The 140,977-nt window shown below is 38.8% G+C and overlaps 13 protein-coding genes and 2 long non-coding RNA genes across 15 annotated transcripts in view; all 15 read left to right on the forward strand.

Moving 5' to 3' along the window:
- Window positions 1-2,658: 2,658 nt before the first annotated feature.
- On the forward strand, window positions 2,659-7,581 carry LOC140284407 (sialic acid-binding Ig-like lectin 14). Its single transcript, XM_072378279.1, has 7 exons — window positions 2,659-2,746; window positions 2,944-3,327; window positions 3,882-4,187; window positions 4,262-4,531; window positions 4,618-4,693; window positions 7,095-7,134; window positions 7,345-7,581. The coding sequence occupies exons 1-7, from the start codon at window positions 2,659-2,661 to the stop codon at window positions 7,579-7,581; spliced, it is 1,401 nt and encodes a 466-aa protein (XP_072234380.1).
- Window positions 7,582-16,229: 8,648 nt separating this feature from the next.
- On the forward strand, window positions 16,230-19,037 carry LOC140284408 (sialic acid-binding Ig-like lectin 10). The gene is made up of 7 exons (XM_072378280.1): window positions 16,230-16,293; window positions 16,488-16,871; window positions 17,428-17,733; window positions 17,810-18,079; window positions 18,372-18,459; window positions 18,560-18,596; window positions 18,987-19,037. Exons 1-7 carry the CDS (start codon window positions 16,230-16,232, stop codon window positions 19,035-19,037), a joined length of 1,200 nt encoding a protein of 399 aa, XP_072234381.1.
- Window positions 19,038-22,589: 3,552 nt separating this feature from the next.
- On the forward strand, window positions 22,590-25,879 carry LOC140284409 (sialic acid-binding Ig-like lectin 13). Its single transcript, XM_072378281.1, has 7 exons — window positions 22,590-22,677; window positions 22,872-23,255; window positions 23,806-24,111; window positions 24,188-24,457; window positions 24,544-24,619; window positions 25,393-25,432; window positions 25,643-25,879. Exons 1-7 carry the CDS (start codon window positions 22,590-22,592, stop codon window positions 25,877-25,879), a joined length of 1,401 nt encoding a protein of 466 aa, XP_072234382.1.
- Window positions 25,880-32,415: 6,536 nt separating this feature from the next.
- Window positions 32,416-37,034, forward strand: LOC140284410 (sialic acid-binding Ig-like lectin 14). The gene is made up of 7 exons (XM_072378282.1): window positions 32,416-32,503; window positions 32,701-33,084; window positions 33,641-33,946; window positions 34,023-34,292; window positions 34,380-34,455; window positions 36,548-36,587; window positions 36,798-37,034. Exons 1-7 carry the CDS (start codon window positions 32,416-32,418, stop codon window positions 37,032-37,034), a joined length of 1,401 nt encoding a protein of 466 aa, XP_072234383.1.
- A 6,726-nt stretch (window positions 37,035-43,760) lies between these two features.
- On the forward strand, window positions 43,761-50,620 carry LOC140284411 (sialic acid-binding Ig-like lectin 13). The gene is made up of 8 exons (XM_072378283.1): window positions 43,761-43,848; window positions 44,006-44,389; window positions 45,403-45,708; window positions 45,783-46,049; window positions 46,196-46,277; window positions 47,864-47,903; window positions 48,704-48,928; window positions 50,333-50,620. Exons 1-8 carry the CDS (start codon window positions 43,761-43,763, stop codon window positions 50,618-50,620), a joined length of 1,680 nt encoding a protein of 559 aa, XP_072234384.1.
- A 6,388-nt stretch (window positions 50,621-57,008) lies between these two features.
- On the forward strand, window positions 57,009-60,272 carry LOC140284412 (sialic acid-binding Ig-like lectin 14). Its single transcript, XM_072378284.1, has 7 exons — window positions 57,009-57,072; window positions 57,267-57,650; window positions 58,206-58,511; window positions 58,586-58,855; window positions 58,942-59,017; window positions 59,786-59,825; window positions 60,036-60,272. The coding sequence occupies exons 1-7, from the start codon at window positions 57,009-57,011 to the stop codon at window positions 60,270-60,272; spliced, it is 1,377 nt and encodes a 458-aa protein (XP_072234385.1).
- A 6,553-nt stretch (window positions 60,273-66,825) lies between these two features.
- On the forward strand, window positions 66,826-73,262 carry LOC140284414 (sialic acid-binding Ig-like lectin 13). The gene is made up of 8 exons (XM_072378285.1): window positions 66,826-66,913; window positions 67,111-67,494; window positions 68,049-68,354; window positions 68,431-68,697; window positions 68,844-68,925; window positions 70,504-70,543; window positions 71,344-71,568; window positions 72,981-73,262. Exons 1-8 carry the CDS (start codon window positions 66,826-66,828, stop codon window positions 73,260-73,262), a joined length of 1,674 nt encoding a protein of 557 aa, XP_072234386.1.
- A 7,615-nt stretch (window positions 73,263-80,877) lies between these two features.
- LOC140284415 (sialic acid-binding Ig-like lectin 13) lies at window positions 80,878-83,545 on the forward strand. Its single transcript, XM_072378286.1, has 7 exons — window positions 80,878-80,965; window positions 81,190-81,561; window positions 82,118-82,423; window positions 82,500-82,769; window positions 83,062-83,149; window positions 83,250-83,286; window positions 83,402-83,545. The coding sequence occupies exons 1-7, from the start codon at window positions 80,878-80,880 to the stop codon at window positions 83,543-83,545; spliced, it is 1,305 nt and encodes a 434-aa protein (XP_072234387.1).
- A 4,076-nt stretch (window positions 83,546-87,621) lies between these two features.
- On the forward strand, window positions 87,622-90,652 carry LOC140284416 (sialic acid-binding Ig-like lectin 10). Its single transcript, XM_072378287.1, has 6 exons — window positions 87,622-87,946; window positions 88,580-88,885; window positions 88,962-89,231; window positions 89,317-89,392; window positions 90,166-90,205; window positions 90,416-90,652. Exons 1-6 carry the CDS (start codon window positions 87,622-87,624, stop codon window positions 90,650-90,652), a joined length of 1,254 nt encoding a protein of 417 aa, XP_072234388.1.
- Window positions 90,653-97,697: 7,045 nt separating this feature from the next.
- On the forward strand, window positions 97,698-100,522 carry LOC140284417 (sialic acid-binding Ig-like lectin 13). Its single transcript, XM_072378288.1, has 7 exons — window positions 97,698-97,761; window positions 97,956-98,357; window positions 98,914-99,219; window positions 99,295-99,564; window positions 99,857-99,944; window positions 100,045-100,081; window positions 100,472-100,522. Exons 1-7 carry the CDS (start codon window positions 97,698-97,700, stop codon window positions 100,520-100,522), a joined length of 1,218 nt encoding a protein of 405 aa, XP_072234389.1.
- Window positions 100,523-104,074: 3,552 nt separating this feature from the next.
- Window positions 104,075-107,565, forward strand: LOC140284418 (sialic acid-binding Ig-like lectin 13). The gene is made up of 7 exons (XM_072378289.1): window positions 104,075-104,162; window positions 104,356-104,739; window positions 105,296-105,601; window positions 105,678-105,947; window positions 106,034-106,109; window positions 107,079-107,118; window positions 107,329-107,565. The coding sequence occupies exons 1-7, from the start codon at window positions 104,075-104,077 to the stop codon at window positions 107,563-107,565; spliced, it is 1,401 nt and encodes a 466-aa protein (XP_072234390.1).
- A 3,983-nt stretch (window positions 107,566-111,548) lies between these two features.
- Window positions 111,549-115,751, forward strand: LOC140284551 (myelin-associated glycoprotein-like). Its single transcript, XM_072378435.1, has 7 exons — window positions 111,549-111,666; window positions 111,802-112,185; window positions 112,626-112,931; window positions 113,008-113,283; window positions 113,798-113,870; window positions 115,173-115,212; window positions 115,525-115,751. The coding sequence occupies exons 1-7, from the start codon at window positions 111,588-111,590 to the stop codon at window positions 115,735-115,737; spliced, it is 1,371 nt and encodes a 456-aa protein (XP_072234536.1). The 5' UTR covers window positions 111,549-111,587; the 3' UTR covers window positions 115,738-115,751.
- A 6,515-nt stretch (window positions 115,752-122,266) lies between these two features.
- Window positions 122,267-124,403, forward strand: LOC140284531 (uncharacterized). Its single transcript, XR_011910198.1, has 3 exons — window positions 122,267-122,327; window positions 122,615-122,678; window positions 124,237-124,403. It is a non-coding gene; the product is annotated as an uncharacterized lncRNA (long non-coding RNA).
- Window positions 124,404-125,188: 785 nt separating this feature from the next.
- LOC140284530 (uncharacterized) lies at window positions 125,189-125,882 on the forward strand. Its single transcript, XR_011910197.1, has 4 exons — window positions 125,189-125,395; window positions 125,504-125,582; window positions 125,685-125,742; window positions 125,858-125,882. It is a non-coding gene; the product is annotated as an uncharacterized lncRNA (long non-coding RNA).
- An 8,714-nt stretch (window positions 125,883-134,596) lies between these two features.
- The window catches only part of LOC140284419 (sialic acid-binding Ig-like lectin 13), a 6,480-nt gene continuing 99 nt past the window's right edge, over window positions 134,597-140,977 (forward strand). Inside the window, exons 1-9 of the mRNA XM_072378290.1 lie at window positions 134,597-134,660; window positions 134,855-135,238; window positions 135,636-135,941; window positions 136,016-136,279; window positions 136,424-136,505; window positions 136,674-136,713; window positions 136,924-137,145; window positions 138,919-138,977; window positions 140,565-140,676. Coding sequence (XP_072234391.1) covers window positions 134,597-134,660; window positions 134,855-135,238; window positions 135,636-135,941; window positions 136,016-136,279; window positions 136,424-136,505; window positions 136,674-136,713; window positions 136,924-137,145; window positions 138,919-138,977; window positions 140,565-140,676 — 1,533 coding nt within the window. The remainder of the gene's footprint in view (window positions 134,661-134,854; window positions 135,239-135,635; window positions 135,942-136,015; window positions 136,280-136,423; window positions 136,506-136,673; window positions 136,714-136,923; window positions 137,146-138,918; window positions 138,978-140,564; window positions 140,677-140,977) is intronic.

Below are 140,977 nucleotides of genomic sequence, written 5' to 3' on the forward strand. Positions count from 1 at the left end.
ATACCGGAGTTGCCCTTTAAGAGATTTGATTTATTTAATTTATAAATATGATTATTGTACATTTTGGTGAAACTGGTAAAAAGTCTACAAAAAGGGGTCCCAGACAATTGTATTGTCGTATAAGTTATTTATAATTAAATAACAGATGTATATTGAGATATGGTGGAAATGACATTTGATCAACGCAGGTCAGAAAAATGTACAAAATTAACAATTTTTCCTGTAATCTTAAGTTTGATTTAGAAGAAACCTGCATCCCCAAAAAGGAGGAAATTTCAGTGTTTTGAGTATCATTTAGAATCCACATAAGCTCTTAAATGTCACTTGCTGTACAAGTAAAGTGTGACTGTAAAGAGCTAAGATGGAATAGAAAAGTTCTTGTGTCGTGGGTTTTGTATTTGTATATCCAGGTGATGGGTCTCATTGCAGCTTTCCCTTTGACTGTGGCAACATTGAATCTATTCTTTCTTTCAGGTGAGCTGCTTGTTCAGTCAGTTATATTTTATTTAGACTGTTTTTACTTACATTATTTACAATTTGAATCTCAACAAATGACATTATTCAAAATGGAAGTGAATATCATGTTCTGTTTATTGGTGGGCAACAATGTAAAATACTTTTTGTTCAGTGATTGAGTCATTTTTTCATATCATTTATATTATTACAACAGACTGTGTGAGATACAACTGAACATTTGTGCCACATTAAGTTACTTCCATCATTTTACAGAGGCTTTCAACCTGATCTAACAGAACATGTAATGTTGGTCCACAGCACAAACTGATGCAGATTCACAGTAAAGCCTCCCAATTGTAGAGTGAGTGAGTTTTCCATACATTTTTTTTTCTCAAGATACGCAGCTTATTTTGAACCCTGTGTCATCATGTAGAGTTTAACGTCTCGCTACATGAGAATTTTGGTGCTTGCTATGTCACATTTCGCAGTTCTTTCACAAATAATTAAATCATGAGACATGTCTAAAGTATATATTACAGGCTCAATTCTGTGTAGAATTACAGGAGATCTCCTTCAGTTTAATGCTAATACAGCATTTGTCTGCAATTCTGCAAGATTTTTTTTTCAAGTTCAGTCACCATAAATAGAGGCCCAGTAAACCTGTACTGATGAGACTTTTGGCTCATAGTTTTTGACTGACAGGTCACTGAAGCTGAGGTTAACAAAAGAAACTAAAAACCTGCTGAGGGGAGTAACGAGTAACAACACACAGGTGGTGTAAATCAGAAAACTGAAGGTTTGTAGAAGGACAGGAAAAAAAACTGAAGAGATTACACAAGGGGTCTAATCGAAGTCAAGAAAATGACTTTCCTACAACTTGTCCTAAGCTCCTCTCCTTGACCACGGTGGAAAACATCATGGGGTTAAGGAAAGCTGGAAGGAAAAGCTCGACCACACTTACACTGAGCTGTGATGTGGGCGTGCAGCAGTGAAACTACAACTGTTCAAGAGATATTCCACAAAGATCACTTTAGATGCTTCCTCTGTAACAATCTTGTCACATTGTTACACAAAGGTTATCTCATATGCATCATATCAGAGAAAATATGGAATATTTCATTTTTAGAGTTTGTAATTGAAGAATTAAATTGAATTAAAATGACAGAGAGAAGCTGTGATTGGATCAGCTGAGGAAATCAGCTGATGTGATGAGTTAGGAGCAGGTAAACAGAGAGAAGGTAAACAAACTGTATTTGTTGATGACATTTTCTGCACTTGTGCTTCCCTGTTGTGCCAACATCCTCTAACATTACTGTAGAACAGCTTTTCACCACTGGGCTGCACTGTTGGTCACATAAAAGCTGCTGATGTTTCAGGCATCACTTGAGCAAACGATCTCATGACAGATGTTTGACTCAAAGGCAACATGAGGCTCAGTAGGATGAAAATGATGACATCTTTGTGTTACAGCTACATTTTCTGTGACTTGTTAGTCATTTGATTTGTCTCCTTAAAGCCAGCTGGGGTGTGATATTTTTTGGAAAAACAATAAAAATGTTATATTGCTGTAACTTCTGCCTTTTTATTTGTAAGACGTGCTGTAGGAGTGTGTGTGAATGGATGGATGTGGGTTATAGTGTAAAAGCACTTTGAGTGGTCAACTAGACCAGAAATGCTGCATTTACCATGTTTGTGTGCAGCAAAAGTGAACAAATTCATCTTTTTGAACTGTTTTCGATGAACAGCTGAATTAAATATAAAAACACTCTTACTAAAACGGGCATTTACTGACAGTGAGACGTGTAATAAAAATAATCTTTCACAAAACAATTTGTGATTCACACACTAATGAGCTCAGAATACTACAGTGTGACTTCTTCTTTCACACGGTGGCAGCAGGAGGGCTGAAGCCATCAAGCTTTTACTTGACATTTACTGTTTAACAAAGAAGTTGGTCATCTGATCTGCTGCGGATCACGGTAACAATGATATGAATGATTTATATATTTTAACATTTCCAGCCTGAGATTTGACCATTTTTTGTTATTTTCATGAATTCTGCTGAAAAATACTTCAGGACACAATAAATTCTGTTTCTGGTTTAAATGTTTGAGGTTGCTGAAAAAAAGTTTTAGTTCATATCTGCTTTGCTGAAAACACTGACATACGACCGTTTATTTCAGCTTGTTTTCAGTCTCAGAGATGAAGGAGGAATGTAGGAGTTTCATGGCAGCCCTGTCTGTGAACGTGGTGACAGTCAACATGTTCCTGAGTGTCTTCTTTCTTCCAGGTGAGCTCTTTGTTCTCTCACTTTCATTTGGAAACATGACTTGAATCATTTCTGGTCTGAAATGTTTGATAGTGATGTTATTTAAAGGCTCCATATGTAACATGCTGCAACTGAACTGTAGTTTGAACATGAACATGAACTTTGTTTTCAGGCAGATTTTGCTCCACATTATGTTCATCATTAGTCTGGTTTTACAGGTGTTTTGGCTGATTGTTATCTGAAACCAGCAGGCCTCTCCATTACTGCACCAAAGGAGATGGAAGCACTGAGTGGATCTTGTTTGCAAATCCCATGTAGCTTTGCTACAGATCAAACAACATTTAACAGCACAGGAACTATCTATGGAGTGTGGATTAAGAATAAAAAGAGTGTTACCTTGAATCCAAACAATGTAGTTTTCAACAGCAGTAAGTCGACTAACATCTATCAAATGAAGATCACTGGAAACCTGAGTCAGAAAAACTGCACCACTCTGTTTTCTGATTTAAGCACAGCTCATACAGACAAATACTTCTTCAGAGTTGAGAACGGACCGTTCAGAGCAACAGCTTGTGATGATCCTATTCGAATAACAGTTAAAGGTGAGAAAGGTTTCTTTTCATTAGTCTATAACATTAAGAATAAAATGTGACATCAGTTCTAGTTTTAGTGTAAAACTACAAACTCCTTTAATCTAAGCTTCAGTGTGAAATGAAACATCTTCTGTAGGATTATCAACAGCATCAGTCAGAGTTCAGTGTTAAAGAAAGCAGTTTGTGAACACAAAGTGGTCGTTTTAGAAGTTATCACAGTTGAATACTGCTGAGATACTGACAGTATACATTAAACAATCTTTCTGCTGATGTCTGCAATGTTGTAACTGCAACACTGGAAAAATGTGAGCTCCTGTCAGAAGTTACTTTCATCTTTTCAAGTCTTCACATTTATTATGAGATGAGGAAAAATCTACATAAACCTATTACTGCTTTTTATTGTAGTTAAATCTGCATCAATTAAAATGTTGATACTTTTGTCTGTTTTTAATTTTTAATTTTTGTTATTGAGGATTTTGTATACATTCTTCAAATATCTACAACACCTTCATCTGATTATTTTCTTGTTAATGTTCTGTATTTTTCTTTATTTTAAACCACAGATTCTGCTTGGAAACCCAGAATCAACATCTCAGGTGAACTGAAGGAGAAGGAGTCTGTCACCATCACCTGCTCAGCTTTCACTCCCTGTCCTCACTCCCCTCCTGAACTCACCTGGAATCTCCAACAAAACTCTCACAGACGAATGGAGGAAAACACAGATGGAACCTTTACAGCTAAAATCCAGGAGACCATCACTCTGTCAGACACACATGATGGATACACCATCAGCTGCTCTGTCAGATATCCTGTGAATGAAGGAAAACATGTCAAGACAGCAGAGACAGAAGTGACTCTCAGTGTTTCATGTAAGTGATACTGTCAGCACATCATGGTTCATCCGTTTCTGATGAACAAAGTTAATGTGTCACATTTTCCTCAGATGCTCCTAAAAACACCTCAGCATCCATCAGTCCATCAGGTTTGGTGTCAGCGGGTAGCTGGATGAACCTGAGCTGCTCCAGCAGAGCCAATCCTCCCATCAGCAGCTTCACCTGGTTCAAGAACAGCAAACATGGAGCCATGAAAGTAGCTGAAGGAGACTTTTACAGACTCAAGATGACCAGTGTGACAGATACAGAAAGTTACTTCTGTGTGGCTGCAAATATTCTCGGTAATCAGACGTCATCATGGATTCATCTGAACAATGAAGGTAAATGCAGAAATTTCCTTCCATGTAAAACTGTGACTTCCGGTTCTGCTGTCTAACTTTCTATCTTTTTTTTTCTTTTGCAGCAGGAAGCTCTCTGCTGTCAACTTCAATTATTACAGTGATTGTTGTCATTGTGCTCATCTGCCTGGTTGTTTTTGTTTGGTGAGTATCAGAATATAAATGATCTCAAACACTATCATTCTTCATAGAGAAGTGTAGCCCAGGCTTCATAGATCTGGTTGTTAGTGTAGTGTTAACTGCACAGCGTCTCTGTATATGTGTGTGGGACGTCTCAAGGGTAAAATGAACTCCTGTGAGCTTATGTGAGATCAGCCAACGCCCTGTCTGATTGATGCGAAGCGGCGAGTTAGATGTAACTGTGACACATTTCTGCCACTGGCCTTCAGTTTATGAGAGAGAATACAGCGTCTCGTTAGATGGATGAAAGTTGCTCTGCTTCGTGAGTTCTTGTCACACTTTTAAAAAATGATGGGCCGACTCATCTCCCGTGCAACATATTTATTTATACAGAAATTGCAAATGCAGCTGCATAAGCTCAGTCAGCAGGACAGGAAACAGAAATGATTCGTTCACGACTTAACTCCTCGGGTCCTCGTTCATTTGGCACGTGACAGTCAGCTCAGGCTGAAGAGCAGTAGGCACAACAGTTCATTCACAAACCGGATCATTCATATGGATCATTGTTTCGTTCATTTATCATGTGACTGCAGCTCAGCTACGGGGCTGTGGACTACAGGCTGCATTGGGATTGGGTCCCGCCGGGTCCCACGGGAGCTGAAATGAATGATTTCTGATTTGTGATGTTCATTCTTTTTTCATGAAATCATAATTAGTTATTGGTCTTCGGTTCTTGTAGATGTGTTTAGTGTTCTTGTGTATATAATGCGTGAAGTGTGTAAATAAATAAATGATAATGTAATAATGTGAATAAATACTATTGAAAATTATATCAACATATTGATTTTGTGTTATACTCTACCATAAAATAATATAATATGATAATAATGATAATGACAATAATAATAATATTAGTAATAGGACACAATAAATGCATCATTTAACATTTTCAGGAACTTATTGTTACTTTTTTTCTCACTTAATTGTGTTATTAATTGTCAAAATGAATGTGAGTTTTACATTCACTTGTCCTCTACCAGCTGTCACGTGACAGAGCTGAACGGATCGTTCTCGTTCGTGGCAGCTACTGAGTCAGTGTCGTGCTTTAAACAACAATGGCAGGGAGGATACAGACACAAGTCACCTTATTGTGTATTTGCTTTCCCAGGTTTTCACATGGTTTGAATTGTTTGTGGAATTTTGTGTATTGTACTTTGTCAGCTCAGCTGAAGCAAACTTTGTTGCCCAGTGTTAAGTGTTTAGAACCGTGGGCCTTTTGTGCAACGCCCACAGTAGGGCTACAGCGCCACCTGCTGGAGAAATGGACAAAATGACTCGTTCAAAGATTCGCTCAATTTACTGTTCGAGAGTAAAAGATCGGATTCAGTCAAAAGAGTCGAACTTCCCAACACTAATACTCAGTGTGTGCTTCTTCATGTACTGATTACTTCTTCTGCTGGCCGTGGCGTCAGCTACTGATGCATACGACACCGAAACCTATATTACACTTATATTAAGATAGCAAAATCTATATTAACAGTAGTTTCCCTAATTGAAAGTGACCTCTAACCTAAAAATAAAATTGAGGGAGGGCTACTATTTTTATATATTCGTGTTAAGTGACCCTTGTGTTAATGGATGCTGCGTTCCTTCCTTCCTTCCTTCCTTCCTTCCTTCCTTCCTTCCTTCCTTCCTTCCTTCCTTCCTTCCTTCCTTCCTTCCTTCCTTCCTTCCTTCCTTCCTTCCTTCCTTCCTTCCTTCCTTCCTTCCTTCCTTCCTTCCTTCCTTCCTTCCTTCCTTCTGTACCTGTGGTGTGGTGGGATATATGTATACTCACACAAATTAAAGGGCCCAATGAGCTGATACTTAGCTCATAAATGAAGACTCAACTCAAAACAACAGAGGATACATTTAGGTTTTTATGCGTTCTCTTTATTATTTTTTCTTTGTTATTTTCTTTTTTTTTTCATTGTTCTGCATTAAATGCTTTTAGCCATGTTTCAGGTTTGAAGGAAAATATATGAATAGATATTATTAGCAAACTAAACTGTGTGTGTCTCAGTAATGGCATTCACTCCCTGGAGGGAAATCCTACAAATTCTGGGACTGGTCTGTTTGAGTATTATAAACTATTTTTTTCGGTGTAGTCATACTTCCCTGATAAAAAGGGGGTTACAGAAGTTTTTACTGAGCTTTAATTCAAGGTGAGAATGTAATGAGCCTGTTTGAATGTTTTTCCTGCTTCTTCTCTTTCTTTCCTTTGTCAGTAACTTCCACAAACTGGATTTTAATCTGATGTTTTTTTACTGATGTTCATCCAATAATCTTTGCTTCGTATCAGTCTCAACTCGCTCTCAGTCTGTGTCTCTGTGTTTTAACCTGAAACACAGTAGAATTATTCTGACTGCTCTGTGATGTCTTCCAGGTGCTTTAAGTCCAAACATCCAACTCCACATCAGACTCAGGTGAGTTATTGTTATACCTTTGTGAACAGTACTGCACTGTGAATGTGATTGTAGGCTAAGATTCCTGACAGCAGCTGCATGAACAGTAAGCTTATCATTAAAATGCTGTTTAATTGGGATCAAATAACCATTCACTGAACGCGAGTCATTATTTCATTCTGTGTGGAAGGATCCAGCTCACTGCACTTCTTGTTCAACACGTTTCCACAGAGTCAAACAGGAGAGGATCTTGCTCTTCAAACACCAGCCACTAAACCAGAGGAAGAACTCCATTATGAAGAGATGAACTTCAGGAAGAGACCTGAACCTTCCTCCGTCTCAGTGCAGGACAGCAGACAGCAGCAGGAGACGGTGTACGCACAGGTCAAAGTGTCGGAGCCAGAAAACAGCACAACACAGACTGCTGACAGCCCGGAGGATCTCTACGCTCAAGTGAAGAAAAAATAACTTCTGTAGTGTGATCACAAAGAGATTTACATTTTGTTTCTACAAGATGTCAGTTCATGTTTGAAATAAAGAGAATCAGTTGTTCTCAAATGACAGGAAGCTCTAAAGCTCCACACCCTGCAGCTCACATGGTTTGGTCACTGATATCATCATTGATATTAATAATCTCTGACTTTTTGGGATGTTTTTTTTCTGCCATTGGGGATTGGATGTCAGAACGACAAGAGGAGAGTTTTGTGGGGTCTGTGCACAGCTGAGTGTCGCATGCATAAAAATGATGATATGAGATCAGGAATGAGCCAAAGCCAATGAGTTTGACTCTTGCTGTGTGAGTGGTTTCCCACGTCTCTCTTTCAACAGCTCATGAAGATTTTTGTCAAGCAATTCAAATATTAGACATATGTGCCCTTTGATGTTGTCTTTAAGTCACTTGAATGGTGTATTTGTTAAGTGACGCTACAGTTGTAAGAGCAGAGTATCAGGAAATGTCAACTGTGAATTGACACAAAGTGTCAGGGACTGGTGGAGAGGTAGGACCCAGATGCAGCTCTTTGTGTTCAACAAAAGGTTTATTCCAACAAGAACAGGGAGCAAAGGCAAAAACAGAGTACAGCAGGTAGCCAAACTTATCTTTCTGTGGCATGAAGTGAGGATTGAAAGGAAACCAGGAGGCTAAATACTGTGGAGGGAGTGATCAGTGACTGAGGTGCAGCTGTGAACAATGAACCAGGTGACCTGAGTGAACCGAACGTGACAGGGGAAAAACATGATTAAACATAAACTGTGACATGAACAAACTGTGACAGAACAGACTGTGACACAAAGTCTAAATGGGCTTATTTTCAATCCCAATATCTGAGGCGTTTAGCTATCAGAAGAAAGAGAAACACAAAACGATGTGGATGAGAGATGTTTTGCTGAGAATTTGTCCTAAAGCTTACCTGTCTCACTGCTTTAATGAAAAACGTTCCAAAGTTCCAAAGACATTCGAAGTAAGGGAATAATTAACCGTAGTTTACTCAAAAATCCAGAATTATGTAGTTTGCTGAGAGCACTTTTACAATAAAAATTACCTTTTTTAAGTCTATTAATAAAAAGAGCATGTGGAGATGCATTTTTCATCATCAGTTTACTCACATGCTGGAGGTTTGTAGACCCACTGACTGGGTCTACATGATGAGATTAATATGATTATAGATGTAGTTGGGTTATGCTCCTTATCTGAGGGTAGTTATCCTTGGATATATGGCGCTGAATGAATCGAATCATTGGCACAAAGCATGTCATACCCCGGTGCCATAGGTGGCGCTGTACCCATTTCAACTATCACTAATAGAGCCACTTCCAGTTGACCTCTTCACCACCACCAACAACAACAAGCTCAGGCATTTGGGAAAGATGGTGAACGAAGATCAAGATGAAGCTACGTCCCTCTACTTTTCCTTTGTGATGAGCATGCTTATGGCACTAACGCGATGCACAACGGCACATTCTCCATCACGTTGTTTATTCATCTCCACCAGCGGCGGCAACAACAGTAATATCGTCTCCTTCGACTTCCGGGTCACGACCCCGAGAAAAAATCTCGAGCATACACAGAACACAAAGTCCAATTCACCATGTGCTTCACCGTCTACAAACACGTTTAGTGTGACTATCAACGGATTTATCTTGGGGTCTTAATCAGACTGCGAGTAACCCGATCCGGTCCAGTTTGTTGTCAGACGAAGGTGTATACATGAACTGAATAACTCAGTCTTGTTGTAATTTAGCCATTAATCTGATTTTTACAGTGCCATGTAACCCCATTGAGTGCTGCTGACTCCTGGCATAGTTCTTTAAGTTTTTTTTTCCAAATAAGGCCCATAATAGAGGACCAGAGGGCTAAACTGTAAACGGGGCGGCTGTAGCTCAAGAGGAAGAGCAGTCGCCTACCAATCGGAAGGTCGGCTTCCCCAGGCTACATGTCGAAGTGTCCTTGGGCAAGACACTGAACCCCCACCCTCACTGAACCCCCTCCTGATGTATCCATCAGGGTATGGATGATTAGAAAGCACGTAGTTATGTGTATCTTAAGACGTGCTGTATGTATGAGTGTGTGAGTGGGTGAATGTGGCATGTAGTGTTAGAAGCGCTTTGAGTGGTCAGTTAGACTAGAAAAGCGCTATACAAGTACATTTACCATTTACCATTTAAACTCAGACTCCAGTAGCAAGACCAGAATACATTCCACCTACAATCCGCCCATACTAATCCTGTCACAGTGAGATCAGTAACACATATTCTGATGAAAGATAAATGAAACCATGGCAATTTATGTTTGTATGTAAACACACTGAATGCTTATTGTCCAGGGTAAGCTCACCTTTTATGATTAAATTCAAAATGTGATTGTCTTCTATTGTGACTGGCTTTAGATCTGTTAAAAAAGATGGTGTCTCTATGGAAATATTACATTCACAATTTAATGACAAATCAGTTCCTTTTGTGGAATTATGTTTCTCCTTAAAATTTCTCCTTTCCTCAAAATTCATAACAGTGGCAACATATGAGTCCTTATTCTCCTCAGTTGCTTTGCTTTCCCTCTGTGGAAAAAAGTGTGATGCATGCATTAAATCACCAAATGCTTACATGCTCTTTCTGAAGAAGCAGAGGCCAAACATGGTGGCTGAGCTGAAGAGTGAGAGTGGCACTGTGAATGCAATCCTTGAAGAGAGAGCGAGGGTTTGCTCTCATATGTTCACACACTCAGCAACAACTCTGATCAATAACATCTCACACACTGACAGTGGTTTTGATTAAATTACTTACTTTTATTTTTTTTACATTGCCAAAGATAAAAAAAAAAAGGACTGAGGAAGTTTACGCAGTAATACACAGTCATGCAGATTTGTGTCTATACTCTATTTGCTTGTAGGCTTTGCTTATCAGCTGCCTTATGTGTTATCGCCAGTTATCTAAATATCTTCTGAAGGACGCCGACTTTCACCAAACCATTCTCGGTGAGTAGATAAACGTATTTCTGTCACGGTTTATTCTCTGTTCCATGTCTTGGCTCGTCATTTCCTGTTTTATTTTGAAAAAAGCACTAACCTTGTCCTCTCGTTTCAGGTAACTTGCTCTTCCTCCCGTGTCATGCGTCTCATTGTCTTCCCTGATTACCAAGTTTTTCCCCTTGGTCCCTCATGTGTTCAAATAGTCGTATAGTCAAATAGGCGTTTCCCTTGTCTTGTGCCAGTATGTTGTCTCTGTTCGAGCGTCACTACCAGCCACCTTGTCTTGTTTGCCACAGATCCCACGAGCCTGCAGTGAGCGACTCTCCTGCAGCGCACCTTGCTTTGTCATTTATTCCACAGCCATAGCCTTAGTTTATTTATTGTTACGGTAAGTTCCATAGCTTTGTTTTTCCTCCATTTTCACGGAGTGATTTTTCGTTGTTACTTGTCATGGTCGCCTCCATTAAAGGAGAGCGTAAAGTTAAAGTTTCATAGAGCCTCTGTTATTGTAACGAGTGCGCCTTTGTTTTATCCGCTTCCTTTTGAGAGCGAGTCTTTGTTTTGTTAAGAGTTCATAGCTTTTGGTTTTCCTCCCGTTGTGGAGAGATTTGAAGTTTGTTAACTTTCATAGCCGCGCTCCTCCTCCCTCGTAGATACGGAGGAGAGCGCTTAGGTGTTTATAGCCTTTTCGTTTGCGCTGCGGGAGATCGCCCTGCAGTGCCGTCATCTGTTGTCTTGAGTGATAATAAAACCTCTTGAAACCGCACGACCCTGCGTCTGCGTCCTGAATCCCTCTCTGGTACGTGACAATTTCATACCAGAAATAAGGTCTAGGTTTAAAAATACCGGAGTTGCCCTTTAAGAGATTTGATTTATTTAATTTATAAATATGATTATTGTACATTTTGGTGAAACTGGTAAAAAGTCTACAAAAAGGGGTCCCAGACAATTGTATTGTCGTATAAGTTATTTATAATTAAATAACAGATGTATATTGAGATATGGTGGAAATGACATTTGATCAACGCAGGTCAGAAAAATGTACAAAATTAACAATTTTTCCTGTAATCTTAAGTTTGATTTAGAAGAAACCTGCATCCCCAAAAAGGAGGAAATTTCAGTGTTTTGAGTATCATTTAGAATCCACATAAGCTCTTAAATGTCACTTGCTGTACAAGTAAAGTGTGACTGTAAAGAGCTAAGATGGAATAGAAAAGTTCTTATATCGTGGGTTTTGTGTTTGTATATCCAGGTGATGGGTCTCATTGCAGCTTTCCCTTTGACTGTGGCGAGATTGAATCTATTCTTTCTTTCAGGTGAGCTGCTTGTTCAGTCTTAATTTATTTAGGCTGTTTTTACTTTATTTACAATTTGAATCTCAACAAATTACATTATTATTCAAAATGTAAGTGAATGTCATGTTCTGTTTATTGGTGGGCAACAATGTAAAATACTTTTTGCTCAGTGATTGAGTCATTTTTTCATATCATTTATATTATTACAACAGACTGTGTGAGATACAACTGAACATTTGTGCCACATTAAGTTACTTCCATCATTTTACAGAGGCTTTCAACCTGATCTAACAGAACATGTAATGTTGGTCCACAGCACAAACTGATGCAGATTCACAGTAAAGCCTCCCAATTGTAGAGTGATTGAGTTTTCCATACATTTTTTTTTCTCAAGAAACGCAGCTTATTTTGAACCCTGTGTCATCATGTAGAGTTTAACGTCTCGCTACATGAGAATTTTGGTGCTTGCTGTGTCACATTTGGCAGTTCTTTCACAAATAATTAAATCATGAGACATGTCTAAAGTATATATTACAGGCTCAATTCTGTGTAGAATTACAGGAGATCTCCTTCAGTTTAATGCTAATACAGCATTTGTCTGCAATTCTGCAAGATTTTTTTTTCAAGTTCAGTCACCATAAATAGAGGCCCAGTAAACCTGTACTGATGAGACTTTTGGCTCATAGTTTTTGACTGACAGGTCACTGAAGCTGAGGTTAACAAAAGAAACTAAAAACCTGCTGAGGGGAGTAACAAGTAACAACACACAGGTGGTGTAAATCAGAAAACTGAAGGTTTGTAGAAGGACAGGAAAAAACTGAAGAGATTACACAAGAGGTGTAATCGAATAGTCAAGAAAAGGACCTTCCTACAACTTGTCCTAAGCTCCTCTCCTTGACCACGGTGGAAAACATCATGGGGTTAAGGAAAGCTGGAAGGAAAAGCTCGACCACACTTACACTGAGCTGTGATGTGGGCGTGCAGCAGTGAAACTACAACTGTTCAAGAGATATTCCACAAAGATCACTTTAGATGCTTCCTCTGTAACAATCTTGTCACATTGTTACACAAAGGTTATCTCATATGCATCATATCAGAGAAAATATGGAATATTTAATTTTTTTAGTTTATAATTGAAGAATTAAATTGAATTAAAATGACAGAGAGAAGCTGTGATTGGATCAGCTGAGGAAATCAGCTGATTCAATTCAATTCAATTCAATTCAATTTTATTTATATAACGCCAGATTACAACAATTGTCATCTCAAGGCACTTAAGTAATATAGTCCAATTCAAGCCAATTGGAATTCAATTCATTGTAATCATAATCCAATTAATTCATATAGAGCCAATTCAAAAAATTAATATCCTAGCTAAGGAAACCAACAGATTGCACCGAAACGTATCTTCAGTCCAATCTCCCGTCCTGAGCGTGCCTGTGGCAACTGTGGAAAGGAACGACTCCCTTTTAACAGGAAGAAACCTCTGGCAGAACCAGACTCAGGAAGGGTGGCCATCCGCCTCGACCAGCTGGGGTTTGAGAAGACAGAAAAGAGGGAAAAGAGGGGGGAAAAACACCATAACGCCATTCAAAGGATATCTGTTGGAACAGGGAAACATAGGTTAATAACCACAATAATGTCACATGTACATAAAATCAATTGTGAAATTAAACAGGGGGAAAAAGAGAGCCAAGTGAGGAAAGGTGTGACAGATGAGGTCCCCCAGCAGTCGAAGCCTATAGCAGCTTAACTATGGGATGTTTCAGGATTACCTGAGCCATCCCTAACTATAAGCTTTATCGAAAAGAAAAGTTTTAAGCCTAATCTTAAAAGTGGAAAGGGTGTCTGCTTCCCGAACATTTACTGGCAGCTTATTCCACAAGAGAGGGGCCTGATAACTGAAGGCTCTACCTCCCATTCTACTTTTAGAAACTCTGGGAACAACAAGTAAACCTGCAGTTTGGGAGCGAAGTGCTCTGTTAGGAAACTATCTTACAATTAAATCTTTAAGATATGATGGAGCTCGGTCATTAAGAACTTTATATGTGAGAAGAAGAATCTTAAATTCTATTCTGAATTTAAAAGGGAGCCAATGAAGAGAAGCTAAAACTGGAGAAACATGATCTCTCCTGTTAGTTCTCATCAGAACTCTGGCTGCAGCTGATGTGATGAGTTAGGAGCAGGTAAACAGAGAGAAGGTAAACAAACTGTATTTGTTGATGACATTTTCTGCACTTGTGCTTCCCTGTTGTGCCAACATCCTCTAACATTACTGTAGAACAGCTTTTCACCACTGGGCTGCACTGTTGGTCACATAAAAGCTGCTGATGTTTCAGGCATCACTTGAGCAAAGATCTCATGACAGATGTTTGACTCAAAGGCAACATGAGGCTCAGTAGGATGAAAATGATGACATCTTTGTGTTACACCTACATTTTCTGTGACTTGTTAGTCATTTGATTTGTCTCCTTTAGGGCGGCTGTAGCTCAGGAGGAAGAGCAGTCGCCCACCAATCGGAAGGTCGGTGGTTTGACTCTGGCTTCCCCAGGATACATGTCGAAGCGTCCTTGGGCAAGACACTGAACCCCACGTTGCCCCCCCAGTGTATCATTGGGGATATGAATGTGTTTGAATGATTAGAAAGCACGTAGTTATGTGTATCTTAAGACGTGCTGTATGAATGTGTGTGAGTGGGGTGAATGCAGCATGTAGTGAAGTGCTTTGAGTGGTCAGTTAGACTAGAAAAGCACTATACAAGTACAAGTCCATTTACCATTTAAAGCCAGCTGGGGTGTGATAATTTTTGGAAAAACAATAAAAAATATTATATTACTGTAACTTCTGCCTTTTTATTTGATCAGGTTTTAATGGCCAGTTATTTCACAAGCTTTTTAAAAACTCTTTTCCAGTTTAAACAACTTACCCCTGCTCATGTTTCAGATTTGTATTCCTAAAAACCATTTGCTTTAGCTTAAGCTCTGCTCTTTTATTGCAACCGGCCTGTTGAACTCACAGTGTGCACATGCACTGATATTTTCATACTGCACATGTAAATAATTTCCCTTTGAAAAACTGTTTCTCATCAACCAAAAAACAGACATGAAACCTTAGCAACAATGTGTGACAACAATAAAAATATTATATTACTGTAACTTCTGCCTTTTTATTTGATAAGGTTTTAATGGCCAGTTATTTCACAAGCTTTTTGTCCTTGTTTCATGGCCATCTCCATCTGAGTGTGAAGCTACCAGTATGAGAATTAGTTCTGCCAAGTCTGAGGATGTGGTTGTCAGTGTTTCACCGCTTTGGGTCGGAGTGAGTTGTTGCCTCAAGTGGGGGAGTTACAACTGGGGAAAGAATGAGGTGTAGTGGGTTTCTGTGTCATTTTAGACTCTTATATAATTACAGAACGTCACTAAATGAACCATTAGGATTAAAATCATCTGTCTGACTCCTGTCTCACTTCACAAGTAAAGCAACTGAGCCCTTTGGGAGAATAAATGAATAACAGATTACAAAGAAGCCTAAGCCCCGTGTATTTAGGACCATGCATGTATGATCTGTGGACCACAGCTTTCTTTATTGTTCAAGTTTTGTCTGCTGCTTTTATTGATGTTACAGTCGTTGTTTCCAACTGCTGGATGAAACTCACTGTGAAGTTAAAAAAAAGAATCACATCATTGCCTGTAACCATGTATCGAGTAAGACGTGCTGTAGGAGTGTGTGTGAATGGATGAATGTTGGTTATAGTGTAAAAGTGCTTTGAGTGGTCAACTAGACCAGAAATGCTGCATTTACCATGTTTGTGTGCAGCAAAAGTGCACAAATTCATCTTTTTGAACTGTTTTCGATGAACACCTGAATTAAATATAAAAACACTCTGACTAAAACTGGCATTTGCTGACAGTGAGACGTGTAATAAAAATAATCTTTCACAAAACAATTTGTGATTCACACCCTAATGAGCTCTAAATACTACAGTGTGACTTCCTCTTTCACACGGTGGCAGCAGGAGGGATGAAGCCATCAAGCTTTTACTTGACATTTACTGTTTAACAGAGAAGTTGGTTCTTTGATCTGCTGCGGATCACGCTAACAATGATATGAATGATTTATATATTTTAACATTTCCAGCCTGAGATTTGTCCATTTTTGTTATTTTCATGAATTCTACTGAAAAATACTTCAGGACACAATAAATTCTGTTTTGTAGATTTTAAGTTTCTGGTTTAAATGTTTGAGGTTGCTGAAAAGAAGTTTTAGTTCATATCTGCTTTGATGGAAACACGGACATACGACCGTTTATTTCAGCTTGTTTTCAGTCTCAGAGATGAAGGAGGAATGTAGGAGTTTCATGGCAGCCCTGTCTGTGAACGTGGTGACAGTCAACATGTTCCTGAGTGTCTTCTTTCTTCCAGGTGAGCTCTTTGTTCTCTCACTTTCATTGGGAAACATGACTTGAATCATTTCTGGTCTTAAATGTTTGATACTGATGTTATTTAAAGGCTCCACATGTAACATTCTACAGCTGAACTGTAGTTTGTGTGTCATGAACTTTGTTTTCAGGCAGATTTTGCTCCACATTATGTTCATCATTAGTCTGGTTTTACAGGTGTTTTGGCTGAATGTGATAAGAAACATGCACACCTCTTCATTACTGCACCAAAGGACATGGAAGCACTGAGTGGATCTTGTTTGCAAATCCCATGTAGCTTTGCTACAGATCATACAACATTTAACATTAGAGGAACTATCTATGGAGTGTGGATTAAAAGTGACGAGAGGTTTGCTTTGAATCCAAACAATGTAGTTTTCAACAGCAGTAAGTCGACTAACATCTATCAAATGAAGATCACTGGAAACCTGAGTCAGAAAAACTGCACCACTCTGTTTTCTGATTTAAGCACAACTCATACAGACAAATACTTCTTCAGAGTTGAGAACGGACCGTTCAGAGCAACAGTTTGTGATGATCCTATTCGAATAACAGTTAAAGGTGAGAAAGTTTTCTTTTCATTAGTCTATAACATTTTGAATAAAATGCGACATCAGTTTTAGTTTTCATGTAAAACTACAAACTCCTTTAATCTAAGCTTCAGTGTGAAATGAAACATCTTCTGTAGGATTATCAACAGCATCAGTCAGAGTTCAGTGTTAAAGAAAGCAGTTTGTGAACACAAAGTGGTCGTTTTAGAAGTTATTACAGTTGAATACTGCTGAGATACTGACAGTATACATTAAACAATCTTTCTGCTGATGTCTGCAATGTTGTAACTGCAACACTGGAAAAATGTGAGCTCCTGTCAGAAGTTACTTTTCATCTTTTCAAGTCTTCACATTTATTATGAGATGAGGAAAAAATCTACATAAACCTATTACTGCTTTTTATTGTAGTTAAATCGGCATCAATTAGAATGTTGATACGTTTGTCTATTTTTAATTTAAAATTTTTGTTGTGGAAGATTTTGTATACATTCTTTAAATATCTACAACACCTTCACCTGATTATGTTCTTGTTAATGTTCTGTATTTTACTTTATTCTAAACTACAGATTCTGCTTGGAAACCCAGAATCAACATCCCAGGTGAACTGAAGGAGAAGGAGTCTGTCACCATCACCTGCTCAGCTTTCACTCCCTGTCCTCACTCCCCTCCTGAACTCACCTGGAATCTCCAACAAAACTCTCATAGGCAAATGGAGGAAAACACAGATGGAACCTTTACAGCTAAAATCCAGGAGACCATCACTCTGTCAGACACACATGATGGATACACCATCAGCTGCTCTGTCAGATATCCTGTGAATGAAGGAAAACATGTCAAGACAGCAGAGACAGAAATGACTCTCAGTGTTTCATGTAAGTGATCCTGTCAGCACATCATGGTTCATCCGTTTCTGATGAACAAAGTTAATCTGTGTAACATTTTCCTCAGATGCTCCTAAAGACACCTCAGCATCCATCAGTCCATCAGGTTTGGTGTCAGCAGGTAGCTGGATGAACCTGAGCTGCTCCAGCAGAGCCAATCCTCCCATCAGCAGCTTCACCTGGTTCAAGAACAGCAAACATGGAGCCATGAAAGTAGCTGAAGGAGACTTTTACAGACTCAATATGACCAGTGTGACAGATACAGAAAGTTACTCCTGTGTGGCTGCAAATATTCTCGGTAATCAGACGTCATCATGGATTCATCTGAACAATGAAGGTAAAATTAATTAAACTGATTCCTCTCATGTATCACTTGTTCTTTTCTTATTCTTTATTGATTCTAATGTTTTCTTTGTACCCCATCGAATGCATTTCAAATTAATTGTATGACATTAATTTCTATGTTTGGTATTGACATGATTTTAAGTCAGTGGTTCAGCTTGTGGTTTATGTTTCATCAGCACATCAGTTTCTGTCTGATTTAAACAACTTTAACTTAAAAAAGACAACTACAATTTAGAGCCAAAGCATTTTCCACAAAGGATAAGGTGACCGTGCTGTCTTAACAGATATTCCAACGTTGGGGGTTGATGTCCATGTTGTAGTGAAGATCCTGGGAACTTTATTTCTCTACAGTACCATCATCATCTTTGAGTGGTGAGACACTTTTCATAGAGCTGATACTTTGCAGCTGTAGAGCAGCTGGTCTCTTTTGAATATCAGTGTTTAACATCTATCTCATCTCTTTTTGTTTCAGCTTGTTTCAATTGAGATTGTCCAACAAACCAGAAAAGGTGAGCTGATTGAACCAGTATGATCAACTTCAGCCTTTTTTTTTTGTTTATTTCTATATATATATATTGTTTGGTTAAAGGTTTTTTGGGCACTAGTTGCCTTTATTTGACAGTAGGTGGACAGGGAAGGGGCAGAGAGAATGGGGGAAGATCATCAAATCCTCAAACATGGTGACGAAAACAGCAGCAGAGCAGCTGACTCACTGCTGGTGTTTGACTGTGGATACACAGAGTATCTGTGTAAAGTTTATGTCCAGTGATGAACTGCCTGACTGTAATGTGCGGCAGCCATTTTGTAAAAGCAGGAAGTATTTTCCTCTGAAACAATCGGAGCTGCAGTAGATTCATCTCAGAGCACCAACACCTCTCTGTGTTGTTTCATTTGCACAGGATGCAGAAGAAGCAGATGTCAACAGAGTGATCGAGATTCAAGCTTCATGAGCCACAAGAAGATGTCCAGATTATAGTTAATGGAAAGATTTCCATTTATTTCTGCCTGCAAGTGATCTTGGTGGAGTGAAATGGGATATTTTGTGTCAAAGTGGGCAGATTATCATTTTCCATTTATTCATTATTTCTGCCTGAACACATGTTCTTCATACAGTAAATCAGATATTTTTGTGTGATATTGCTCAGATGTTCATTTTGATCTCAAACAGCTGTTTTCATGTAATTTGTTGTTAACATGCCAGATATGTGCAAACAGACATCTCGCCGCTCTAAGCAGTGAACGAGTCTGCATGACAGCAGAATATAGATCTAGTGTCATCTACACTAGTACAAGTATACAAGCTTTGATATTCTTTTCAATGTTGATATTGTATTATGAAGCGTTATTTAAGGCCTCATTCCTATTTTAGCTTATTCCTTAATCAGCATTTTGGTTTGGCTTAATGTTTGAGCCTGTGATACAATTCACTCCATCAACTCAGAGGATCTGTGTAAACGTGTACTTTACATATATTTGTAGAACCCTTTGATTTGAAGACTGTATTTTATAGATTTGGAAAGTAAAAGCAAATGATCCAAATCATAGTAAATCCAAAGCAAATTACTGAGAACATGCCGCAGGCTTTGAATACATAATCAGAGTTGGTCTCATGTTTGACGTCCTGCCCTCTTTTCTTCAGTGTGTTCTGCTGTTTCGGCTTTAACTCAGAGCCCAGTAGATGGACTGAGCTCTGGCCTCACTGGTTGGTGTAAAACACTTTATAACTGTACTGCTCAGCAATTCTGTGTCACCAAAAACAGCTGTATCAGTATCATGATATATCATAGATTCCCTTCAGCTTTTTTATTAAATGATTCAACCTTCCCTGTTTTTTGTTTTATAATCTAATTGATGCTTGTTTTTATTTCATTTATGTTTATGCATTTGGCAGAAACTTGAAATTGTATTTATCTGGTTAAATTGTCTGCTGATGGTCTAAAAACATGTATTGTTGTCTTATCTATTTTAATAACTGATGTGTGCGAATATTAAACATAAAGAGCACTGTAACATCTGTTTTCAGTGTTATACTGTTCATCAGCTACATGTTTATGCATTTGAAAGAAGCCTTTACCCAAAGCGACTTACAAATGAGGATCTAACAATGCAGTTAACATTAAGCTACACAGAAGGAAGCCACAAGTCATTCTCTGTCAGAAGTGACAGTGCAGAAATAGAGTGCAGGCATAGAGGGAACTACAGGGTAAGTCCTCGGGTAGGAGATGCTCTCTGAAGAGGTGGGTCTTCAAGAGCTTCTTGTGAGAAACGGAATCTTTGATTTTAATGACACTATCACTCCTGTGATGTGTCATGTGATATCTGGTGGCTGTACAACAAAACCAGCTGTGCTGCAGTCTTAAAATATTTTAAGTCTGTTTGCCTTTACAAAAATACCTGAACATGGTGACTTGGTCTGTTGTTGATAAGCTGATGTTCAAAAATATTGATATTAAACCTTCACACAGATTGTTAAAGAATGTTTTAAAGAGAGAAAATATTCTTATACTTTATATATAACTTTGTACTTCTCAACAAACAAGTTTTCTGGTATTGTTACGTCTACAGAAAAGTTTGGGAAATGATTTATTGGTGCTGTAGGTTGTTATCACCAGAAGGTGGCAGTAAGTGGCTGGAAGGTCTCTTCTCTTTCATCAATTTTACATCAAGTATGATACACTCTTTTTCTCTGGGAGACATAACACCAGCAGGCCTCTTCATCGCTGTTTCAGTGAAGATGAAAAGACTGAGTTTACGTTCAGGGGCTCAACATACGCCGGGCAAAATATAAATAATCAGATAAAATCATTTTAAATTAGGGGTAACACATAGTTATTACATGTGATAAGAAGCTGGATCATAACCAGTAGCAGAACCACAGAGTTCAGGACCTCACACTCATCGATGAATCACAGACAGTGAGGAAGAGGAGGAGGAACCACAGTAAGTGCAGACCACTGCATATGAACTCTAACTATTCAAACAGCTCTTATCATGGTAACTGCTCAGAATGTCCCCGCTCGTTTAACTCAGGAAGTAAAGGTTTCTCTACAAAATGAACCATTCGACCAGATGCTTCGTTTCTGGTTAAGACAACTTCCTCTTCTGTTCCATTACAACAACTGTTATCTTAACCTATAGTCTCACCCTTTGGTAACACTCTGCAGCCAAGTTTACTCACTTAAAACCTTCCTTCCATGCAAAGAACATGAGAACATGCACGACTCCACACAGAAAGGCTCCAGCTGATACTCAAACCAGGAACCCTCTTACTGTGAGGCGACTGTGCCAACCACCACACCACCGTGCAGCCCCACTGAAAACCAGTCAGAGATTCAAATTCAAATTGAATGCTGTTTTCACAATAAATCTGTAAATACATATGAACTACATGGACGTGTGTGCCTGATAAACCTCAGTTTGTCAGAAAGTAAATAGCTGAGTACTTGAAGTAAACGGAGGAAGTTGGTAAGTTGGGTTCTGCAGGATCGTCACAGCGACTGTAAACAGGTCAAACTTATGTCACCTCCTTTAACCTTTTCTTAGTTTTACAAAGCGCTTTGCAATGTCTTTCTCTTTCACCCACTCACACAAGCATCATACAGCGTTATGAAAAATTATCTTTCTGTAAATGCAGACCTTTTTTTTCTATTCAGTCACGCTAAAAAAAAAAAAAAGATGCAGTTTTTTCACCAAGGACACAGCAGCATGTAGAGATAAAGATAAATATGATGAAGATAGAACCACTGAAATTCAGATTAAAATGACCACTCTACTTTCTGACATATGGCCATGAAGCAACTCTTTTATACTATGAATATTCTTTTTCAGGTGGGCGACGGTTCAAAAAATGGTTCAAGAGCGTTCATGATTTTCAGATCCCATTTCTGTTGTGCACAGGACAAAACTACTCTGACTTAAACGTCTTCTCTGTGTGTTTGTAAGAGTATTTTCAGGGTTTTAATGAATATTCAGTCTGCTGCTGAACAGACAGAAGACACTAAGCCTTGTGGTAAAAATAATCTTTCACACGTTGATGAGCTCAAGTTCCTCTTTCATACACAGGAAGAAGGAAGGATGAAGATATCTAGAAACAACACTGTTTGCCTTCATTGGACATTTGCTTTTAATTAGAGAAGTTGGTTATTTGATGCTGATCTACTTAAATAGGAAACTGTCAGACATTAAGACAAATTTGTTTTCCTGTTTCAGCTTCAGACTCATTTGGTAAGAAATGTGACTTGAACTTCTTATTCTAATGTTTAAACTTGAGATTCACTCGGTGTAACTTCTTATAGATAATATCAACTTTAAGAAATATTTTTGAATTTTTTTTCATTTTGTTTCCATTTTATTTTTCAATTACTTTCAAATGTAACTACGGATTCTGGGTTGAATGTTTGAAAGTTGCTTGAAAAAAACAACTGAATGGTTAATTGAAATCCTACTTTATAAAAAAACACTGACAAACGACCGTTTATTTCAGCTTGTTTTCAGTCTCAGAGATGAAGGAGGAATGTAGGAGTTTCATGGCAGCCCTGTCTGTGAACGTGGTGACAGTCAACATGTTCCTGAGTGTCTTCTTTCTTCCAGGTGAGCTCTTTGTTCTCTCACTTTCATTTGGAAACATGACTTGAATAATTTCTAGTCTGAAATATTTGATACTGATGTTATTTAAAGGCTCCACATGTAACATGCTGCAGCTGAACTGTAGTTTGTGTGTCATGAACTTTGTTTTCAGGCAGATTTTGCTCCACATTATGTTCATCATTAGTCTGGTTTTACAGGTGTTTTGGCTGGTTGTTATCTGAAACCAGCCGGCCTCTTCATTACTGCACCAAAGGAGATGGAAGCACTGAGTGGATCTTGTTTGCAAATCCCATGTAGCTTTGCTACAGATCAAACAACATTTAACATTAGAGGAACTATCTATGGAGTGTGGATTAAAAGTGACGAGAGTTTTGCTTTGAATCCAAACAATGTAGTTTTCAACAGCAGTAAGTCGGCTAACATCTATCAAATGAATATCACTGGAAACCTGAGTCAGAAAAACTGCACCACTCTGTTTTCTGATTTAAGCACAACTCATACAGACAAATACTTCTTCAGAGTTGAGAACGGACCGTTCAGAGCAACAGCTTGTGATGATCCTATTCAAATAACAGTTAAAGGTGAGAAAGTTTTCTTTCCATTAGTCTATAACATTATGAATAAAATGTGACTTTAGTTTTAGTGTAAAACTACAAACTCCTTTAATCTAAGCTTCAGTGTGAAATGAAACATCTTATGTAGGATTATCAACAGCATCAGTCAGAGTTCAGTGTTAAAGAAAGCAGTTTGTGAACACAAAGTGGTCATTTTAGAAGTTATCACAGTTGAATACTGCTGAGATACTGACAGTATACATTAAACAATCTTTCTGCTGATGTCTGCAATGTTGTAACTGCAACACTGGAAAAATGTGAGCTCCTGTCAGAAGTTACTTTTCATCTTTTCAAGTCTTCACATTTATTATGAGATGAGGAAAAAATCTACATAAACCTATTACTGCTTTTTATTGTAGTTAAATCTGCATCAATTAGAATGTTGATACTGTTGTCTGTTTTTAATTTAAAATTTTTGTTATTGAGGATTTTGTATGCATTCTTTAAATATCTACAACACCTTCACCTGCTTATGTTCTTGTTAATGTTCTGTATTTTACTTTATTTTAAACCACAGATTCTGCTTGGAAACCCAGAATCAACATCCCAGGTGAACTGAAGGAGAAGGAGTCTGTCACCATCACCTGCTCAGCTTTCACTCCCTGTCCTCACTCCCCTCCTGAACTCACCTGGAATCTCCAACAAAACTGTCATAGACAAATGGAGGAAAACACAGATGGAACCTTTACAGCTAAAATCCAGGAGACCATCACTCTGTCAGACACACATGATGGATACACCATCAACTGCTCTGTCAGATATCCTGTGAATGAAGGAAAACATGTCAAGACAGCAGAGACAGAAGTGACTCTCAGTGTTTCATGTAAGTGATCCTGTCAGCACATCATGGTTCATCCGTTTCTGATGAATAAAGTTAATCTGTGTAACATTTTCCTCAGATGCTCCTAAAGACACCTCAGCATCCATCAGTCCATCAGGTTTGGTGTCAGCAGGTAGCTGGATGAACCTGAGCTGCTCCAGCAGAGCCAATCCTCCCATCAGCAGCTTCACCTGGTTCAAGGACAGCAAACATGGAGCCATGAAAGTAGCTGAAGGAGACTTTTACAGACTCAAGATGACCAGTGTGACAGATACAGAAAGTTACTCCTGTGTGGCTGCAAATATTCTCGGTAATCAGACGTCATCATGGATTCATCTGAACAATGAAGGTAAATGCAGAAATTTCCTTCCATGTAAAACTATGACTTCCGGTTCTGCTGTCTAACTTTCTATCTTTTTTTTTCTTTTGCAGCAGGAAGCTCTCTGCTGTCAACTTCAATTATTACAGTGATTGTTGTCATTGTGCTCATCTGCCTGGTTGTTTTTGTTTGGTGAGTATCAGAATATAAATGATCTCAAACACTATCATTCTTCATAGAGAAGTGTAGCCCAGGCTTCATAGATCTGGTTGTTAGTGTAGTGTTAACTGCACAGCGTCTCTGTATATGTGTGTGGGACGTCTCAAGGGTAAAATGAACTCCTGTGAGCTTATGTGAGATCAGCCAACGCCCTGTCTGATTGATGCGAAGCGGCGAGTTAGATGTACCTGTGACACATTTCTGCCACTGGCCTTCAGTTTATGAGAGAGAATACAGCGTCTCGTTAGATGGATGAAAGTTGCTCTGCTTCGTGAGTTCTTGTCACACTTTTAAAAAATGATGGGCCGACTCATCTCAGGTGCAACATGTTTATTTATACAGAAATTGTAAATGCAGCTGCATAAGCTCAGTCAGCAGGACAGGAAACAGAAATAATTCATTCACGACTCAACTCCTCGGGTCCTCGTTCATTTGGCACGTGACAGTGGGATATATGTATACTCACACAAATTAAAGGGCCCCAATGAGCTGATACTTAGCTCATAAATGAAGACTCAACTCAAAACAACAGAGGATACATTTAGTTTTTTATGCGTGCTCTTTATCATTTTTTCTTTGTTATTTTCTTTTTTTTTCATTGTTCTGCATTAAATGCTTTTAGCCATGTTTCAGGTTTGAAGGAAAATATATGAATAGATATTATTAGCAAACTAAACCGTGTGTGTCTCTGTGTTTTAACCTGAAACACAGTAGAATTATTCTGACTGCTCTCTGATGTCTTCCAGGTGCTTTAAGTCCAAACATCCAACTCCACATCAGACTCAGGTGAGTTATTGTTATACCTTTGTGAACAGTACTGCACTGTGAATGTGATTGTAGTCTAAGATTCCTGACAGCAGCTGCATGAACAGTAAGCTTATCATTAAAATGCTGTTTAATTGGGATCAAATAACCATTCACTGAACGCGAGTCATTATTTCATTCTGTGTGGAAGGATCCAGCTCACTGCACTTCTTGTTCAACACGTTTCCACAGAGTCAAACAGGAGAGGATCTTGCTCATCAAACACCAGCCACTAAACCAGAGGAAGAACTCCATTATGAAGAGATGAACTTCAGGAAGAGACCTGAACCTTCCTCCGTCTCAGTGCAGGACAGCAGACAGCAGCAGGAGACGGTGTACGCACAGGTCAAAGTGTCGGAGCCAGAAAACAGCTCAACACAGACTGCTGACAGCCCGGAGGATCTCTACGCTCAAGTGAAGAAAAAATAACTTCTGTAGTGTGATCACAAAGAGATTTACATTTAGTTTCTACAAGATGTAAGTTCATGTTTGAAATAAAGAGAATCAGTTGTTCTCAAATGACAAGAAGCTCTAAAGCTCCACACCCTGCAGCTCACATGGTTTGGTCACTGATATCATCATTGATATTAATAATATCTGACTTTTTGGGACGTTTTTTTTCTGCCATTGGGGATTGGATGTCAGAACGACAAGAGGAGAGTTTTGTGGGGTCTGTGCACAGCTGAGTGTCGCATGCATAAAAATGATGATATGAGATCAGGAATGAGCCAAAGCCAATGAGTTTGACTCTTGCTGTGTGAGTGGTTTCCCACGTCTCTCTTTCAACAGCTCATGAAGATTTTTGTCAAGCAATTCAAATATTAGACTTATGTGCCCTTTGATGTTGTCTTTAAGTCACTTGAATGGTGTATTTGTTAAGTGACGCTACAGTTGTAAGAGCGGAGTATCAGGAAATGTCAACTGTGAATTGACACAAAGTGTCAGGGACTGGTGGAGAGGTAGGACCCAGATGCAGCTCTTTGTGTTCAACAAAAGGTTTATTCCAACAAGAACAGGGAGCAAAGGCAAAAACAGAGTACAGCAGGTAGCCAAACTTATCTTTCTGTGGCATGAAGTGAGGATTGAAAGGAAACCAGGAGGCTAAATACTGTGGAGGGAGTGATCAGTGACTGAGGTGCAGCTGTGAACAATGAACCAGGTGACCTGAGTGAACCGAACGTGACAGGGGAAAAACATGATTAAACATAAACTGTGACATGAACAAACTGTGACAGAACAGACTGTGACACAAAGTCTAAATGGGCTTATTTTCAATCCCAATATCTGAGGCGTTTAGCTATCAGAAGAAAGAGAAACACAAAACGATGTGGATGAGAGATGTTTTGCTGAGAATTTGTCCTAAAGCTTACCTGTCTCACTGCTTTAATGAAAAACGTTCCAAAGTTCCAAAGACATTCGAAGTAAGGGAATAATTAACCGTAGTTTACTCAAAAATCCAGAATTATGTAGTTTGCTGAGAGCACTTTTACAATAAAAATTACCTTTTTTAAGTCTATTAATAAAAAGAGCATGTGGAGATGCATTTTTCATCATCAGTTTACTCACATGCTGGAGGTTTGTAGACCCACTGACTGGGTCTACATGATGAGATTAATATGATTATAGATGTAGTTGGGTTATGCTCCTTATCTGAGGGTAGTTATCCTTGGATATATGGCGCTGAATGAATCGAATCATTGGCACAAAGCATGTCATACCCCGGTGCCATAGGTGGCGCTGTACCCATTTCAACTATCACTAATAGAGCCACTTCCAGTTGACCTCTTCACCACCACCAACAACAACAAGCTCAGGCATTTGGGAAAGATGGTGAACGAAGATCAAGATGAAGCTACGTCCCTCTACTTTTCCTTTGTGATGAGCATGCTTATGGCACTAACGCGATGCACAACGGCACATTCTCCATCACGTTGTTTATTCATCTCCACCAGCGGCGGCAACAACAGTAATATCGTCTCCTTCGACTTCCGGGTCACGACCCCGAGAAAAAATCTCGAGCATACACAGAACACAAAGTCCAATTCACCATGTGCTTCACCGTCTACAAACACGTTTAGTGTGACTATCAACGGATTTATCTTGGGGTCTTAATCAGACTGCGAGTAACCCGATCCGGTCCAGTTTGTTGTCAGACGAAGGTGTATACATGAACTGAATAACTCAGTCTTGTTGTAATTTAGCCATTAATCTGATTTTTACAGTGCCATGTAACCCCATTGAGTGCTGCTGACTCCTGGCATAGTTCTTTAAGTTTTTTTTTCCAAATAAGGCCCATAATAGAGGACCAGAGGGCTAAACTGTAAACGGGGCGGCTGTAGCTCAAGAGGAAGAGCAGTCGCCTACCAATCGGAAGGTCGGCTTCCCCAGGCTACATGTCGAAGTGTCCTTGGGCAAGACACTGAACCCCCACCCTCACTGAACCCCCTCCTGATGTATCCATCAGGGTATGGATGATTAGAAAGCACGTAGTTATGTGTATCTTAAGACGTGCTGTATGTATGAGTGTGTGAGTGGGTGAATGTGGCATGTAGTGTTAGAAGCGCTTTGAGTGGTCAGTTAGACTAGAAAAGCGCTATACAAGTACATTTACCATTTACCATTTAAACTCAGACTCCAGTAGCAAGACCAGAATACATTCCACCTACAATCCGCCCATACTAATCCTGTCACAGTGAGATCAGTAACACATATTCTGATGAAAGATAAATGAAACCATGGCAATTTATGTTTGTATGTAAACACACTGAATGCTTATAGCCCAGGGTAAGCTCACCTTTTATGATTAAATTCAAAATGTGATTGTCTTCTATTGTGACTGGCTTTAGATCTGTTAAAAAAGATGGTGTCTCTATGGAAATATTACATTCACAATTTAAAGACAAATCAGTTCCTTTTGTGGAATTATGTTTCTCCTTAAAATTTCTCCTTTCCTCAAAATTCATAACAGTGGCAACATATGAGTCCTTATTCTCCTCAGTTGCTTTGCTTTCCCTCTGTGGAATAAAGTGTGATGCATGCATTAAATCACCAAATGCTTACATGCTCTTTCTGAAGAAGCAGAGGCCAAACATGGTGGCTGAGCTGAAGAGTGAGAGTGGCACTGTGAATGCAATCCTTGAAGAGAGAGTGAGGGTTTGCTCTCATATCTTCACACACTCAGCAACAACTCTGATCAATAACATCTCACACACTGACAGTGTTTTTGATTAAATTACTTACTTTTATTTTTTACATTGCCAAAGATAAAAAAAAAAAAAAAAAAAGGACTGAGGAAGTTTACGCAGAAATACACAGTCATGCAGATTTGTGTCTAGACTCTATTTGCTTGTAGGCTTTGCTTATCAGCTGCCTTATGTGTTATCGCCAGTTATCTAAATATCTTCTGAAGGACGCCGACTTTCACCAAACCATTCTCGGTGAGTATATAAACGTATTTCTGTCACGGTTTATTCTCTGTTCCATGTCTTGGCTCGTCATTTCCTGTTTTATTTTGAAAAAAGCACTAACCTTGTCCTCTCGTTTCAGGTAACTTGCTCTTCCTCCCGTGTCATGCGTCTCATTGTCTTCCCTGATTACCAAGTTTTTCCCCTTGGTCCCTCATGTGTTCAAATAGTCGTATAGTCAAATAGGCGTTTCCCTTGTCTTGTGCCAGTATGTTGTCTCTGTTCGAGCGTCACTACCAGCCACCTTGTCTTGTTTGCCACAGATCCCACGAGCCTGCAGTGAGCGACTCTCCTGCAGCGCACCTTGCTTTGTCATTTATTCCACAGCCATAGCCTTAGTTTATTTATTGTTACGGTAAGTTCCATAGCTTTGTTTTTCCTCCATTTTCACGGAGTGATTTTCGTTGTTACTTGTCATGGTCGCCTCCATTAAAGGAGAGCGTAAAGTTAAAGTTTCATAGAGCCTCTGTTATTGTAACGAGTGCGCCTTTGTTTTATCCGCTTCCTTTTGAGAGCGAGTCTTTGTTTTGTTAAGAGTTCATAGCTTTTGGTTTTCCTCCCGTTGTGGAGAGATTTGAAGTTTGTTAACTTTCATAGCCGCGCTCCTCCTCCCTCGTAGATACGGAGGAGAGCGCTTAGGCGTTTCTAGCCTTTTCGTTTGCGCTGCGGGAGATCGCCCTGCAGTGCCGTCATCTGTTGTCTTGAGTGATAATAAAACCTCTTGAAACCGCACGACCCTGCGTCTGCGTCCTGAATCCCTCTCTGGTACGTGACAATTTCATACCAGAAATAAGGTCTAGGTTTAAAAATACCGGAGTTGCCCTTTAAGAGATTTGATTTATTTAATTTATAAATATGATTATTGTACATTTTGGTGAAACTGGTAAAAAGTCTACAAAAAGGGGTCCCAGACAATTGTATTGTCGTATAAGTTATTTATAATTAAATAACAGATGTATATTGAGATATGGTGGAAATGACATTTGATCAACGCAGGTCAGAAAAATGTACAAAATTAACAATTTTTCCTGTAATCTTAAGTTTGATTTAGAAGAAACCTGCATCCCCAAAAAGGAGGAAATTTCAGTGTTTTGAGTATCATTTAGAATCCACATAAGCTCTTAAATGTCACTTGCTGTACAAGTAAAGTGTGACTGTAAAGACCTAAGATGGAATAGAAAAGTTCTTATGTCGTGGGTTTTGTGTTTGTATATCCAGGTGATGGGTCTCATTGCAGCTTTCCCTTTGACTGTGGCGAGATTGAATCTATTCTTTCTTTCAGGTGAGCTGCTTGTTCAGTCTTAATTTATTTAGGCTGTTTTTACTTTATTTACAATTTGAATCTCAACAAATTACATTATTATTCAAAATGTAAGTGAATGTCATGTTCTGTTTATTGGTGGGCAACAATGTAAAATACTTTTTGTTCAGTGATTGAGTCATTTTTTCATATCATTTATATTATTACAACAGACTGTGTGAGATACAACTGAACATTTGTGCCACATTAAGTTACTTCCATCATTTTACAGAGGCTTTCAACCTGATCTAACATTAGATCAAACATTAGATCAACCTGATCTAACAGAACATGTAATGTTGGTCCACAGCACAAACTGATGCAGATTCACAGTAAAGCCTCCCAATTGTAGAGTGAGTGAGTTTTCCATACATTTTTTTTCTCAAGATACGCAGCTTATTTTGAACCCTGTGTCATCATGTAGAGTTTAACGTCTCGCTACATGAGAATTTTGGTGCTTGCTATGTCACATTTGGCAGTTCTTTCACAAATAATTAAATCATGAGACATGTCTAAAGTATATATTACAGGCTCAATTCTGTGTAGAATTACAGGAGATCTCCTTCAGTTTAATGCTAATACAGCATTTGTCTGCAATTCTGCAAGATTTTTTTTCAAGTTCAGTCACCATAAATAGAGGCCCAGTAAACCTGTACTGATGAGACTTTTGGCTCATAGTTTTTGACTGACAGGTCACTGAAGCTGAGGTTAACAAAAGAAACTAAAAACCTGCTGAGGGGAGTAACGAGTAACAACACACAGGTGGTGTAAATAAAAAAACTGAAGGTTTATAGAAGGACAGGAAAAAACTGAAGAGATTACACAAGGGGTCTAACCGAATAGTCAAGAAAAGGACCTTCCTACAACTTGTCCTAAGCTCCTCTCCTTGACCACGGTGGAAAACATCATGGGGTTAAGGAAAGCTGGAAGGAAAAGCTCGACCACACTTACACTGAGCTGTGATGTGGGCGTGCAGCAGTGAAACTACAACTGTTCAAGAGATATTCCACAAAGATCACTTTAGATGCTTCCTCTGTAACAATCTTGTCACATTGTTACACAAAAGTTATCTCATATGCATCATATCAGAGAAAATATGGAATATTTCATTTTTTTAGTTTATAATTGAAGAATTAAATTGAATTAAAATGACAGAGAGAAGCTGTGATTGGATCAGCTGAGGAAATCAGCTGATGTGATGAGTTAGGAGCAGGTAAACAGAGAGAAGGTAAACAAACTGTATTTGTTGATGACATTTTCTGCACTTGTGCTTCCCTGTTGTGCCAACATCCTCTAACATTACTGTAGAACAGCTTTTCACCACTGGGCTGCACTGTTGGTCACATAAAAGCTGCTGATGTTTCAGGCATCACTTGAGCAAACGATCTCATGACAGATGTTTGACTCAAAGGCAACATGAGGCTCAGTAGGATGAAAATGATGACATCTTTGTGTTACAGCTACATTTTCTGTGACTTGTTAGTCATTTGATTTGTCTCCTTAAAGCCAGCTGGGGTGTGATATTTTTTGGAAAAACAATAAAAATGTTATATTGCTGTAACTTCTGCCTTTTTATTTGTAAGACGTGCTGTAAGAGTGTGTGTGAATGGATGAATGTGGCTTGTAGTGTAAAAGCGCTTTGAGTGGTCAACTAGACCAGAAATGCTGCATTTACCATGTTTGTGTGCAGCAAAAGTGCACAAATTCATCTTTTCTAACTGTTTTCGATGAAGACCTGAATTAAATATAAAAACACTCTTACTAAAACGGGCATTTGCTGACAGTGAGACGTGTAATAAAAATAATCTTTCACAAAACAATTTGTCATTCACACCCTAATGAGCTCAAAATGTCACAGTGTGACTTCTTCTTTCAGGCAGCAGGAGGGCTGAAGCCATCAAGCTTTTACTTGATATTTACTGTTTAACAAAGAAGTTGGTTCTTTGATCTGCTGCGGATCACGGTAACAATGATATGAATGATTTATATATTTTAACATTTCCAGCCTGAGATTTGACCATTTTTGTTATTTTCATGAATTCTGCTGAAAAATACTTCAGGACACAATAAATTCTGTTTTGTAGATTTTAAGTTTTTGGTTTAAATGTTTGAGGTTGCTGAAAAGAAGTTTTAGTTCATATCTGCTTTGATGGAAACACGGACATACGACCGTTTATTTCAGCTTGTTTTCAGTCTCAGATATGAAGGAGGAATGTAGGAGTTTCATGGCAGCCCTGTCTGTGAACGTGGTGACAGTCAACATGTTACTGAGTGTCTTCTTTCTTCCAGGTGAGCTCTTTGTTCTCTCACTTTCATTTGGAAACATGACTTGAATCATTTCTAGTTTGAAATATTTGATAGTGATGTTATTTAAAGGCTCCATATGTAACATTCTGCAACTGAACTGTAGTTTGAACATGAACATGAACTTTGTTTTCAGGCAGATTTTGCTCCACATTATGTTCATCATTAGTCTGGTTTTACAGGTGTTTTGGCTGATTGTGATAAGAAACCAGCAGGTCTCTCCATTACTGCACCAAAGGAGATGGAAGCACTGAGTGGATCTTGTTTGCAAATCCCATGTAGCTTTACTACAGATCAAACAACATTTAACAGCACAAGAACTATCTATGGAGTGTGGATTAAGATTAAAAAGACATTTGCCTTGAATCCAAACAATGTAGTTTTCAACAGCAGTAAGTTGACTAACATCTATCAAATGAAGATCACTGGAAACCTGAGTCAGAAAAACTGCACCACTCTGTTTTCTGATTTAAACACAACTCATACAGACAGATACTTCTTCAGAGTTGAGAACGGACCGTTCAGAGCAACAGCTTGTGATGATCCTATTCAAATAACAGTTAAAGGTGAGAAAGGTTTCTTTCCATTAGTCTATAACATTATGAATAAAATGTGACATCAGTTCTAGTTTTTGTGTAAAACTACAAACTCCTTTAATCTAAGCTTCAGTGTGAAATGAAACATCTTCTGTAGGATTATCAACAGCATCAGTCAGAGTTCAGTGTTAAAGAAAGCAGTTTGTGAACACAAAGTGGTCGTTTTAGAAGTTATCACAGTTGAATACTGCTGAGATACTGACAGTATACATTAAACAATCTTTCTGCTGATGTCTGCAATGCTGTAACTGCAACACTGGAAAAATGTGAGCTCCTGTCAGAAGTTACTTTTCATCTTTTCAAGTCTTCACATTTATTATGAGATGAGGAAAAAATCTACATAAACCTATTACTGCTTGTTATTGTAGTTAAATCTGCATCAATTAAAATGTTGATACTTTTGTCTGTTTTTAATTTTAAATTTTTGTTATTGAGGATTTTGTATACATTCTTTAAATATCTACAACACCTTCACCTGCTTATGTTCTTGTTAATGTTCTATATTTTACTTTATCTTAAACTACAGATTCTGCTAGGAAACCCAGAATCAACATCTCAGGTGAACTGAAGGAGAAGGAGTCTGTCACCATCACCTGCTCAGCTTCCACTCCCTGTCCTCACTCCCCTCCTGAACTCACCTGGAATCTCCAACAAAACTCTCACAGACAAATAGAGGAAAACACAGATGGAACCTTTACAGCTAAAATCCAGGAGACCATCACTCTGTCAGACACACATGATGGATACACCATCAGCTGCTCTGTCAGATATCCTGTGAATGAAGGAAAACATGTCAAGACAGCAGAGACAGAAGTGACTCTCAGTGTTTCATGTAAGTGATCCTGTCAGCACATCATGGTTCATCCGTTTCTGATTAATAAAGTTAATGTGTGTAACATTTTCCTCAGATGCTCCTAAAGACACCTCAGCATCCATCAGTCCATCAGGTTTGGTGTCAGCAGGTAGCTGGATGAACCTGAGCTGCTCCAGCAGAGCCAATCCTCCCATCAGCAGCTTCACCTGGTTCAAGAACAGCAAACATGGAGCCATGAAAGTAGCTGAAGGAGACTTTTACAGACTCAAGATGACCAGTGTGGCAGATACAGAAAGTTACTCCTGTGTGGCTTCAAATATTCTCGGTAATCAGACGTCATCATGGATTCATCTGAACAATGAAGGTAAATGCAGAAATTTCCTTCCATGTAAAACTGTGACTTCCGGTTCTGCTGTCTAACTTTCTATCTTTTTTTTTTGTTTTGCAGCAGGAAGCTCTCTGCTGTCAACTTCAATTATTACAGTGATTGTTGTCATTGTGCTCATCTGCCTGGTTGTTTTTGTTTGGTGAGTATCAGAATATAAATGATCTCAAACACTATCATTCTTCATAGAGAAGTGTAGCCCAGGCTTCATAGATCTGGTTGTTAGTGTAGTGTTAACTGCACAGCGTCTCTGTATATGTGTGTGGGACGTCTCAAGGGTAAAATGAACTCCTGTGAGCTTATGTGAGCTCAGCCAATGCCCTGTCTGATTGATGCGAAGCGGCGAGTTAGATGTAACTGTGACACATTTCTGCCACTGGCCTTCAGTGTATGAGAGAGAATACAGCGTCTCGTTAGATGGATGAAAGTTGCTCTGCTTCGTGAGTTCTTGTCACACTTTTAAAAAATGATGGGCCGACTCATCTCCCGTGCAACATGTTTATTTATACAGAAATTGCAAATGCAGCTGCATAAGCTCAGTCAGCAGGACAGGAAACAGAAATGATTCGTTCACGACTCAACTCCTCGGGTCCTTGTTCATTTGGTACGTGACAGTCAGCTCAGGCTGAAGAGCAGTAGGCACCACAGTTCGTTCACAAACCGGATCATTCATATGGATCATTGTTTCGTTCATTTGTCATGTGACTGCAGCTCAGCTACGGGGCTGTGGACTACAGGCTGCATTGGGATTGGGTCCCAATCATAATTAGTTAGTGGTCTTCGGTTCTTTTGGATGTGTTTAGTGTTCTTGTGTATATAATGCGTGAAGTCTGTAAATAAATAAATGATAATGTAATAATGTGACTAAATACTTGATTTTGATTTTGTGTTATACTCTACCATAAAATAATATAATATGATAATAATGATAATGACAATAATAATAATATTAGTAATAGGACACAATAAATGCACCATGTAACATTTTAAGGAACTTATTGTTACTTTTTTCTCACTTAATTGTGTTATTAATTGTCAAAATGAATGTGAGTTTTACATTCACTTGTCCTCTACCAGCTGTCACATGACAGAGCTGAACGGATCGTTCTCGTTCGTGGCAGCTACTGAGTCAGTGTCGTGCTTTAAACAACAATGGCAGGGAGGATACAGACACAAGTCACCTTATTGTGCATTTGCTTTCCCAGGTTTTCACATGGTTTGAATTGTTTGTGGAATTTTGTGTATTGTACTTTGTCAGCTCAGCTGAAGCAAACTTTGTTGCCCAGTGTTAAGTGTTTAGAACCGTGGCCCTTTTGTGCAACGCCCACAGTAGGGCTACAGTGCCACCTGCTGGAGAAATGGACAAAATGACTCGTTCAAAGATTCGCTCAATTTACTGTTCGAGAGTAAAAGATCGGATTCAGTCAAAAGAGTCGAACTTCCCAACACTAATACTCAGTGTGTGCTTCTTCATGTACTGATTACTTCTTCTGCTGGCCGTGGCGTCAGCTACTGATGCATACGACACCGAAACTTATATTACACTTATATTAAGATAGCAAAATCTATATTAACAGTAGTTTCCCTAATTGAAAGTGACCTCTAACCTAAAAATAAAATTGAGGGAGGGCTACTATTTTTATATATTCGTGTTAAGTGACCCTTGTGTTAATGGATGCTGCGTTCCTTCCTTCCTTCCTTCCTTCCTTCCTTCCTTCTGTACCTGTGGTGTGGTGGGATATATGTATACTCACACAAATTAAAGGGCCCCAATGAGCAGATACTTAGCTCATAAATGAAGACTCAACTCAAAACAACAGAGGATACATTTAGGTTTTTATGCGTGCACTTTATTATTTTTTCTTTTCTTTTTTCTTTTCTTTTTTTTTCATTGTTCTGTATTAAATGCTTTTAGCCATGTTTCAGGTTTGAAGGAAAACATATGAATAGATATTGTTAGCAAACTAAACTTTACAGGGGGTTACAGAAGTTTTTACTGAACTTTAATTCAAGGTGAGAATGTAATGAGCCTGTTTGAATGTTTTTCCTGCTTCTTCTCTTTCTGTCCTTTGTCAGTAACTTCCACAAACTGGATTTTAATCTGATGTTTTTTGACTGATGTTCATCCAATAATCTTTGCTTCGTATCAGTCTCAACTCGCTCTCAGTCTGTGTCTCTGTGTTTTAACCTGAAACACAAAAGAATTATTCTGACTGCTCTGTGATGTCTTCCAGGTGCTTTAAGTCCAAACATCCAACTCCACATCAGACTCAGGTGAGTTATTGTTAAACTTTTGTGAACAGTACTGCACAGTGAATGTGATTGTAGTCTAAGATTCCTGACAGCAGCTGCATGAACAGTAAGCTTATCATTAAAATGCTGTTTAATTGGGATCAAATAACCATTCACTGAACGCGAGTCATTATTTCATTCTGTGTGGAAGGATCCAGCTCACTGCACTTCTTGTTCAACACGTTTCCACAGAGTCAAACAGGAGAGGATCTTGCTCTTCAAACACCAGCCACTAAACCAGAGGAAGAACTCCATTATGAAGAGATGAACTTCAGGAAGAGACCTGAACCTTCCTCCGTCTCAGTGCAGGACAGCAGACAGCAGCAGGAGACGGTGTACGCACAGGTCAAAGTGTCGGAGCCAGAAAACAGCTCAACACAGACTGCTGACAGCCCGGATGATCTCTACGCTCAAGTGAAGAAAAAATAACTTCTGTAGTGTGATCACAAAGAGATTTACATTTAGTTTCTACAAGATGTCAGTTCATGTTTGAAATAAAGAGAATCAGTTGTTCTCAAATGACAGGAAGCTCTAAAGCTCCACACCCTGCAGCTCACATGGTTTGGTCACTGATATCATCATTGATATTAATAATCTGACTTTTTGGGACGTTTTTTTTCTGCCATTGGGGATTGGATGTCAGAAAGACAAGAGGAGAGTTTTGTGGGGTCTGTGCACAGCTGAGTGTCGCATGCATAAAAATGATGATATGAGATCAGGAATGAGCCAAAGCCAATGAGTTTGACTCTTGCTGTGTGAGTGGTTTCCCACGTCTCTCTTTCAACAGCTCATGAAGATTTTTGTCAAGCAATTCAAATATTAGACATATGTGCCCTTTGATGTTGTCTTTAAGTCACTTGAATGGTGTATTTGTTAAGTGACGCTACAGTTGTAAGAGCGGAGTATCAGGAAATGTCAACTGTGAATTGACACAAAGTCTAAATGGGCTTATTTTCAATCCCAATATCTGAGGCGTTTAGCTATCAGAAGAAAGAGAAACACAAACGATGTTGATGAGAGATGCTTTTCTGAGAATTTGTCCTAAAGCTTACCTGTCTCACTGCTTTAATGAAAAACTTTGGAAAGTTCCATAGACATTCGAGGTGAGGGAAAAATTAACCGTAGTTTACTCAAAATCCAGAATTATGTAGTTTGCTGACAGAACTTTTACAATAAAATTACCTTTTTTAAGTCTATTAGGAAAAAGAGCATGTGGAGATTCATTTTTCATCATCAGTTTACTCCTGACTCATTTTCACTGTATTTACTGTACTATATGTAACCACTAGGTGGAGAGTGTTAAATTCAGAGCTCTTTGAGTAAAACATCACTAAACTGTAAAGTACTCAAATCTCACATGCTGGAAGTTTGTAGACCCACTGACTGGGTCTACATGATGAGATTAATATGATTATAGATGTAGTTGGGTTATGCTCCTTATCTGAGGGTAGTTATCCTTGGATATATGGTGCTGAATGAATCGAATCATTGGCACAAAGCATGTCATACTCCGGTGCGATAGGTGGCGCTGTACCCATTTCAACTATCACTAATAGAGCCACTTCCAGTTGACCTCTTCACCACCACCAACAACAACAAGCTCAGGCATTTGGGAAAGATGGTGAACGAAGATCAAGATGAAGCTACGTCCCTCTACTTTTCCTTTGTGATGAGCATGCTTATGGCACTAACGCGATGCACAACGGCACATTCTCCATCACGTTGTTTATTTATCTCCACCAGCGGCGGCAACAACAGTAATATCGTCTCCTTCGACTTCCGGGTCACGACCCCGAGAAAAAATCTCGAGCATACACAGAACACAAAGTCCAATTCACCATGTGCTTCACCGTCTACAAACACGTTTAGTGTGACTATCAATGGATTTATCTTGGGGTCTTAATCAGACTGCGAGTAACCCGATCCGGTCCAGTTTGTTGTCAGACGAAGGTGTATACATGAACTGAATAACTCAGTCTTGTTGTAATTTAGCCATTAATCTGATTTTTACAGTGCCATGTAACCCCATTGAGTGCTGCTGACTCCTGGCCTAGTTCTTGAAGTTTTTTTTTCCAAATAAGGCCCATAATAGAGGACCAGAGGGCTAAACTGTAAACGGGGCGGCTGTAGCTCAAGAGGAAGAGCAGTCGCCTACCGATCGGAAGGTCGGCTTCCCCAGGCTACATGTCGAAGTGTCCTTGGGCAAGACACTGAAACCCCACCCTCACTGAACCCCCTCCTGATGTATCCATCAGGGTATGGATGATTAGAAAGCACGTAGTTATGTGTATCTTAAGACGTGCTGTATGTATGAGTGTGTGAGTGGGTGAATGTGGCATGTAGTGTTAGAAGCGCTTTGAGTGGTCAGTTAGACTAGAAAAGCGCAATACAAGTACATTTACCATTTACCATTTAAACTCAGACTCCAGTAGCAAGACCAGAATACATTCCACCTACAATCCGCCCATACTAATCCTGTCACAGTGAGATCAGTAACACATATTCTGATGAAAGATAAATACAACCATGGCAATCTATGTGTGTATGTAAACACACTGAATGCTTATAGCCCAGGGTAAGCTCACCTTTTATGATTAAATTCAAAATATGATTGTCTTCCATTGTGACTGGCTTTAGATCTGTTAAAAAAGATGGTGTCTCTATGGAAATATTACATTCACAATTTAATGACAAATCAGTTCCTTTTGTGGAATTATGTTTCTCCTTAAAATTTCTCCTTTCCTCAAAATTCATAACAGTGGCAACATATGAGTCCTTATTCTCCTCAGTTGCTTTGCTTTCCCTCTGTAAAAAAAGTGTGATGCATGCATTAAATCACCAAATGCTTACATGCTCTTTCTGAAGAAGCAGAGGCCAAACATGGTGGCTGAGCTGAAGAGTGAGAGTGGCACTGTGAATGCAATCCTTGAAGAGAGAGCGAGGGTTTGCTCTCATATCTTCACACACTCAGCAACAACTCTGATCAATAACATCTCACACACTGACAGTGTTTTTGATTAAATTACTTACTTTTATTTTTTACATTGCCAAAGATAAAAAAAAAAAAAAAGGACTGAGGAAGTTTATGCAGAAATACACAGTCATGCAGATTTGTGTCTATACTGCATTTGCTTGTAGGCTTTGCTTATCAGCTGCCTTATGTGTTATCGCCAGTTATCTAAATATCTTCTGAAGGACGCCGACTTTCGCCAAACCATTCTCGGTGAGTATATAAACGTATTTCATGCCAGAAATAAGGTCTAGGTTTAAAAATACCAGAGTTGTCCTTTAAGAGATTTGATTTATTTAATTTATAAATATGATTATTGTACATTTTGGTGAAACTGGTAAAAAGTCTACAAAAAGGGGTCCCAGACGATTGTATTGTCGTATAAGTTATTTATAATTAAATAACAGATGTATATTGAGATATGGTGGAAATGACATTTGATCAATGCAGGTCAGAAAAATGTACAAAATTAACAATTTTCCTGTAATCTAAGATTGATTTAGAAGAAACCTGCATCCCCAAAAAGGAGGAAATTTCAGTGTTTTGAGTATCATTTAGAATCCACATAAGCTCTTAAATGTCACTTGCTGTACAAGTAAAGTATGACTGTAAAGAACTAAGATGGAATAGAAAAGTTCTTATGTCGTGGGTTTCGTGTTTGTATATCCAGGTGATGGGTCTCATTGCAGCTTTCCCTTTGACTGTGGCGAGATTGAATCTATTCTTTCTTTCAGGTGAGCTGCTTGTTCAGTCAGTTTTATTATATTCAGGCTGTTTTTACTTACATTATTTACAATTTGAATCTCAGCACATGACATTATTATTCAAAATGTAAGTGAATGTCATGTTCTGTTTATTGGTGGGCAACAATGTAAAATACTTTTTGCTCAGTGATTGAGTCATTTTTTCATATCATTTATATTATTACAACAGACTGTGTGAGATACAACTGAACATTTGTGCCACATTAAGTTACTTCCATCGTTTTACAGAGGCTTTCAACCTGATCTAATGATCTAACATTAGATCAACAGAACATGTAATGTTGGTCCACAGCACAAACTGATGCAGATTCACAGTAAAGCCTCCCAATTGTAGAGTGAGTGAGTTTTCCATACATTTTTTTTTCTCAAGATACGCAGCTTATTTTGAACTCTGTGTCATCATGTAGAGTTTAACGTCTCGCTACATGAGAATTTTGGTGCTTGCTATGTCACATTTGGCAGTTCTTTCACAAATAATTAAATCACGAGACATGTCTAAAGTATATATTACAGGCTCAATTCTGTGTAGAATTACAGGAGATCTCCTTCAGTTTAATGCTAATACAGCATTTGTCTGCGATTCTGCAAGATTTTTTTTTCAAGTTCAGTCACCATAAATAGAGGCCCAGTAAACCTGTACTGATGAGACTTTTGGCTCATAGTTTTTGACTGACAGGTCACTGAAGCTGAGGTTAACAAAAGAAACTAAAAACCTGCTGAGGGGAGTAACGAGTAACAACACACAGGTGGTGTAAATCAGAAAACTGAAGGTTTGTAGAAGGACAGGAAAAAAAACTGAAGAGATTACACAAGAGGTCTAATCGAAGTCAAGAAAATGACTTTCCTACAACTTGTCCTAAGCTCCTCTCCTTGACCACGGTGGAAAACATCATGGGGTTAAGGAAAGCTGGGAGGAAAAGCTCGACCACACTTACACTGAGCTGTGATGTGGGCGTGCAGCAGTGAAACTACAACTGTTCAAGAGATATTCCACAAAGATCACTTTAGATGCTTCCTCTGTAACAATCTTGTCACATTGTTACACAAAGGTTATCTCATATGCATCATATCAGAGAAAATATGGAATATTTCATTTTTTTAGTTTGTAATTGAAGAATTAAATTGAATTAAAATGACAGAGAGAAGCTGTGATTGGATCAGCTGAGGAAATCAGCTGATGTGATGAGTTAGGAGCAGGTAAACAGAGAGAAGGTAAACAAACTGTATTTGTTGATGGCATTTTCTGCACTTGTGCTTCCCTGTTGTGCCAACATCCTCTAACGTTACTGTAGAACAGCTTTTCACCACTGGGCTGCACTGTTGGTCACATAAAAGCTGCTGATGTTTCAGGCATCACTTGAGCAAAGATCTCATGACAGATGTTTGACTCAAAGGCAACATGAGGCTCAGTAGGATGAAAATGATGACATCTTTGTATTACAGCTACATTTTCTGTGACTTGTTAGTCATTTCATTTGTCTCCTTGAGGGCGGCTGTAGCTCAGGAGGAAGAGCAGTCGCCCACCAATCGGAAGGTCGGTGGTTTGACTCTGGCTTCCCCAGGATACATGTCGAAGCGTCCTTGGGCAAGACACTGAACCCCACGTTGCCCCCCCCAGTGTATCATTGGGGATATGAATGTGTTTGAATGATTAGAAATCACGTAGTTATGTGTATCTTAAGACGTGCTGTATGAATGTGTGTGAGTGGGGTGAATGTGGCATGTAGTGAAACGCTTTGAGTGGTCAGTTAGACTAGAAAAGCACTATACAAGTACAAGTCCATTTACCATTTAAAGCCTGCTGGGGTGTGATATTTTTTGGAAAAACAATAAAAAATATTATATTACTGTAACTTCTGCCTTTGTATTTGATCAGGTTTTAATGGCCAGTTATTTCAAAAGCTTTTTAAAAACTCTTTTCCAGTTTAAACAACTTACCCCTGCTCATGTTTCAGATTTGTATTCCTAAAAACCATTTGCTTTAGCTTAAGCTCTGCTCTTTTATTGCAACCGGCCTGTTGAACTCACAGTGTGCACATGCACTGATATTTTTATACTACACATGTAAATAATTTCTCTTTGAAAAACTGTTTCTCATCAACCAAAAAAAAAAGACATGAAACCTTAGCAACAATGTGTGACAACAATAAAAATATTATATTACTGTAACTTCTGCCTTTTTATTTGATAAGGTTTTAATGGCCAGTTATTTCACAAGCTTTTTAAAAACTCTTTTCCACTTTAGACTTTGCTTTGTACTTGTTTCATGGTGGCCATCTCCATCTGAGTGTGAAGCTGCCAGTATGAGAATTAGTTCTGCCAAGTCTGAGGATGTGGTTGTCAGTGTTTCACCGCTTTGGGTCGGAGTGAGTTGTTGCCTCAAGTGGGGGAGTTACAAGTGGGGAAAGAATGAGGTGTAGTGGGTTTCTGTGTCATTTTAGACTCTTATATAATTACAGAACGTCACTAAATTAACCATTAGGATTAAAATCATCTGTCTGACTCCTGTCTCACTTCACAAGTAAAGCAACTGAGCCCTTTGGGAGAATAAATGAATAACAGATTACAAAGAAGCCTAAGCCCCGTGTATTTAGGACCATGCATGTATGATCTGTGGACCACAGCTTTCTTTATTGTTCAAGTTTTGTCTGCTGCTTTTATTGATGTTACAGTCGTTGTTTCCAACTGCTGGATGAAACTCACTGTGAAGTTAAAAAAAAGAATCACATCATTGCCTGTAACCATGTATAGAGTAAGACGTGCTGTAGGAGTGTGTGTGAATGGATGAATGTGGCTTGTAGTGTAAAAGCGCTTTGAGTGGTCAACTAGACCAGAAATGCTGCATTTACCATGTTTGTGTGCAGCAAAAGTGAACAAATTCATCTTTTTGAACTGTTTTCGATGAACACCTGAATTAAATATAAAAACACTCTGACTAAAACTGGCATTTGCTGACAGTGAGACGTGTAATAAAAATAATCTTTCACAAAACAATTTGTCATTCACACCCTAATGAGCTCAGAATACTACAGTGTGACTTCCTCTTTCACACGGTGGCAGCAGGAGGGATGAAGCCATCAAGCTTTTACTTGATATTTACTGTTGAACAGAGAAGTTGGTTATTTGATCTGCTGCGGATCACGGTAACAATGATATGAATAATTTATATATTTTAACATTTCCAGCCTGAGATTTAACCATTTTTGTTATTTTCATGAATTCTGCTGAAAAATACTTCAGGACACAATAAATTCTGTTTTGTAGATTTTAAGTTTCTGGTTTAAATGTTTGAAGTTGCTGAAAATAAGTTTTAGTTCATATCTGCTTTTCTGAAAATACGGACATACGACCGTTTATTTCAGCTTGTTTTCAGTCTCAGAGATGAAGGAGGAATGTAGGAGTTTCATGGCAGCCCTGTCTGTGAACGTGGTGACAGTCAACATGTTACTGAGTGTCTTCTTTCTTCCAGGTGAGCTCTTTGGTCTCTCACTTTCATTTGGAAACATGACTTTAAAGGCTCCACATGTAACATTCTGCAACTGAACTGTAGTTTGAACATGAACATGAACTTTGTTTTCAGGCAGATTTTGCTCCACATTATGTTCATCATTAGTCTGGTTTTACAGGTGTTTTGGCTGATTGTTATCAGAAACCAGCAGGCCTCTCCATTACTGCACCAAAGAAGATGGAAGCACTGAGTGGATCTTGTTTGCAAATCCCATGTAGCTTTACTACAGATCAAACAACATTTAACAGCACAGGAACTATCTATGGAGTGTGGATTAAGAATAAAAAGACGTTTGCCTTGAATCCAAACAATGTAGTTTTCAACAGCAGTAAGTCGGCTAACATCTATCAAATGAAGATCAGTGGAAACCTGAGTCAGAAAAACTGCACCACTCTGTTTTCTGATTTAAACACAACTCATACAGACAAATACTTCTTCAGAGTTGAGAACGGACTGTTCAGAGCAACAGCTTGTGATGATCCTATTCAAATAACAGTTAAAGGTGAGAAAGTTTTCTTTTCATTAGTCTATAACATTTTTAATAAAATGTGACATCAGTTCTAGTTTTAGTGTAAAACTACAAACTCCTTTAATCTAAGCTTCAGTGTGAAATGAAACATATTCTGTAGGATTATCAACAGCATCAGTCAGAGTTCAGTGTTAAAGAAAGCAGTTTGTGAACACAAAGTGGTCGTTTTAGAAGTTATTACAGTTGAATACTGCTGAGATACTGACAGAATGTCCAGAGTTTGGCAGAAGCAGACTCAAATGTAGGTCAGAAAGGGGGCGAAGACTGGTGGTGACAATATATGATTTATTTAGAAAGTACAAACAAGGTGCTGCAGGGGAAGGACAAGGAAGACTCAAAACAGAACAAACCACAGAACTTAAGAAGAAAAAAGGTAGACTGGCTGATGGACAGAAATCAAATCAATTGACTGACTGAGGGACAGATGGAATATCACAGGGAAAAACAACTCCATATAAAGATCTGACAAGAAGAAAACAAAAACCAGGGGAACATATACAGTAGGAGCGACAACAGGTGGGACAAATAGCAACAGGTGTAACACAGGAAATAAATGCAGCATAAGGAAAATTCTACGAAATTAAACAAGAAGCAAGAAAATTAAAGTGCAGGAAGAAATCTGATGACATAAAATGGAAAACCAAGAAACCAAAAAACAAAGTTAAAACCAAAACACAAAAGTCAAAGACCATGATGCAGAAAACATGAAACGATCTTTCTGCCGATGTCTGCACGACTTTCACCGTAACACTGGATAAATGTCAGCTCCTGTCTGAGTTCAGCTCTCAGATATTTTCAACCATACACAATTAACATCAGTTAAAAAACTAAATTAATGTAATTGTAATTAAATATGCATTAAGTTTTAGGTGAATATAATTACGAGTAGATTAATTAAGAAAAAAAATCAACCATCTACCTTTATCTGTTTAGAGTTTGGTTAATCCTCTATATTCTGCTGTGCAAATTGTGTTGTGAAACCACAGATTCTGCTTGGAAACCCAGAATCAACATCTCAGGTGAACTGAAGGAGAAGGAGTCTGTCACCATCACCTGCTCAGCTTTCACTCCCTGTCCTCACTCCCCTCCTGAACTCACCTGGAATCTCCAACAAAACTCTCACAGACAAATGGAGGAAAACACAGATGGAACCTTTACAGCTAAAATCCAGGAGACCATCACTCTGTCAGACACACATGATGGATACACCATCAGCTGCTCTGTCAGATATCCTGTGAATGAAGGAAAACATGTCAAGACAGCAGAGACAAAAGTGACTCTCAGTGTTTCATGTAAGTGATCCTGTCAGCACATCATGGTTCATCCATTTCTGATTAATAAAGTTAATGTGTCACATTTTCCTCAGATGCTCCTAAAGACACCTCAGCATCCATCAGTCCATCAGGTTTGGTGTCAGCAGGTAGCTGGATGAACCTGAGCTGCTCCAGCAGAGCCAATCCTCCCATCAGCAGCTTCACCTGGTTCAAGAACAGCAAACATGGAGCCATGAAAGTAGCTGAAGGAGACTTTTACAGACTCAAGATGACCAGTGTGACGGATACAGAAAGTTACTCCTGTGTGGCTGCAAATATTCTCGGTAATCAGACGTCGTGGATTCATCTGGAAAGTTACGGTAAATGCAGATTTGCCTTTTTATTGCATATGTATGACATACAGTAATTACATCTAGTATAGTAGAATTTATTAGCTTGATTTTTTTTAGCTTTTCAAACCATTCTGTCACCTTTGTTCTTTAGTCATCTGGTTTTGTCTTTCTAGAAACAGGGAGCTCTCCACTGCAGACTGCAATTACTACAGTGATCCTTGTCATTGTGTTCATCTGCCTGGTCGTTTGTGTTTGGTGAGTATCAGAAATTAAAGCATCTGTCACAACGTGGTTCCTCACAGTGAAACTGAACCTGAGTTAAGGTGAGGACATGTTTAATATATTTTCTTCCAGTCTTGTTTGTTAAGCAACAAATTCCACACATGGGAAACATATCAAATATTGTCTCATTTTGAATTTGATGGCAGCAACAGGTCTAAACAAAGTTGGGTCAGGGCCATGTTTACCACTGTGTAGCATCTCCTCTACAGTCTGTAAACCTTTGGGAACTGATGAGACCGGCTGCTGGACCTTTGGGAGAGGAATGTTGTCCCATTCTGGTCTTATATAGAATTCTAGCTGCTCGGCAGTCTTGGGTCTTCTTTCTTATCCACAAAAGATGAGTAAAGTTGTCAAGTGTCCTCTGTCCAGCTTGCAATGCGAGATGAGTTTAGGCAAAGAAAATAATTCACATTTGTAATTGATGAAGTATTCAGTTTTGTATTTGCTGGGAGCACATGTTGCTTTAAAACCCTTCACCAGTTGCCAGTAGCCCTAAACACAGGCATCCATCCACCCACATCCTGATTCTAATCTCCTCTTTGGTTCAGATGATGCAGTGTCCATGACTGACAAAATTGATTTTTTGAATTTTGATTCATCTGATCATAGAACAACTTCCCACTTTGTCTGAGTCCATTTTAAATGAGCTGTGGTCCTGAAAAGATGGTGATGTTTCTGGATCATGTTCACCTATGGCTTCTTCTTGGAATGACAGGACTTTAACTTGTGTCCATGGGTGGTACAGTGAACTGTGTTCACAGGCCATAATTTGGACGTGTTCCTGAGCCCACGCAATGATTTTCATGATAAAATCACGTCTCTTGTTCATGTACTGCCATCTGACTGCCTTAAAATCACGGGCATCCAGTACTGAATACCACGGCCTTGCTTACAGTGAGTCTCTGAATCCTTTAATGATTGTATGTGCTGTACTGATGATGGAATATTCAAAGTCTTCATTTTTACATTGAATGATGTTGTTATGGAATTTCTCCTCCATATGTGGAAGCAGTTTTTGTTCTGCAGATTTTTGAAACTCTGCCTCTCCAAAGTGCTTTTCTTTCGTATACCCAATCACATTACTGACCTTTTCCCAGTTAACCTTATTAGTCTCACCATATCCCACCAGATGTTTCTTTCTACTACTACTTACTTTTCAAGCCTTTTGCTGCCTCTGTCATTAATTTTCAAGAATTGATATAGATGTAGAAATTGTAAAATGCCTTATTTTCAACTTTTGATATGTTTGCCATGTTCTATTGCAAAATATTGGTTTATTAGGTTTGAAAATCATTGCATTGCATTTTAACTTTTGCACATCGTTCATATATTTCTTTTGGAAATGGGACTGGAATGTTTTACAGTGAAACAAATGTTGCAGGTTTTTTTGTTCAGTCCTCCCCCAGTTTAATCAGCAGCCTCCACCAACATGATTTTAATCTGCTGTTTTTCATTGATCTGTTTATTCTGTACTGTTAATTCCATATTAGTCTTTCAGCCTGTGACTCTTTGTTCAAACCACAATAAAATAACTCTGACAGCTCTCTTCTGTCTTCCAGGTACTTTAAGTTCAAATATTTAAAGAAACAGCAGCCTCAGGTTGGTAACATTTGTAAAAGACGGCAACATGTGTGTGACAGATTTTAGAGATTTGTAAGAGTATATACAAACCTAAATTCTGTGGTTCTGACGGTTTTGCCCAACTTGAAAGAAAATATGGCAAATATCAGGCAGTTCTGATCTGAAGATAGGAAAGCAGGAGGCATAAATGGCCAAAAGGAATACAGCATACCTGGCATTTTTACTTCTTCTCTTTCTTATTTGGTTTTCTTGTTCAGGAAGGTTAGACGCAGTGGTAGCATATAGATGCCTCTGTCAGTCCAGACAGTACCATGAATTGCAGACTATATGCAAATAATTTAATAACGTGCAGAAAAATCCAACACTTTTTTGTTTTAATCAAGGTCCATGGTTTCAAAATTAAACCAGCATTAAACAGTTTGTTCTAGTCTTTGAGATCTCTGACTGATTTCCTCCTCTGGGTAATATACAGGTTACACTGTAGAGGAGCATGTTTAAAGGTCTTACAGTCTTTGTTTGTTCACACTGATTCCTCCATTCAGGGAGCTTTTCCCATCAGGCTTCTCCCATAATTAAGCCCACAGGTAATCTTTATTCTATAATTGAGCTTTTCTAGAAATAGTTACAGTATATAATTACTGCAAGCCAAATGTAAGTTATTTTCTTAGGTTCCTTTTTGACTGGAGCCCCCAACTAACCAACCCTTTCTCTGCTTTTCAGGAAATTGGTTTATACCTTAACAGTTCAGTTAATCAGTTTCAATACTGTGCAGAACGATGTAGCTCAACGCATTGATTGTTCAACTCATTTTTCTACAGAGTCACACGGGTGAGGAGCGTTGCAGCCAAATACCAACCAATCAAATAGAGGAGGAGCCCCAATATGAAGATATGAACTTCTTCAAGAAGAGTTCTGAACCTTCCTCCGTCTCAGTGCAGGACGGCAGACAGCAGCAGGAGACGGTGAACGCACAGCTCAAAGAGTCGGAGCCAAAAAACAGCTCAACAGTGACTGCTGACAGCCCAGAGGATCTCTACATTCAAGTAAAGAAAAAATGATCTCACACATTTACTTTTTACTTGTATAAGATATTAGTTCATGATAAAATACACTTTTGTTTTTGCTTCTCACTGTTTAATGGTAGGAAGCTCCAGACGTCTTCAGTCTACAACTCGCTTATGATATTATCACTGATCTTATTTGAGATCTCACCTCACAGGTGATAAGTGATCTGCATATGAGATCATGTATGTCAGCAGTGAAAGATGTTTTTACTAAACTGACTTACAGAAAAGCACTAAAACTAAATTAAAAGCATGTCCAGAAATATGGGGACGTTTTCTAAACTCCAACAGAAACAAGACCAATTTTTAAACAGACACAAGTAAAAAGGAAATCATTTTTAGTCTTTTCACTGATCATTTCCATTCTATCAAGTCACTTTAAACAAACTGGCATTAGACATTTGTAACATTCAAAAGTATTGAAATGCACACAGACAGAAAAGATTGAAGAGTATACAAGTGACAGAGATCTGAAAGATTCTATAATCAGCATCATATTTAGTTACAGGAGGGTTAGGATTGGGTATGAAGGCCCCAAAGGTGGAGTCTTTCTAAGCAAGGAGGGTTCACGGCTCACTAATTTATGACAAACTCTGTCAAAGAATATTAATCACAAAAAAAGTTACATTTTTCAATGCAAAGCTGCACAGAAGTTTTGTTAAACATCCAAATGACATAATATGAAAAGATCCATGGAGTCAGGGAGATGCATGGGTTGAGCCTTAACCCACAAGTCCCGCGGGTTGATCTGGTGTGGAAACAACTAGAAGAAAAGTCCACAAAGGTACATTGAACCTTAGGGAGTTCTTCAGATTAAATAACCTCTGGTAAGCCTTCAGAATAGGTGCCAGGAGGATATCTTCATCTTATCAACAGATTGCTGTTACTCATATCTGCCCCTCTTCTGGGTTAGCCTGAATAAAGTAGTCCTGTGCATTCCAGCGTGTCCAGTGATCCTGTTTTTTACTTCAGATGGTGGAAGCAGCTGGTCATGGTGAACAACACCCTCTGAACTTGTTCTGAGTTTGTTTCTGGCATTCTAAACAAATCCTAGATTTGTTCATATTCTCTAAATACAAGAGAGCTGAACAGTGGAGACACTGAAAATCTTTTCCTTTGTACTTGTGTCTGTTAAATAAAGATTCAAACAAATGAACTAATTACAGAAGTAAGATCCTGGTTAAAGTGATGACTTAAATTGTAAGTTTACTGTTGAAGTTTTTACATTTTAGAAAACTTCCCGACTTTTCTGGAAGTGGGTGTACATCAACAGATAACATGAGTTTCACTGAATGACCATGAACTGAACAGGTATCATAATTTAACACCGTGTGGAAGGATCCAGCTCATAGAATCTTTCTTGTTCAACACATTTTTCTACAGAGTCAAACAGGTGAGGAGCTTTGCAGCCAAAAACCAACCAATCAAACAGTTTGCTCTTCAAATCCTCTTCAAATCCCAGCCAATCAAACAGAGGAAGAACTCGAATATGAAGACATGACATTGTTCAAGCGGAGACCTGAACCTTCCTCTGTCTCAGTGCAGGACAGCAGACAGCAGCAGGAGACGGTGTACGCACAGGTCAAAGTGTCGGAGCCAGAAAACAGCTCAACACAGACTGCTGACAGCCCGGAGGATCTCTACGCTCAAGTGAAGAAAAAATTTCTGTAGTGTGATCACAAAGAGATTTACATTTAGTTTCTACAAGATGTCAGTTCATGTTTGAAATAAAGAGAATCAGTTGTTCTCAAATGACAGGAAGCTCTAAAGTTCCACACCCTGCAGCTCACATGGTTTGGTCACTGATATCATCATTGATATTAATAATCTCTGACTTTTTGGGACGTTTTTTTTCTGCCATTAGGGATTGGATGTCAGAAAGACAAGAGGAGAGTTTTGTGGGGTCTGTGCACAGCTGAGTGTCGCATGCATAAAAATGATGATATGAGATCAGGAATGAGCCAAAGCCAATGAGTTTGACTCTTGCTGTGTGAGTGTTTTCCCACGTCTCTCTTTCAACAGCTCATGAAGATTTTTGTCAAGCAATTCAAATATTAGACATATGTGCCCTTTGATGTTGTCTTTAAGTCACTTGAATGGTGTATTTGTTAAGTGACGCTACAGTTGTAAGAGCGGAGTATCAGGAAATGTCAACTGTGAATTGACACAAAGTCTAAATGGGCTTATTTTCAATCCCAATATCTGAGGCGTTTAGCTATCAGAAGAAAGAGAAACACAAACGATGTTGATGAGAGATGCTTTTCTGGGAATTTGTCCTAAAGCTTACCTGTCTCACTGCTTTAATGAAAAACTTTGGAAAGTTCCATAGACATTCGAGGTGAGGGAAAAATTAACCGTAGTTTACTCAAAATCCAGAATTATGTAGTTTGCTGACAGAACTTTTACAATAAAAATTACCTTTTTTAAGTCTATTAGGAAAAAGAGCATGTGGAGATTCATTTTTCATCATCAGTTTACTCCTGACTCATTTTCATTGTATTTACTGTACTATATGTAACCACTAGGTGGAGAGTGTTAAATTCAGAGCTCTTTGAGTAAAACATCACTAAACTGTAAAGTACTCAAATCTCACATGCTGGAAGTTTGTAGACCCACTGACTGGGTCTACATGATGAGATTAATATGATTATAGATGTAGTTGGGTTATGCTCCTTATCTGAGGGTAATTATCCTTGGATATATGGCGCTGAATGAATCGAATCATTGGCACAAAGCATGTCATACCCCGGTGCGATAAGTGGCGCTGTACCCATTTCAACTATCACTAATAGAGCCACTTCCAGTTGACCTCTTCACCACCACCAACAACAACAAGCTCAGGCATTTGGGAAAGATGGTGAACGAAGATCAAGATGAAGCTACGTCCCTCTACTTTTCCTTTGTGATGAGCATGCTTATGGCACTAACGCGATGCACAACGGCACATTCTCCATCACGTTGTTTATTCATCTCCACCAGCGGCGGCAACAACAGTAATATCGTCTCCTTCGACTTCCGGGTCACGACCCCGAGAAAAAATCTCGAGCATACGCAGAACGCAAAGTCCAATTCACCATGTGCTTCACCGTCTACAAACACGTTTAGTGTGACTATCAACGGATTTATCTTGGGGTCTTAATCAGACTGCGAGTAACCCGATCCGGTCCAGTTTGTTGTCAGACGAAGGTGTATACATGAAATGAATAACTCAGTCTTGTTGTAATTTAGCCATTAATCTGATTTTTACAGTGCCATGTAACCCCATTGAGTGCTGCTGACTCCTGGCATAGTTCTTTAAGTTTTTTTTTCCAAATAAGGCCCATAATAGAGGACCAGAGGGCTAAACTGTAAACAGGGCGGCTGTAGCTCAAGAGGAAGAGCAGTCGCCTACCGATCGGAAGGTCGGCTTCCCCAGGCTACATGTCGAAGTGTCCTTGGGCAAGACACTGAACCCCCACCCTCACTGAACCCCCTCCTGATGTATCCATCAGGGTATGGATGATTAGAAAGCACGTAGTTATGTGTATCTTAAGACGTGCTGTATGTATGAGTGTGTGAGTGGGTGAATGTGGCATGTAGTGTTAGAAGCGCTTTGAGTGGTCAGTTAGACTAGAAAAGCGCTATACAAGTACATTTACCATTTACCATTTAAACTCAGACTCCAGTAGCAAGACCAGAATACATTCCACCTACAATCCGCCCATACTAATCCTGTCACAGTGAGATCAGTAACACATATTCTGATGAAAGATAAATGAAACCATGGCAATTTATGTTTGTATGTAAACACACTGAATGCTTATAGCCCAGGGTAAGCTCACCTTTTATGATTAAATTCAAAATGTGATTGTCTTCTATTGTGACTGGCTTTAGATCTGTTAAAAAAGATGGTGTCTCTATGGAAATATTACATTCACAATTTAAAGACAAATCAGTTCCTTTTGTGGAATTATGTTTCTCCTTAAAATTTCTCCTTTCCTCAAAATTCATAACAGTGGCAACATATGAGTCCTTATTCTCCTCAGTTGCTTTGCTTTCCCTCTGTGGAATAAAGTGTGATGCATGCATTAAATCACCAAATGCTTACATGCTCTTTCTGAAGAAGCAGAGGCCAAACATGGTGGCTGAGCTGAAGAGTGAGAGTGGTACTGTGAATGCAATCCTTGAAGAGAGAGCGAGGGTTTGCTCTCATATGTTCACACACTCAGCAACAACTCTGATCAATAACATCTCACACACTGACAGTGGTTTTGATTAAATTACTTACTTTTATTATTTTTACATTGCCAAAGATAAAAAAAAAAAGGACTGAGGAAGTTTACGCAGTAATACACAGTCATGCAGATTTGTGTCTATACTCTATTTGCTTGTAGGCTTTGCTTATCAGCTGCCTTATGTGTTATCGCCAGTTATCTAAATATCTTCTGAAGGACGCCGACTTTCACCAAACCATTCTCGGTGAGTAGATAAACGTATTTCTGTCACGGTTTATTCTCTGTTCCATGTCTTGGCTCGTCATTTCCTGTTTTATTTTGAAAAAAAGCACTAACCTTGTCCTCTCGTTTCAGGTAACTTGCTCTTCCTCCCGTGTCATGCGTCTCATTGTCTTCCCTGATTACCAAGTTTTTCCCCTTGGTCCCTCATGTGTTCAAATAGTCGTATAGTCAAATAGGCGTTTCCCTTGTCTTGTGCCAGTATGTTGTCTCTGTTCGAGCGTCACTACCAGCCACCTTGTCTTGTTTGCCACAGATCCCACGAGCCTGCAGTGAGCGACTCTCCTGCAGCGCACCTTGCTTTGTCATTTATTCCACAGCCATAGCCTTAGTTTATTTATTGTTACGGTAAGTTCCATAGCTTTGTTTTTCCTCCATTTTCACGGAGTGATTTTTCGTTGTTACTTGTCATGGTCGCCTCCATTAAAGGAGAGCGTAAAGTTAAAGTTTCATAGAGCCTCTGTTATTGCAACGAGTGCGCCTTTGTTTTATCCGCTTCCTTTTGAGAGCGAGTCTTTGTTTTGTTAAGAGTTCATAGCTTTTGGTTTTCCTCCCGTTGTGGAGAGATTTGAAGTTTGTTAACTTTCATAGCCGCGCTCCTCCTCCCTCGTAGATACGGAGGAGAGCGCTTAGGCGTTTCTAGCCTTTTCGTTTGCGCTGCGGGAGATCGCCCTGCAGTGCCGTCATCTGTTGTCTTGAGTGATAATAAAACCTCTTGAAACCGCACGACCCTGCGTCTGCGTCCTGAATCCCTCTCTGGTACGTGACAATTTCATACCAGAAATAAGGTCTAGGTTTAAAAATACCGGAGTTGCCCTTTAAGAGATTTGATTTATTTAATTTATAAATATGATTATTGTACATTTTGGTGAAACTGGTAAAAAGTCTACAAAAAGGGGTCCCAGACAATTGTATTGTCGTATAAGTTATTTATAATTAAATAACAGATGTATATTGAGATATGGTGGAAATGACATTTGATCAACGCAGGTCAGAAAAATGTACAAAATTAACAATTTTTCCTGTAATCTTAAGTTTGATTTAGAAGAAACCTGCATCCCCAAAAAGGAGGAAATTTCAGTGTTTTGAGTATCATTTAGAATCCACATAAGCTCTTAAATGTCACTTGCTGTACAAGTAAAGTGTGACTGTAAAGACCTAAGATGGAATAGAAAAGTTCTTATGTCGTGGGTTTTGTGTTTGTATATCCAGGTGATGGGTCTCATTGCAGCTTTCCCTTTGACTGTGGCGAGATTGAATCTATTCTTTCTTTCAGGTGAGCTGCTTGTTCAGACTTATTTTATTTAGGCTGTTTTTACTTTATTTACAATTTGAATCTCAACAAATTACATTATTATTCAAAATGTAAGTGAATGTCATGTTCTGTTTATTGGTGGGCAACAATGTAAAATACTTTTTGTTCAGTGATTGAGTCATTTTTTCATATCATTTATATTATTACAACAGACTGTGCTGAGATACAACTGAACATTTGTGCCACATTAAGTTACTTCCATCGTTTTACAGAGGCTTTCAACCTGATCTAATGATCTAACATTAGATCAAACATTAGATCAACCTGATCTAATGATCTAACATTAGATCAAACATTAGATGAACCTGATCTAACAGAACATGTAATGTTGGTCCACAGCACAAACTGATGCAGATTCACAGTAAAGCCTCCCAATTGTAGAGTGATTGAGTTTTCCATACATTTTTTTTCTCAAGATACGCAGCTTATTTTGAACTCTGTGTCATCATGTAGAGTTTAACGTCTCGCTACATGAGAATTTTGGTGCTTGCTGTGTCACATTTCGCAGTTCTTTCACAAATAATTAAATCACGAGACATGTCTAAAGTATATATTACAGGCTCAATTCTGTGTAGAATTACAGGAGATCTCCTTCAGTTTAATGCTAATACAGAATTTGTCTGCGATTCTGCAAGATTTTTTTTTCAAGTTCAGTCACCATAAATAGAGGCCCAGTAAACCTGTACTGATGAGACTTTTGGATCATAGTTTTTGACTGACAGGTCACTGAAGCTGAGGTTAACAAAATAAACTAAAAACCTACTGAGGGGAGTAACGAGTAACAACACACAGGTGGTGTAAATCAAAAAACTGAAGGTTTATAGAAGGACAGGAAAAAACTGAAGAGATTACACAAGGGGTCTAATCGAATAGTCAAGAAAAGGACCTTCCTACAACTTGTCCTAAGCTCCTCTCCTTGACCACGGTGGAAAACATCATGGGGTTAAGGAAAGCTGGGAGGAAAAGCTCGACCACACTTACACTGAGCTGTGATGTGGGCGTGCAGCAGTGAAACTACAACTGTTCAAGAGATATTCCACAAAGATCACTTTAGATGCTTCCTCTGTAACAATCTTGTCACATTGTTACACAAAGGTTATCTCATATGGATCATATCAGAGAAAATATGGAATATTTCATTTTTTTAGTTTGTAATTGAAGAATTAAATTGAATTAAAATGACAGAGAGAAGCTGTGATTGGATCAGCTGAGGAAATCAGCTGATGTGATGAGTTAGGAGCAGGTAAACAGAGAAAAGGTAAACAAACTGTATTTGTTGATGACATTTTCTGCACTTGTGCTTCCCTGTTGTGCCAACATCCTCTAACATTACTGTAGAACAGCTTTTCACCACTGGGCTGCACTGTTGGTCACATAAAAGCTGCTGATGTTTCAGGCATCACTTGAGCAAACGATCTCATGACAGATGTTTGACTCAAAGGCAACATGAGGCTCAGTAGGATGAAAACAGCTGTTTGTATCTTGACATCTTTGTGTTACAGCTACATTTTCTGTGACTTGTTAGTCATTTGATTTGTCTCCTTAAAGCCAGCTGGGGTGTGATATTTTTTGGAAAAACAATAAAAATGTTATATTGCTGTAACTTCTGCCTTTTTATTTGTAAGACATGCTGTAAGAGTGTGTGTGAATGGATGAATGTGGCTTGTAGTGTAAAAGTGCTTTGAGTGGTCAACTAGACCAGAAATGCTGCATTTACCATGTTTGTGTGCAGCAAAAGTGAACAAATTCATCTTTTTAACTGTTTTCGATGAACAGCTGAATTAAATATAAAAACACTCTTACTAAAACGGGCATTTGCTGACAGTGAGACGTGTAATAAAAATAATCTTTCACAAAACAATTTGTCATTCACACCCTAATGAGCTCAAAATGTCACAGTGTGACTTCTTCTTTCAGGCAGCAGGAGGGCTGAAGCCATCAAGCTTTTACTTGATATTTACTGTTTAACAAAGAAGTTGGTCATCTGATCTGCTGCGGATCACGGTAACAATGATATGAATGATTTATATATTTTAACATTTCCAGCCTGAGATTTGACCATTTTTTGTTATTTTCATGAATTCTGCTGAAAAATACTTCAGGACACAATAAATTCTGTTTCTGGTTTAAATGTTTGAGGTTGCTGAAAAAAAGTTTTAGTTCATATCTGCTTTGCTGAAAACACTGACATACGACCGTTTATTTCAGCTTGTTTTCAGTCTCAGAGATGAAGGAGGAATGTAGGAGTTTCATGGCAGCCCTGTCTGTGAACGTGGTGACAGTCAACATGTTCCTGAGTGTCTTCTTTCTTCCAGGTGAGCTCTTTGTTCTCTAACTTTCATTTGGAAACATGACTTGAATCATTTCTGGTCTGAAATGTTTGATAGTGATGTTATTTAAAGGCTCCATATGTAATATTCTGCAACTGAACTGTAGTTTGTGTGTCATGAACTTTGTTTTCAGGCAGATTTTGCTCCACATTATGTTCATCATTAGTCTGGTTTTACAGGTGTTTTGGCTGGTTGTGATCAGAAACCAGCAGGCCTCTCCATTACTGCACCAAAGAAGATGGAAGCACTGAGTGGATCTTGTTTGCAAATCCCATGTAGCTTTGCTACAGATCAAACAACATTTAACAGCACAGGAACTATCTATGGAGTGTGGATTAAAAGTGACGAGAGTTTTGCTTTGAATCCAAACAATGTAGTTTTCAACAGCAGTAAGTCGACTAACATCTATCAAATGAAGATCACTGGAAACCTGAGTCAGAAAAACTGCACCACTCTGTTTTCTGATTTAAGCACAGCTCATACAGACAAATACTTCTTCAGAGTTGAGAACGGACCGTTCAGAGCAACAGCTTGTGATGATCCTATTCGAATAACAGTTAAAGGTGAGAAAGGTTTCTTTTCATTAGTCTATAACATTTTGAATAAAATGTGACATCAGTTCTAGTTTTAGTGTAAAACTACAAACTCCTTTAATCTAAGCTTCAGTGTGAAATGAAACATCTTCTGTAGGATTATCAACAGCATCAGTCAGAGTTCAGTGTTAAAGAAAGCAGTTTGTGAACACAAAGTGGTCGTTTTAGAAGTTATCACAGTTGAATACTGCTGAGATACTGACAGTATACATTAAACAATCTTTCTGCTGATGTCTGCAATGTTGTAACTGCAACACTGGAAAATGTGAGCTCCTGTCAGAAGTTACTTTTCATCTTTTCAAGTCTTCACATTTATTATGAGATGAGGAAAAAATCTACATAAACCTATTACTGCTTTTTATTGTAGTTAAATCGGCATCAATTAGAATGTTGATACTTTTGTCTGTTTTTAATTTTTAATTTTTGTTATTGAGGATTTTGTATACATTCTTCAAATATCTACAACACCTTCATCTGATTATTTTCTTGTTAATGTTCTGTATTTTTCTTTATTTTAAACCACAGATTCTGCTTGGAAACCCAGAATCAACATCTCAGGTGAACTGAAGGAGAAGGAGTCTGTCACCATCACCTGCTCAGCTTTCACTCCCTGTCCTCACTCCCCTCCTGAACTCACCTGGAATCTCCAACAAAACTCTCACAGACAAATGGAGGAAAACACAGATGGAACCTTTACAGCTAAAATCCAGGAGACCATCACTCTGTCAGACACACATGATGGATACACCATCAGCTGCTCTGTCAGATATCCTGTGAATGAAGGAAAACATGTCAAGACAGCAGAGACAGAAGTGACTCTCAGTGTTTCATGTAAGTGATCCTGTCAGCACATCATGGTTCATCCGTTTCTGATGAATAAAGTTAATGTGTCACATTTTCCTCAGATGCTCCTAAAAACACCTCAGCATCCATCAGTCCATCAGGTTTGGTGTCAGCAGGTAGCTGGATGAACCTGAGCTGCTCCAGCAGAGCCAATCCTCCCATCAGCAGCTTCACCTGGTTCAAGGACAGCAAACATGGAGCCATGAAAGTAGCTGAAGGAGACTTTTACAGACTCAAGATGACCAGTGTGACAGATACAGAAAGTTACTCCTGTGTGGCTGCAAATATTCTCGGGAGTCAGACGTCATCATGGATTCATCTGAACAATGAAGGTAAATGCAGAAATTTCCTTCCATGTAAAACTGTGACTTCCGGTTCTGCTGTCTAACTTTCTATCTTTTTTTTTCTTTTGCAGCAGGAAGCTCTCTGCTGTCAACTTCAATTATTACAGTGATTGTTGTCATTGTGCTCATCTGCCTGGTTGCTTTTGTTCGGTGAGTATCAGAATATAAATGATCTCAAACACTATCATTCTTCATAGAGAAGTGTAGCCCAGGCTTCATAGATCTGGTTGTTAGTGTAGTGTTAACTGCACAGCGTCTCTGTATATGTGTGTGGGACGTCTCAAGGGTAAAATTAACTCCTGTGAGCTTATGTGAGATCAGCCAATGCCCTGTCTGATTGATGCGAAGCGGCGAGTTAGATGTAACTGACACATTTCTGCCACTGGCCTTCAGTGTATGAGAGAGAATACAACGTCTCGTTAGATGGATGAAAGTTGCTCTGCTTCGTGAGTTCTTGTCACACTTTTAAAAAATGATGGGCCGACTCATCTCCCGTGCAACATGTTTATTTATACAGAAATTGCAAATGCAGCTGCATAAGCTCAGTCAGCAGGACAGGAAACAGAAATGATTCGTTCACGACTCAACTCCTCGGGTCCTCGTTCATTTGGCACGTGACAGTGGGATATATGTATACTCACACAAATTAAAGGGCCCCAATGAGCAGATACTTAGCTCATAAATGAAGACTCAACTCAAAACAACAGAGGATACATTTAGTTTTTTATGCGTTCTCTTTATCATTTTTTCTTTATTTTCTTTTTTTTTCATTGTTCTGCATTAAATGCTTTTAGCCATGTTTCAGGTTTGAAGGAAAATATATGAATAGATATTATTAGCAAACTAAACTGTGTGTGTCTCTGTGTTTTAACCTGAAACACAGTAGAATTATTCTGACTGGTCTGTGATGTCTTCCAGGTGCTTTAAGTCCAAACATCCAACTCCACATCAGACTCAGGTGAGTTATTGTTAAACTTTTGTGAACAGTACTGCACTGTGAATGTGATTGTAGTCTAAGATTCCTGACAGCAGCTGCATGAACAGTAAGCTTATCATTAAAATGCTGTTTAATTGGGATCAAATAACCATTCACTGAACGCGAGTCATTATTTCATTCTGTGTGGAAGGATCCAGCTCACTGCACTTCTTGTTCAACACGTTTCCACAGAGTCAAACAGGAGAGGATCTTGCTCATCAAACACCAGCCACTAAACCAGAGGAAGAACTCCATTATGAAGAGATGAACTTCAGGAAGAGACCTGAACCTTCCTCCGTCTCAGTGCAGGACAGCAGACAGCAGCAGGAGACGGTGTACGCACAGGTCAAAGTGTCGGAGCCAGAAAACAGCTCAACACAGACTGCTGACAGCCCGGAGGATCTCTACGCTCAAGTGAAGAAAAAATAACTTCTGTAGTGTGATCACAAAGAGATTTACATTTAGTTTCTACAAGATGTAAGTTCATGTTTGAAATAAAGAGAATCAGTTGTTCTCAAATGACAGGAAGCTCTAAAGCTCCACACCCTGCAGCTCACATGGTTTGGTCACTGATATCATCATTGATATTAATAATCTCTGACTTTTTGGGACGTTTTTTTTCTGCCATTAGGGATTGGATGTCAGAAAGACAAGAGGAGAGTTTTGTGGGGTCTGTGCACAGCTGAGTGTCGCATGCATAAAAATGATGATATGAGATCAGGAATGAGCCAAAGCCAATGAGTTTGACTCTTGCTGTGTGAGTGGTTTCCCACGTCTCTCTTTCAACAGCTCATGAAGATTTTTGTCAAGCAATTCAAATATTAGACATATGTGCCCTTTGATGTTGTCTTTAAGTCACTTGAATGGTGTATTTGTTAAGTGACGCTACAGTTGTAAGAGCACAGTATCAGGAAATGTCAACTGTGAATTGACACAAAGTGTCAGGGACTGGTGGAGAGGTAGGACCCAGATGCAGCTCTTTGTGTTCAACAAAAGGTTTATTCCAACAAGAACAGGGAGCAAAGGCAAAAACAGAGTACAGCAGGTAGCCAAACTTATCTTTCTGTGGCATGAAGTGAGGATTGAAAGGAAACCAGGAGGCTAAATACTGTGGAGGGAGTGATCAGTGACTGAGGTGCAGCTGTGAACAATGAACCAGGTGACCTGAGTGAACCGAACGTGACAGGGGAAAAACATGATTAAACATAAACTGTGACATGAACAAACTGTGACAGAACAGACTGTGACACAAAGTCTAAATGGGCTTATTTTCAATCCCAATATCTGAGGCGTTTAGCTATCAGAAGAAAGAGAAACACAAAACGATGTGGATGAGAGATGTTTTGCTGAGAATTTGTCCTAAAGCTTACCTGTCTCACTGCTTTAATGAAAAACGTTCCAAAGTTCCAAAGACATTCGAAGTAAGGGAATAATTAACCGTAGTTTACTCAAAAATCCAGAATTATGTAGTTTGCTGAGAGCACTTTTACAATAAAAATTACCTTTTTTAAGTCTATTAGTAAAAAGAGCATGTGGAGATGCATTTTTCATCATCAGTTTACTCACATGCTGGAAGTTTGTAGACCCACTGACTGGGTCTACAAGATGAGATTAATATGATTATAGATGTAGTTGGGTTATGCTCCTTATCTGAGGGTAGTTATCCTTGGATATATGGCGCTGAATGAATCGAATCATTGGCACAAAGCATGTCATACCCCGGTGCGATAGGTGGCGCTGTACCCATTTCAACTATCACTAATAGAGCCACTTCCAGTTGACCTCTTCACCACCACCAACAACAACAAGCTCAGGCATTTGGGAAAGATGGTGAACGAAGAGCAAGATGAAGCTACGTCCCTCTACTTTTCCTTTATGATGAGCATGCTTATGGCACTAACGCGATGCACAACGGCACATTCTCCATCACGTTGTTTATTTATCTCCACCAGCGGCGGCAACAACAGTAATATCGTCTCCCCCCGAGAAAAAATCTCGAGCATACACAGAACGCAAAGTCCAATTCACCATGTGCTTCACCGTCTACAAACACGTTTAGTGTGACTATCAACGGATTTATCTTGGGGTCTTAATCAGACTGCAAGTAACCCGATCCGGTCCAGTTTGTTGTCAGACGAAGGTGTATATATGAACTGAATAACTCAGTCTTGTTGTAATTTAGCCATTATTATGATTTTTACAGTGTCATGTAACCCCACTGAGTGCTGCTGACTCCTGGCATAGTTCTTGAAGGTTTTTCTTTCCAAATAAGGCCCATAATAGAGGACCAGAGGGCTAAACTGTAAACGGGGCGGCTGTAGCTCAAGAGGAAGAGCAGTCGCCTACCGATCGGAAGGTCGGCTTCCCCAGGCTACATGTCGAAGTGTCCTTGGGCAAGACACTGAACCCCCACCCTCACTGAACCCCCTCCTGATGTATCCATCAGGGTATGGATGATTAGAAAGCACGTAGTTATGTGTATCTTAAGACGTGCTGTATGTATGAGTGTGTGAGTGGGTGAATGTGGCATGTAGTGTTAGAAGCGCTTTGAGTGGTCAGTTAGACTAGAAAAGCGCAATACAAGTACATTTACCATTTACCATTTAAACTCAGACTCCAGTAGCAAGACCAGAATACATTCCACCTACAATCCGCCCATACTAATCCTGTCACAGTGAGATCAGTAACACATATTCTGATGAAAGATAAATGAAACCATGGCAAGTTATGTTTGTATGTAAACACACTGAATGCTTATTGTCCAGGGTAAGCTCACCTTTTATGATTAAATTCAAAATGTGATTGTCTTCTATTGTGACTGGCTTTAGATCTGTTAAAAAAGATGGTGTCTCTATGGAAATATTACATTCACAATTTAAAGACAAATCAGTTCCTTTTGTGGAATTATGTTTCTCCTTAAAATTTCTCCTTTCCTCAAAATTCATAACAGTGGCAACATATGAGTCCTTATTCTCCTCAGTTGCTTTGCTTTCCCTCTGTGGAAAAAAGTGTGATGCATGCATTAAATCACCAAATGCTTACATGCTCTTTCTGAAGAAGCAGAGGCCAAACATGGTGGCTGAGCTGAAGAGTGAGAGTGGCACTGTGAATGCAATCCTTGAAGAGAGAGCGAGGGTTTGCTCTCATATCTTCACACACTCAGCAACAACTCTGATCAATAACATCTCACACACTGACAGTGTTTTTGATTAAATTACTTACTTTTATTTTTTACATTGCCAAAGATAAAAAAAAAAAAAAAAAAGGACTGAGGAAGTTTACGCAGTAATACACAGTCATGCAGATTTGTGTCTATACTCTATTTGCTTGTAGGCTTTGCTTATCAGCTGCCTTATGTGTTATCGCCAGTTATCTAAATATCTTCTGAAGGACGCCGACTTTCACCAAACCATTCTCGGTGAGTAGATAAACGTATTTCTGTCACGGTTTATTCTCTGTTCCATGTCTTGGCTCGTCATTTCCTGTTTTATTTTGAAAAAAAGCACTAACCTTGTCCTCTCGTTTCAGGTAACTTGCTCTTCCTCCCGTGTCATGCGTCTCATTGTCTTCCCTGATTACCAAGTTTTTCCCCTTGGTCCCTCATGTGTTCAAATAGTCGTATAGTCAAATAGGCGTTTCCCTTGTCTTGTGCCAGTATGTTGTCTCTGTTCGAGCGTCACTACCAGCCACCTTGTCTTGTTTGCCACAGATCCCACGAGCCTGCAGTGAGCGACTCTCCTGCAGCGCACCTTGCTTTGTCATTTATTCCACAGCCATAGCCTTAGTTTATTTATTGTTACGGTAAGTTCCATAGCTTTGTTTTTCCTCCATTTTCACGGAGTGATTTTTCGTTGTTACTTGTCATGGTCGCCTCCATTAAAGGAGAGCGTAAAGTTAAAGTTTCATAGAGCCTCTGTTATTGTAACGAGTGCGCCTTTGTTTTATCCGCTTCCTTTTGAGAGCGAGTCTTTGTTTTGTTAAGAGTTCATAGCTTTTGGTTTTCCTCCCGTTGTGGAGAGATTTGAAGTTTGTTAACTTTCATAGCCGCGCTCCTCCTCCCTCGTAGATACGGAGGAGAGCGCTTAGGCGTTTCTAGCCTTTTCGTTTGCGCTGCGGGAGATCGCCCTGCAGTGCCGTCATCTGTTGTCTTGAGTGATAATAAAACCTCTTGAAACCGCACGACCCTGCGTCTGCGTCCTGAATCCCTCTCTGGTACGTGACAATTTCATACCAGAAATAAGGTCTAGGTTTAAAAATACCGGAGTTGCCCTTTAAGAGATTTGATTTATTTAATTTATAAATATGATTATTGTACATTTTGGTGAAACTGGTAAAAAGTCTACAAAAAGGGGTCCCAGACAATTGTATTGTCGTATAAGTTATTTATAATTAAATAACAGATGTATATTGAGATATGGTGGAAATGACATTTGATCAACGCAGGTCAGAAAAATGTACAAAATTAACAATTTTTCCTGTAATCTAAGTTTGATTTAGAAGAAACCTGCATCCCCAAAAAGGAGGAAATTTCAGTGTTTTGAGTATCATTTAGAATCCACATAAGCTCTTAAATGTCACTTGCTGTACAAGTAAAGTATGACTGTAAAGAACTAAGATGGAATAGAAAAGTTCTTATGTCGTGGGTTTTGTGTTTGTATATCCAGGTGATGGGTCTCATTGCAGCTTTCCCTTTGACTGTGGCAACATTGAATCTATTCTTTCTTTCAGGTGAGCTGCTTGTTCAGACTTATTTTATTTAGGCTGTTTTTACTTTATTTACAATTTGAATTTCAACAAATTACATTATTATTCAAAATGTAAGTGAATGTCATGTTCTGTTTATTGGTGGGCAACAATGTAAAATACTTTTTGTTCAGTGATTGAGTCATTTTTTCATATCATTTATATTATTACAACAGACTGTGTGAGATACAACTGAACATTTGTGCCACATTAAGTTACTTCCATCATTTTACAGAGGCTTTCAACCTGATCTAATGATCTAACATTAGATCAAACATTAGATCAACCTGATCTAATGATCTAACATTAGATCAAACATTAGATCAACCTTATCTAACAGAACATGTAATGTTGGTCCACAGCACAAACTGATGCAGATTCACAGTAAAGCCTCCCAATTGTAGAGTGAGTGAGTTTTCCATACATTTTTTTTCTCAAGATACGCAGCTTATTTTGAACTCTGTGTCATCATGTAGAGTTTAACGTCTCGCTACATGAGAATTTTGGTGCTTGCTATGTCACATTTGGCAGTTCTTTCACAAATAATTAAATCACGAGACATGTCTAAAGTATATATTACAGGCTCAATTCTGTGTAGAATTACAGGAGATCTCCTTCAGTTTAATGCTAATACAGAATTTGTCTGCAATTCTGCAAGATTTTTTTTTCAAGTTCAGTCACCATAAATAGAGGCCCAGTAAACCTGTACTGATGAGACTTTTGGCTCATAGTTTTTGACTGACAGGTCACTGAAGCTGAGGTTAACAAAAGAAACTAAAAACCTGCTGAGGGGAGTAACGAGTAACAACACACAGGTGGTGTAAATCAGAAAACTGAAGGTTTATAGAAGGACAGGAAAAAACTGAAGAGATTACACAAGGGGTCTAATCGAATAGTCAAGAAAAGGACCTTCCTACAACTTGTCCTAAGCTCCTCTCCTTGACCACGGTGGAAAACATCATGGGGTTAAGGAAAGCTGGGAGGAAAAGCTCGACCACACTTACACTGAGCTGTGATGTGGGCGTGCAGCAGTGAAACTACAACTGTTCAAGAGATATTCCACAAAGATCACTTTAGATGCTTCCTCTGTAACAATCTTGTCACATTGTTACACAAAAGTTATCTCATATGCATCATATCAGAGAAAATATGGAATATTTAATTTTTTTAGTTTATAATTGAAGAATTAAATTGAATTAAAATGACAGAGAGAAGCTGTGATTGGATCAGCTGAGGAAATCAGCTGATGTGATGAGTTAGGAGCAGGTAAACAGAGAGAAGGTAAACAAACTGTATTTGTTGATGACATTTTCTGCACTTGTGCTTCCCTGTTGTGCCAACATCCTCTAACGTTACTGTAGAACAGCTTTTCACCACTGGGCTGCACTGTTGGTCACATAAAAGCTGCTGATGTTTCAGGCATCACTTGAGCAAAGATCTCATGACAGATGTTTGACTCAAAGGCAACATGAGGCTCAGTAGGATGAAAATGATGACATCTTTGTGTTACAGCTACATTTTCTGTGACTTGTTAGTCATTTGATTTGTCTCCTTAAAGCCAGCTGGGGTGTGATATTTTTTGGAAAAACAATAAAAATGTTATATTGCTGTAACTTCTGCCTTTTTATTTGTAAGACGTGCTGTAAGAGTGTCTGTGAATGGATGAATGTGGCTTGTAGTGTAAAAGCGCTTTGAGTGGTCAACTAGACCAGAAATGCTGCATTTACCATGTTTGTGTGCAGCAAAAGTGCACAAATTCATCTTTTTGAACTGTTTTCGATGAAGACCTGAATTAAATATAAAAACACTCTTACTAAAACGGGCATTTGCTGACAGTGAGACGTGTAATAAAAATAATCTTTCACAAAACAATTTGTGATTCACACACTAATGAGCTCAAAATGCAACAGTGTGACTTCTTCTTTCAGGCAGCAGGAGGGATGAAGCCATCAAGCTTTTACTTGACATTTACTGTTTAACAGAGAAGTTGGTTCTTTGATCTGCTGCGGATCACGGTAACAATGATATGAATAATTTATATATTTTAACATTTCCAGCCTGAGATTTGTCCATTTTTGTTATTTTCATGAATTCTACTCAAAAATACTTCAGGACACAATAAATTCTGTTTTGTAGATTTTAAGTTTCTGGTTTAAATGTTTGAAGTTTTAGTTCATATCTGCTTTGCTGAAAACACGGACATACGACCGTTTATTTCAGCTTGTTTTCAGTCTCAGAGATGAAGGAGGAATGTAGGAGTTTCATGGCAGCCCTGTCTGTGAACGTGGTGACAGTCAACATGTTACTGAGTGTCTTCTTTCTTCCAGGTGAGCTCTTTGTTTTCTCACTTTCATTTGGAAACATGACTTGAATCATTTCTAGTCTGAAATATTTGATAGTGATGTTATTTAAAGGCTCCACATGTAACATTCTGCAACTGAACTGTAGTTTGAACATGAACATGAACTTTGTTTTCAGGCAGATTTTGCTCCACATCATGTTCATCATTAGTCTGGTTTTACAGGTGTTTTGGCTGATTGTTATCAGAAACCAGCAGGTCTCTCCATTACTGCACCAAAGAAGATGGAAGCACTGAGTGGATCTTGTTTGCAAATCCCATGTAGCTTTACTACAGATAAAACAACATTTAACATTAGAGGAACTATCTATGGAGTGTGGATTAAGATTAAAAAGACGTTTGCCTTGAATCCAAACAATGTAGTTTTCAACAGCAGTAAGTCGACTAACATCTATCAAATGAAGATCACTGGAAACCTGAGTCAGAAAAACTGCACCACTCTGTTTTCTGATTTAAGCACAGCTCATACAGACAAATACTTCTTCAGAGTTGAGAACGGACCGTTCAGAGCAACAGCTTGTGATGATCCTATTCAAATAACAGTTAAAGGTGAGAAAGGTTTCTTTCCATTAGTCTATAACATTATGAATAAAATGTGACATCAGTTCTAGTTTTAGTGTAAAACTACAAACTCCTTTAATCTAAGCTTCAGTGTGAAATGAAACATCTTCTGTAGGATTATCAACAGCATCAGTCAGAGTTCAGTGTTAAAGAAAGCAGTTTGTGAACACAAAGTGGTCGTTTTAGAAGTTATTACAGTTGAATACTGCTGAGATACTGACAGTATACATTAAACAATCTTTCTGCTGATGTCTGCAATGTTGTAACTGCAACACTGGAAAATGTGAGCTCCTGTCAGAAGTTACTTTCATCTTTTCAAGTCTTCACATTTATTATGAGATGAGGAAAAAATCTACATAAACCTATTACTGCTTGTTATTGTAGTTAAATCTGCATCAATTAAAATGTTGATACTTTTGTCTGTTTTTAATTTTAAATTTTTGTTATTGAGGATTTTGTATGCATTCTTCAAATATCTACAACACCTTCACCTGCTTATGTTCTTGTTAATGTTCTGTATTTTACTTTATCTTAAACCACAGATTCTGCTTGGAAACCCAGAATCAACATCCCAGGTGAACTGAAGGAGAAGGAGTCTGTCACCATCACCTGCTCAGCTTTCACTCCCTGTCCTCACTCCCCTCCTGAACTCACCTGGAATCTCCAACAAAACTCTCATAGACAAATGGAGGAAAACACAGATGGAACCTTTACAGCTAAAATCCAGGAGACCATCACTCTGTCAGACACACATGATGGATACACCATCAGCTGCTCTGTCAGATATCCTGTGAATGAAGGAAAACATGTCAAGACAGCAGAGACAGAAGTGACTCTCAGTGTTTCATGTAAGTGATCCTGTCAGCACATCATGGTTCATCCGTTTCTGATGAATAAAGTTAATCTGTGTAACATTTTCCTCAGATGCTCCTAAAGACACCTCAGCATCCATCAGTCCATCCGGTTTGGTGTCAGCAGGTAGCTGGATGAACCTGAGCTGCTCCAGCAGAGCCAATCCTCCCATCAGCAGCTTCACCTGGTTCAAGAACAGCAAACATGGAGCCATGAAAGTAGCTGAAGGAGACTTTTACAGAGTCAAGATGACCAGTGTGACAGATACAGAAAGTTACTCCTGTGTGGCTGCAAATATTCTCGGTAATCAGACGTCGTGGATTCATCTGGAAAGTTACGGTAAATGCAGATTTGCCTTTTTATTGCATATGTATGACATACAGTAATTACATCTAGTATAGTAGAATTTATTAGCTTGATTTTTTTTAGCTTTTCAAACCATTCTGTCACCTTTGTTCTTTAGTCATCTGGTTTTGTTTTTCTAGAAACAGGGAGCTCTCCACTGCAGACTGCAATTACTACAGTGATCCTTGTCATTGTGTTCATCTGCCTGGTCGTTTGTGTTTGGTGAGTATCAGAAATGAAAGCATCTGTCACAACGTGGTTCCTCACAGTGAAACTGAACCTGAGTTAAGGTGAGGACATGTTTAATATATTTTCTTCCAGTCTTGTTTGTTAAGCAACAAATTCCACACATGGGAAACATATCAAATATTGTCTAATTTTGAATTTGATGGCAGCAACAGGTCTAAACAAAGTTGGGTCAGGGCCATGTTTACCACTGTGTAGCATCTCCTCTACAGTCTGTAAACCTTTGGGAACTGATGAGACCGGCTGCTGGACCTTTGGGAGAGGAATGTTGTCCCATTCTGGTCTTATATAGAATTCTAGCTGCTCGGCAGTCTTGGGTCTTCTTTCTTATCCACAAAAGATGAGTAAAGTTGTCAAGTGTCCTCTGTCCAGCTGCAATGCGAGATGAGTTTAGGCAAAGAAAATAACTCGACATTTGTAATTGATGAAGTATTCAGTTTTGTATTTGCTGGGAGCACATGTTGCTTTAAAACCCTTCACCAGTTGCCAGTAGCCCTAAACACAGGCATCCATCCACCCACATCCTGATTCTAATCTCCTCTTTGGTTCAGATGATGCAGTGTCCATGACTGACAAAATTGATTTTTTGAATTTTGATTCATCTGATCATAGAACAACTTCCCACTTTGTCTGAGTCCATTTTAAATGAGCTGTGGTCCTGAAAAGATGGTGATGTTTCTGCATCATGTTTACCTATGGCTTCTTCTTGGAATGACAGGACTTTAACTTGTGTCCATGGGTGGTACAGTGAACTGTGTTCACAGGCCATAATTTGGAAGTGTTCCTGAGCCCACGCAGTGATTTTCATGATAAAATCACGTCTCTTGTTCATGTACTGCCATCTGACTGCCTTAAAATCACGGGCATCCAGTACTGAATACCACGGCCTTGCTTACAGTGAGTCTCTGAATCCTTTAATGATTGTATGTGCTGTACTGATGATGGAATATTCAAAGTCTTCATTTTTACATTGAATGATGTTATGGAATTTCTCCTCCATATGTGGAAGCAGTTTTTGTTCTGCAGATTTTTGAAACTCTGCCTCTCCAAAGTGCTTTTCTTTCGTATACCCAATCACATTACTGACCTTTTCCCAGTTAACCTTATTAGTCTCACCATATCCCACCAGATGTTTCTTTCTACTACTACTTACTTTTCAAGCCTTTTGCTGCCTCTGTCATTAATTTTCAAGAATTGATATAGATGTAGAAATTGTAAAATGCCTCATTTTCTACTTTTGATATGTTTGCCATGTTCTATTGCAAAATATTGGTAGGTTTGAAAATCATTGCATTGCATTTTAACTTTTGCACATCGTTCATATATTTCTTTTGGAAATGGGACTGGAGTGTTTTACAGTGAAACAAATGTTGCAGGTTTTTTTGTTCAGTCCTCCCCCAGTTTAATCAGCAGCCTCCACCAACATGATTTTAATCTGCTGTTTTTCATTGATCTGTTTATTCTGTACTGTTAATTCCATATTAGTCTTTCAGCCTATGACTCTTTGTTCAAACCACAATAAAATAACTCTGACAGCTCTCTTCTGTCTTCCAGGTACTTTAAGTTCAAATATTTAAAGAAACAGCAGCCTCAGGTTGGTAACATTTGTAAAAGACGGCAACATGTGTGTGACAGATTTTAGAGATTTGTAAGAGTATATACAAACCTAAATTCTGTGGTTCTGACGGTTTTGCCCAACTTGAAAGAAAATATGGCAAATATCAGGCAGTTCTGATCTGAAGATAGGAAAGCAGGAGGCATAAATGGCCAAAAGGAATACAGCATACCTGGCATTTTTACTTCTTCTCTTTCTTATTTGGTTTTCTTGTTCAGGAAGGTTAGACGCAGTGGTAGCATATAGATGCCTCTGTCAGTCCAGACAGTACCATGAATTGCAGACTATATGCAAATAATTTAATAACGTGCAGAAAAATCCAACACTTTTTTGTTTTAATCAAGGTCCATGGTTTCAAAATTAAACCAGCATTAAACAGTTTGTTCTAGTCTTTGAGATCTCTGACTGATTTCCTCCTCTGGGTAATATACAGGTTACACTGTAGAGGAGCATGTTTAAAGGTCTTACAGTCTTTGTTTGTTCACACTGATTCCTCCATTCAGGGAGCTTTTCCCATCAGGCTTCTCCCATAATTAAGCCCACAGGTAATCTTTATTCTATAATTGAGCTTTTCTAGAAATAGTTACAGTATATAATTACTGCAAGCCAAATGTAAGTTATTTTCTTAGGTTCCTTTTTGACTGGAGCCCCCAACTAACCAACCCTTTCTCTGCTTTTCAGGAAATTGGTTTATACCTTAACAGTTCAGTTAATCAGTTTCAATACTGTGCAGAACGATGTAGCTCAACGCATTGATTGTTCAACTCATTTTTCTACAGAGTCACACGGGTGAGGAGCGTTGCAGCCAAATACCAACCAATCAAATAGAGGAGGAGCCCCAATATGAAGATATGAACTTCTTCAAGAAGAGTTCTGAACCTTCCTCCGTCTCAGTGCAGGACGGCAGACAGCAGCAGGAGACGGTGAACGCACAGCTCAAAGAGTCGGAGCCAAAAAACAGCTCAACAGTGACTGCTGACAGCCCAGAGGATCTCTACATTCAAGTAAAGAAAAAATGATCTCACACATTTACTTTTTACTTGTATAAGATATTAGTTCATGATAAAATACCCTTTTGTTTTTGCTTCTCACTGTTTAATGGTAGGAAGCTCCAGACGTCTTCAGTCTACAACTCGCTTATGATATTATCACTGATCATATTTGAGATCTCACCTCACAGGTGATAAGTGATCTGCATATGAGATCATGTATGTCAGCAGTGAAAGATGTTTTTACTAAACTGACTTACAGAAAAGCACTAAAACTAAATTAAAAGCATGTCCAGAAATATGGGGACATTTTCTAAACTCCAACAGAAACAAGACAAATTTTTAAACAGACACAAGTAAAAAGGAAATAATTTTTAGTCTTTTCACTGATCATTTCCATTCTATCAAGTCACTTTAAACAAACTGGCATTAGACATCTGTAACATTCAAAAGTATTGAAATGCAGACAGATGGAAAAGTTTAAAGAGTATACAAGTGACAGAGATCTGAAAGATTCTATAATCAGCATCATATTTAGTTACAGGAGGGGTCAGGATTGGGTGCGAAGGCCCCAAAGCTGGAGTCTTTCTAAGCAAGGAGGGTTCACGGCTCACTAATTTATGACAAACTCTGTCAAAGAATATTAATCACAAAAAAAGTTACATTTTTCAATGCAAAGCTGCACAGAAGTTTTGTTAAACATCCAAATGACATAATATGAAAAGATCCATGGAGTCAGGGAGATGCATGGGTTGAGCCTTAACCCACAAGTCCCGCGGGTTGATCTGGTGTGGAAACAACTAGAAGAAAAGTCCACAAAGGTACATTGAACCTTAGGGAGTTCTTCAGATTAAATAACCTCTGGTAAGCCTTCAGAATAGGTGCCAGGAGGATATCTTCATCTTATCAACAGATTGCTGTTACTCATATCTGCCCCTCTTCTGGGTTAGCCTGAATAAAGTAGTCCTGTGCATTCCAGCAACAAGAGTGTCCAGTGATCCTGTTTTTTACTTCAGATGGTGGAAGCAGCTGGTCATGGTAAACAACACCCTCTAAACTTGTTCTGAGTTTGTTTCTGGCATTCTAAACAAATCCTAGATTTGTTCATATTCTCTAAATACAAGAGAGCTGAACAGTGGAGACACTGAAAATGTTTTCCTTTGTACTTGTGTCTGTTAAATAAAGATTCAAACAAATGAACTAATTACAGAAGTAAGATCCTGGTTAAAGTGATGACTTAAATTGTAAGTTTACTGTTGAAGTTTTTACATTTTAGAAAACTTCCCGACTTTTCTGGAAGTGGGTGTACATCAACAGATAACATGAGTTTCACTGAATGACCATGAACTGAACAGGTATCATAATTTAACACCGTGTGGAAGGATCCAGCTCATAGAATCTTTCTTGTTCAACACATTTTTCTACAGAGTCAAACAGGTGAGGAGCTTTGCAGCCAAAAACCAACCAATCAAACAGTTTGCTCTTCAAATACTCTTCAAATCCCAGCCAATCAAACAGAGGAAGAACTCGAATATGAAGACATGACATTGTTCAAGCGGAGACCTGAACCTTCCTCTGTCTCAGTGCAGGACAGCAGACAGCAGCAGGAGACGGTGAACACACAGGTCAAAGTGTCGGAGCCAGAAAACAGCTCAACACAGACTGCTGACAGCCCGGAGGATCTCTACGCTCAAGTGAAGAAAAAATAACTTCTGTAGTGTGATCACAAAGAGATTTACATTTAGTTTCTACAAGATGTCAGTTCATGTTTGAAATAAAGAGAATCAGTTGTTCTCAAATGACAGGAAGCTCTAAAGTTCCACACCCTGCAGCTCACATGGTTTGGTCACTGATATCATCATTGATATTAATAATCTCTGACTTTTTGGGACGTTTTTTTTCTGCCATTAGGGATTGGATGTCAGAAAGACAAGAGGAGAGTTTTGTGGGGTCTGTGCACAGCTGAGTGTCGCATGCATAAAAATGATGATATGAGATCAGGAATGAGCCAAAGCCAATGAGTTTGACTCTTGCTGTGTGAGTGTTTTCCCACGTCTCTCTTTCAACAGCTCATGAAGATTTTTGTCAAGCAATTCAAATATTAGACATATGTGCCCTTTGATGTTGTCTTTAAGTCACTTGAATGGTGTATTTGTTAAGTGACGCTACAGTTGTAAGAGCGGAGTATCAGGAAATGTCAACTGTGAATTGACACAAAGTCTAAATGGGCTTATTTTCAATCCCAATATCTGAGGCGTTTAGCTATCAGAAGAAAGAGAAACACAAACGATGTTGATGAGAGATGCTTTTCTGGGAATTTGTCCTAAAGCTTACCTGTCTCACTGCTTTAATGAAAAACTTTGGAAAGTTCCATAGACATTCGAGGTGAGGGAAAAATTAACCGTAGTTTACTCAAAATCCAGAATTATGTAGTTTGCTGACAGAACTTTTACAATAAAAATTACCTTTTTAAGTCTATTAGGAAAAAGAGCATGTGGAGATTCATTTTTCATCATCAGTTTACTCCTGACTCATTTTCACTGTATTTACTGTACTATATGTAACCACTAGGTGGAGAGTGTTAAATTCAGAGCTCTTTGAGTAAAACATCACTAAACTGTAAAGTACTCAAATCTCACATGCTGGAAGTTTGTAGACCCACTGACTGGGTCTACATGATGAGATTAATATGATTATAGATGTAGTTGGGTTATGCTCCTTATCTGAGGGTAGTTATCCTTGGATATATGGCGCTGAATGAATCGAATCATTGGCACAAAGCATGTCATACTCCGGTGCGATAGGTGGCGCTGTACCCATTTCAACTATCACTAATAGAGCCACTTCCAGTTGACCTCTTCACCACCACCAACAACAACAAGCTCAGGCATTTGGGAAAGATGGTGAACGAAGATCAAGATGAAGCTACGTCCCTCTACTTTTCCTTTATGATGAGCATGCTTATGGCACTAACGCGATGCACAACGGCACATTCTCCATCACGTTGTTTATTTATCTCCACCAGCGGCGGCAACAACAGTAATATCGTCTCCTTCGACTTCCGGGTCACGACCCCGAGAAAAAATCTCGAGCATACGCAGAACGCAAAGTCCAATTCACCATGTGCTTCACCGTCTACAAACACGTTTAGTGTGACTATCAACGGATTTATCTTGGGGTCTTAATCAGACTGCGAGTAACCCGATCCGGTCCAGTTTGTTGTCAGACGAAGGTGTATACATGAACTTAATAACTCAGTCTTGTTGTAATTTAGCCATTAATCTGATTTTTACAGTGCCATGTAACCCCATTGAGTGCTGCTGACTCCTGGCATAGTTCTTTAAGTTTTTTTTTCCAAATAAGGCCCATAATAGAGGACCAGAGGGCTAAACTGTAAACGGGGCGGCTGTAGCTCAAGAGGAAGAGCAGTCGCCTACCAATCGGAAGGTCGGCTTCCCCAGGCTACATGTCGAAGTGTCCTTGGGCAAGACACTGAACCCCCACCCTCACTGAACCCCCTCCTGATGTATCCATCAGGGTATGGATGATTAGAAAGCACGTAGTTATGTGTATCTTAAGACGTGCTGTATGTATGAGTGTGTGAGTGGGTGAATGTGGCATGTAGTGTTAGAAGCGCTTTGAGTGGTCAGTTAGACTAGAAAAGCGCTATACAAGTACATTTACCATTTACCATTTAAACTCCGACTCCAGTAGCAAGACCAGAATACATTCCACCTACAATCCGCCCATACTAATCCTGTCACAGTGAGATCAGTAACACATATTCTGATGAAAGATAAATACAACCATGGCAATTTATGTTTGTATGTAAACACACTGAATGCTTATAGCCCAGGGTAAGCTCACCTTTTATGATTAAATTCAAAATATGATTGTCTTCTATTGTGACTGGCTTTAGATCTGTTAAAAAAGATGGTGTCTCTATGGAAATATTACATTCACAATTTAATGACAAATCAGTTCCTTTTGTGGAATTATGTTTCTCCTTAAAATTTCTCCTTTCCTCAAAATTCATAACAGTGGCAACATATGAGTCCTTATTCTCCTCAGTTGCTTTGCTTTCCCTCTGTGGAAAAAAGTGTGATGCATGCATTAAATCACCAAATGCTTACATGCTCTTTCTGAAGAAGCAGAGGCCAAACATGGTGGCTGAGCTGAAGAGTGAGAGTGGCACTGTGAATGCAATCCTTGAAGAGAGAGCGAGGGTTTGCTCTCATATCTTCACACACTCAGCAACAACTCTGATCAATAACATCTCACACACTGACAGTGTTTTTGATTAAATTACTTACTTTTATTTTTTACATTGCCAAAGATAAAAAAAAAAAAAAAAAAAGGACTGAGGAAGTTTACGCAGAAATACACAGTCATGCAGATTTGTGTCTAGACTCTATTTGCTTGTAGGCTTTGCTTATCAGCTGCCTTATGTGTTATCGCCAGTTATCTAAATATCTTCTGAAGGACGCCGACTTTCACCAAACCATTCTCGGTGAGTATATAAACGTATTTCTGTCACGGTTTATTCTCTGTTCCATGTCTTGGCTCGTCATTTCCTGTTTTATTTTGAAAAAAGCACTAACCTTGTCCTCTCGTTTCAGGTAACTTGCTCTTCCTCCCGTGTCATGCGTCTCATTGTCTTCCCTGATTACCAAGTTTTTCCCCTTGGTCCCTCATGTGTTCAAATAGTCGTATAGTCAAATAGGCGTTTCCCTTGTCTTGTGCCAGTATGTTGTCTCTGTTCGAGCGTCACTACCAGCCACCTTGTCTTGTTTGCCACAGATCCCACGAGCCTGCAGTGAGCGACTCTCCTGCAGCGCACCTTGCTTTGTCATTTATTCCACAGCCATAGCCTTAGTTTATTTATTGTTACGGTAAGTTCCATAGCTTTGTTTTTCCTCCATTTTCACGGAGTGATTTTTCGTTGTTACTTGTCATGGTCGCCTCCATTAAAGGAGAGCGTAAAGTTAAAGTTTCATAGAGCCTCTGTTATTGTAACGAGTGCGCCTTTGTTTTATCCGCTTCCTTTTGAGAGCGAGTCTTTGTTTTGTTAAGAGTTCATAGCTTTTGGTTTTCCTCCCGTTGTGGAGAGATTTGAAGTTTGTTAACTTTCATAGCCGCGCTCCTCCTCCCTCGTAGATACGGAGGAGAGCGCTTAGGCGTTTCTAGCCTTTTCGTTTGCGCTGCGGGAGATCGCCCTGCAGTGCCGTCATCTGTTGTCTTGAGTGATAATAAAACCTCTTGAAACCGCACGACCCTGCGTCTGCGTCCTGAATCCCTCTCTGGTACGTGACAATTTCATACCAGAAATAAGGTCTAGGTTTAAAAATACCGGAGTTGCCCTTTAAGAGATTTGATTTATTTAATTTATAAATATGATTATTGTACATTTTGGTGAAACTGGTAAAAAGTCTACAAAAAGGGGTCCCAGACAATTGTATTGTCGTATAAGTTATTTATAATTAAATAACAGATGTATATTGAGATATGGTGGAAATGACATTTGATCAACGCAGGTCAGAAAAATGTACAAAATTAACAATTTTTCCTGTAATCTTAAGTTTGATTTAGAAGAAACCTGCATCCCCAAAAAGGAGGAAATTTCAGTGTTTTGAGTATCATTTAGAATCCACATAAGCTCTTAAATGTCACTTGCTGTACAAGTAAAGTATGACTGTAAAGAACTAAGATGGAATAGAAAAGTTATTATGTCGTGGGTTTTGTGTTTGTATATCCAGGTGATGGGTCTCATTGCAGCTTTCCCTTTGACTGTGGCGAGATTGAATCTATTCTTTCTTTCAGGTGAGCTGCTTGTTCAGACTTATTTTATTTAGGCTGTTTTTACTTTATTTACAATTTGAATCTCAACAAATTACATTATTATTCAAAATGTAAGTGAATGTCATGTTCTGTTTATTGGTGGGCAACAATGTAAAATACTTTTTGTTCAGTGATTGAGTCATTTTTTCATATCATTTATATTATTACAACAGACTGTGCTGAGATACAACTGAACATTTGTGCCACATTAAGTTACTTCCATCATTTTACAGAGGCTTTCAACCTGATCTAATGATCTAACATTAGATCAAACATTAGATCAACCTGATCTAACAGAACATGTAATGTTGCTCCACAGCACAAACTGATGCAGATTCACAGTAAAGCCTCCCAATTGTAGAGTGAGTGAGTTTTCCATACATTTTTTTTCTCAAGAAACGCAGCTTATTTTGGACTCTGTGTCATCATGTAGAGTTTAACGTCTCGCTACATGAGAATTTTGGTGCTTGCTATGTCACATTTGGCAGTTCTTTCACAAATAATTAAATCACGAGACATGTCTAAAGTATATATTACAGGCTCAATTCTGTGTAGAATTACAGGAGATCTCCTTCAGTTTAATGCTAATACAGCATTTGTCTGCGATTCTGCAAGATTTTTTTTTCAAGTTCAGTCACCATAAATAGAGGCCCAGTAAACCTGTACTGATGAGACTTTTGGCTCATAGTTTTTGACTGACAGGTCACTGAAGCTGAGGTTAACAAAAGAAACTAAAAACCTGCTGAGGGGAGTAACGAGTAACAACACACAGGTGGTGTAAATCAGAAAACTGAAGGTTTGTAGAAGGACAGGAAAAAAAACTGAAGAGATTACACAAGGGGTCTCATCGAATAGTCAAGAAAAGGACCTTCCTACAACTTGTCCTAAGCTCCTCTCCTTGACCACGGTGGAAAACATCATGGGGTTAAGGAAAGCTGGAAGGAAAAGCTCGACCACACTTACACTGAGCTGTGATGTGGGCGTGCAGCAGTGAAACTACAACTGTTCAAGAGATATTCCACAAAGATCACTTTAGATGCTTCCTCTGTAACAATCTTGTCACATTGTTACACAAAGGTTATCTCATATGCATCATATCAGAGAAAATATGGAATATTTCATTTTTTTAGTTTGTTATTGAAGAATTAAATTGAATTAAAATGACAGAGAGAAGCTGTGATTGGATCAGCTGAGGAAATCAGCTGATGTGATGAGTTAGGAGCAGGTAAACAGAGAGAAGATAAACAAACTGTATTTGTTGATGACATTTTCTGCACTTGTGCTTCCCTGTTGTGCCAACATCCTCTAACATTACTGTAGAACAGCTTTTCACCACTGGGCTGCACTGTTGGTCACATAAAAGCTGCTGATGTTTCAGGCATCACTTGAGCAAACGATCTCATGACAGATGTTTGACTCAAAGGCAACATGAGGCTCAGTAGGATGAAAACGATGACATCTTTGTGTTACAGCTACATTTTCTGTGACTTGTTAGTCATTTCATTTGTCTCCTTGAGGGCGGCTGTAGCTCAGGAGGAAGAGCAGTCGCCCACCAATCGGAAGGTCGGTGGTTTGACTCTGGCTTCCCCAGGATACATGTCGAAGCGTCCTTGGGCAAGACACTGAACCCCACGTTGCCCCCCCAGTGTATCATTGGGGATATGAATGTGTTTGAATGATTGATTTGAATGATTAGAAAGCACGTAGTTATGTGTATCTTAAGACGTGCTGTATGAATGTGTGTGAGTGGGGTGAATGTGGCATGTAGTGAAACGCTTTGAGTGGTCAGTTAGACTAGAAAAGCACTATACAAGTACAAGTCCATTTACCATTTAAAGCCAGCTGGGGTGTGATATTTTTTGGAAAAACAATAAAAAATATTATATTACTGTAACTTCTGCCTTTTTATTTGATCAGGTTTTAATGGCCAGTTATTTCACAAGCTTTTTAAAAACTCTTTTCCAGTTTAAACAACTTAAAATATTCCTAAAAACCATTTGCTTTAGCTTAAGCTCTGCTCTTTTATTGCAACCGGCCTGTTGAACTCACAGTGTGCACATGCACTGATATTTTTATACTACACATGTAAATAATTTCCCTTTGAAAAACTGTTTCTCATCAACCAAAAAACAGACATGAAACCTTAGCAACAATGTGTGACAACAGAAAAATGATGAAAAGAAAAACTAAACAGAGAAGTTGTTGCATGGTCTGTTGCTGATCTGCTCAATTTAGAAGTACTACCAGTGAAACATCACATGTGGTATTTTAGCTGTAGACTCTTTTTACGGTAGAAAAAATAAACGTTTTATGCTAATTGTAAGTTAACTTCTTCACACTCGTCTAATGTTGCTTCTCAGGACGCCAGCTTTGCTTTGTCCTTGTTTCATGGCCATCTCCATCTGAGTGTGAAGCTGCCAGGATGAGAATTAGTTCTGCCAAGTCTGAGGATGTGGTTGTCAGTGTTTCACCGCTTTGGGTCGGAGTGAGTTGTTGCCTCAAGTGGGGGAGTTACAAGTGGGGAAAGAATGAGGTGTAGTGGGTTTCTGTGTCATTTTAGACTCTTATATAATTACAGAACGTCACTAAATGAACCATTAGGATTAAAAACCATCTGTCTGACTCCTGTCTCACTTCACAAGTAAAGCAACTGAGCCCTTTGGGAGAATAAATGAATAACAGATTACAAAGAAGCCTAAGCCCCGTGTATTTAGGACCATGCATGTATGATCTGTGGACCACAGCTTTGTTCATTGTTCAAGTTTTGTCTGCTGCTTTTATTGATGTTACAGTCGTTGTTTCCAACTGCTGGATGAAACTCACTGTGAAGTTAAAAAAAAGAATCACATCATTGCCTGTAACCATGTATAGAGTAAGACGTGCTGTAGGAGTGTGTGTGAATGGATGAATGTTGGTTATAGTGTAAAAGTGCTTTGAGTGGTCAACTAGACCAGAAATGCTGCATTTACCATGTTTGTGTGCAGCAAAAGTGAACAAATTCATCTTTTTTAACTGTTTTCGATGAACACCTGAATTAAATATAAAAACACTCTTACTAAAACGGGTATTTGCTGACAGTGAGACGTGTAATAAAAATAATCTTTCACAAAACAATTTGTGATTCACACACTAATGAGCTCAGAATACTACAGTGTGACTTCCTCTTTCACACGGTGGCAGCAGGAGGGATGAAGCCATCAAGCTTTTACTTGACATTTACTGTTTAACAGAGAAGTTGGTTCTTTGATCTGCTGCGGATCACGGTAACAATGATATGAATGATTTATATATTTTAACATTTCCAGCCTGAGATTTGACCATTTTTTGTTATTTTCATGAATTCTGCTGAAAAATACTTCAGGACACAATAAATTCTGTTTCTGGTTTAAATGTTTGAGGTTGCTGAAAATAAGTTTTAGTTCATATCTGCTTTGATGGAAACATGGACATACGACCGTTTATTTCAGCTTGTTTTCAGTCTCAGAGATGAAGGAGGAATGTAGGAGTTTCATGGCCGCCCTGTCTGTGAACGTGGTGACAGTCAACATGTTACTGAGTGTCTTCTTTCTTCCAGGTGAGCTCTTTGTTCTCTCACTTTCATTTGGAAACATGACTTGAATCATTTCTGGTCTGAAATGTTTGATAGTGATGTTATTTAAAGGCTCCACATGTAACATGCTGCACCTGAACTGTAGTTTGTGTGTCATGAACTTTGTTTTCAGGCAGATTTTGCTCCACATCAAGTTCATCATTAGTCTGATTTTACAGGTGTTTTGGCTGGTTGTTATCTGAAACCAGCAGGCCTCTCCATTACTGCACCAAAGGAGATGGAAGCACCAAAGGAGATGGAAGCACTGAGTGGATCTTGTTTGCAAATCCCATGTAGTTTTACTACAGATCATACAACATTTAACAGCACAGGAACTATCTATGGAGTGTGGATTAAAAGTAACGACAGGTTTGCTTTGAATCCAAACAATGTAGTTTTCAACAGCAGTAAGTCGACTAACATCTATCAAATGAAGATCACTGGAAACCTGAGTCAGAAAAACTGCACCACTCTGTTTTCTGATTTAAGCACAACTCATACAGACAAATACTTCTTCAGAGTTGAGAACGGACCGTTCAGAGCAACAGCTTGTGATGATCCTATTCGAATAACAGTTAAAGGTGAGAAAGGTTTCTTTTCATTAGTCGATAACATTATGAATAAAATGTGACATCAGTTCTAGTTTTAGTGTAAAACTACAAACTCCTTTAATCTAAGCTTCAGTGTGAAATGAAACATCTTCTGTAGGATTATCAACAGCATCAGTCAGAGTTCAGTGTTAAAGAAAGCAGTTTGTGAACACAAAGTGGTCGTTTTAGAAGTTATCACAGTTGAATACTGCTGAGATACTGACAGTATACATTAAACAATCTTTCTGCTGATGTCTGCAATGTTGTAACTGCAACACTGGAAAAATGTGAGCTCCTGTCAGAAGTTACTTTTCATCTTTTCAAGTCTTCACTTTTATTTTGAGCTTAGGAAAAAATCTACATAAACCTATTACTGCTTTTTATTGTAGTTAAATCGGCATCAATTAGAATGTTAATACTTTTGTCTGTTTTTAATTTAAAATTTTTGTTATTGAGGATTTTGTATGCATTCTTTAAATATTTACAACACCTTCACCTGATTATGTTCTTGTCAATGTTCTGTATTTTACTTTATTCTAAACTACAGATTCTGCTTGGAAACCCAGAATCAACATCCCAGGTGAACTGAAGGAGAAGGAGTCTGTCACCATCACCTGCTCAGCTTTCACTCCCTGTCCTCACTCCCCTCTTGAACTCACCTGGAATCTCCAACAAAACTCTCACAGACAAATAGAGGAAAACACAGATGGAACCTTTACAGCTAAAATCCAGGAGACCATCACTCTGTCAGACACACATGATGGATACACCATCAGCTGCTCTGTCAGATATCCTGTGAATGAAGGAAAACATGTCAACACAGCAGAGACAGAAGTGACTCTCAGTGTTTCATGTAAGTGATCCTGTCAGCACATCATGGTTCATCCGTTTCTGATGAATAAAGTTAATCTGTGTAACATTTTCCTCAGATGCTCCTAAAGACACCTCAGCATCCATCAGTCCATCCGGTTTGGTGTCAGCAGGTAGCTGGATGAACCTGAGCTGCTCCAGCAGAGCCAATCCTCCCATCAGCAGCTTCACCTGGTTCAAGAACAGCAAACATGGAGCCATGAAAGTAGCTGAAGGAGACTTTTACAGACTCAATATGACCAGTGTGACAGATACAGAAAGTTACGTCTGTGTGGCTGCAAATATTCTCGGTAATCAGACGTCATCATGGATTCCTCTGAAAAAAGAAGGTAAAATTAATTAAACTGATTCCTCTCATGTATCACTTGTTCTTTTGTTATTCTTTATTGATTCTAATGTTTTTTTTGTACCCCATCGAATGCATTTCAAATTAATTGTATGACATTAATCTATGTTTGCTATTGACATGATTTTAAGTCAGTGGTTCAGCTTGTGGTTTAGGTTTCATCAGCACATCAGTTTCTGTCTGATTTAAACAACTGACTTAACTTAAAAAAATTATTACAATTTAGAGCCAAAGCATTTTCCACAAAGGATAAGGTGACCGTGCTGTCTTAACAGATATTCCAACGTTGGGGGTTGATGTCCATGTTGTAGTGAAGATCCTGGGAACTTTATTTCTCTACAGTACTATCATCATCTTTGAGTGGTGAGACACTTTTCATAGAGCTGATACTTTGCAGCTGTAGAGCAGCTGGTCTCTTTTGAATATCAGTGTTTAACATCTATCTCATCTCTTTTTGTTTCAGCTTGTTTCAATTGAGATTGTCCAACAAACCAGAAAAGGTGAGCTGATTGAACCAGTGTGATCAACTTCAGCCTTTTTTTTTTGTTTATTTCTAAATATATATATATTGTTTGGTTAAAGGTTTTTTGGGCACTAGTTGCCTTTATTTGACAGGTTAACAGGGAAGGGGAAGAGAGAATGGGGGAAGATCATCAAATCCTCAAACATGGTGACGAAAACAGCAGCAGAGCAGCTGACTCACTGCTGGTGTTTGACTGTGGATACACAGAGTATCTGTGTAAAGTTTATGTCCAGTGATGAAGTACCTGACTGTAATGTGCGGCAGCCATTTTGTAAAAGCAGGAAGTATTTTCCTCTGAAACAATCGGAGCTGCAGTACATTCATCTCAGAGCACCAACACCTCTCTGTGTTGTTTCATTTGCACAGGATGCAGAAGAAGCAGATGTCAACAGAGTGATCGAGATTCATGCTTCATGAGCCACAAGAAGATGTCCAGATTATAGTTAATGGAAAGATTTCCATTTATTTCTGCCTGCAAGTGATCTTGGTGGAGTGAAATGGGATATTTTGTGTCAAAGTGGGCAGATTATCTTTTTCATTTATTCATTATTTCTGCCTGAACACATGTTCTTCATACAGTAAATCAGATATTTTTGTGTGCTATTGCTCAGATGTTCATTTTGATCTCAAACAGCTGTTTTCATGTAATTTGTTGTTAACATGCCAGATATGTGCAAACAGACATCTCGCTGCTCTAAGCAGTGAACGAGTCTGCATGACAGCAGAATATAAATCTAGTGTCATCTACATAAGTACAAGTATACAAGCTTTGATATTCTTTTCAATGTTGATATTGTATTATGAAGCGTTATTTAAGGCCTCATTCCTATTTTAGCTTATTCCTTAATCAGCATTTTGGTTTGGCTTAATGTTTGAGCCTGTGATACAATTCACTCCATCAACTCAGAGGATCTGTGTAAACGTGTACTTTACATATATTTGTAGAACCCTTTGATTTGAAGACTGTATTTTATAGATTTGGAAAGTAAAAGCAAATGATCCAAATCATAGTAAATCCAAAGCAAATTACTGAGAACATGCCGCAGGCTTTGAATACATAATCAGGGTTGGTCTCATGTTTGACGTCCTGCCCTCTTTTCTTCAGTGTGTTCTGCTGTTTCGGCTTTAACTCAGAGCCCAGTAGATGGACTGAGCTCTGGCCTCACTGGTTGGTGTAAAACACTTTATAACTGTACTGCTCAGCAATTCTGTGTCACCAAAAACAGCTGTATCAGTATCATGATATATCATAGATTCCCTTCAGCTTTTATTTATTAAATGATTCAACCTTCCCCGTTTTTTGTTTTATAATCTAATTGATGCTTGTTTTTATTTGATTTATGTTTATGCATTTGGCAGAAACATGAAATTGTATTTATCTGGTTAAATTGTCTGCTGATGGTCTAAAAACATGTATTCTTGTCTTATCTATTTTAATAACTGATGTGTGCGAATATTAAACATAAAGAGCACTGTAACATCTGTTTTCAGTGTTATACTGTTCATCAGCTACATGTTTATGCATTTGAAAGAAGCCTTTACCCAAAGCGACTTACAAATGAGGATCTAACAATGCAGTTAACATTAAGCTACACAGAAGGAAGCCACAAGTCATTCTCTGTCAGAAGTGACAGTGCAGAAATAGAGTGCAGGCATAGAGGGAAGTACAGGATAATTGCTCGGGTAGGAGATGCTCTCTGAAGAGGTGGGTCTTCAAGAGCTTCTTGTGAGAAACGGAATCTTTGATTTTAATGACACTATCACTCCTGTGATGTGTCATGTGATATCTGGTGGCTGTACAACAAAACCAGCTGTGCTGCAGTCTTAAAATATTTTAAGTCTGTTTGCCTTTAAAAAGGAACCTGAACATGGTGACTTGGTCTGTTGTTGATAAGCTGATGTTCAAAAATATTGATATTAAACCTTCACACAGATTGTTACAGAATGTTTAAAAGAGAGAATATATTCTTATACTTTATATATAACTTTGTACTTCTCAACAAACAAATTTGCTGGTATAGTTACGTCTACAGAAAAGTTTGGGAAATTATTCATTGGTGCTGTAGGTTGTTATCACCAGAAGGTGGCAGTAAGTGGCTGGAAGGTCTCTTCTCTTTCATTAATTTTACATCAAGTATGATACACTCTTTTTCTCTGGGAGACATAACACCAGCAGGCCTCTTCATCGCTGTTACAGTGAAGATGAAAAGACTGAGTTTACGTTCAGGGGCTCAACATCCGCCGGGCAAAATATAAATAGTCAGATAAGATCATTTTAAATTAGGGGTAACACATAGTTATTACATGTGATAAGAAGCTGGATCATAACCAGTAGCAGAACCACAGAGTTCAGGACCTCACACTCATCGATGAATCACAGACAGTGAGGAAGAGGAGGAGGAACCACAGTAAGTGCAGACCACTGCATATGAACTCTAACTATTCAAACAGCTCTTATCATGGTAACTGCTCAGAATGTCCCCGCTCGTTTAACTCAGGAAGTAAAGGTTTCTCTACAAAATGAACCATTCGACTAGATGCTTCGTTTCTGGTTAAGACAACTTCCTCTTCTGTTCCATTACAACAACTGTTATCTTAACCTATAGTCTCACCCTTTGGTAACACTCTGCAGCCAAGTTTACTCACTTAAAACCTTCCTTCCATGCAAAGAACATGAGAACATGCACGACTCCACACAGAAAGGCTCCAGCTGATACTCAAACCAGGAACCCTCTTACTGTGAGGCGACTGTGCCAACCACCACACCACCGTGCAGCCCCACTGATAACCAGTCAGAGATTCAAATTCAAATTGAATGCTGTTTTCACAATAAATCTGTAAATACATATGAACTACATGGACGTGTGTGCCTGATAAACCTCAGTTTGTCAGAAAGTAAATAGCTGAGTACTTGAAGTAAACGGAGGAAGTTGGTAAGTTGGGTTCTGCAGGATCGTCACAGCGACTGTAAACAGGTCAAACTTATGTCACCTCCTTTAACCTTTTCTTAGTTTTACAAAGCGCTTTGCAATGTCCTTTCTCTTTCACCCACTCACACAAGCATCATACAGCGTTATGAAAAATTATCTTTCTGTAAATGCAGACCTTTCTTTTCTATTCAGTCACGCTATAAAAAAAAAAAGATGCAGTTTTTTTCACCAAGGACACAGCAGCATGTAGAGATAAAGATAAATATGATGAAGATAGAACCACTGAAATTCAGATTAAAATGACCACTCTACTTTCTGACATATGGCCATGAAGCAACTCTTTTATACTATGAATATTCTTTTTCAGGTGGGCGACGGTTCAAAAAATGGTTCAAGAGCGTTCATGATTTTCAGATCCCATTTCTGTTGTGCACACGACAAAACTACTCTGACTTAAACGTCTTCTCTGTGTGTTTGTAAGAGTATTTTCAGTATTTTAATGAATATTCAGTCTGCTGCTGAACAGACAGAAGACACTAAGTCTTGTGGTAAAAATAATCTTTCACACGTTGATGAGCTCAAGTTCCTCTTTCACACAGAGGAAGAAGGAAGGATTAAGATATCTAGAAACAACACTGTTTGCCTTCATTGGACATTTGCTTTTAATTAGAGAAGTTGGTTATTTGATGCTGATCTACTTAAATAGGAAACTGTCAGACATTAAGACAAATTTGTTTTCCTGTTTCAGCTTCAGACTAATTTGGTAAGAAATGTGACTTGAACTTCTTATTCTAATGTTTAAACTTGAGATTCACTCGGTGTAGAGTCTTTTAGATGATATCAACTTTAAGAAATATTTTTGAATTTTTTTTCATTTTGTTTCCATTTTATTTTTCAATTACTTTCAAATGTAACTACGGATTCTGGTTTGAATGTTTGAAAGTTGCTTGAAAAAAACAACTGAATGGTTAATTGAAATCCTACTTTATAAAAAAACACTGACATACGACCGTTTATTTCAGCTTGTTTTCAGTCTCAGAGATGAAGGAGGAATGTAGGAGTTTCATGGCAGACCTGTCTGTGAACGTGGTGACAGTCAACATGTTCCTGAGTGTCTTCTTTCTTCCAGGTGAGCTCTTTGTTTTCTCACTTTCATTTGGAAACATGACTTGAATCATTTCTGGTCTGAAATATTTGATACTGATGTTATTTAAAGGCTCCACATGTAACATGCTGCAGCTGAACTGTAGTTTGTGTGTCATGAACTTTGTTTTCAGGCAGATTTTGCTCCACATTATGTTCATCATTAGTCTGGTTTTACAGGTGTTTTGGCTGGTTGTGTTCAGAAACCAGCAGGCCTCTCCATTACTGCACCAAAGGACATGGAAGCACTGAGTGGATCTTGTTTGCAAATCCCATGTAGCTTTGCTACAGATCAAACAACATTTAACATTAGAGGAACTATCTATGGAGTGTGGATTAAAAGTGACGACAGGTTTGCTTTGAATCCAAACAATGTAGTTTTCAACAGCAGTAAGTCGACTAACATCTATCAAATGAAGATCACTGGAAACCTGAGTCAGAAAAACTGCACCACTCTGTTTTCTGATTTAAACACAACTCATACAGACAGATACTTCTTCAGAGTTGAGAACGGACCGTTCAGAGCAACAGCTTGTGATGATCCTATTCAAATAACAGTTAAAGGTGAGAAAGGTTTCTTTCCATTAGTCTATAACATTAAGAATAAAATGTGACATCAGTTCTAGTTTTCATGTAAAACTACAAACTCCTTTAATCTAAGCTTCAGTGTGAAATGAAACATCTTCTGTAGGATTATCAACAGCATCAGTCAGAGTTCAGTGTTAAAGAAAGCAGTTTGTGAACACAAAGTGGTCGTTTTAGAAGTTATCACAGTTGAATACTGCTGAGATACTGACAGTATACATTAAACAATCTTTCTGCTGATGTCTGCAATGCTGTAACTGCAACACTGGAAAAATGTGAGCTCCTGTCAGAAGTTACTTTTCATCTTTTCAAGTCTTCACATTTATTATGAGATGAGGAAAAAATCTACATAAACCTATTACTGCTTTTTATTGTAGTTAAATCGGCATCAATTAGAATGTTGATACTTTTGTCTGTTTTTTATTTAAAATTTTTGTTATTGAGGATTTTGTATACATTCTTTAAATATTTACAACACCTTCACCTGATTATGTTCTTGTTCATGTTCTGTATTTTACTTTATTTTAAACCACAGATTCTGCTTTATTATGACACCTTCACCTGATTATGTTCTTGTTAATGTTCTGTATTTTACTTTATTCTAAACTACAGATTCTGCTTGGAAACCCAGAATCAACATCCCAGGTGAACTGAAGGAGAAGGAGTCTGTCACCATCACCTGCTCAGCTTTCACTCCCTGTCCTCACTCCCCTCTTGAACTCACCTGGAATCTCCAACAAAACTCTCACAGACAAATAGAGGAAAACACAGATGGAACCTTTACAGCTAAAATCCAGGAGACCATCACTCTGTCAGACACACATGATGGATACACCATCAACTGCTCTGTCAGATATCCTGTGAATGAAGGAAAACATGTCAAGACAGCAGAGACAGAAGTGACTCTCAGTGTTTCATGTAAGTGATCCTGTCAGCACATCATGGTTCATCCGTTTCTGATGAATAAAGTTAATCTGTGTAACATTTTCCTCAGATGCTCCTAAAGACACCTCAGCATCCATCAGTCCATCCGGTTTGGTGTCAGCAGGTAGCTGGATGAACCTGAGCTGCTCCAGCAGAGCCAATCCTCCCATCAGCAGCTTCACCTGGTTCAAGAACAGCAAACATGGAGCCATGAAAGTAGCTGAAGGAGACTTTTACAGACTCAAGATGACCAGTGTGGCAGATACAGAAAGTTACTCCTGTGTGGCTGCAAATATTCTCGGTAATCAGACGTCATCATGGATTCATCTGAACAATGAAGGTAAATGCAGAAATTTCCTTCCATGTAAAACTGTGACTTCCGGTTCTGCTGTCTAACTTTCTATCTTTTTTTTCTTTTGCAGCAGGAAGCTCTCTGCTGTCAACTTCAATTATTACAGTGATTGTTGTCATTGTGCTCATCTGCCTGGTTGTTTTTGTTTGGTGAGTATCAGAATATAAATGATCTCAAACACTATCATTCTTCATAGAGAAGTGTAGCCCAGGCTTCATAGATCTGGTTGTTAGTGTAGTGTTAACTGCACAGCGTCTCTGTATATGTGTGTGGGACGTCTCAAGGGTAAAATTAACTCCTGTGAGCTTATGTGAGATCAGCCAACGCCCTGTCTGATTGATGCGAAGCGGCGAGTTAGATGTAACTGTGACACATTTCTGCCACTGGCCTTCAGTGTATGAGAGAGAATACAGCGTCTCGTTAGATGGATGAAAGTTGCTCTGCTTCGTGAGTTCTTGTCACACTTTTAAAAAATGATGGGCCGACTCATCTCCTGTGCAACATGTTTATTTATACAGAAATTGCAAATGCAGCTGCATAAGCTCAGTCAGCAGGACAGGAAACAGAAATGATTCGTTCACGACTCAACTCCTCGGGTCCTTGTTCATTTGGCACGTGACAGTGGGATATATGTATACTCACACAAATTAAAGGGCCCCAATGAGCTGATACTTAGCTCATAAATGAAGACTCAACTCAAAACAACAGAGGATACATTTAATTTTTTATGCGTGCTCTTTATCATTTTTTCTTTGTTATTTTCTTTTTTTTTCATTGTTCTGCATTAAATGCTTTTAGCCATGTTTCAGGTTTGAAGGAAAATATATGAATAGATATTATTAGCAAACTAAACTGTGTGTGTCTCTGTGTTTTAACCTGAAACACAGTAGAATTATTCTGACTGCTCTCTGATGTCTTCCAGGTGCTTTAAGTCCAAACATCCAACTCCACATCAGACTCAGGTGAGTTATTGTTAAACTTTTGTGAACAGTACTGCACAGTGAATGTGATTGTAGTCTAAGATTCCTGACAGCAGCTGCATGAACAGTAAGCTTATCATTAAAATGCTGTTTAATTGGGATCAAATAACCATTCACTGAACGCGAGTCATTATTTCATTCTGTGTGGAAGGATCCAGCTCACTGCACTTCTTGTTCAACACGTTTCCACAGAGTCAAACAGGAGAGGATCTTGCTCTTCAAACACCAGCCACTAAACCAGAGGAAGAACTCCATTATGAAGAGATGAACTTCGGGAAGAGACCTGAACCTTCCTCCGTCTCAGTGCAGGACAGCAGACAGCAGCAGGAGACGGTGTACGCACAGGTCAAAGTGTCGGAGCCAGAAAACAGCTCAACACAGACTGCTGACAGCCCGGAGGATCTCTACGCTCAAGTGAAGAAAAAATAACTTCTGTAGTGTGATCACAAAGAGATTTACATTTTGTTTCTACAAGATGTCAGTTCATGTTTGAAATAAAGAGAATCAGTTGTTCTCAAATGACAGGAAGCTCTAAAGTTCCACACCCTGCAGCTCACATGGTTTGGTCACTGATATCATCATTGATATTAATAATCTCTTTTTGGGACTTTTTTGGGACGTTTTTTTTCTGCCATTGGGGATTGGATGTCAGAACGACAAGAGGAGAGTTTTGTGGGGTCTGTGCACAGCTGAGTGTCGCATGCATAAAAATGATGATATGAGATCAGGAATGAGCCAAAGCCAATGAGTTTGACTCTTGCTGTGTGAGTGGTTTCCCACGTCTCTCTTTCAACAGCTCATGAAGATTTTTGTCAAGCAATTCAAATATTAGACATATGTGCCCTTTGATGTTGTCTTTAAGTCACTTGAATGGTGTATTTGTTAAGTGACGCTACAGTTGTAAGAGCGGAGTATCAGGAAATGTCAACTGTGAATTGACACAAAGTGTCAGGGACTGGTGGAGAGGTAGGACCCAGATGCGGCTCTTTGTGTTCAACAAAAGGTTTATTCCAACAAGAACAGGGAGCAAAGGCAAAAACAGAGTACAGCAGGTAGCCAAACTTATCTTTCTGTGGCATGAAGTGAGGATTGAAAGGAAACCAGGAGGCTAAATACTGTGGAGGGAGTGATCAGTGACTGAGGTGCAGCTGTGAACAATGAACCAGGTGACCTGAGTGAACCGAACGTGACAGGGGAAAAACATGATTAAACATAAACTGTGACATGAACAAACTGTGACAGAACAGACTGTGACACAAAGTCTAAATGGGCTTATTTTCAATCCCAATATCTGAGGCGTTTAGCTATCAGAAGAAAGAGAAACACAAAACGATGTGGATGAGAGATGTTTTGCTGAGAATTTGTCCTAAAGCTTACCTGTCTCACTGCTTTAATGAAAAACGTTCCAAAGTTCCAAAGACATTCGAAGTAAGGGAATAATTAACCGTAGTTTACTCAAAAATCCAGAATTATGTAGTTTGCTGAGAGCACTTTTACAATAAAAATTACCTTTTTTAAGTCTATTAATAAAAAGAGCATGTGGAGATGCATTTTTCATCATCAGTTTACTCACATGCTGGAAGTTTGTAGACCCACTGACTGGGTCTACAAGATGAGATTAATATGATTATAGATGTAGTTGGGTTATGCTCCTTATCTGAGGGTAGTTATCCTTGGATATATGGCGCTGAATGAATCGAATCATTGGCACAAAGCCTGTCATACTCCGGTGCGATAGGTGGCGCTGTACCCATTTCAACTATCACTAATAGAGCCACTTCCAGTTGACCTCTTCACCACCACCAACAACAACAAGCTCAGGCATTTGGGAAAGATGGTGAACGAAGAGCAAGATGAAGCTACGTCCCTCTACTTTTCCTTTATGATGAGCATGCTTATGGCACTAACGCGATGCACAACGGCACATTCTCCATCACGTTGTTTATTTATCTCCACCAGCGGCGGCAACAACAGTAATATCGTCTCCCCCCGAGAAAAAATCTCGAGCATACACAGAACGCAAAGTCCAATTCACCATGTGCTTCACCGTCTACAAACACGTTTAGTGTGACTATCAACGGATTTATCTTGGGGTCTTAATCAGACTGCGAGTAACCCGATCCGGTCCAGTTTGTTGTCAGACGAAGGTGTATACATGAAATGAATAACTCAGTCTTGTTGTAATTTAGCCATTAATCTGATTTTTACAGTGCCATGTAACCCCACTGAGTGCTGCTGACTCCTGGCATAGTTCTTGAAGTTTTTTTTTCCAAATAAGGCCCATAATAGAGGACCAGAGGGCTAAACTGTAAACGGAGCAGCTGTAGCTCAAGAGGAAGAGCAGTTGCCTACCGATCGGAAGGTCGGCTTCCCCAGGCTACATGTCGAAGTGTCCTTGGGCAAGACACTGAACCCCCACCCTCAGTGAACCCCCTCCTGATGTATCCATCAGGGTATGGATGATTAGAAAGCACGTAGTTATGTGTATCTTAAGACGTGCTGTATGTATGAGTGTGTGAGTGGGTGAATGTGGCATGTAGTGTTAGAAGCGCTTTGAGTGGTCAGTTAGACTAGAAAAGCGCTATACAAGTACATTTACCATTTACCATTTAAACTCAGACTCCAGTAGCAAGACCAGAATACATTCCACCTACAATCCGCCCATACTAATCCTGTCACAGTGAGATCAGTAACACATATTCTGATGAAAGATAAATACAACCATGGCAATTTATGTTTGTATGTAAACACACTGAATGCTTATAGCCCAGGGTAAGCTCACCTTTTATGATTAAATTCAAAATGTGATTGCCTTCCATTGTGACTGGCTTTAGATCTGTTAAAAAAGATGGTGTCTCTATGGAAATATTACATTCACAATTTAATGACAAATCAGTTCCTTTTGTGGAATTATGTTTCTCCTTAAAATTTCTCCTTTCCTCAAAATTCATAACAGTGGCAACATATGAGTCCTTATTCTCCTCAGTTGCTTTGCTTTCCCTCTGTGGAAAAAAGTGTGATGCATGCATTAAATCACCAAATGCTTACATGCTCTTTCTGAAGAAGCAGAGGCCAAACATGGTGGCTGAGCTGAAGAGTGAGAGTGGCACTGTGAATGCAATCCTTGAAGAGAGAGCGAGGGTTTGCTCTCATATGTTCACACACTCAGCAACAACTCTGATCAATAACATCTCACACACTGACAGTGTTTTTGATTAAATTACTTACTTTTATTTTTTACATTGCCAAAGATAAAAAAAAGAAAAGGAGTCAAGGACTGAGGAAGTTTATGCAGAAATACACAGTCATGCAGATTTGTGTCTATACTGCATTTGCTTGTAGGCTTTGCTTATCAGCTGCCTTATGTGTTATCGCCAGTTATCTAAATATCTTCTGAAGGACGCCGACTTTCACCAAACCATTCTCGGTGAGTAGATAAACGTATTTCATGCCAGAAATAAGGTCTAGGTTTAAAAATACCGGAATTGCCCTTTAAGAGATTTGATTTATTTAATTTATAAATATGATTATTGTACATTTTGGTGAAACTGGTAAAAAGTCTACAAAAAGGGGTCCCAGACGATTGTATTGTCGTATAAGTTATTTATAATTAAATAACAGATGTATATTGAGATATGGTGGAAATGACATTTGATCAATGCAGGTCAGAAAAATCTACAAAATTAACAATTTTCCTGTAATCTTAAGTTTGATTTAGAAGAAACCTGCATCCCCAAAAAGGAGGAAATTTCAGTGTTTTGAGTATCATTTAGAATCCACATAAGCTCTTAAATGTCACTTGCTGTACAAGTAAAGTATGATTGTAAAGAGCTAAGATGGAATAGAAAAGTTCTTATGTCGTGGGTTTTGTGTTTGTATATCCAGGTGATGGGTCTCATTGCAGCTTTCCCTTTGACTGTGGCAACATTGAATCTATTCTTTCTTTCAGGTGAGCTGCTTGTTCAGACTTATTTTATTTAGGCTATTTTTACTTACATTATTTACAATTTGAATCTCAACAAATTACATTATTATTCAAAATGGAAGTGAATATCATGTTCTGTTTATTGGTGGGCAACAATGTAAAATACTTTTTGTTCAGTGATTGAGTCATTTTTTCATATCATTTATATTATTACAACAGACTGTGTGAGATACAACTGAACATTTGTGCCACATTAAGTTACTTCCATCGTTTTACAGAGGCTTTCAACCTGATCTAATGATCTAACATTAGATCAAACATTAGATCAACCTGATCTAACGGAACATGTAATGTTGCTCCACAGCACAAACTGATGCAGATTCACAGTAAAGCCTCCCAATTGTAGAGTGAGTGAGTTTTCCATACATTTTTTTTCTCAAGAAACGCAGCTTATTTTGGACTCTGTGTCATCATGTAGAGTTTAACGTCTCGCTACATGAGAATTTTGGTGCTTGCTATGTCACATTTCGCAGTTCTTTCACAAATAATTAAATCACGAGACATGTCTAAAGTATATATTACAGGCTCAATTCTGTGTAGAATTACAGGAGATCTCCTTCAGTTTAATGCTAATACAGCATTTGTCTGCGATTCTGCAAGATTTTTTTTTCAAGTTCAGTCACCATAAATAGAGGCCCAGTAAACCTGTACTGATGAGACTTTTGGCTCATAGTTTTTGACTGACAGGTCACTGAAGCTACCTCAGCTTCAGTGACAAAATAAACTAAAAACCTGCTGAGGGGAGTAACGAGTAACAACACACAGGTGGTGTAAATCAGAAAACTGAAGGTTTGTAGAAGGACAGGAAAAAAAACTGAAGAGATTACACAAGGGGTCTCATCGAATAGTCAAGAAAAGGACCTTCCTACAACTTGTCCTAAGCTCCTCTCCTTGACCACGGTGGAAAACATCATGGGGTTAAGGAAAGCTGGAAGGAAAAGCTCGACCACACTTACACTGAGCTGTGATGTGGGCGTGCAGCAGTGAAACTACAACTGTTCAAGAGATATTCCACAAAGATCACTTTAGATGCTTCCTCTGTAACAATCTTGTCACATTGTTACACAAAGGTTATCTCATATGCATCATATCAGAGAAAATATGGAATATTTCATTTTTTTAGTTTGTTATTGAAGAATTAAATTGAATTAAAATGACAGAGAGAAGCTGTGATTGGATCAGCTGAGGAAATCAGCTGATGTGATGAGTTAGGAGCAGGTAAACAGAGAGAAGGTAAACAAACTGTATTTGTTGATGACATTTTCTGCACTTGTGCTTCCCTGTTGTGCCAACATCCTCTAACATTACTGTAGAACATCTTTTCACCACTGGGCTGCACTGTTGGTCACATAAAAGCTGCTGATGTTTCAGGCATCACTTGAGCAAACGATCTCATGACAGATGTTTGACTCAAAGGCAACATGAGGCTCAGTAGGATGAAAACGATGACATCTTTGTGTTACAGCTACATTTTCTGTGACTTGTTAGTCATTTCATTTGTCTCCTTGAGGGCGGCTGTAGCTCAGGAGGAAGAGCAGTCGCCCACCAATCGGAAGGTCGGTGGTTTGACTCTGGCTTCCCCAGGATACATGTCGAAGCGTCCTTGGGCAAGACACTGAACCCCACGTTGCCCCCCCAGTGTATCATTGGGGATATGAATGTGTTTGAATGATTAGAAAGCACGTAGTTATGTGTATCTTAAGACGTGCTGTATGAATGTGTGTGAGTGGGGTGAATGCAGCATGTAGTGAAACGCTTTGAGTGGTCAGTTAGACTAGAAAAGCACTATACAAGTACAAGTCCATTTACCATTTAAAGCCAGCTGGGGTGTGATATTTTTTGGAAAAACAATAAAAAATATTATATTACTGTAACTTCTGCCTTTTTATTTGATCAGGTTTTAATGGCCAGTTATTTCACAAGCTTTTTAAAAACTCTTTTCCAGTTTAAACAACTTAAAATATTCCTAAAAACCATTTGCTTTAGCTTAAGCTCTGCTCTTTTATTGCAACCGGCCTGTTGAACTCACAGTGTGCACATGCACTGATATTTTTATACTACACATGTAAATAATTTCCCTTTGAAAAACTGTTTCTCATCAACCAAAAAACAGACATGAAACCTTAGCAACAATGTGTGACAACAGAAAAATGATGAAAAGAAAAACTAAACAGAGAAGTTGTTGCATGGTCTGTTGCTGATCTGCTCAATTTAGAAGTACCACCAGTGAAACATCACATGTGGTATTTTAGCTGTAGACTCTTTTTACGGTAGAAAAAATAAACGTTTTATGCTAATTGTAAGTTAACTTCTTCACACTCGTCTAATGTTGCTTCTCAGGACGCCAGCTTTGCTTTGTCCTTGTTTCATGGCCATCTCCATCTGAGTGTGAAGCTGCCAGGATGAGAATTAGTTCTGCCAAGTCTGAGGATGTGGTTGTCAGTGTTTCACCGCTTTGGGTCGGAGTGAGTTGTTGCCTCAAGTGGGGGAGTTACAAGTGGGGAAAGAATGAGGTGTAGTGGGTTTCTGTGTCATTTTAGACTCTTATATAATTACAGAACGTCACTAAATGAACCATTAGGATTAAAAACCATCTGTCTGACTCCTGTCTCACTTCACAAGTAAAGCAACTGAGCCCTTTGGGAGAATAAATGAATAACAGATTACAAAGAAGCCTAAGCCCCGTGTATTTAGGACCATGCATGTATGATCTGTGGACCACAGCTTTGTTCATTGTTCAAGTTTTGTCTGCTGCATTTATTGATGTTACAGTCGTTGTTTCCAACTGCTGGATGAAACTCACTGTGAAGTTAAAAAAAAGAATCACATCATTGCCTGTAACCATGTATCGAGTAAGACGTGCTGTAGGAGTGTGTGTGAATGGATGGATGTGGCTTGTAGTGAAAAAGTGCTTTGAGTGGTCAACTAGCCCAGAAATGCTGCATTTACCATGTTTGTGTGCAGCAAAAGTGAACAAATTCATCTTTTTAACTGTTTTCGATGAACACCTGAATTAAATATAAAAACACTCTTACTAAAACGGGCATTTGCTGACAGTGAGACGTGTAATAAAAATAATCTTTCACAAAACAATTTGTGATTCACACACTAATGAGCTCAGAATACTACAGTGTGACTTCCTCTTTCACACGGTGGCAGCAGGAGGGATGAAGCCATCAAGCTTTTACTTGACATTTACTGTTTAACAGAGAAGTTGGTTCTTTGATCTGCTGCGGATCACGGTAACAATGATATGAATGATTTATATATTTTAACATTTCCAGCCTGAGATTTGACCATTTTTTGTTATTTTCATGAATTCTGCTGAAAAATACTTCAGGACACAATAAATTCTGTTTCTGGTTTAAATGTTTGAGGTTGCTGAAAATAAGTTTTAGTTCATATCTGCTTTGATGGAAACATGGACATACGACCGTTTATTTCAGCTTGTTTTCAGTCTCAGAGATGAAGGAGGAATGTAGGAGTTTCATGGCAGCCCTGTCTGTGAACGTGGTGACAGTCAACATGTTACTGAGTGTCTTCTTTCTTCCAGGTGAGCTCTTTGCTCTCTCACTTTCATTTGGAAACATGACTTGAATCATTTCTGGTCTGAAATGTTTGATAGTGATGTTATTTAAAGGCTCCACATGTAACATGCTGCACCTGAACTGTAGTTTGTGTGTCATGAACTTTGTTTTCAGGCAGATTTTGCTCCACATCAAGTTCATCATTAGTCTGATTTTACAGGTGTTTTGGCTGAATGTGATAAGAAACATGCAGGCCTCTCCATTACTGCACCAAAGGAGATGGAAGCACCAAAGGAGATGGAAGCACTGAGTGGATCTTGTTTGCAAATCCCATGTAGTTTTACTACAGATCATACAACATTTAACAGCACAGGAACTATCTATGGAGTGTGGATTAAAAGTGACGACAGGTTTGCTTTGAATCCAAACAATATAGTTTTCAACAGCAGTAAGTCGACTAACATCTATCAAATGAAGATCACTGGAAACCTGAGTCAGAAAAACTGCACCACTCTGTTTTCTGATTTAAGCACAACTCATACAGACAAATACTTCTTCAGAGTTGAGAACGGACCGTTCAGAGCAACAGCTTGTGATGATCCTATTCGAATAACAGTTAAAGGTGAGAAAGGTTTCTTTTCATTAGTCGATAACATTATGAATAAAATGTGACATCAGTTCTAGTTTTAGTGTAAAACTACAAACTCCTTTAATCTAAGCTTCAGTGTGAAATGAAACATCTTCTGTAGGATTATCAACAGCATCAGTCAGAGTTCAGTGTTAAAGAAAGCAGTTTGTGAACACAAAGTGGTCGTTTTAGAAGTTATCACAGTTGAATACTGCTGAGATACTGACAGTATACATTAAACAATCTTTCTGCTGATGTCTGCAATGTTGTAACTGCAACACTGGAAAAATGTGAGCTCCTGTCAGAAGTTACTTTTCATCTTTTCAAGTCTTCACTTTTATTTTGAGCTTAGGAAAAAATCTACATAAACCTATTACTGCTTTTTATTGTAGTTAAATCGGCATCAATTAGAATGTTAATACTTTTGTCTGTTTTTAATTTAAAATTTTTGTTATTGAGGATTTTGTATGCATTCTTTAAATATTTACAACACCTTCACCTGATTATGTTCTTGTCAATGTTCTGTATTTTACTTTATTTCAAACCACAGATTCTGCTTGGAAACCCAGAATCAACATCTCAGGTGAACTGAAGGAGAAAGAGTCTGTCACCATCACCTGCTCAGCTTTCACTCCCTGTCCTCACTCCCCTCCTGAACTCACCTGGAATCTCCAACAAAACTCTCACAGACAACTGGAGGAAAACACAGATGGAACCTTTACAGCTAAAATCCAGGAGACCATCACTCTGTCAGACACACATGATGGATACACCATCAGCTGCTCTGTCAGATATCCTGTGAATGAAGGAAAACATGTCAAGACAGCAGAGACAGAAGTGACTCTCAGTGTTTCATGTAAGTGATCCTGTCAGCACATCATGGTTCATCCGTTTCTGATAAAAAAGTTAATCTGTGTAACATTTTCCTCAGATGCTCCTAAAGACACCTCAGCATCCATCAGTCCATCAGGTTTGGTGTCAGCAGGTAGCTGGATGAACCTGAGCTGCTCCAGCAGAGCCAATCCTCCCATCAGCAGCTTCACCTGGTTCAAGAACAGCAAACATGGAGCCATGAAAGTAGCTGAAGGAGACTTTTACAGACTCAAGATGACCAGTGTGACAGATACAGAAAGTTACTCCTGTGTGGCTGCAAATATTCTCGGTAATCAGACGTCATCATGGATTCATCTGAACAATGAAGGTAAAATTAATTAAACTGATTCCTCTCATGTATCACTTGTTCTTTTCTTATTCTTTATTGATTCTAATGTTTTCTTTGTACCCCATCGAATGCATTTCAAATTAATTGTATGACATTAATTTCTATGTTTGGTATTGACATGATTTTAAGTCAGTGGTTCAGCTTGTGGTTTAGGTTTCATCAGCACATCAGTTTCTGTCTGATTTAAACAACTTTAACTTAAAAAAGACGACTACAATTTAGAGCCAAAGCATTTTCCACAAAGGATAAGGTGACCGTGCTGTCTTAACAGATATTCCAACGTTGGGGGTTGATGTCCATGTTGTAGTGAAGATCCTGGGAACTTTATTTCTCTACAGTACCATCATCATCTTTGAGTGGTGAGACACTTTTCATAGAGCTGATACTTTGCAGCTGTAGAGCAGCTGGTCTCCTTTGAATATCAGTGTTTAACATCTATCTCATCTCTTTTTGTTTCAGCTTGTTTCAATTGAGATTGTCCAACAAACCAGAAAAGGTGAGCTGATTGAACCAGTATGATCAACTTCAGCCTTTTTTTTTTGTTTATTTCTATATATATATATTGTTTGGTTAAAGGTTTTTTGGGCACTAGTTGCCTTTATTTGACAGTAGGTGGACAGGGAAGGGGCAGAGAGAATGGGGGAAGATCATCAAATCCTCAAACATGGTGACGAAAACAGCAGCAGAGCAGCTGACTCACTGCTGGTGTTTGACTGTGGATACACAGAGTATCTGTGTAAAGTTTATGTCCAGTGATGAACTGCCTGACTGTAATGTGCGGCAGCCATTTTGTAAAAGCAGGAAGTATTTTCCTCTGAAACAATCGGAGCTGCAGTAGATTCATCTCAGAGCACCAACACCTCTCTGTGTTGTTTCATTTGCACAGGATGCAGAAGAAGCAGATGTCAACAGAGTGATCGAGATTCAAGCTTCATGAGCCACAAGAAGATGTCCAGATTATAGTTAATGGAAAGATTTCCATTTATTTCTGCCTGCAAGTGATCTTGGTGGAGTGAAATGGGATATTTTGTGTCAAAGTGGGCAGATTATCATTTTCCATTTATTCATTATTTCTGCCTGAACACATGTTCTTCATACAGTAAATCAGATATTTTTGTGTGATATTGCTCAGATGTTCATTTTGATCTCAAACAGCTGTTTTCATGTTATTTGTTGTTAACATGCCAGATATGTGCAAACAGACATCTCGCTGCTCTAAGCAGTGAACGAGTCTGCATGACAGCAGAATATAGATCTAGTGTCATCTACACTAGTACAAGTATACAAGCTTTGATATTCTTTTCAATGTTGATATTGTATTATGAAGCGTTATTTAAGGCCTCATTCCTATTTTAGCTTATTCCTTAATCAGCATTTTGGTTTGGCTTAATGTTTGAGCCTGTGATACAATTCACTCCATCAACTCAGAGGATCTGTGTAAACGTGTACTTTACATATATTTGTAGAACCCTTTGATTTGAAGACTGTATTTTATAGATTTGGAAAGTAAAAGCAAATGATCCAAATCATAGTAAATCCAAAGCAAATTACTGAGAACATGCCGCAGGCTTTGAATACATAATCAGAGTTGGTCTAATGTTTGACGTCCTGCCCTCTTTTCTTCAGTGTGTTCTGCTGTTTCGGCTTTAACTCAGAGCCCAGTAGATGGACTGAATTCTGGCCTCACTGGTTGGTGTAAAACACTTTATAACTGTACTGCTCAGCAATTCTGTGTCACCAAAAACAGCTGTATCAGTATCATGATATATCATAGATTCCCTTCAGCTTTTTTATTAAATGATTCAACCTTCCCTGTTTTTTGTTTTATAATCTAATTGATGCTTGTTTTTATTTCATTTATGTTTATGCATTTGGCAGAAACTTGAAATTGTATTTATCTGGTTAAATTGTCTGCTGATGGTCTAAAAACATGTATTGTTGTCTTATCTATTTTAATAACTGATGTGTGCGAATATTAAACATAAAGAACACTGTAACATCTGTTTTCAGTGTTATACTGTTCATCAGCTACATGTTTATGCATTTGAAAGAAGCCTTTACCCAAAGCGACTTACAAATGAGGATCTAACAATGCAGTTAACATTAAGCTACACAGAAGGAAGCCACAAGTCATTCTCTGTCAGAAGTGACAGTGCAGAAATAGAGTGCAGGCATAGAGGGAAGTACAGGATAATTGCTCGGGTAGGAGATGCTCTCTGAAGAGGTGGGTCTTCAAGAGCTTCTTGTGAGAAACGGAATCTTTGTTTTTAATGACACTATCACTCCTGTGATGTGTCATGTGATATCTGGTGGCTGTACAACAAAACCAGCTGTGCTGCAGTCTTAAAATATTTTAAGTCTGTTTGCCTTTAAAAAGGAACCTGAACATGGTGACTTGGTCTGTTGTTGATAAGCTGATGTTCAAAAATATTGATATTAAACCTTCACACAGATTGTTACAGAATGTTTAAAAGAGAGAATATATTCTTATACTTTATATATAACTTTGTACTTCTCAACAAACAAATTTGCTGGTATAGTTACGTCTACAGAAAAGTTTGGGAAATGATTTATTGGTGCTGTAGGTTGTTATCACCAGAAGGTGGCAGTAAGTGGCTGGAAGGGCTCTTCTCTTTCTTTAATTTTACATCAAGTATGATACACTCTTTTTCTCTGGGAGACATAACACCAACAGGCCTCTTCATCGCTGTTTCAGTGAAGATGAAAAGACTGAGTTTACGTTCAGGGGCTCAACATCTGCCGGGCAAAATATAAATAATCAGATAAAATCATTTTAAATTAGGGGTAACACATAGTTATTACATGTGATAAGAAGCTGGATCATAACCAGTAGCAGAACCACAGAGTTCAGGACCTCACACTCATCGATGAATCACAGACAGTGAGGAAGAGGAGGAGGAACCACAGTAAGTGCAGACCACTGCATATGAACTCTAACTATTCAAACAGCTCTTATCATGGTAACTGCTCAGAATGTCCCCGCTCGTTTAACTCAGGAAGTAAAGGTTTCTCTACAAAATGAACCATTCCACCAGATGCTTCGTTTCTGGTTAAGACAACTTCCTCTTCTGTTCCATTACAACAACTGTTATCTTAACCTATAGTCCCACCCTTTGGTAACACTCTGCAGCCAAGTTTACTCACTTAAAACCTTCCTTCCATGCAAAGAACATGAGAACATGCACAAATCCTCACAGAAAGGCTCCAGCTGATACTCAAACCAGGAACCCTCTTACTGTGAGGTGACTGTGCCAACCACCACACCACCGTGCAGCCCCACTGAAAACCAGTCAGAGATTCAAATTCAAATTCAATGCTGTTTTCACAATAAATCTGTAAATACATATGAACTACATGGACGTGTGTGCCTGATAAACCTCAGTTTGTCAGAAAGTAAATAGCTGAGAACTTGAAGTAAACGGAGGAAGTTGGTAAGTTGGGTTCTGCAGGATCGTCACAGCGACTGTAAACAGGTCAAACTTATGTCACCTCCTTTAACCTTTTCTTAGTTTTACAAAGCGCTTTGCAATGTCTTTCTCTTTCACCCACTCACACAAGCATCATACAGCGTTATGAAAAATTATCTTTCTGTAAATGCAGACCTTTTTTTTCTATTCAGTCACGCTAAAAAAAAAAAAAAGATGCAGTTTTTTCACCAAGGACACAGCAGCATGTAGAGATAAAGATAAATATGATGAAGATAGAACCACTGAAATTCAGATTAAAATGACCACTCTACTTTCTGACATATGGCCATGAAGCAACTCTGTTATACTATGAATATTCTTTTTCAGGTGGGCAAGGGTTCAAAAAATGGTTCAAGAGCGTTCATGATTTTCAGATCCCATTTCTGTTGTGCACATGACAAAACTACTCTGACTTAAACGTCTTCTCTGTGTGTTTGTAAGAGTATTTTCAGTATTTTAATGAATATTCAGTCTGCTGCTGAACAGACAGAAGACAGTAAGTCTTGTGGTAAAAATAATCTTTCACACGTTGATGAGCTCAAGTTCCTCTTTCACACAGAGGAAGAAGGAAGGATTAAGATATCTAGAAACAACACTGTTTGCCTTCATTGGACATTTGCTTTTAATTAGAGAAGTTGGTTATTTGATGCTGATCTACTTAAATAGGAAACTGTCAGACATTAAGACAAATTTGTTTTCCTGTTTCAGCTTCAGACTCATTTGGTAAGAAATGTGACTTGAACTTCTTATTCTAATGTTTAAACTTGAGATTCACTCGGTGTAGCGTCTTTTAGATGATATCAACTTTAAGAAATATTTTTGAATTTTTTTTCATTTTGTTTCCATTTTATTTTTCAATTACTTTCAAATGTAACTACGGATTCTGGTTTGAATGTTTGAAAGTTGCTTGAAAAAAACAACTGAATGGTTAATTGAAATCCTACTTTATAAAAAAACACTGACATACGGCCGTTTATTTCAGCTTGTTTTCAGTCTCAGAGATGAAGGAGGAATGTAGGAGTTTCATGGCAGACCTGTCTGTGAACGTGGTGACAGTCAACATGTTCCTGAGTGTCTTCTTTCTTCCAGGTGAGCTCTTTGTTTTCTCACTTTCATTTGAAACATTACTTGAATCATTTCTAGTCTGAAATATTTGATACTGATGTTATTTAAAGGCTGCACATGTAACATGCTGCAGCTGAACTGTAGTTTGTGTGTCATGAACTTTGTTTTCAGGCAGATTTTGCTCCACATTATGTTCATCATTAGTCTGGTTTTACAGGTGTTTTGGCTGGTTGTTATCTGAAACCAGCCGGCCTCTTCATTACTGCACCAAAGGAGATGGAAGCACTGAGTGGATCTTGCTTGCAAATCCCATGTAGCTTTACTACAGATCAAACAACATTTAACAGCACAGGAACTATCTATGGAGTGTGGATTAAAAGTGACGACAGGTTTGCTTTGAATCCAAACAATGTAGTTTTCAACAGCAGTAAGTCGACTAACATCTATCAAATGAAGATCACTGGAAACCTGAGTCAGAAAAACTGCACCACTCTGTTTTCTGATTTAAGCACAACTCATACAGACAAATACTTCTTCAGAGTTGAGAACGGACCGTTCAGAGCAACAGCTTGTGATGATCCTATTCAAATAACAGTTAAAGGTGGGAAAGGTTTATTTTCATTAGTCTATAACATTATAAATAAAATGTGACATCAGTTCTAGTTTTAGTGTAAAACTACAAACTCCTTTAATCTAAGCTTCAGTGTGAAATGAAACATCTTATGTAGGATTATCAACAGCATCAGTCAGAGTTCAGTGTTAAAGAAAGCAGTTTGTGAACACAAAGTGGTCGTTTTAGAAGTTATCACAGTTGAATACTGCTGAGATACTGACAGTATACATTAAACAACCTTTCTGCTGATGTCTGCAATGTTGTAACTGCAACACTGGAAAATGTGAGCTCCTGTCAGAAGTTACTTTTCATCTTTTCAAGTCTTCACTTTTATTTTGAGCTTAGGAAAAAAATCTACATAAACCTATTACTGCTTTTTATTGTAGTTAAATCGGCATCAATTAGAATGTTGATATTTTTGTCTGTTTTTAATTCAAAATTTTTGTTATTGAGGATTTTGTATGCATTCTTTAAATATCTACAACACCTTCATCTGATTATGTTCTTGTTCATGTTCTATATTTTACTTTATTTTAAACCACAGATTCTGCTTGGAAACCCAGAATCAACATCTCAGGTGAACTGAAGGAGAAGGAGTCTGTCACCATCACCTGCTCAGCTTTCACTCCCTGTCCTCACTCCCCTCCTGAACTCACCTGGAATCTCTCAAAAAACTCTCACAGACAAATGGAGGAAAACACAGATGGAACCTTTACAGCTAAAATCCAGGAGACCATCACTCTGTCAGACACACATGATGGATACACCATCAGCTGCTCTGTCAGATATCCTGTGAATGAAGGAAAACATGTCAAGACAGCAGAGACAGAAGTGACTCTCAGTGTTTCATGTAAGTGATCCTGTCAGCACATCATGGTTCATCCGTTTCTGATGAATAAAGTTAATCTGTGTAACATTTTCCTCAGATGCTCCTAAAAACACCTCAGCATCCATCAGTCCATCAGGTTTGGTGTCAGCGGGTAGCTGGATGAACCTGAGCTGCTCCAGCAGAGCCAATCCTCCCATCAGCAGCTTCACCTGGTTCAAGAACAGCAAACATGGAGCCATGAAAGTAGCTGAAGGAGACTTTTACAGACTCAAGATGACCAGTGTGGCAGATACAGAAAGTTACTCCTGTGTGGCTGCAAATATTCTCGGTAATCAGACGTCATCATGGATTCATCTGAACAATGAAGGTAAATGCAGAAATTTCCTTCCATGTAAAACTGTGACTTCCGGTTCTGCTGTCTAACTTTCTATCTTTTTTTTTCTTTTGCAGCAGGAAGCTCTCTGCTGTCAACTTCAATTATTACAGTGATTGTTGTCATTGTGCTCATCTGCCTGGTTGTTTTTGTTTGGTGAGTATCAGAATATAAATTATCTCAAACACTATCATTCTTCATAGAGAAGTGTAGCCCAGGCTTCATAGATCTGGTTGTTAGTGTAGTGTTAACTGCACAGCGTCTCTGTATATGTGTGTGGGACGTCTCAAGGGTAAAATGAACTCCTGTGAGCTTATGTGAGATCAGCCAACGCCCTGTCTGATTGATGCGAAGCGGCGAGTTAGATGTAACTGTGACACATTTCTGCCACTGGCCTTCAGTTTATGAGAGAGAATACAGCGTCTCGTTAGATGGATGAAAGTTGCTCTGCTTCGTGAGTTCTTGTCACACTTTTAAAAAATGATGGGCCGACTCATCTCCCGTGCAACATATTTATTTATACAGAAATTGCAAATGCAGCTGCATAAGCTCAGTCAGCAGGACAGGAAACAGAAATGATTCGTTCACGACTCAACTCCTCGGGTCCTTGTTCATTTGGCACCTGACAGTGGGATATATGTATACTCACACAAATTAAAGGGCCCCAATGAGCTGATACTTAGCTCATAAATGAAGACTCAACTCAAAACAACAGAGGATACATTTAGTTTTTTATGCGTGCTCTTTATAATTTTTTTCTTTGTTATTTTCTTTTTTTTTCATTGTTCTGCATTAAATGCTTTTAGCCATGTTTCAGGTTTGAAGGAAAATATATGAATAGATATTATTAGCAAACTAAACTTTACAGGGGGTTACAGAAGTTTTTACTGAACTTTAATTCAAGGTGAGAATGTAATGAGCCTGTTTGAATGTTTTTCCTGCTTCTTCTCTTTCTGTCCTTTGTCAGTAACTTCCACAAACTGGATTTTAATCTGATGTTTTTTGACTGATGTTCATCCAATAATCTTTGCTTCGTATCAGTCTCAACTCGCTCTCAGTCTGTGTCTCTGTGTTTTAACCTGAAACACAGTAGAATTATTCTGACTGCTCTGTGATGTCTTCCAGGTGCTTTAAGTCCAAACATCCAACTCCACATCAGACTCAGGTGAGTTATTGTTAAACTTTTGTGAACAGTACTGCACAGTGAATGTGATTGTAGTCTAAGATTCCTGACAGCAGCTGCATGAACAGTAAGCTTATCATTAAAATGCTGTTTAATTGGGACTAAATAACCATTCACTGAACGCGAGTCATTATTTCATTCTGTGTGGAAGGATCCAGCTCACTGCACTTCTTGTTCAACACGTTTCCACAGAGTCAAACAGGAGAGGATCTTGCTCTTCAAACACCAGCCACTAAACCAGAGGAAGAACTCCATTATGAAGAGATGAACTTCAGGAAGAGACCTGAACCTTCCTCCGTCTCAGTGCAGGACAGCAGACAGCAGCAGGAGACGGTGTACGCACAGGTCAAAGTGTCGGAGCCAGAAAACAGCTCAACACAGACTGCTGACAGCCCGGAGGATCTCTACGCTCAAGTGAAGAAAAAATAACTTCTGTAGTGTGATCACAAAGAGATTTACATTTTGTTTCTACAAGATGTCAGTTCATGTTTGAAATAAAGAGAATCAGTTGTTCTCAAATGACAGGAAGCTCTGCCTTTTTTTTCTGTCATTGGGGATTGGATGTCAGAAAGACAAGAGGAGAGTTTTGTGGGGTCTGTGCACAGCTGAGTGTCGCATGCATAAAAATGATGATATGAGATCAGGAATGAGCCAAAGCCAATGAGTTTGACTCTTGCTGTGTGAGTGGTTTCCCACGTCTCTCTTTCAACAGCTCATGAAGATTTTTGTCAAGCAATTCAAATATTAGACATATGTGCCCTTTGATGTTGTCTTTAAGTCACTTGAATGGTGTATTTGTTAAGTGACGCTACAGTTGTAAGAGCACAGTATCAGGAAATGTCAACTGTGAATTGACACAAAGTGTCAGGGACTGGTGGAGAGGTAGGACCCAGATGCAGCTCTTTGTGTTCAACAAAAGGTTTATTCCAACAAGAACAGGGAGCAAAGGCAAAAACAGAGTACAGCAGGTAGCCAAACTTATCTTTCTGTGGCATGAAGTGAGGATTGAAAGGAAACCAGGAGGCTAAATACTGTGGAGGGAGTGATCAGTGACTGAGGTGCAGCTGTGAACAATGAACCAGGTGACCTGAGTGAACCGAACGTGACAGGGGAAAAACATGATTAAACATAAACTGTGACATGAACAAACTGTGACAGAACAGACAGTGACACAAAGTCTAAATGGGCTTATTTTCAATCCCAATATCTGAGGCGTTTAGCTATCAGAAGAAAGAGAAACACAAAACGATGTGGATGAGAGATGTTTTGCTGAGAATTTGTCCTAAAGCTTACCTGTCTCACTGCTTTAATGAAAAACGTTCCAAAGTTCCAAAGACATTCGAAGTAAGGGAATAATTAACCGTAGTTTACTCAAAAATCCAGAATTATGTAGTTTGCTGAGAGCACTTTTACAATAAAAATTACCTTTTTTAAGTCTATTAGTAAAAAGAGCATGTGGAGATGCATTTTTCATCATCAGTTTACTCACATGCTGGAAGTTTGTAGACCCACTGACTGGGTCTACAAGATGAGATTAATATGATTATAGATGTAGTTGGGTTATGCTCCTTATCTGAGGGTAATTATCCTTGGATATATGGCGCTGAATGAATCGAATAATTGGCACAAAGCATGTCATACCCCGGTGCGATAGGTGGCGCTGTACCCATTTCAACTATCACTAATAGAGCCACTTCCAGTTGACCTCTTCACCACCACCAACAACAACAAGCTCAGGCATTTGGGAAAGATGGTGAACGAAGAGCAAGATGAAGCTACGTCCCTCTACTTTTCCTTTGTGATGAGCATGCTTATGGCACTAACGCGATGCACAACGGCACATTCTCCATCACGTTGTTTATTTATCTCCACCAGCGGCGGCAACAACAGTAATATCGTCTCCCCCCGAGAAAAAATCTCGAGCATACACAGAACGCAAAGTCCAATTCACCATGTGCTTCACCGTCTACAAACACGTTTAGTGTGACTATCAACGGATTTATCTTGGGGTCTTAATCAGACTGCAAGTAACCCGATCCGGTCCAGTTTGTTGTCAGACGAAGGTGTATATATGAACTGAATAACTCAGTCTTGTTGTAATTTAGCCATTATTATGATTTTTACAGTGTCATGTAACCCCACTGAGTGCTGCTGACTCCTGGCATAGTTCTTGAAGGTTTTTCTTTCCAAATAAGGCCCATAATAGAGGACCAGAGGGCTAAACTGTAAACGGGGCGGCTGTAGCTCAAGAGGAAGAGCAGTCGCCTACCAATCGGAAGGTCGGCTTCCCCAGGTTACATGTCGAAGCGTCCTTGGGCAAGACACTGAACCCCCACCCTCACTGAACCCCCTCCTGATGTATCCATCAGGGTATGGATGATTAGAAAGCACCTAGTTATGTGTATCTTAAGACGTGCTGTATGTATGAGTGTGTGAGTTTGTGAATGTGGCATGTAGTGTTAGAAGCGCTTTGAGTGGTCAGTTAGACTAGAAAAGCGCTATACAAGTACATTTACCATTTACCATTTAAACTCAGACTCCAGTAGCAAGACCAGAATACATTCCACCTACAATCCGCCCATACTAATCCTGTCACAGTGAGATCAGTAACACATATTCTGATGAAAGATAAATGAAACCATGGCAAGTTATGTTTGTATGTAAACACACTGAATGCTTATTGTCCAGGGTAAGCTCACCTTTTATGATTAAATTCAAAATGTGATTGTCTTCTATTGTGACTGGCTTTAGATCTGTTAAAAAAGATGGTGTCTCTATGGAAATATTACATTCACAATTTAAAGACAAATCAGTTCCTTTTGTGGAATTATGTTTCTCCTTAAAATTTCTCCTTTCCTCAAAATTCATAACAGTGGCAACATATGAGTCCTTATTCTCCTCAGTTGCTTTGCTTTCCCTCTGTGGAAAAAAGTGTGATGCATGCATTAAATCACCAAATGCTTACATGCTCTTTCTGAAGAAGCAGAGGCCAAACGTGGTGGCTGAGCTGAAGAGTGAGAGTGGCACTGTGAATGCAATCCTTGAAGAGAGAGTGAGGGTTTGCTCTCATATGTTCACACACTCAGCAACAACTCTGATCAATAACATCTCACACACTGACAGTGTTTTTGATTAAATTACGTCATTTTATTTTTTTACATTGCCAAAGAAAAAAAAAAGGACTGAGGAAGTTTATGCAGAAATACACAGTCATGCAGATTTGTGTCTATACTCATGCATTTGCTTGTAGGCTTTGCTTATCAGTAAAACTGTAAGACAGTAAAACTGTAAGGCAGTACTACTATTTTTTTAGTGTTACTGTCATACTGAGCGTGTTATTGTCTGCACTTTGCAATTTGTACTCAAAAGCACAGTCCTAGACAAGTTGACAGGTGTTTTTTTCAACCCACACTGCTCTGAATAGCCAATACAAGGGGGTTGAATACATTTTAATGAGCTGTATCATTACCAGGCAGAAGAAGAAAGACGGCTCCATGCCCGACAGCATTCCGAAATGCCCAGCAGGGACAATTTTGCATGTTTGCTCTGTACACTGAAGCTGGTGGAACACAGTCACTGCGAGGACTATCTATCTATAATAATAGCTTATCTTGAAATAGTTAAAAGTCTAGTGTCTGATGCGTTGGGCACAGTGAGGTATCCAAGTCTAAATCTGAGAAAGACAGTTAGATGAATCCTGTTCTTTGAATAAAACAGAGCAGCTATACACTGAGTTTGTATCATTTTCATCCACACTATGTTTTGGAATATTTTGAATTAATTTGAATTGTTTAATTAAGGTAAATGTTAAATCTTTTTGATCAACTCTGAGGACTTGCGTGAAAACCTAATGACGTCTTCAGCCACATTTTTAGAAATGTGGAAATTCTAATATTTCACTAAATCAGGGTGCCCGCTACAAACATATTTAAACTGATTTAATGTGATGCATTATTTCAAATGAATTGTATAAAGTAAACATGTAGGGTTTGGAATGAGTGTTGTTAGAAAAAAGTCCCGGAGAGCGAGAAAGTCACAAGTCCAATTTTTTAAAATGACGCAATACCTACTTCCCTCATGACAGGATGTCAGCAGGAACTACAAAAATATTTCTGCAGCATCTTAGTAATCGTAGGCAGCGTTTTAACAAAGTAATCTGATTCAGCTGTATTCCAAAGTACTCTCTCCCACCACAGCTTTATGACTGTTTAGTTGATTTCACTGTTAATTTAAGATCACTCTGTGGGCTTCTGTGGTAAGAAACTCTTTTAATCTCTTGTGTTTTGTTTAGTCATTTCTTGTGAACTCCACTGTGATTATATTTGCTGCCATTTTGCTGTACTTCGGCTGCCAAGAAAGCATCTCACAGCTTGACGCATTTTATTAGTCATTCTGAATAAGAGACAGAAAGCTGCTGTAAAGAAGGAGCAATCTTCACTAAATGATCTAAAATGCCTGTTTTATCCAGGGAGCCTGTGCCTGTGAATATGGTGACAGTTAGAACATTACTCACTCTCTTCTTTGTGTCAGGTGAGATGTTTGTTCACTTATTTATTTCTGGAATCATTTACAGTCCGAACGAGACGCAAAGCTAAAAGACAAGTTCTTGTTTATACCCAAAACCCTTGTTGTCTTTATTAATGAACTTTGATATTAAATCTACAGATGTACTGGCCTCTTGCCTTAACCCTGCAGTACTCGTCATTACTACACCAGAGACTATGGAAGCACTAAGTGGATCTTGCTTGCAAATCCCATGTAGCTTTACTGCCAAGGAAGAAGGAAAATTCAACGGGAGTCGAGCGAGCTTTGGAGCGTGGATTAAAAACGATCCTAAATTTGCAAAAAATATAAACAATGTGATTTTCAACAGCAGTAGGACAGTACAAACTTATCCAATGAGAATTACTGGAAGCCTCACTCAGAAAAACTGCACAACTCTGTTTTCTGATTTAACTGCAGAATACTCAAACACATACTACTTCAGAGTAAATAATTGGCCGTTTCAGGCAACAGCTTCATGTAGTCCTCTTCGAATAAGCGTCAAAGGCAAGTAATTCCGTTGTTTCTTCTCCCATGAGTTTGTAACATCGACCTTAAACTTGACTTTTTTTAGGCTAGCTTCATTTTGCCTGATTGCTGCAACCTGATCTCATGCCAGAACGTGTAGTGGCTACGTTGATCCCTGTGCAGAATGTTGCCATTCCAGAATAAGGACTCTAAAACTGGTGAAGTTTATTGTCTTCCTAATTCTCATCACTTGATGGGATACATGTTTGACATGTCACAGTCTGTAACAATGGCCTGTGGCATTTCTATGTTTTGGAGATGTGGACAAACATACCTATTACATGTTTTCTGGTGAGACTGGGTTGTTGATTTTCAACAATATCTGAGGTTAAATTTCACGAAACAGTCAAGGACAATTCTTTTGTTGTGCAAACCATATTGTGCCGTGCGTAAAGTGTCTGTTTGATGCTAAACTTCAGATTCTGCTAGGAAACCCGGAATCAACATCTCAGGTGAACTGAAGGAGAAGGAGTCTGTCACCATCACCTGCTCAGCTTTCACTCCCTGTCCTCACTCCCCTCCTGAACTCACCTGGAATCTCCAACAAAACTCTCACAGACAAATGGAGGAAAACACAGATGGAACCTTTACAGCTAAAATCCAGGAGACCATCACTCTGTCAGACACACATGATGGATACACCATCAGCTGCTCTGTCAGATATCCCGTGAATGAAGGAAAACATGTCAAGACAGCAGAGACAGAAGTGACTCTCAGTGTTTCATGTAAGTGATCCTGTCAGCACATCATGGTTCATCCGTTTCTGATGAATAAAGTTAATGTGTGTAACATTTTCCTCAGATGCTCCTAAAGACACCTCAGCATCCATCAGTCCATCAGGTTTGGTGTCAGCAGGTAGCTGGATGAACCTGAGCTGCTCCAGCAGAGCCAATCCTCCCATCAGCAGCTTCACCTGGTTCAAGAACAGCAAACATGGAGCCATGAAAGTAGCTGAAGGAGACTTTTACAGACTCAAGATGACCAACATGACAGATATAGAAAGTTACTTCTGTGTGGCTGCAAATATTCTCGGTAATGAGACGTCATCATGGACTCATTTAAAAAACAAAGGTAAATGTAGAATTTCCTTTTTATTGTATATATACATATTTGATATTCAGTAATTATATAGATAGAATATCTAGAATGTCCATCCATCCATTGTCTTCAGCTTAGCTGAGGTTGGGTCATGGAGAAGTTGGGTCATGGAGAAGTTTATTACTGTGCAGCCGAAAACAGTTGAGATAAATAGAAAACTGTGCTCTTTTCAGCAGCGGAGGGAAAGTAGATTATGTTTGATCAAAAAAAAGTTTAGCATATTTGCAGAAAATAACCATTGCCAACAAGGGATAATGACTTAACACTTTCATAAAATGCAGTGCTATACAACATGAGAAAAAAATAGAGGATATGAAAAACAGGATATTCTAGAGACAACTAAGTAAAGGATGTGAGAGCATACTCATACTCAGCATAGGCAAGAGCTTTTTTTTGCTTCTTCTTCTGGCACTGATGTTTTCTCAGTATAAATTAAAAGAAAAAAAAAATACACACGCTTGACTTTTTAACTTTTAATGCTTTGTTTCTTTAGTAACTGAGCTGGCAGCTGCTGTTGGAGTGACTATTGCGACCATTCTACTCATCTGTGTGATTTTTCTCATTTGGTAAGTAGAACAAAGTCTGCCCTATATTCCATTTTATGTTTTTAATCATGACATTAATTATCTATATTTTTGGAGCAATAAGTGGGACCTATATGTCTTAAATATTGAGTTGAACTTTTGGCAAGTTTTCAAATATCCATTTTTAATACTTTCATGTTACTGAGGTTACAAAGTCATGTACATTTTGGCCCCAAGGGAAGTGTGAAATGTTACTGGCCCATGCAAATGCTCCATTCACTTTCCCCAAGAGAGTGAATGCAGCTAAGCGGAAGACCCCTCCCTCACACTGTGAGCATGTTTGCACAGCCAGGAGCTTCTGTTGCAATGCGCATCAGACATGGCAGATTGCATTAAACTGCTTTGCAGCCTAACAGTCCGGTTTGTGTTTTTTAGTAGGGCTGGGCAAATATTAAATTCTCTAACCACGTTAATTGCATGATTTCCTGTGATTACTCACGATTAATCACATTGTTCATCGCATTCAAAAGTAGCATATAACGCAATTTTATTGGAACTGTACACTGAAGGAACAGAAATACTCCGGTGATAAGACAATTCAACTTTGCAGTGCTTACAAATAACTTTGGCTCTGTCGACTGCACCGTCTGGAACATCTTTTAAATGAAAATGGCCATGTAAAAGTTCCATAGCCTTCTCCATATTATTTTAGCTACTTCATCCACCATTTTTTTCTTTTCTGACTGTTTTCTGTGAGCGCCGCGGCAGCAACATACTTGGCTCGCTCATCTACTGTTTATATTTTATGAAAAGGATGTAAAAGCTACATTACCTCCACATGTAGGGCTTGATGAAGTGAACTGGCTCAGAGTGTCGGGGTAAAGTACCTAAAATCTTAATCGTGTGCCCCTCCTTAAGCTTAATATCTCTGTTTCAGCATCTTCTTTTTTTTTGTCTGTGATTTATTTGAAAAGTTTCATGCATTTCTAACATAAGCCACTGACGTCCTTGATACAGCAGATTCTATTCTGATGTCTTAGGCCCGTTTACATCCAAAATATGTTTGATGACAGATGACAGATTCAGTTAGAGTTAGAGATTAATTTACATCATGTTTAGTCATTCCTGCAGCAAACTCAGAGTTTTAGATTCTAAGTGTTTTTAGTATGTTCATGTGGTCATCTACACTTATGGTCCATATTAGGTCGGTAGGAAATTATTATTAGAAAAGCATAATTGTAGTTTGACTGCGCTTGAAAAAACTTTCCCTTATTTGTCTTATTCTTGGTGTAAGTACATTTGAAAAGAAATGAGCTAACTGTGTTGCTGTCTTTTTTCTTCCAGGTGGTTAAAGTCAAAACATCCAACTTCACATCCCAGTCAGGTGAGAAAACTGAACTCCACTGAACATTTCTTTTGTGATTTATGTACAGTGAATCGGTATCCACTTTCAGTGACTGTGATACAAATCTGAGTGGACTCCTTGTAAGGAAGTTGTGAAATAGATGGGATTCTCAACATCCTGTGGGGAAACCACACGCAACATAGATGTTTTCTGTTCCTTCGTCCGGCTACAGATTGTTCTGAGGATATTGCCTCATTATAAAACTGTGAGCTGATCAAACTTCAGGAAAAAAGAAGCTGAACTAAATGTAGGAGAGTTTACCTCATTTCACATGTGGTCTATTTTTCACAGAGTCTGGTTCTACAAGAACCTGCCAGCACAGCTGAAAACCAGGACATTCATTATGGAGAGATTGACTTCTCCGTGATGAGACTTTCCTCGGACTCAGCGCACGAGGCCACACAGCAGCAAAATGCTGTGTATTCACAGGTGAATGTGCACAAGACAGAGGAGAGTTTCACACTGACTGGTGGCGACATCTACGCTTCAGTAAAGAGGAAATGAGTCTGTGGACATACCAACAAATATTTTCTAATCCGTTGGTTATCAAGATGTTCAAGTTCTTCATAGAAACTTGTTTTTTTGTTTTTTTTTTACAGCACTTAGCGATGCTTCTTTGGAACTGAAAAGCAGATGTATTTATGCTTTCAAAGAGAGACTAAGGGATGTGTGTCAGGAGTCATTGTAGTAGCTGGACCCAAATGCTGGACTAATGGAGGAGGAGGTGAAGACAGGCGGTGATGATTATAAGTTGCTTTATTAAAACTAAAAAGAAGGAAGGATAGTAATTCTTCGTCTCCTTTGAGAATTCTCAGTTTTGTTTCCTCCTCTGTGTTCTTCTCAGTAGGTGGAGACTGCTGAAAAAAAAGTGATGTTACTACTTTGCACCAAGAGCCAGTATTTAGCAATATTTCAAGCTTGATTTTGCAAAAGGTCATTTATGGGTTGGGCCTGGCAAGATCTTTTCTTAACAGTGAACTAGTATGAGTTGCAAGCACAAAACAATACAACAGAAATATAAAAGGCACAGTTTGAGGTAAGACAAACAGATAAAACAAAACAACAAATCAAGCCTAGCTTAAATCTGATGTGTCCTGAACACATTCTGTGACACAGACCTTATGTTTTGCACCTAATTTCTGTCACGTCTGTTGGTTTTGTTATGTTTTTAGTTCTTGGTTTTTCATGTTTTAGGTTTCTGTTAAGTCATTAGTTTTACCATGTTTTCTCTCAGTCACTCTTGGTCATTAGTTCATTCACTTCACCTGTGCCTTCCCCCTCAGCTGCACGCCATCACCAATCACCTCCCATCAGTATTTAGTTTCCGGGTTCCCCCATAAACTCTATCTGATCCTCACTGTATTTCATGTGTGACAGGGTTGCTCCCGTATTTATTGGTCATAATCAAGTTTTTTCTTCATAGTCATAGTTAAGTTTTTGTAATCCAGCTCATTCGTGCCTAGTGGTGTTTTTGTGTGTGTGTGTGTTTCAATAAATCAAATTTTTACTTTAAATATCTGCATCCCGGTCCTAAAACTTCCACCACGCCAGTACAACCACCAAACCTGACAGAAGGATCTGACCAGAATGGACGCGGCGGATATAAAGGAGTTTTTGAAGTTGGTCGGTGCCCTTTGGCCCTGCAAGGGGAAAGAAACCAACCCACTTCCTTAAAAGTATCTAATAAACTCCTGGATTTTTTTTTTTTTTTTTTTAATAAAACATTGATTTTCTTCATTTGGTTTCTTCATTCTGTAAATGCTGCTTAGGCTCCCGAATTTAATGGTCATCTGCCACTCCAAAGTTTGGTGGTTTGATTCTCAACTTTCTCAGTCCACACGTCAGACTGCCCCTTGTTTTAGACACTGATCCCCACGTTACCCCTGAGGCATTTATTGGGGGCAATGTGGAGAAAAGCATAGCATTTACAATATAGCCTAAGAATGTGTTTGAATGGGGGAATGCCACTAAGTGTTTTGAGTGATCAACAAGACTAGGCAGGCGCACCTATAAATTTGCTCTTCCGTTCTCCCTCATAGTAATGCAATTCTTTATATAGTAATAATATATTTAAGATAATAAGAAAGCAATAAATCAGTCACTTAGTCTTAAGTAGAAAGAAGCCACTAAATTTGCATGCTGAATTCCTTCTAAACCATCTGCACCTGCTCTTTAGTATTGAGTCAGGAAGTCAGCTCTCCTTTTGGTACATTAAACAGGGAAGTAGTTGCATTTTAAATTTAATTTCAATTCAATTCAATTCAATTTTATTTATATAGCGCCAGATTACAACAATTGTCATCTCAAGGCACTTAAGTAATATAGTCCAATTCAAGCCAATTGGAATTCAATTCATTGTAATCATAATCCAATTAATTCATATAGAGCTAATTAAAAAAATTAATATCCTAGCTAAGGAAACCAACAGATTGCACCGAAATGTGTCTTCAGTCCAATCTCCCGTCCTGAGCGTGCCTGTGGCAACTGTGGAAAGGAACGACTCCCTTTTAACAGGAAGAAACCTCTGGCAGAACCAGACTCAGGAAGGGTGGCCATCCGCCTCGACCAGCTGGGGTTTGAGAAGACAGAAAAGAGGGAAAAGAGGGGGGAAAAACACCATAACGCCATTCAAAGGATATCTGTTGGAACAGGGAAACATAGGTTAATAACCACAATAATGTCACATGTACATAAAATCAATTTTGAAATTAAACAGGGGGAAAAAGAGAGCAAAGTGAGGAAAGGTGTGACAGATGAGGTCCCCCAGCAGTCTAAGCCTATAGCAGCTTAACTATGGGATGTTTCAGGATTACCTGAGCCATCCCTAACTATAAGCTTTATCGAAAAGAAAAGTTTTAAGCCTAATCTTAAAAGTGGAAAGGGTGTCTGCTTCCCGGACATTTACTGGCAGCTTATTCCACAAGAGAGGGGCCTGATAACTGAAGGCTCTACCTCCCATTCTACTTTTAGAAACTCTGGGAACAACAAGTAAACCTGCAGTTTGGGAGCGAAGTGCTCTGTTAGGAAAATATTGTACAATGAGATCTTTAAGATATGATGGAGTTCGGTCAGTAAGAGCTTTATATGTGAGGAGAAGAATCTTAAATTCTATTCTGAATTTAACAGGGAGCCAATGAAGAGAAGCTAAAACTGGAGAAACATGATCTCTCCTGTTAGTTCTCATCAGAACTCTGGCTGCAGCATTTTGGATCAGCTGGAGGCTTTTCAGAGAATATGTGGGACAGCCCAATAATAAGGAATTACAGTAGTCCAATCTTGAAGTAACAAATGCATGAACTAGTTTCTCTGCATCACCTTGAGACAGGATGTTCCTGATTTTGGCAATATTACGAAGGTGAAAGAAGGCAGTCCTAGAAACCAGTTTTATATGTGCGTCAAATGATAAATTCTGGTCAAAAATAACTCCAAGGTTCCTCACTGTAGAACTAGAAGCCAAGGAAATACCATCTAGAGTAACTATATAACTAGACAATTTCTCCCTGAAGCGCTCAGGTCCAAAGAGAACAACTTCAGTTTTGTCTGAATTTAAAAGCAGACAGTTCTGAGTCATCCAGGTCTTTATGTCTTTAAGACAGGCTTGTAGCCTGACCAACCTGTAGGTTTCATCTGGTTTCATAGATAAGTACAGCTGAGTATCATCAGCATAACAATGGAAATTTATGCCATGCTGTCTGATAATGTTACCTAATGGAAGCATGTATAAAGTAAAAAGAATCGGTCCAAGCACAGAACCCTGAGGAACTCCATGACTTACTGCAACGTGTGAGGAAGATTCCTCATTTACAAGAACAAACTGGAATCTATCAGATAAATATGACTTAAACCAGCCTAATGCAGTTCCTTTAATCCCAATAACATGTTCAAGTCTCTGTAACAGAATGCTGTGATCGATCGTATCAAATGCAGCACTGAGATCCAACAGGACAAGCACAGAAACAAGTCCGCTATCAGAAGCTAACAGGAGATCATTGGTAACTTTCACCAGTGCCGTTTCTGTGCTATGATGCACTCTGAATCCTGACTGAAACTCTTCAAACAGATTATTTCTATGTAAATGATCACAAAGTTGAACTGCAACTATTTTTTCAAGAACTTTGGACAAAAAAGGGAGATTGGATATAGGTCGATAATTAGCCAACACTTCTGAATCAAGAGTAGGTTTTTTAAGTAAAGGTTTAATTACAGCAACCTTAAAAGTCTGAGGTACATATCCTATCAACAAAGACCGATTGATCAAATCCAATATGGAAGTATTAATTAAGGGGAAAACCTCCTTGAACAGTCTGGTTGGGATTGGGTCTAACATACAAGTTGATGGTTTAGAAGAGACTATTGCTGTTGTTAGCTCAGAAAGATCAACTGGACAGAAGCTGTCTAAATACAATTCAGGTTCGAAAGATACTTCTAAAGCTGCTCTACTTGATGATACATCAGTGATAATAATGGGAAGGATTCCATTAATCTTCTCTCTGATAGAAACAATTTTATTGATGAAGAATCTCATGAAATCATCACTGCTGAGAGTTAAAGGAATACATGGCTCAACAGAGCTCGGAGTCTTTGTCAGTCTGGCAACAGTGCTGAAAAGAAACCTGGGATTATTCTTATTCTCTTCTATCAATAATGAATAATACGCAGTTCTAGCTTTACGAAGTGCTTTCTTATACGTTATTAAACTATCTTTCCAGACTAATTGAGACTCTTCTAAATTAGAGGAACGCCACTGTCTCTCCAGCTTTCTTGCAGTCTGCTTTAACGCACGCAGCTGTGAATTATACCAAGGAGCCAACCTCTTCTGACTGATTACCTTCCTTTTCAGAGGGGCAACATTGTCCAGTGTTGTACGCATTGAAGCTGTAGTGCTGTCAACAAGAGAGTCAAGTTCTACTGGAGTAAAATTTAGGTAGCCATCCTGTGTCATATCAGCACATGGCAGTGAAGAAAAGGATGATGAAATCAACTCTTTAAATCTGGTTACAGCATTCTCTGACAGACACCTTCTATATGTAGAATTCTTCTCAGAAACCGTGTAGTCAAGTAATGTAAATTCAAAAGTTATTAAAAAATGGTCAGACAAGACAGGGTTATGAGGGAACACTGTTAACTGTTCACTCTCAATGCCATAAGTCAGCACAAGGTCAAGGGTATGATTAAGGCAGTGAGTAGGTCTGTGAACACTTTGAGAAAATCCAATAGAGTCTAATATAGAATTAAAGTTAATATTTAGGCTGTCATTTTCAACATCTACATGAATATTAAAGTCACCCACTACAATGACTTTATCTGTACTCAGCACTAACTGGGATAAAAACTCTGAGAATTCAGACAGAAACTCAGAATAAGGGCCAGGTGGACGATACACAACAACAAACACAAGAGGTTTTTGTGATTTCCACTTTGGGTGGGAAAAACTGAGAATCAGAGATTCAAAAGAGCTAAAACTAATCTTGGGTCTAGGACTGATTAGTAACCCTGATCTGAAGATAGCTGCCACTCCTCCTCCTCTACCTGTGGTTCTAGGAACATGAACATTTAAATAGTCAGAGGGAGTTGATTCATTAATGCTAACATGATCCTCCTGCTGCAGCCAGGTTTCTGTAAGACAAAATATATCAATATGATGATCACAAATCAAATCATTCACTAACAGAGACTTCAAAGGGAGAGATCTAATATTCAGCAAACCACATTTAATAGTTTGATGTTTTTGTTCAGTTAAAGTTTTTGTTTTAAATTTTTTTTGCACAAGAGGATTTGCTCCTTTTGTGTTTTTTGATTGAGGGGGGGGCAGCATCAGGTGGGAAGCCGCAGAGAAGTGTGTAAGACTACAACTCTGCATCCTGGTCTCAACCCTGGGATGTCATGTTTTTGGATGACTAATAAATTCGTCCATATTTCTAGAAATGAGAGCCGCTCCTTCCAAAGTGGGATGGATGCCGTCTCTCCTCATCAGACCAGGTTTTCTCCAGAAAGATTGCCAATTATCTATGTAGCCCACGTTGTTTGCTGGACACCATCTAGACAACCAGCGATTGAATGAGGACATGCGGCTAAACATGTCATCACTGGTCAGATTTGGCAGGGGTCCAGAGAAAACTACGGAGTCCGACATTGTTTTGGCAAAATTACACACCGATGCAACATTAATTTTAGTGACCTCCGATTGGCGTAACCGGGTGTCATTACCGCCGACGTGAATAACTATTTTACCGTATTTACGTTTATCCTTAGCCAGCAGTTTTAAATAGGATTCTATGTCGCCCGCTCTGGCCCCTGGAATGCATTTGACTATGGTCGCTGGTGTCTCTAATGCCACGTTTCTGACTATAGAGCTGCCAATTACCAGGGTTTTCTCCTCAGCGGGTGTGTCGCTGAGTGGGGAAAATCTATTAGAAACGTGGACAGGTTGATGGTGAACCACGGGCTTGACTTTAGGACTATGACTCCTCTTCCTGACAGTCACCCAGCCACTCTTAAGTCCCGGCTGCTCGGGATCTGCTCGGGGACGACTAACAGAGCAAGCTACGCTAGGTGGCTCCGCACTGACTAAAGGGGCCTGGCTCGCTATCGGGTGGTTTTCAACAGTGCAGAGCCGAGTTTCCAATTCAGAAAGCCTTGCCTCCAAAACTACAAAAAGACTACATTTGTTACATGTACCATTACCACTAAAGGAGGCAGAGGAGTAACTAAACATCTGACACACGGAGCAGGTGAAAGCAGGAGATAGAGGAAGAGAACTGGTAGCCATGCTAAGCTAGAGAACCAGATACACCGCTAAAAAGTGAAAAATAAAGACTAAAGATCTGTAAGAGTGAGCGTTAGAATATAACAAGTATGGGATAGAGTTAACTATGCAAGATGTGTAAATTATAGGGAGAAATAAGGTGATTATTAGTAGTTCAAGGAGAGCGAGAATTGTCACAGTGCACACACACAAAGCAACAGGAAGTGATGCAATACGTCTTACCGCAAAGCAAAGCCGTCAGACCCAGGATGCCTCAACGCCCCAGTGAACCCAACGATTGTTCACTTCACATCTGACTGCTGCTTGTCCTTCTATCAGAGCCTGTTTGGTAAGACAGAATCCTTATGAATTTTACTTTTTTACTTGTTAGCGCAGAGACTTGCATAATTTTTATTTTTTGTTATTAACACAGATAAAGGAATAAATGTATTTGTTGGGGTTTGATTTAGAAAAAACCTGCACCCCAAAAAGGAGGAAATTTCAGTGTTTTGAGTATCATTTAGAATCTACATAAGCTCTTAAATGTCACTTGCTGTACAAGTAAAGTATGACTGTAAAGAGCTAAGATGGAATAGAAAAGTTCTTATGTTGTGGGTTTTGTGTTTGTATATCCAGGTGATGGGTCTCATTGCAGCTTTCCCTTTGACTGTGGCAACATTGAATCTATTCTTTCTTTCAGGTGAACTGCTTGTTCTGTCAGTTTTATTATATTCAGGCTGTTTTTACTTACATTATTTACAATTTGAGCCTCAAAACATGACATTATTATCCAAAATGGAAGTGAATGTCATGTTCTGTTTAGTGGTGGGCAACAATGTAAAATTATTTTTGCTCACTGATTGAGTCATTTTTTCATATCATTTATATTATTACAACAGAGATACGCCTGGACATTTGTGCCAAATTAAGTTACTTCCATCGTTTAACGGAGGCTTACAACCTGATCTAATAACAGAACATGTAATGTTGGTCCACAGCACAAACTGATGCAGATTCACAGTAAAGCCTCCCAATTGTAGAGTTTCTCATGAAACGCAGCTTATTTTTTGACTCTGCATAATCACGTAGTGTTTAACGTCTCACTACATGAGAATTTTGGTGCTTGCTATGTCACATTATAGGCAGTTGATTGTCTTGACCTGGACAAAAAGACGGTTGCGGGTGTAAATCTGTAGACTTTTGTGCAAAAGATCTCTGGTTTTCCCACAAACGTTCAGCCTGTGGCAGTGTATGTTGTCATCTCACAGCCTCTAACCACTCATGGTGACATTGCAATTTCAAAAATGTGAGCAAACGCTACACTTCTCCGGGGAGACTCGGCTTCACTCTGTCACTCGTATGCAGGGGTGAAAGTAAGCAGGTGTTGTGCCGTATTAAGCACCCCTGCCATGAAAAGCACCCCCTCGCGGGATCGGCTGTATGAAAATTTAAGCAATTCGCCTCAATATCGGGAACAAAAGCAGGGGGAAATACTGTCTTGTGATTTAATTATTTGTGTTTGTTATTTATTTAATTCTACTATGTCGCAGTGAATGTAAAGACGGTGTGTGTGGTGTGTGGAGGAAAAAAAAGAAAAAGCAACTTTCTAGATTTTACTGGCGAAAACCTGTTTTGGCTGGGTTTGAATGAAATTTTACCATGACACTTTGCATTATTATTTGCTTCTGAGGACTCAAAGTAGAGGGTAACATCTTGGTTTGGGCATGTATTAAAGGAATTATTGATTTGTTATCTCTTTTTTAGCTAATGAGTTCATGATAATTCTGTATAAATATGACAATATCTTACTGAGTGTCCTCGTTATTTTATTGTAGGTGTTTAAAGTCTGAAACATTTGTGCAGAGAAACAGGCTTTGCTTTGAAAACTATTTTCTACTGAAGTCATTGACAGTGCAGATGAAAAGACCAGCAAGCAACACACTACTGCTGGACGAGGTCTTTGCGACTTCAATGTCCTCACAACTGGTCATAAGATACCCTCTGTGAAAATCAAACATAGAAAAACATTGGATATTAGCACAAATAACAGCGACCCTCTCTTGTTAAACACCATATTTAGGTTGGAAGGCATCTAGCATCCGTTCCAACCACCTCCCCTCAACCCTTTCACAGGTCTTATCACCAGGTCATTAACATGCATATCGCATATCATTTTCTTTCTACAAAACCAAAAATACATGTTCCAGACCCCAAAATGAATTTCTTGTCATGTAGCATTTCTGAATGTGGTTTTACAGGCACTGTGACTGCTTGTCCTGATGATTCAAGCCTCTTCATTACTTCACCGACACCGATGGAAGCACTGAATGGATCTTGTTTGCAAATTCCATGTAACTTTAGTGCTAGACCAGGAAAAGGGTTTGACAGCGGAAGAACTATCATTGGAGTTTGGATTAAAGGGGACCCGAGGTTTGAAACATATCCAACCAATGTTGTTTTCAACAGCAGCATGCCAAATAACACCTATTCAGTGAATTTCACTGGAAGCCTGAGTAAGACCGACTGCACCAGTCTGTTCTATGATATAACCACAAGTCACACAGACAGTTACTTCTTCAGAATTGAGAACGAACCGTTCAGAGCAACAGCTATTTGTGACCCTGTAACAGTAACGGTTATAGGTAAGAAAGCTTTTCTGTCTTCATAATATCAGTGGTAAGGATAACATTGAAAATATGCTGCAGCTTTGACTTCACCAACAAGCAACTACTTAAAAAAAAATCTTCACTGAAATCTCCTATGTGAAACCATAGATTCTGCTTGGAAACCCAGAATCAACATCTCAGGTGAACTGAAGGAGAAGGAGTCTGTCACCATCACCTGCTCAGCTTTTACTCCCTGTCCTCACTCCCCTCCTGAACTCACCTGGAATCTCCAACAAAACTCTCACAGACAAATGGAGGAAAACACAGATGGAACCTTTACAGCTAAAATCCAGGAGACCATCACTCTGTCAGACACACATGATGGATACACCATCAGCTGCTCTGTCAGATATCCTGTGAATGAAGGAAAACATGTCAAGACAGCAGAGACAGAAGTGACTCTCAGTGTTTCATGTAAGTGATCCTGTCAGCACATCATGGTTCATCCGTTTCTGATGAACAAAGTTAATCTGTGTAACATTTTCCTCAGATGCTCCTAAAAACACCTCAGCATCCATCAGTCCATCAGGTTTGGTGTCAGCAGGTAGCTGGATGAACCTGAGCTGCTCCAGCAGAGCCAATCCTCCCATCAGCAGCTTCACCTGGTTCAAGAACAGCAAACATGGAGCCATGAAAGTAGCTGAAGGAGACTTTTACAGATTAAATGCAACAGAAGGAGGAGATTATTACTGTGTGGCTACAAATAGTCTGGGCAATCAGACATCACAAATAATATCTCTTAATATAAAAGGTAAATTACTAACTGCACTCAGTCTAGTCTTTTAAATCATGAAAAAGCTGAGTCTCTCTTCTGGCCATTTCAGTTTTGCTGTGATTGTTTACATTTTGTTTCATCGAGGTTCGCCTGGTGGAAATATACTCTGGGAGGCTATTCTTGTAGGATTAATTGCGATCATCTGCCTGGTTATGTTTGTTTGGTGAGTATGACAAGTACATGTTTTCTTTTTGCTGGAATCAGCCTGTTTTTGAAAAGATGCTGATTTTTAATCCTGTTTTGTCACTGGTGATTTATTTTACAGTATTTTCATGTATTGGAGGCAGACAACTGAGACAAATTCAACTACACAACAGCTCCAGGTAGGAAATTGATAGACCTTGTTTCTTATAGATTATTTATCAAGGATTATGATGATGTGCTGTACACCTGGATCTAGATGACTTAAGCTATTTACAAAACTTATTGTGTTTGCAGAATCGAACAAGTGAAGAGCTTGAAGGAAAACTAGAAGGAAAAGAAGAAGAAAAAGAAGACCTACATTATGGAGAGCTTGAATTCTCCAAGCAGACACCCAGGCCGTCCTCTAACTCAGTGCAGGACCGAAGACAGGAGCTGGATACTGTGTATGACCAGGTTAAAGTGTCTGAGCGACAGACTGCTGATGTCCCAGAGGATCTTTATGCTGAAGTGAAAAAAAAATTAGCTCTCTTTGATTTGTACGGGTTTAATTTAAAAGAAAAAAAGCTTCAGTGTTTATATGTACTAGATGCTTTTTCAAAGCCTTAATGTGGAAAAGAACGCTGGACAACTGCTTACAGTTCCACAAAATGTGCAGCTCTCTTAGATTTGTGTGCTGACCACAAATAGATGCTGTCATGTGATTTGTTTGCGCCTCAGATTGATTGAAGTCCCAAATCCTGGATAACAGGAAATTTGTCCACCTGTTACAGGACACATTTCTTTGCACGTATTTCCAGTGCAGAGTTTTGATTTGAATATATAATTCAAAGAATAGTAATCATCACTCCAAGGACAACAAACTCAGGTTTGGACCTGCTGTTTTGGTGCCAAGCATGATTTGATCTATTAATCAAAGTCAAAGTTTCTCCCAGCAGGCCACAAACATGTCGGTCTACTTTCACTGCTAAGATTTTTGAGTCAGATTTGAACTGCCTTCTATATATATATATATATATATATATAAATACAAAACAAAGCGTGTATCGTTTATAGTAGCACTGGCTTTTCTTCTATCATCTCCATAACAGCATAAGTTTAGTTGACCATGTAATGCTTACCTCTGTTTCTGAATATGGGTGATGATGTTTCTAATTTCACATTGTCAGGTAAAAACACCCCTCTTAAAAGATGAACTGCATATGTATGTCAGAGGTTTTTTCCGATAACACAGAGCTGTTGTTACCATGAGTCAAATAAAAAAGCATCTCAATTTCACTGCCGAAAGTGGCTCAAACACACACAGGAATCACTTTACTCTTCAATAATGCTTTTCAAAAATGTCCATTTTAACTTTACAGCTATTTTAGAAATAGCTAAGAAATGACCATTTCTAAAAATTTGTTTTGAATAAAATGTTTAATTTCTTACTTTTCATTGTATTACAGTATTCCTTCTTTTGTAACCTTATTACAATTAGACAACAGTTAATTCTTATACTGTTTGTATTTCCTTTACTTTCACTGGTTAGCTGTTTTTTTCTGTTTGCTTGCCCTTTGCAGTCCCCTTGTTTTTTTGTTTTCATCCATAGCTTCCCTTTTTCATTAATAATTTGCCTAATGCTTTTTTTAGGCCTTTGTTTGTAATGAAACTCATAGACCTGATCAGGATCATCAACACATGACACCTGTCAGTTCTTTCTTGTGTCTTATTTCTCACTAAATTACATGAGAGTGTACTTATTAAAGGTAAACATTTAAGATTGCTCAAAAGTAATCCTCTTGTAGCAACATTAGTAAAAATGTTACCAAAAAGCGTAGCACTTTCTTTGGTCATCCTGCTTGGTTTATCTATAAGAGGAAAATTATCAAAACTAAGCCATACATTACAAAAGTCTGTAGTTTATGTTCATTCAGTTTTTAACAAATGGACATTAAAGTCCCCACAAACAGATGATTTATCATCCCATATTTGAGCAAAAATATAATCTGTAATATTCATTCATTGATCCATACAAGAACCAGGCTTTCTATCTATGCAAATCAGGGTATGAACTCCCACATTTAACTGAACGTGTTTTAATTGATTGAACTATTGATTGATTGATCCTTCATCTGTAGTGGCAACATCTTACACTATGTGAGACACACCTCCAAACATAATGAAAAATGGCATATATTTTGTTTTTTGCATTTGAATGAACAACTAAACTAGTTTTGAAATGACATATTTCACAGTCTAGTTCTGCAAATGTTTGTCAGCAATTCAAAACCAGTGAAAGATTGTTGCACAGTGCTGTTCCGTTAGAAGTATAATGGCGCACAGGAGGAGAGATCCAAGAAGTAGAAGTAGAAAGTAAAGAAACAGAAAATATGCTGTGGTAAAAGAGACTATCCTAAGATGACCTTAAACAGCTACCGCAGTGTGACTGCATTTCTTTAAATAGAGAAGTAGTTACGCAGAGCAAAAAGATATTTTTCATCCAGTTCTATAATTGGTGTTATTTAACTTCTCAAACGGAAGCTTTAGTGTTCCTTCCCTATTTTGTACTCTGTGAAAGTTACCAAGATACAGTAGTACCTTCAAAAAGCCACATATCTATGACAGTGAAAAAGCACAATCTGAAAAGTTTGTAGTTCTAGAAGTTGCATGCCTGTTTTGTGATTGCTGTAGCTCAGCTTAGGTGAGGATGTGTGTGGTCTAGTTCTGGAGATCAAGGTGCAAACATGCCCTCTTCTGGCCAATTTTGGATTGCCAAACAAACCGTATATTTCTTTTAATCTAAGAACAAATTGTCAGCTTAAGTATAAATGTAGAATATTGCACAAAAATGTCCAACCTCATCTCAAAACAAGAGATTTCTTTAAGCCTTGACAAAAATAATTTAACTTAATGATTTAAATATCTGAACAGCCTGCCTGTGTTTTCTCCTAGATGAGACCTGCCTGTCTGGTCACTTGTATACAATTACTTGATCCTCAATTACTAGGCGCTCTACAGCACTACAGTGCTATAGAACAATATCTCTTCAGGGGAGAATACTTAGCATGTGTGCTCAACCCCACCCACACTCTGTCCATCGTTTGGTTTAACTGAATTTATCTCAGAGGAGATTAGAGGTTTCTTGAGAGTCTGATTATGTTTATTGTGGCCAGCCTTAGGCACACCTGTGCAATGATCGTGCTGTCTCATCAGCATCTTGACATGCCAAACCTGTGAGGTGGGATGGATTATCTCTGCAAAGGAGAAGTGCTCACTAACACAGACTTAGACAGATCTGTGAACAATATTTGATAGAAATAGATCTATTGTGTATGTGGAAGATGTTTTAGATCCTTGAGTTCAGCTCATGAAAAATGGGAGCAAAAACAAAAGTGTTGCATTTATATTTTTGTTCAATTTATATACATATATTTTCAAATGGCTACTCTGTGTATGTGTCACACTCTGTGTAAGGTTCTTTGACACCAGCCAATAAAGATTTCCACTGTTAAGGACTGCATTTGCCATTTAAATTGTCCATAGGAGTGAGTGTGCGCGTGCACAGTTGTGTATCTTGTTTGTCTCTGTGTGGCGTTGTAATGGACTGGCGACCTGTCCAGGGTGTACCCTGCCTCTCACCCAATGACAGCTGGAATAGTTCCCACCACAACCCTAAATTGGATTAAGCGGGTACAGAAAAAAGGATGGATAGATGGATGATGCACACATTTTTTCTGGGAAACACCAGCAGGCCTCTTCCTCACTGCTACAATGAAAGTGGAAACAGAATTTCTCTTCAGGGGCTTAACATCCACCAGACAAATCTATAAATTACTGGATAAAATCATTTTAAATAAGGGGTATAACGCATAGTTATCACAGGTGATATGAGGCTGGATCATAACCAGCTCCAGAACCACAGAGTTTAGGACCTCACACTCACTGATGAATCACAGACAGTGAGGAAGAGGAGGAGGAACCACAGCAAGTGCAGACCACTGCTTATGAACTGTCACCATTCCGTCCTTATATTTATCCACAAAAATTACAGTTAGTACAACTGGATAAGCATAAACTAGTGTCACTGTGAAAGTTGCAACCCCAAGGAAATGTGAAATAGAATAATCTCCTTACTTTCATAAAGATGCCCCAGTGTTTCATTTGCTAAAGAAGACGATAAAAGTATTTCTTAGTATTGAGATAATTCAAACAGCTCTTATCATGGCAGCTACTTAGAAACTTCCAGGTAATATAGTAAATAAGGTTTCTATACAAAACTGACAATTCGACCAGTTGCTTAGTTCCTGGTTAGGACAAGTTCTTTTCTCTTTGGTGACACTCTGTAGCCAAGTTTATTTACTTCAAACCAGTCACAGGAAACATTTCTCTTTTCCTTCCTTCAGATTTGTTCTGCTACTTAATGGAAACTAACCTGCTGCGGCAGATCCACACTTGACGATGAACTGCCCGCTAATAAAAATCACCACATAACCTTTTTCCTCAAGAGCTACTTTCTTCTACAGCTTTGTGGGTATTTTTGTCTAAAAGGCTGTTTCTGGCTATTTTCTGGAATCATATTGTAACAACTCTGGTACATGACCAGAAGTTACAAACTCAAATAAAACATCTCTTAACGTTCTTTTTAAAAACTGTTTGTAGTTCTTTTAAAAATAAAACAGTTTTTAATGTCATTTGTAAAGAGGTTAAATCACATGGCTCTGAATAGAAACGTTTAAAGAAAGAAATTAGTGAGACGTGTACCCTGAAAACATTAAGATTACTTCCTCACATGAAGGGTGACACTTGATGTATTTTTACATTTTGGAGGTCTGTCTGCTTTTAGATTACATCTAAACAGGGAAGTACTTCACAAGTTCTGTTAGAGCTCTGCTGAATTTCACAAACTGCATGATTTATACATAACATGGTTTGAGCAGATATGATTGTAATTACAGATTAGTTATTTTTCCTTTCATTTGTGTTTTACATCCACAAATGCCTCCTTAAACTTTACTGTAACTCAAGTCTGACATGAAAACAGATAATAGTTCCATTTGTCCACATGAAGAGAACGCAGTAGGGTCATAATTCAGGGTTAACACTTTTTACATGGTGACATTACAAATACATTGTTTTGTGTGGGGGAGCATCCATGGGAAATTACCATATTCACGTACCTATCCACGGATGTTGAAACATGTAAGGTGTGTGTATATTTATCTAGCTCCAAACGTGTGCTTTTAACTCCTAACTCTCACCATTCCCGAATGAGAGTGAAATAGGAAAAACATAGGACTGTAGAAAATGACCTGATGTCTCTTCCATGGGTGTCAGCAGAAAAGTTATCCTTCACCCACTCTCCACCTTTTCAGTGAGCTAATCAACTGTGTGAAATGTGTGTGTTATTATGATGTAATGTAGTAGGACAAACATTACTTCAGTGCAAGATGTCGCTGGTGAAAGATGTTCTCACATAGACATGTATGTCAGTAGATCATCAACATAATTATTACTGCATTACTTTGTTAATTTAATGCTTTTTATAGCTTTTTAGCCAGGGGAATACATGGGGGCGACCAGCTGCAGCAGGACACCACTGACAGCAAGGGACACCTCCACCCAAAATGCCATGTTGGAACCCCAGCTCCACCTGACGCCGGGAGTACTGGCAACTGATGGAGTCCTCTCCAAATGACACAGCTCCATCCCAAAAAGAGACAAGAAGGCAAGACTATAGTGACCCCTACCCACCAGGAGGCCCATGCAGTACAGCCCCCATGGACCCCCATGGGCCAGGTACTTTTCACAATAAATCTGTAAATACATATGAACTGCATGGACGTGGGTTCTGCAGGATCGTCACGGCGACTGTAAACAGGTCAAACTTATGTCACCTCCTTTAACCTTTTCTTAGTTTTACAAAGCGCTTTGCAATGTCTTTCTCTTTCACCCACTTATTATTAAAGGTCAAACCGTCTTTTAATAAATTCAAATGCCGCTCATTTAGCTGATTATTATTAGGTGCAGACTGGAGCAAGTGAAATCCATTTTTAAGCTTATCCTGGGGGTCTGGGTCTTGGTGACTTTTTCATGCAAATACAGTATACTAAATCATTAACTGGGCTCATAAAATTTTACTAAATTAAAATCACACTTTTTAGCTCCTCTTCACTCACATAATCATGTCACCCCCAACCCTTGAGCAGAGCAAATAACAGAGCACATGTAAAGTCGAAGTGCAGTGGCTACACGAACCAGTTATTTGAGATTTTAATGTTAATATATTATTGATTTAATACAACCTCAACTCAGAAATCTACTGGAGTCTGACACATATAATTGTACAGTGTGATACTGCCTATATTATCTACTTAATATATCCATAGAGGGCAATAACACAGACTTTATGGGCTGTTTCAATTAAAAAAAAACAACAAAACACTACAACTTTTGAGTGGGCACTGCCTTCCTGGTCTTCCAGAACGCTCACAGTAAAACTGCAGAAAAACTAAAAAAAATACATATATGGGGGTGTCACAGGCTGTTCAAACGCACCCTCATGTCTTCATATTTATTCAAAAGAAGTCTAGTTGGTAACTGGATGAAAATAATTGAGAAATTGTTGGACAGACTTTCATAAAGAATGTTCCGGTGTATCCTGTGTTAAAGGAGATTTGGAAGGCAGTATGATAGTTCCTTTCCTTAGAGATTATCCATGACTCTTATGTATTTCTGGGTGATTTCACTTAGTTAGGAAGGTTCCTAAATAATAAAAAAAAGCACTTTCACTGCCAGCATTTCAGTGAACAAAAGTCCCAACCTCCAGGTCACTGTGTGGCTTTGTTGTGACAGATTGCTCTGATTTTTATGTCGGCCTCAAACACTTGTTTTCATGTAATTTGTCAACTGTCAGGTACAAGCAAATAGATGTCCCTCCACTCTAAGTAGAGACACACTTATATACTGTTATATAAGTATATCTGAATGACTTTGAGTTAAAATTGATACACACAGGAAAACAGGAATGAAGGACAGCCTTAAATCAATTGATTTTTACATTATATGTACAGTAATTAAAAGCTAATAAAGACATCTGTGGAGTCTTTGGCAGTTACCATATATTAGTTTATGGAGGCTTTTACAACCTGAAAAGGAATATTAAAGGAAGTAAATTTCTCTCATGCAGTTTGTAAACACTGGTGGTGATGGAGTGGAGGAAAGAGTGATGCTGAATGTCTGGATTGATGTGATGTGAACTGAAGAGCGACTACTGACACGTGATAAAAGCTGGAGGTGAAAAGGGTGGAGGAGGTTTCACATGGATCTGAGAATGAAATTACCTCAGAAAGCAGGAGAAAAGGTGAGAGTTTAAAATGACAGAGAGAAGCTGTGATTGGGTAAGCTGAGGAAATCAGCTGATGTGATGAGTTAGGAGCAGGTAAACAGAGAGAAGGTAAACAAACTGTATTTGTTGATGACATTTTCTGCACTTGTGCTTCCCTGTTGTGCCAACATCCTCTAACATTACTGTAGAACAGCTTTTCACCACTGGGCTGCACTGTTGGTCACATAAAAGCTGCTGATGTTTCAGGCATCACTTGAGCAAAGATCTCATGACAGATGTTTGACTCAAAGGCAACATGAGGCTCAGTAGGATGAAAACAGCTGTTTGTATCTTGACGTCTTTACAGCTACATTTTCTGTGACTTGTTAGTCATTTGATTTGTCTCCTTAAAGCCAGCTGGGGTGTGATATTTTTTGGAAAAACAATAAAAAATATTATATTACTGTAACTTCTGCCTTTTTATTTGATCAGGTTTTAATGGCCAGTTATTTCACAAGCTTTTTAAAAACTCTTTTCCAGTTTAAACAACTTACCCCTGCTCATGTTTCAGATTTTTATCCCTAAAAACCATTTGCTTTAGCTTAAGCTCTGCTCTCTTATTGCAACCGGCCTGTTGAACTCACAGTGTGCACATGCACTGATATTTTTATACTACACATGTAAATAATCCCCTTTGAAAAACTGTTTCTCATCAACCAAAAAACAGACATGAAACCTTAGCAACAATGTGTGACTACAGCAAAACGATGAAAACTATTTCTAAATCATGTCACATTGACTGTCTGTATAACTAACTGTGCTACATTCTTAAAAAGCTGTTTACTTGGTCATGAAAAACTAAACATAGAAGTTGTTGCATGGTTTGTTGCTGATCTGCTTAATCTAGAAGTACCATCACTGAAACTTCACACGTGGTATTTTAGCTGTATAATCTTTTAACTACAGAACGTCACTAAATGAACCATTGGGATTAAAAAACATCTGCCTAACTGCTGGATGAAACTCAGTGTGAGGTTAAAAAAAAGAATCACATCATTGCCTGTAACCATGTATCGAGTAAGACGTGCTGTAAGAGTGTGTGTGAATGGATGGATGTGGCTTGTAGTGTAAAAGCGCTTTGAGTGGTCAACTAGACCAGAAATGCTGCATTTACCATGTTTGTGTGCAGCAAAAGTGCACAAATTCATCTTTTTGAACTGTTTTCGATGAACACCTGAATTAATTAAAAAAACACTCTTACTAAAACGGGCATTTGCTGACAGTGAGACGTGTAATAAAAATAATCTTTCACAAAACAATTTGTCATTCACACCCTAATGAGCTCAGAATACTACAGTGTGACTTCCTCTTTCACACGGTGGCAGCAGGAAGGATGAAGCCATCAAGCTTTTACTTGACATTTACTGTTGAACAGAGAAGTTGGTTCTTTGATCTGCTGCGGATCACGGTAACAATGATATGAATGATTTATATATTTTAACATTTCCAGCCTGAGATTTGACCATGTTTCTCCTTTTCATGAATTCTGCTGAAAAATACTTCAGGACACAATAAATTCTGTTTTGTAGATTTTAAGTTTCTGGTTTAAATGTTTGAAGTTGCTGAAAAGAAGTTTTAGTTCATATCTGCTTTGCTGAAAACACGGACATACGACCGTTTATTTCAGCTTGTTTTCAGTCTCAGAGATGAAGGAGGAATGTAGGAGTTTCATGGCAGCCCTGTCTGTGAACGTGGTGAAAGTCAACATGTTCCTGAGTGTCTTCTTTCTTCCAGGTGAGCTCTTTGTTCTCTCACTTTCATTTGGAAACATTACTTGAATCATTTCTGGTCTGAAATGTTTGATACTGATGTCATTTAAAGGCTCCACATGTAACATGCTGCAGCTGAACTGTAGTTTGTGTGTCATGAACTTTCTCTTCAGACAGATTTTGCTCCACATTACGTTCATCATTAGTCTGGTTTTACAGGTGTTTTGGCTGGTTGTGATCAGAAACAAGCACACCTCTACATTACTGCACCAAAGGAGATGGAAGCACTGAGTGGATCTTGTTTGCAAATCCCATGTAACTTTACTACAGATCATACAACATTTAACAGCACAGGAACTATCTATGGAGTGTGGATTAAGATTAAAAAGAGTGTTACCTTGAATCCAAACAATGTAGTTTTCAACAGCAGTAAGTCGACTAACATCTATCAAATGAAGATCACTGGAAACCTGAGTCAGAAAAACTGCACCACTCTGTTGTCTGATTTAAACACAACTCATACAGACAAATACTTCTTCAGAGTTGAGAACGGACCGTTCAGAGCAACAGCTTGTGATGATCCTCTTAACATCACAGTTAAAGGTGAGAAAATTTTCTCTTCATTACTCTATAATGTTATTAGTAGGAATAGAATTTGAAATTAGTTGTACATTTATCTTCATCAACAAATTCAAACATAAGACAACAACCATCATGTACATTAAAACAAGAAGACATGGAAATAATTCATCATCAGTCATCACAGGTCGAGTTGATGTAATTATTGTCAGCCATAACATTTGTGACCAGATATTTCAGCCTCCAAAGTACAGATGCAACATTAAGAGTTGTAACAGGAGAATTATAACTTTGATTTGATTTAGCAAATTTTGGAATTGGCTTGATAACTTCACACTGATCTCCATCTGTGTAGAATCAAATAAAACTATTATGGTTTCTTTTTTTTATGTTATCATTTGTGTTTGATGCTAAACCACAGATTCTGCTTGGAAACCCAGAATCAACATCCCAGGTGAACTGAAGGAGAAGGAGTCTGTCACCATCACCTGCTCAGCTTTCACTCCCTGTCCTCACTCCCCTCCTGAACTCACCTGGAATCTCCAACAAAACTCTCACAGACAAATGGAGGAAAACACAGATGGAACCTTTACAGCTAAAATCCAGGAGACCATCACTCTGTCAGACACACATGATGGATACACCATCAACTGCTCTGTCAGATATCCTGTGAATGAAGGAAAACATGTCAAGACAGCAGAGACAGAAGTGACTCTCAGTGTTTCATGTAAGTGATCCTGTCAGCACATCATGGTTCATCCGTTTCTGATGAATAAAGTTAATGTGTCACATTTTCCTCAGATGCTCCTAAAGACACCTCAGCATCCATCAGTCCATCAGGTTTGGTGTCAGCAGGTAGCTGGATGAACCTGAGCTGCTCCAGCAGAGCCAATCCTCCCATCAGCAGCTTCACCTGGTTCAAGGACAGCAAACATGGAGCCATGAAAGTAGCTGAAGGAGACTTTTACAGACTCAAGATGACCAGTGTGACAGATATAGAAATTTATTTCTGTGTGGCTGCAAATATTCTCGGTAATCAGACGTCATCATGGATTCATTTGAAAGGTGAAGGTGAAATGGAGACGTTTTATTTTACATAAAACTGTCAAGTTTTGGGGTGTTTTGTTCTACAAATCTTTTTAATATTTATATAATTTAATTTCATAAAAACAACTGATTTTTGTTTTACCTTTATTTTATTTTTTTTAGGAATAAGGAGCTCTCCACTGTCAACTTCAGTTATTACAGTGATTGTTGTCATTGTGCTCATCTGCCTGATTGTTTCTGTTTGGTGAGCATCAGAATATAAGATGTCTAAAATACAGATGACCTCATGGAGAAGTTTCAACTAAACTTAAATTCAAGTTCTGTCCTTTTAGTGTCGTCAGTAACTTCTACAAGCTGGATTTTAACCTGAAACACAGTAGAATTATTCTGACTGCTCTCTGATGTCTTCCAGGTGCTTTAAGTCCAAACATCCAACTCCACATCAGACTCAGGTGAGTTATTGTTAAACTTTTGTGAACAGTACTGCACAGTGAATGTGATTGTAGTCTAAGATTCCTGACAGCAGCTGCATGAACAGTAAGCTTATCATTAAAATGCTGTTTAACTGGGATCAAATAACCATTCACTGAACGTGAGTCATTATTTCATTCTGTGTGGAAGGATCCAGCTCACTGCACTTCTTGTTCAACACGTTTCCACAGAGTCAAACAGGAGAGGATCTTGCTCTTCAAACACCAGCCACTAAACCAGAGGAAGAACTCCATTATGAAGAGATGAACTTCAGGAAGAGAACTGAACCTTCCTCCGTCTCAGTGCAGGACAGCAGACAGCAGCAGGAGACGGTGTACGCACAGGTCAAAGTGTCGGAGCCAGAAAACAGCTCAACACAGACTGCTGACAGCCCGGAGGATCTCTACGCTCAAGTGAAGAAAAAATAACTTCTGTAGTGTGATCATATAAGTTTATTTTTGCCTCATAAACAATATAAGTTCATGTTAAATGACACAAAGAATCTGTTTTTCCTCCTCACAGTTTTATCACAGGAAGCTCTGAACCTCCTCAAACTGCAGCTCACATGGTTTATTCACTGATATCATTAAGATTAAGATTGAATCATCATCGTTAACGTCTGTGTTCTTACTTCAAATAGCTGATGTGTGATAAGTGATCTGCATATCACATCATTTAGGCCAGTGGTGGAGGACGTCTTCACTTTTCTAATATGTTAAACTGCAACGTCATTGTAATCAAAGGCAACAACGTAACTGTTACATCTGCAAAATATTGTTAATTTCAAAGTTTGTGCTCATTTTGGTGTTGGGACAGGCACCAGTGTGTTAGCACAGCGTTGTGTCTCCTCTTGTTTTGGCAGCACTTTGAGTGTTGAGAAGAACAAAGGAGCTGAACTGCTCCTGTTTTAATGTTCTCTTGTTCTGGCTAGTTATATGATGTATGCATTGTGCAGGAGACAATCAACAGTTTATTATCAGGGTGTGGTGGGTAGATCTATGATTTTATGCTTTTTACTCACAGTTTGGGTTTTAGCTGTCTTTTGATTTTTAAACATGTTAATAGATTTATATTGGAGTTTGAATACTATTAGAGACAAAGTTAATTTACATTTTTATACCTGACTGTTTTATCGTCTGTATATAAAGCTGGTACTCTTGAATTCTTCCTTAAATAGAACAGAATACCTCCTTTTTTAAGTTCCACTAGTTGGCCTGTTTTCCTTGAAAAAAAGTTTTGTAAATCAATCCAAAACAGTTTAGAGAACAAACAGGTGCTGAATAAGTGAGAGATTGTTACGTTGTTTAATCCACAGAAATCACAGGAATGGTTCAGTATACATTACAGGATCAATTCTGTGTAGAATTACAGGAGATCTCCTTCAGTTTAATGCTAATACAGCATTTGTCTGCAATTCTGCAAGATTTTTTTTTCCAATTCAGTCACCATAAATAGAGGCCCAGTAAACCTGTACTGATGAGACTTTTGGATCATAGTTTTTGACTGACAGGTCACTGAAGCTGAGGTTAACAAAATAAACTAAAAACCTGCTGAGGGGAGTAACGAGTAACAACACACAGGTGGTGTAAATCAGAAAACTGAAGGTTTATAGAAGGACAGGAAAAAAAACTGAAGAGATTACACAAGGGGTCTCATCGAATAGTCAAGAAAAGGACCTTCCTACAACTTGTCCTAAGCTCCTCTCCTTGACCACGGTGGAAAACATCATGGGGTTAAGGAAAGCTGGAAGGAAAAGCTCGACCACACTTACACTGAGCTGTGATGTGGGCGTGCAGCAGTGAAACTACAACTGTTCAAGAGATATTCCACAAAGATCACTTTAGATGCTTCCTCTGTAACAATCTTGTCACATTGTTACACAAAGGTTATCTCATATGCATCATATCAGAGAAAATATGGAATATTTAATTTTTTTAGTTTGTTATTGAAGAATTAAATTGAATTAAAATGACAGAGAGAAGCTGTGATTGGATCAGCTGAGGAAATCAGCTGATGTGATGAGTTAGGAGCAGGTAAACAGAGAGAAGGTAAACAAACTGTATTTGTTGATGACATTTTCTGCACTTGTGCTTCCCTGTTGTGCCAACATCCTCTAACATTACTGTAGAACAGCTTTTCACCACTGGGCTGCACTGTTGGTCACATAAAAGCTGCTGATGTTTCAGGCATCACTTGAGCAAAGATCTCATGACAGATGTTTGACTCAAAGGCAACATGAGGCTCAGTAGGATGAAAACAGCTGTTTGTATCTTGACATCTTTGTGTTACAGCTACATTTTCTGTGACTTGTTAGTCATTTGATTTGTCTCCTTAAAGCCAGCTGAGGTGTGATATTTTCTGGAAAAACAATAAAAATGTTATATTGCTGTAACTTCTGCCTTTCTATTTGATCAGGTTTTAATGGCCAGTTATTTCACAAGCTTTTTAAAAACTCTTTTCCAGTTTAAACAACAATTTTTATCCCCAAAAACCATTTGCTTTAGCTTAAGCTCTGCTCTTTTATTGCAACCGGCCTGTTGAACTCACAGTGTGCACATGCACTGATATTTTTATACTGCACATGTAAATCACTTCCCTTTGAAAAACTGTTTCTCATCAACCAAAAAACAGACATGAAACCTTAGCAACAATGTGTGACAACAGAAAAATGATGAAAAGAAAAACTAAACAGAGAAGTTGTTGCATGGTCTGTTGCTGATCTGCTCAATTTAGAAGTACCACCAGTGAAACATCACATGTGGTATTTTAGCTGTAGACTCTTTTTACGGTAGAAAAAATAAATGTTTTATGCTAATTGTAAGTTAACTTCTTCACACTCGTCTAATGTTGCTTCTCAGGACGCCAGCTTTGCTTTGTCCTTGTTTCATGGCCATCTCCATCTGAGTGTGAAGCTGCCAGTATGAGAATTAGTTCTGCCAAGTCTGAGGATGTGGTTGTCAGTGTTTCACCGCTTTGGGTCGGAGTGAGTTGTTGCCTCAAGTGGGGGAGTTACAAGTGGGGAAAGAATGAGGTGTAGTGGGTTTCTGTGTCTTTGGAGACTCTTATATAATTACAGAATGTCACTAAATGAACCATTAGGATTAGAAACCATCTGTCTGACTCCTGTCTCACTTCACAAGTAAAGCAAATGAGCCCTTTAGCAGAATAAATAAATAACAGATTACAAAGAAGCCTAAGCCCCGTGTATTTAGGGCCATGCATGTATGATCTAAATGTTAGCAGATCACAAATCTCGACTAATCAGTTTGCAACAGTCTGGTAAACATTGAATAAGATGATGCTGCCTGTACTTTTATATTGAGAACAGTAAAATACACAAAGAAGAAAAGAGAGGTAAAATGAGAAATACACACACCAATATACAGCCTGATAATATCTTGACTCGTACAGTTTTTTTAAATGGCTGCAGAAACAAACTAGTTCCCCATCTCACTCAACTCTGGTTGATACAGTATGTAAGGAGATGTGTGTGGGTGTGTGTGAATGTGAGAGGGAGAGAGAGAGAGAGAGAGAGAGAGAGAGAGAGAGAGAGAGAGAGAGAGAGAGACAGAAAGAGAGACAGAAAGAGAGACAGAAAGAGAGACAGAAAGAGAGACAGAGAGAGAGAAGTAGTCAGATGGAAAATGATGACTGTGTGTGTACTTGAAGATAATGGGAAGTTGGTTAGTTGGGCTGTCCTCTTTTCCATTTTTCCATCAGGTGGACCACAGCTTTGTTTATTGTTCAAGTTTTGTCTGCTGGTTTTATTGATGTCACAGTCTTTGTTTCCACCTGCTGGATAAACCACTGTACTGTCCCCCATCCTCTTCAGTCTGTACACCGCAGACTTCTGCTACAACTCTGGATTGTGTCACATCCAGAAGTTTGCAGATGACACAGCCATCATGGGGTGTATCAGAGACAACAAAGTGTACAGGAGCTTGGTAAGGAACTTTGTTATCTGGTGCCACATGAACAACCTGCAGCTCAACACCTCAAAGACTAAGGAACTGGTCATCAATTTCGGGGGGGACAGACCCAGTCCTAGACCAGTTCTGTTAGGAACGGAGGAGAGGAGATGGAGGTTGTGAAAACCTATAAATATCTTTGGCTGTGGCTAGACAACAAGCTGGACTGGACAAGCAACACAAGACAGTTGTACAAGAAGGCCCAGAGCAGGATGTACTTCCTGAGGAGGTTGAGATCTTTCAATATCTGCATAAAGCTCTTAGGGATTTTCTACCA

This window comes from Leuresthes tenuis, unplaced genomic scaffold (assembly GCF_036924035.1).
Source record: "Leuresthes tenuis unplaced genomic scaffold, fLeuTen1.0.hap1 SCAF_24, whole genome shotgun sequence".
NCBI lineage: Eukaryota > Metazoa > Chordata > Actinopteri > Atheriniformes > Atherinopsidae > Leuresthes > Leuresthes tenuis.

Coding starts and splice junctions, on each gene's coding strand:
- LOC140284416 (XM_072378287.1), top strand. CDS start 87,622: ATGGAAGCACTGAGTGGATCTTGTTTGCAAATCCCATGTAGCTTTGCT. Junction 88,886..88,961: donor AGTGACTCTCAGTGTTTCAT/GTAAGTGATCCT, acceptor CATTTTCCTCAG/ATGCTCCTAAAGACACCTCA. Junction 89,393..90,165: donor TGCCTGGTTGTTTTTGTTTG/GTGAGTATCAGA, acceptor GATGTCTTCCAG/GTGCTTTAAGTCCAAACATC.
- LOC140284411 (XM_072378283.1), top strand. CDS start 43,761: ATGAAGGAGGAATGTAGGAGTTTCATGGCAGCCCTGTCTGTGAACGTG. Junction 46,050..46,195: donor GATTCATCTGGAAAGTTACG/GTAAATGCAGAT, acceptor TTGTCTTTCTAG/AAACAGGGAGCTCTCCACTG. Junction 48,929..50,332: donor CAGAGGATCTCTACATTCAA/GTAAAGAAAAAA, acceptor ATTTTTCTACAG/AGTCAAACAGGTGAGGAGCT.
- LOC140284409 (XM_072378281.1), top strand. CDS start 22,590: ATGAAGGAGGAATGTAGGAGTTTCATGGCAGCCCTGTCTGTGAACGTG. Junction 23,256..23,805: donor TATTCAAATAACAGTTAAAG/GTGAGAAAGTTT, acceptor TTTAAACCACAG/ATTCTGCTTGGAAACCCAGA. Junction 24,112..24,187: donor AGTGACTCTCAGTGTTTCAT/GTAAGTGATCCT, acceptor CATTTTCCTCAG/ATGCTCCTAAAGACACCTCA.
- LOC140284418 (XM_072378289.1), top strand. CDS start 104,075: ATGAAGGAGGAATGTAGGAGTTTCATGGCAGACCTGTCTGTGAACGTG. Junction 105,948..106,033: donor GATTCATCTGAACAATGAAG/GTAAATGCAGAA, acceptor CTTTTGCAGCAG/GAAGCTCTCTGCTGTCAACT. Junction 106,110..107,078: donor TGCCTGGTTGTTTTTGTTTG/GTGAGTATCAGA, acceptor GATGTCTTCCAG/GTGCTTTAAGTCCAAACATC.
- LOC140284551 (XM_072378435.1), top strand. CDS start 111,588: ATGCCTGTTTTATCCAGGGAGCCTGTGCCTGTGAATATGGTGACAGTT. Junction 112,186..112,625: donor TCTTCGAATAAGCGTCAAAG/GCAAGTAATTCC, acceptor GCTAAACTTCAG/ATTCTGCTAGGAAACCCGGA. Junction 113,284..113,797: donor TTTAAAAAACAAAGGTAAAT/GTAGAATTTCCT, acceptor TTGTTTCTTTAG/TAACTGAGCTGGCAGCTGCT.
- LOC140284408 (XM_072378280.1), top strand. CDS start 16,230: ATGGCAGCCCTGTCTGTGAACGTGGTGACAGTCAACATGTTCCTGAGT. Junction 18,080..18,371: donor GATTCATCTGAACAATGAAG/GTAAAATTAATT, acceptor CTGTCTTAACAG/ATATTCCAACGTTGGGGGTT. Junction 18,460..18,559: donor ACCATCATCATCTTTGAGTG/GTGAGACACTTT, acceptor TTTTTGTTTCAG/CTTGTTTCAATTGAGATTGT.
- LOC140284415 (XM_072378286.1), top strand. CDS start 80,878: ATGAAGGAGGAATGTAGGAGTTTCATGGCCGCCCTGTCTGTGAACGTG. Junction 81,562..82,117: donor TATTCGAATAACAGTTAAAG/GTGAGAAAGGTT, acceptor TCTAAACTACAG/ATTCTGCTTGGAAACCCAGA. Junction 83,287..83,401: donor TGTCCAACAAACCAGAAAAG/GTGAGCTGATTG, acceptor TTTATTTGACAG/GTTAACAGGGAAGGGGAAGA.
- LOC140284414 (XM_072378285.1), top strand. CDS start 66,826: ATGAAGGAGGAATGTAGGAGTTTCATGGCAGCCCTGTCTGTGAACGTG. Junction 70,544..71,343: donor TAAAGAAACAGCAGCCTCAG/GTTGGTAACATT, acceptor ATTTTTCTACAG/AGTCACACGGGTGAGGAGCG. Junction 71,569..72,980: donor CAGAGGATCTCTACATTCAA/GTAAAGAAAAAA, acceptor ATTTTTCTACAG/AGTCAAACAGGTGAGGAGCT.
- LOC140284417 (XM_072378288.1), top strand. CDS start 97,698: ATGGCAGCCCTGTCTGTGAACGTGGTGACAGTCAACATGTTACTGAGT. Junction 99,565..99,856: donor GATTCATCTGAACAATGAAG/GTAAAATTAATT, acceptor CTGTCTTAACAG/ATATTCCAACGTTGGGGGTT. Junction 99,945..100,044: donor ACCATCATCATCTTTGAGTG/GTGAGACACTTT, acceptor TTTTTGTTTCAG/CTTGTTTCAATTGAGATTGT.
- LOC140284407 (XM_072378279.1), top strand. CDS start 2,659: ATGAAGGAGGAATGTAGGAGTTTCATGGCAGCCCTGTCTGTGAACGTG. Junction 2,747..2,943: donor GAGTGTCTTCTTTCTTCCAG/GTGAGCTCTTTG, acceptor CTGGTTTTACAG/GTGTTTTGGCTGATTGTTAT. Junction 3,328..3,881: donor TATTCGAATAACAGTTAAAG/GTGAGAAAGGTT, acceptor TTTAAACCACAG/ATTCTGCTTGGAAACCCAGA.
- LOC140284410 (XM_072378282.1), top strand. CDS start 32,416: ATGAAGGAGGAATGTAGGAGTTTCATGGCAGCCCTGTCTGTGAACGTG. Junction 34,293..34,379: donor GATTCATCTGAACAATGAAG/GTAAATGCAGAA, acceptor GTTTTGCAGCAG/GAAGCTCTCTGCTGTCAACT. Junction 36,588..36,797: donor CAACTCCACATCAGACTCAG/GTGAGTTATTGT, acceptor ACGTTTCCACAG/AGTCAAACAGGAGAGGATCT.
- LOC140284412 (XM_072378284.1), top strand. CDS start 57,009: ATGGCAGCCCTGTCTGTGAACGTGGTGACAGTCAACATGTTCCTGAGT. Junction 58,512..58,585: donor AGTGACTCTCAGTGTTTCAT/GTAAGTGATCCT, acceptor CATTTTCCTCAG/ATGCTCCTAAAAACACCTCA. Junction 59,826..60,035: donor CAACTCCACATCAGACTCAG/GTGAGTTATTGT, acceptor ACGTTTCCACAG/AGTCAAACAGGAGAGGATCT.